The sequence below is a fragment of the Lepidochelys kempii genome, chromosome 9, assembly GCF_965140265.1.
Source record: "Lepidochelys kempii isolate rLepKem1 chromosome 9, rLepKem1.hap2, whole genome shotgun sequence".
Lineage (NCBI taxonomy): Eukaryota > Metazoa > Chordata > Testudines > Cheloniidae > Lepidochelys > Lepidochelys kempii.
In genome coordinates, this window is record NC_133264.1 from 84,671,338 (window position 1) to 84,815,516 (window position 144,179).

A 144,179-nucleotide genomic window follows, 5' to 3' on the forward strand; every position below is an offset into this window, starting at 1 on the left:
CACCGCTACAGACTAGGGACCGAATGGCTAGGCAGCAGTTCTGCAGAGAAGGACCTAGGGGTGACAGTGGACGAGAAGCTGGATATGCGTCAACAGTGTGCCCTCGTTGCCAAGAAGGCCAATGGCATTTTGGGATATATAAGTAGGGGGGTGGTGCCTGGAGGCAAGGGCAACACACGGAACTGTCAGCAAAGAATCTGTCTCCTACTGTTTGATTCTTACTGTGTTCAGGGAAACAGGACTTTGTACATTCTTTGTAAATAAAGAGGATTGCATCAAAGTATACCTGAAAGTATATCATCAATTTCTGCTCCTAAGGGAATCAACCTGCAAGATCCCAAATACTAACCTCTTGGGTCAAAAAGGGGTAACATTAATTAATTCCTTCGTTGAGGGCAGGAACAGAGAAGCAATTTCTGGTATTTGGAGTGTGCCCAGCAGTGGTTAATTTCCGGCACCTCTAGGCTTGGCAGTTCATAGCCCTGGCACCTCTCGACTTGCCACATCAATTATGAAAGTATAGAAATTGCTTGAGCCATGACACCTAATTGCTTGAGCCCTGTCACCTCTTTCATTACAAATTAAGCACTGCTGCCCAGATTTAGGCATAAATTACAGTATAGATTAGGCTGCTCCACCCATGCTTCAACATTCCTCCCTCCCCTGGCATTCCCTTCATGCTATTGCCCAGGAGAGGAGCTGGCACAGAATGTTTATACTGGCTGGAAGGTTCCATACACTGATGGTATTCCCCAAGAACTGTTTCTGCTCCCTTTTACTGGAAAGGCCTAAAGCAGCTGCAGTGTAGGGGAGAATCAGGGCCCTTGTTTTCAGACTTGCCTTCAAAGTACATAGTGCACTGTTGTCATTCTACAGAAAAGAAACAGTAATCACCTACAAACTTATCTGAAGAAATACAGAAAAAAATAACCATAGGGTTGCCAAACTTTAATCAACCAAAGCCAGAATAGGTATGATTGGATCTTGGAGCATATAGTGCCAAGTTATTGCAAGGATTTTCCTATATTAGCATGTAGTGTTGCCTACATAACCTTACAGAACAGGATAAGGTTGAATCTTAACTTTGATTTTCCTGGCTTATATACATTTAAGTCAAGAATCCATAGCATTAATATAAACTGAAGGGGACAGTTTAGAATTTTGTTTGACCAGAGAATCACTGTCAGGATTCCCTGAAATCACAATTTTGAATCCTGGCAGCGTCGACTTAGCCCTTCATTCTTCAAAGGCAGAAAAAAAATTCAAAACAGTTTAATAAGTGTAGTGTCTTGGGTGAGCTCTTAAAAGGGACATCATCCACTTAAAAATCACAGTTCATGTTTTTAACTACAAGTGACACACAAGGTGTCTATAACCGAAAGAGATTGGAGAGGCGAAAAATCTGTTTTTCTAGTTTGTTAACTTTGTGCATATGACAGAATTTTGCATATCATCTGTTTCCTTATTATAAAAGTAGGAAAATATGGTTGTAAGCTAGAAAAAGTAGCAAGGGTAACTCAGGGCCAGGTCTAGTATCTGAAACTACTTTTAACTAATTTTTAAAAATTTACTCAATTTCAGGTTGATGGTGGTGTCTCTTTCAGAAGTGTTTTGCTCTTTGTGAACATAAAACTTTCAGCTTTAATATGTCCCAACCATTCAAGTTTTGTAAAGATAATATTTTAATATAGTTATATGAAAGAGTCTTGACTATGTCATCAAACATAACATGACATGTGCTTTCTTGCCTACTAATATGTCATCTGTAAATTCAAGATCAGCTAATTTGAAGCCTTAGTTTAAAGGAAGTATAAAACAAGTCAGAACAGATTGCAAATTAGTACATCTTCTTATGCCTTTCAATGTTTTTTAAAAAGAAATGGCATATTACTCTACCTATGTTTTATTTATTTAAAATACCATAGCAAGTTTATCTTCATGCCTAGCCATTCCTAAACACGTATTAGGCAGATTAGGTAATGATACATTCTGCACAAAATGTACCCTGTGGTGCCTTGTGCAAGCCAGCCATTATCTTTAATGATGATCCTGGTCACTAGACAATAAACAAGGCAAAGAGTGTTGCAATAAAGTCTAGCAAAGTGAAAGTAGTAAAGCCCATGTGTAAGATTTCACATAAGAAAAGTGAAAAACAAATTAAACTAATGACTTGGCCATGCCTCCATTCGAGAAGGGAATACATGCTCAAGCCTCAAAGAAGAGGAACAAAATTTTTTCTCTTCCCCTGCACATGGATTGGAGGTTAGAAGGAAGAGGAAGGCTGACTGACCACATGTCCTTCTTCAGAGGTCAGTATCACACTGATCTTATGCTACCTCTTCTCCACATAAGCTGCAGACTCCACAATTCCACATTTAATCTGGGAATGTCTGCAAATTTGGGGGTGAATCACGGGGCGGATAGCAGGCTCTAGTTCTCAGATTGTTGCATGAATAATCTGAGTGGCTCTCACCAGTGTTGATTATGAGGCACATTATTTATATTTCAGATAAAAAACACAGGGGCCTTTGTTACATCTTGCAGGCCTCCAGGTTGTAAGAAGGGAGAGATCAGGTGATAAGTTGCCTTCTACTCTGAGGCAGAGAGATCTGGGTTGGTGATGGGTTTCTTCCCCATTTGGTCTTGCTATTGGAAGAAGAGACTGGGTCAGCATGTGCCTTACAAGGTTGTAGACTGGGGCTCCAAGTGTTTTGATTCATTGCTTAGGCCTGTGGTTAGCTCTGCCTCTGCTCCATGTACACTGAATGTTTTAACTTTCTACCAGCAAACATGACATTACAGTACTAAAGACTCAGTTTTTCCATGAGGCTCACTGAGATAAGCAAATGAAATAAATAATATTTAAATAAATCTGAATCCGTATGTCTAAGTAAGTTCTGCCATCTGGATCTCCTAATGCCTCTTCCTTTTCCATTCTTAGATTGAAAGCTCTCTGGGATAGGAAACCTTTAGATTTGTGTCCTGGGAACATTTCAGCATGTTGTTGGTGTAACAGATATGGCAATTTCCTGCAATATCCTTGAAAAAAATCTTAATGAATTAAGTTTAAGTATCTTTGGAGTCCATCATATGAAATGCAAAGTTTATGTATTTTTGTGTGGTGGGATTATATGTAACCTCTCTAGGTGGAAGATGGGATATTAATCTTGTGAAGTATTATGAACTTCAGAGGACTATACTGAACAATGTACCAGGCAAGAATGGACTTTGGGGATAAACAGTGTCAAGTGGTTTGCCTGGGGAATCTCTAGGGGGAAGTGAGGGCAATTGCAAATTCCACTTTTCTGCTTATGCAAAAACCCAGTGTTTTGAAGCTTTGTCCAGAGCAGAGGACCATTATCTGCTGATTACCTGCTTAGAGTTTCAAGATCAAAGGTGCAAGCTGTACAAAGGAAAGACTAACTTATTAGTGGGGTTTCTGGTTCCAACAGAACATGTCATGAACTCGTAACCCCAGGGAAAACCCAGTTGTGGATTTTGAAGGACTGACACCTACCAGAGCCCCACACGATGTCTACACTAGCACTTTTGTTGGTAGAACTTTTGAAAAAAACCACTCCCCTAACCGACAAAAGTTTCACCAACAAAAGCGCCAGTGTGGACAGCACGACATAGCTACTGCTGCCCGTTGGCTGTGCTGCTGTAAAGTCCATAGTGTAGACATAGCCCACGTCTGGAGTAGGAGTGATCTTTGGTAAGCTTATTAGCATGCATGTAGGTTCAGTTATTGTTTTAATACATTTTTTCTATAATGTTTTCACCTTAAGAACAAATGTGCTTGCTTAGAAATAGCTGTTGTGGTAACTTGTAACTGTTGTCAATTACAGCTGTTCATAGCCTTTTGACAGAAAGTAAAGCACAGATGCTGGCCTGTTTAGGCAGTCTGGTTTGTTGGGGATATCACAGTGTAGGCAGGGAGCTGTGCTGCCTGGAAAAAACCTGGTCAGGAAGGGGGAGATGTAGGTCTCTGGCCCAAGAGAGGTGATGGCTGGGAGCTGGAAGCCTAAAAGTGGGTGCCCCTGGTGGACCACGGAGGGGGAGACAGGTGCAGTTGCTCTGAACTGTAACAGATGGCATTTAACAAATAATTATATATGATGCCCCGAAAGCCTGAAGTTTAATTATAAAAGAAATCATGTATGATTTCAAACAGCCTGTTCAGCTACTCGTGTCATGTGTCCCCCCAATTGGGAGTGGGGTCACAGTCACATTTTGGGGAACTCCTCAGGCAGGCTAGGAAACAATGACAATGAGACCTGCCTTAGTCATTCTCCGATGGGGTCTCTTAAATTCACTGTCTCTTGTTACTCCCCACATATCTCTGATCTGATCACCCCCCCCCATGCATTCCTTTGCTCCTTCTTGCTCTCTGTTCACTTCTCATCCCCCCCATTAATACTTCGTCTTCCTCATTCCCTGCTTCTCTTCCTCCCCCTGCTCCCACCACCTCATCCCCTGCTTTCCGGACCTCACCCCTCTTCCTTCTTCACCACACCTCATCCCTGCTCCTTCCTCCCCCCTGCTCCTCCCACTTCACCCCTCCTCCCCACCTCATCCCTGCTCCTTCCTCCCCCTTTCCCTCAACACCTCATCTTCTTCCTCCCCCACCTCATCCCCCGCTCCCCCCCCACTTCACCCCTCCTCCCCCACCTCATCCCCCGCTCCCCCCTCCTCCCCCACCTCCTCCCCCGCTCCCCCCCACTTCACCCCTCCTCCCCCACCTCCTCCCCCGCTCCCCCCCACTTCACCCCTCCTCCCCCACCTCATCCCCCGCTCCCCCCCACTTCACCCCTCCTCCCCCACCTCATCCCCCGCTCCCCCCCCACTTCACCCCTCCTCCCCCACCTCATCCCCCGCTCCCCCCCCACTTCACCCCTGCGCCCCCCCATATCCCCTGCTTTCCCAATCTCACCCCGCTTCATCCCCTGCTCCCTCCCCCCAGCTCTCCCCACAACTCACCCCCGCTCCGCCGTCATCCCCCGCCGGCCCCCGCACACCCGCCCTGTCCCCGCTCTCGATGGCGTCAGCGAGGGGGATTGGCCAGCGGGTCCCCCCCCGGCCCCCCCTCCCGCGCTCTCAGCCATTTTAAGCAGCGGGAGGAGCCAGCAGCCGGGGTCGCTCGCTGCAGCCTGAGCCTGGGCTCCGCGCCGCAAGCGGGTGAGTGCGCCGCTCCTCCCCGCGCCCACGGCCCTTCCCGCGGGGGGAGTTTGCTGCCCGCTTCGCCTGGGGCGGCGGGAGTCGCTGCGCCCCGGCGGGCCTCGGGCGAGACGCGCGGCGGGCGGGGGATTCCCCCTCCGGCCCTGGGGGCGGGGACCCTGGCGGGCGGCGGACAGCTCCTTCCTGAGGGCGGGCTGGCCGGCCGGCCGGCCGGAGCGGGCGGCGGGGAGATGCTGCTGCGTGGGCCGCAGGCGGGGGGCCCGGGCCGATGTGTCCTTTAAAGCCTCGTGGCGCGCCGGGTAACTCGCTTTTCCAGCTTCTCCTTCCCCCTCACGCTGCCGGCCCGGAGCCGCAGTCCTCGGCCTGCTCCCCAGCCCTTCTCCCCCGGCCGCTTCGCTGTGCCCTCGGGCTGCATCACCCGCGGTCCGGACACGGTGAAATCTCTGGGGCCTGCGTCTGGGTTTGGCGTGTGTGGCGTGGCCGGCACCGTTATCGCCCCCTTGACGCGTGCTCTCCAGGGGTGCTGAACGCCGAGCAGGTGTCTGGAGTGTGGCACTTGCCCAGCAGCATCGCCTCCTTCGCCTCCTGTGTCCTGCCTCGCCGCTCGCTGCAGAGCCAGTTGCTCGCTGAAGTTGCCCTGCATCAGCAGCATCCCCCCCCCCCCCCCCCCAGCCCCCGGCTCATTCCCCCCCCCAGCCCCCGGCTCATTCCCATCGGCCTTCCCAGGGGCTGGATGCAAAGCAGATGGCTCTTTATGACCTCAGCGGTGATATCTTCTCCCGCACACGCCCCTTTCCTGGTTGCAGAGAAGGCTGGGCTCAGGAAGTGGCCTGATGCTGATGTAGTGTTCGCACACGCAGACACACAAAAAAGCAGGAAAATGTGATTCATTGCTTAGCACCATCCAAGGTTGCATATTTTCTGTTTCACGTCATGGCAAGAGCATATGCTAAATGCAGAGCAAGAAAGTGGCGTTTTCCTCTTTGAAATACAAACTGAATTTTATAGAATTGTAAAATCTTTGCTGTGTGGTTTTTGGGGGTTGTTTTTCAAGCTGATAAGCATACACGTGTATTTACTGCATAGGAGGTAATGACACTTAAATAAGCCAGTTTGGGGGGCACTGGGGATTAATTTTTCTGGATAATGTAGGAAGTCCAAGTTCTGTTGTAATTCTTTTTACCAGTTGTTGCTTTGAGGAAAATATTGTAGATCATTTTCTGAACCATGATGCATTAGTTATCTTTTTTCGGTTGTCATCTTACTCTTTAAGTCTTCAGACAAGGACCTTTAAGTAAAGCTTAATAGCATGAAAAGATTTAGCCCAAGCTGAGAAACACTATAAATCAAGTTTCAGAGTAGCAGCCATGTTAATCTGTATTTGCAAAAAGAAAAGGAGTACTTGTGGCACCTTAGAGACTAACTCAAATAAATTGGTTAGTCTCTAAGGTGCCACAAGTACTCCTTTTCTTTTTACTACAAATCAAGTGAATTGGCTGCCACAATCACTTAAGATTTTTAAAGACCGTTGTCAGGTTACAGTCCTCCCCTACATTGTTGCTACCATCTTAGGTTATTAAAACCTAGATATTAATCCAGTTTACTTTTGACCGATAATATTGTTTCTTACATTTCCATCATTGCCAATCCCAAGTACTCAGAAATCATGAGTCAGGCCACAATGATCATGAGACTGTCATAAAAATAATGAAATTATTAAAAATAATACACTCTAGGTTCTTTTAAATTTGCCTTCTGATTTGGGGACTTTTTAAGGTTCATGTTGTCAAGCTTTTCTCCACAACCATAATGCCTAGAATCTTACTTTTTAAAAAAATCAAAAGCTCAGATTCTCTTGGGATCAAAAACAAACAAACCCTACCAACTATCATGAGACTTATAATGAAAATCAGTAGTAGCCAACTCTGCCACCCATCTCAAACAACCGATTTAGACTAATGAGTTTGACTTTCTGTCTTTCATGAAGTAAAATAAAGCTGCAATTGGGTTGAAAATAATTTAGGAGAAGGCTTACATTTAGAAAAAGCTTGTTTCATTTGAATTTTGAAGTTGTTTTAGTATTACAGTAGTTCTAAAAAAACATTTTTGCATATTTAAATTAACAGCTTCTCTACACTGATGGATAGTTTGGGCCTAAATTACCCATCAGAAAATAATACAAAAAATGAATGAGACCTGATCTTGCTAAGGGTTTCTTAATGCATCCATTGTTCAAGTACCTTTCAGGCAAGTATCCATGTATAACTAACTACCTACATACATAATGTGTTGACAGATGGTAGAATACTTCATTATTGGACTGTATTTATTGGGAGCTATAATGATTTACACCGGCTAAGGATCTGGATCTGTTCTTGGGATAACCCTCATTCTTCTTGTAAGAGTACTTCACCTCGCCTAAAACTAGAAGTTTCACCTCTAGAAGGCATTATTAAATTCAAATATTCACAAGCTTCTGAATGTATTTCTGGTAGGTTAAACATACCCTATCATGCTATTTTAAAATTGAGTTAACATTTGAATAAAATATTAAACAGGGATATGAGCTCGAGCCAAATAATTGAATATTATGCAAAATGAGTATATTTTGCTGGTTAATTTTAATGGTATTTGGCAGTTTAGAGAAAGTAACTTATCTTTGTCTCGGATGACTATGCAAGATATAAATGTTTTTTTAAAAAAAGTTAATTACTGAGGGTATAGTAGAGCTGGAATAAATACATGAACAAGTTTCCATTGCATGTTTGGTTGTTCATACAGTCATTTATCTTGAGGACTTTTTTTTTTTTTTAGGATAGCTTGGAGGAAAGGAAGTTTGAGTGGGGGAGTTTTTTTCCAGAAGGATGCAGGATGTACAGTCACACTATAGTGTTTTTTTATTTTGGTTAATTCACGTAGTTGGCTGCCATTACACCATCTAACCTCTGGTAATAGGTGGCACACACATTTTCGTCAGCCATACTTATCAGTCACCCTGTTTCGTAGAATGGCCAGAAGTAGCTGCTTTAGGGTTTGTCTTCACTGCAAAGTTAACTTGAATTATAACTGAACTGTTGCATCTAACTGGAGTCCCATCCACACACAAACCCCCTTAATTCAAGTGTGGTGGTGCTTCTAACTCAAGTTGGCTGACCTAAGGGGAGGAGGGGAGGGAAATGTAAATTTGAGCGAGTACAGCTCAGCAGCTGCTAATACGACTACTTCGTAGCAAGGTTGCAGGCTAGCAGGGCTTGAGTGCTACTAGTCCTCCAGTGCCTTCCCACAGTTCCCCCGTGTACCCAAAAAGGACGGACAAATTCTCCCACCATTTATTGGAAAAGAATCATAGAATGGCTCAGCTTACTGCAACACTAAGAACTTTGGGATGTACCCTGAGGAGTGCAACACTACTGTGGATGCAGTGAACGTTGGTGGACACACTGAAAACTCCCTTGAGCTACGCTAACCTGAGAGGAATAATTTGAGCATAGATACTTGTGTAAACTCTGCAATGAAGACCTGCCCTTAAAATGGGGTAACCCAATTAGCCTTTCTTCTGCTCATATAACTCAGCATGCTGTTCTTGTTATATTAAGCTTACAAGCCCCTCTCCACTCAGACTGATCTTTGTTTTGTTTGTATTCTGTCACTTCATAGTTTTGAACTGTATGGTCATCTGGGCAGGGAATCTTATTCATTTGCTTAATTTGCTTTCTGTATGTCATTGTGTACCTCTACAGAGCTAAGTAAACTGTAGATAACATAGAACCTCTTAGGGTATTCCTACACTGCAGCTTGGAGTATGCCTCCCACCCTGGGTACACACTTACACTATCTCAGCGTGAGCTAGTGTGCTAAAAATAGCAGTATGGCTATTGCGGCGCTCAAACCCACCTGACCTTGTGGGTCTGAGCTCTGGTGGCTAACCCTAGCCTTTATCAGTGCCCCACCATCCACACTGCTATTTTTAGCGCACTAGCTCAGCTAGAACTAGTGTGAGTTGGTCCCCCTAGGCTGTAGGTGACACTCCCTGCTATAGTGTAGACATACCCTTATATGTACTTGTGCTGGGAGTTAGTCTCCTCTCAGAATTGGTTATCCTCAGTGCCTGTGAGAGAACTTTTGCATATGGCTTTTATACACCTAAACTGAAAAGAGCTGATGGAATAAGATTATGCATAGATCTCTAAAAAGGGAGGATGGTTCAGGCATCAGTGGGACTTGGGAGACCTGGGATCAATTCACTGCTTTGTCAGAGCCTTATTGTGTGACTGAAGTGACTTAGTCTCTTTGTGCCTTAGTTCCCCATCTGTAAAATGGCAATAATAATACTTCCCAACTTCACGTGGGTGTTGAGGATGAATACATTAAAGATTGTACGGTGCTCACATAATATTGTAATGGGGACCATATAAGTACCTAGAATAAATGGATCTGCTGTGTCTATGTAGTCTGAAGCCATCCCGATGAGTAAAATTTTAAATATTATACAAGCTTATCAGGACAGGAATTATCTCCATATGTATTTGTACAGTCTCTTGTCCAATGGATCGCCATCGTGATTGAGGCCTCTGGGTCCTACCATTATATAAACAGTTTGATTATAATAAGACCTGTATGTAAAATGTGTAAGGGGAGTTTTACAGTTGCTATTTTCAGTATTACACGTAGTTTTGAGTCCTTCCCTAAAAAAATATGATGGCCTAACTAATGTTCCAAAGAAATTTGAAGCACAACAAAGTGTTGTCTTTTATAACTAGGCATGTGGACTATAAAGTATGCATTTATGTCACTATTAATTAAAAATATTAGATACTGTAACAATGTATTCAGCAGACTTTTCTTCCCAAGACTTTGGACTGAGTACAAGTCTTATGAATAGAAGGTCATTTAACTCTGAATTTGTCACCGCCACATTGGCGGTATTACCGTTTTCATTTATGTTAAGTGATAGTGGTTATTTTGCTGTTCATTTTTGAAGGGATAACAACCTATTCATTTCAAGTATTCTTGCTATAAAATTCTTTTCAGAAAGGATAATAAGAGTCACAGAGAACCCACTATAATATCAAGTAGATCCCACAGGAAGATGGCATTTTATTTCACACTTCTTCCAGGATACATTAATCCAGTACAGTGTGAGGACCTGTCTGCGCTGTGCATTAGTCTGCACTAGAGAGGTGTAAGTTCTAGGACACACTAGGGTGTTGCATAGTGACTAGCCTGTGTGGACCCTTTTGGCGCGCACACACAGAGCTCCCTTGTGCGTATTAATGTAGTACCATTTGAAATTTTCTTTACTGTGGAATCTAATCCATAGAGCTGAGCTCCTTAACTCCCATTGAAGTCAAGGAGAGTTGAAAGTGCATTGCACTTTTTATACAGTCATGTCTTTAATGGGATGGTGCACCTTAAAGTCAAGGAAATATTTGTATTTAAGCTTTATGTACTACTGCATTGTGTCTAATATCAACATACCATGTATTGTGCAAATGAGGCATTGCCTTTAAGACAGGGTGATCCGTAGATAAACTTACAGTTCTTTCTGAAGCAGCGTTGAGGGCTAAGGTATAGTCAACTAATAGTGAGTTCTCTCTTGATTAAACTGATGCAACAGCCAAAACTTATTAGGAATTGCTCTTCTTGATGTATTTTTTTAAAAGCACTTGCATTTTGTTAATTTGGTTATTCTATATGGTAATCCATATAGAAAATATGCATATGAATAAGGGCCATGTTGTATTAACTTGCACAGTGTGACGGGGCAAGGCCAGATGGCTATAGAAAAGTAGTGGGAGATAGATATATTAGCTTCAGGCTAAACAAATCCCTGGTACCAGGATAAGTGAAATGGCAGCTGCTCCAGGTCAATTAAGACACCTGGGGCCAATTAAGAACTTTCCAGAAGGCAGGGAGAAGGCTAGGTTGATTGGGACACCTGAAGCCAATCAGGGGCTGGCTGAAACTAGTTAAAAGCCTCCCAGCCAGTCAGGTGGGTGTGCATGTCAGGAGCTGTGGGAGGAAGTTGTGCTGTTGGAGAGGCTGAGTAGTACACACCATATCAGGCACAAGGAAGGAGGCCCTGAGGTAAGGGTGAAGTGGAGTCTGAGGAAGTGAGGGCTGCTGTGGGGGAAGTAGCCCAGGGAATTGTACATGTCATGTTTCTAAAAGGTCAGCTACCATAGCTGATACTATTAGGGTCCCTAAGCTGGAACCCGGAGTAGAGGGTGGGCCCTTACCTTTGCCCCCTAATTAATCACTGAGACTGGGAGACAACAGAGACTGTGCAAGGAAGGATAACTTCTCCTCACCTCCCTTGCTGGTTTATAATGAAAATGGCTCAGTAGACAGTGACCCTTCTCTCTAGAGAGAGAAGGGTTATGTGCAGGGTCACGGTGAGCCTCTGAGGCTAGCGAAATCCACCAGGAAACGTGGGACCCACAGAGGCAAGGACAGAGCTTTGTCACAACAGCTACAGAGAAGGAAAATACCTTTTTTTATTCAATCTCTCCAAAGTTAGATTACATGTAACACAAAGTAAAATAGTACTAACAATGTCTTTTTGTCCTGTTACTATTAACCTGAATGTATTTATCAGATGGTAAATTGTATATGCTTCTAATTCCAGCACCTGGAATCTGTATATATGTATGTTTTTGTTTTAATCCAGAAAGAGCTCTTTAATTTCCATTGTAAATGGGTTAGATGTGTTTATTTCACAAGCATGTAAATAGCTTTTGCATTTTTAAGAGCGGGGTGGGGGGGAAGTTTAGCTTTTAAATAGCTCTGCCAGTAATGCATGTATTGTACAAACCTGTTTACATGGGGAAGAGGAACAGCTGGAAGACAGAACTAAGCTTGTTCAAGTTTGTGTTTGTAGCAGACCTACTCAAAAAAGAGTGGAGGAACAGCCTGCCAGCACAACTGCACCTGGTACCGCAATTTGGTGTATAAGGACAACATCCACACACTCTTAGTACGTTAGGCTTATGTCCAAGTCACAGAAGATAAACTGTATAACTGTTTAAATATCAGACTCTAATACTTCAGAGCTTCTTCATCTGGGCCATAACAGTAGTTCTGCATAGACTCTCTCCTGTTGCTTGACATGCTTTTAGTAATTTTACTGCAGTGTGGCTGACCAGCTTAGTTTCCTTTTATGAAGTGGGACTTACTGGAACATTGTGAAGAAGCTGAAAGTTTTAGTCCAAATAGTTAAGAATTGGAATTTTTTTGGTGGTGAATGCACCTAGCAGCACAAACGAACCCTGAGCCTACCCAAAAGATAAGTACACCTACAAAGGGGTCACAAACAAATATGGGACTATTTTAAAAACAAAACAAAACCCACCTGTGATTTGTGTTCACTTCTTAATCTGGATACAAACATTGCACTAATGAAATAATTTTTCAGCACCTAGTCCTTCCTGTGCAAACAATCAAAAGCCTTCCCAGATTCCAAGTTTGCAAATAAAATTATAACAAGATCACAAGTCCTCACCGAGGGTTTTGCAGTCTCCCCCCAGATAGAGCCAGCTCTCTAACCTTCATCTCTAACTAGGCTTTAAAGGAGTACCTCTTATGAGTAGAGCTTTTTAAAGGAAATCTGAGGATAATTAACACTTTTTATATAATAAATCCTCTTCTTCCCGAGAGAAAGAACTCTCAGAACAAACATGCCCAACAGTGTCTGCTACCTATCACTCTCCTCAATGCTATATAATTCTAAAGCTGCTTTATCACATAGTGCCATGTTACATAAAAGGTTTATTAAAAAGGGTTAATCTAACTCCTTTTGTATCCTATTAAAGAGGGTCTGGTGCCTTAAGTAGCTACTCAGCCACTGAATTATCTAGTCCTCTAGCAAAAGCATTTGGTTATACCAGTACAAGATCTGCAATAAAAGCCTCCTAGGATTTTTTTTTCTTTTGTCCTGAACAAGCAGGCTCTTTATGCTTTTGGCCTAAATAAACATAAATACTACAGTAAGGCTTCAAACCCTTCCAGACCTTGCTCTCTCAATACTTCAGGTTTTTCCTCAAAATTCTTCCCTTTTTCCAGTAACTATTCTAGTTTCCCACTTAATCTCATGAATGGGGGAAGAGGGGGCAGAAAGGGGTGGAGTGGCTGTGTAGTTACCTCAGAACTTCATGTGCTATTGAAGGAAGTTCTCTTATATTGTTAGGGTATTGTCATGCTGTTTAAGGGGTTTAGCAACCTATATTTTTCCATTAAACAGCTAGTTAATAACAACTTCCCACACATCCCAATATTAGAGGATATATACTACACTTTAGTTAGTAACCTCACTTCCTCTTTTAAAGTGCAATTAAATTTAAAGAACTGTTGCAACATTATTATTGACATTGTCCCCTCTGGTCCATACAAAACACTACCACCAAAATTCTCTCCCTCACCCATTGATCCAACTCATTAAATTCCTTCTCTGGCTGCCCTTATCATACTGCATTTAGTTTAAACTTCTTTGTACAACCCCATTCCCCGGCCTATATCTACAACCTCATCTCCTACAGAATGACTCTGAACAATGTGAAAACTTAAGGTGGGCTTTAAAAAAAAAAAAAAAAGAAAGAAAGAAAGAAACAAACCCCTTAGAACAATCTAATGATCTCAAGGAAAGCAACATAACATATGGTTACACCTAAATCTTTTCACGGAGTTGTGCAAAAGTCAGAAAATTCTATTAGTCTCTTAAAAGAAACTTTCTGAGCCATATTTTAAGTTGGTTTTGGACATGGAAGATCTGTATTAGTTTGACATAGTTTAGCTTTAAAACAAAGGACTGGGAGGATAAATCCTGATGCATTTTTATGAATAATTACCATTTAGTTAGTATAATTCAGTAAAAAGGTGGTGTTTTGGGCATCTAATTGCCAGATGCCTTTCATTTAAGAAAACTAAATTGAATCCATATACAAATATATAGGATTCTGTAAACTCATCTCACAATTGACTCCACAAAAGTTTAATTTAAATATTGCATTGCTAAAACTCAGTCTAGTTGTTATAAAAGCATTTCATCTAAGGCCTGGTCTACACTTAAAACTTAGATCAACATAGCTACCATGCTCAGGGATATGAAAACCCCATATCCCTGAGCACTGTAGTTGCACTGACTTAAATCCCTGACAAAGACACAGCTAGGTTGACGAAAACATTCTTCTGTTGACCTATTTACCATCACTTGGGGAGGGGAGATACTACAGCAATAGAATAACCCATTTTGTTGCTGTATAACTTCCCCATAGTATCTATACTATAGCCATAACTGTGCTGCTGTAACCCCTTAGTGTAGACAAGCCACAGGAGTATATTTATCAGTTAAGATTCATTTTGCAAGTTTAATACTGGTATTACATGCTATGTGACTTGGATATCTGAGGGTACGCACAGTATATGGTTCAGTTAAAAATCTCCCATCTAAGAACGTCAGTGTAATGTGTTGCAAACTGTTTTGTTTGACTTCCAGTGAAATGGTCAATCTGTTCTATTTTAAAATAGAGCAGAGCATGTTATACAATTGCAGGTACTTTGATTGCCAGTAAGTTGCTGATGGAGCTCACATTATTGCAGTAATCTAAGACAATATTTTGATTGAAAGGTTTGTTTGTGTGCTTGTATTTTAAACAGTGTTTGTCAACCTTTTTTTGTTTTAAAAACAGCCATTTGACTCGGCTACTGAAAGGTCAATTGCAGTATGGTTATATGCACTTCATTAAATATCTTCTGGAATAATTGGCTCATTATACTTCAAGGTAAAATAAATACTTTTTTTTCTGACCTCTGCTGCTAATAAGTAACAATACTGGCAATAGCAAGTGGTGCTTCATTATTTATAAACTTTGTTGAAATCCTACGTACACGTTTAACTTTCTCACCTCAGGAGTAGTTATGGCTTGACTGGAGCTGTAAGGGGAAATATGAGCATTCTTGAAGTTGCTAGAAACATTTTCTAGTTCCACTATAGCTTCTTGAGTACCTCTGCATCCTAGTCTTCCTCCTGTCAGGCATTACCTAATTAGCTAGTCAGAGTGGTGACAATGCCCTCCTACATGACGGGGCTGTCACCCAGACATATGATTCACTAGTGACTGACTTGTACTTCAAGACCATAAGGCATAGTTTTTAAAGTAGTTACATTGTTCCTTAAATATTACCATACACACCCCACGATTATCATTAGTGATAAGTTACAAGTTTTCAGTAGAGACATTATGTGCTACCCTTGATGGATAAATACCATGGAAGTGGTGTATTCAGTGTGATGGTGTATCAGGTCTGAGGCAGGAGTTGCTTTTAAAGAAGGGTGAACCCTTGCCCATTGGCACCAGTGGGCCTCTGTGTCGCAGTGCTGATCTCACTGAAGGGAAGAAAAAAATACTTTTAACACCCACGGTCCTCTTCTTGACTAACAAAAGAGAGATAAAGAGTTATGGACCCTAGAGAAATATCTCCTCCTTCAGGCAGATGGAAGGCCACTATGATACGAAAGCTCTGAGTGTTGGGAGAAGCGGGTGTTTTGTATTTATCACCAGTTAAGTAGCTTGGATAGTCAAATATCCAATCTGTAGGCCTCAAACAACATTTCAGGCTTCTTTAACCATTGCTTATGAAGGTTTCTGTTTTGGAGAATAAAGACCTAACACATTTAATTTCTACATAACTCCTCTTGATAGAGTTGTGGCCTCTGGCTACTGTTACTGGAGAACCTTGTGTTTAATTTTAAAAAGTGGCTTGTGTAGGAAATATGAAAATTTAAAGACAAGCCTCTAACTCTTCCTTTAAAAAACAAAGGCAAAAAATCAAACAGTCATTTCACTATCATACTGATGATGGCTGATATCTAAGAGGGCAGGAAGTAAAAAATGCAAATGCAAAATTGATGGTTTCCTTGATAGTGTGTGTGTGTTCATATGTAAAAGGATACATTTATAAAAAATGATGACAAAGCATTTTTTCCCCAGTAATAAATTGAATCCTAGATAGATAAATGGATATTTCAGACAACCAGATGTCTCATTTAATACAATAAACTGAGTCTAACACATTCAACTGTTTCCTCTCTGACTTTAAACTAGTTATTAATAAACTATGCATTAGTCAGTGTGTAGTAGTTGCAAAAAAAAAAGGGGGGGGGGACTGGATATCTAAGCAAAAAAAGTTTGCATCATAATTTGTCAGGATACTTGAAGTAAAAAGGAGATGCTGCTGTAGTGCATAGTTTCAAATGAATGCAAATGAATAGCATAGGATGGATTAATTTTATCCAGAATCCTTTAATACAGCATACGAGGGGATTCTCTGTAATGTTTGCCAGTGTACATTACATATTTAGCTGATCAGACTGGCATATTTTCTCAATTACTTGTATGATCCACCCCCTCAGCCAGAGAGGTGGTTATTGGGCAAAACTGATACATTTAGTTTTCTTCCCTACAGGAAGTCTGTTGTGGCTGACTGTTTGGTGTTAGCTATTTTTCTAAGTCTCCATTATGAGACCATCACTGTGCAGTTGAATTCTGTTGAAAAAGACTAAAATCTTTACCTTCTTCTTTGAGGAGTGTCCCTGTGGGTGTTCCACTTTGGGTGTCTTGGCACCCTGCGCATGTAATTGGAGATTTGTAGTAGCAGTGCCCCGGTTGGCCGTGCATGTGTGGCAGCCATCTTATACCACTTCGAGCAGCTACCTAGCATGCGCAGCCAACCGTCCCTCAGTTCCTTCTCTGTTGCCTTTGGTTTGAGTTGGAGCAACAGCAGCGCCCCGTCTATTTAGTGAATTGTTTACATTCCCACTTTTCTTTATTCCTTTTGTTGGTTTTCCTCCATTCCCCATCCTTATTTACCCACTTAAAAAAAATACTTTGTTTGCTTCCTCCTGCCACCGGCAGGTCTCGGCCAACGGTGACTGACCTATGGCTGTTTTTCTATAGCCCTGAATATCCTCAGGCATGCCTGGCTTCCCCAGCTTTAAACACTGCCTGACCTGTAGGCTATCAGTTCCTGTATCTGATGGTCCCACTCAGTGCATCTGCTGTCTCGGGGAAAACCCACGTACCACAGAAGTGTCCACACAGCAAGAAATTATCTGCCAGGATACTGAAAGCCAGGGAACTCCAACTAAAATTATTAATGATGGAGAAATCTCTCAGGCCAGCCTCTGACCCAGAGTCCAGGACTCCTCCTGGCCAACGGTCTCCAGCAACAGCCTCAGACAATGGCTCCACCCAAACTGTAGCTAAGGACCCTGCACTAGGAAAGCGACCAAATGTCGGTTGCAGTCATTGCCACAGAGAGATCGCCCTAAAAAGGAGCAGTCTCCTGGGAAAAAATCTGCTCTGTAACCGATGGCACTGAGAACCTTGGACCAAGAGGCACTGGGAATGTCCAGTACCGAGACGTGCCAAGGCACCAATGCAGCCAGGCTCTCACTCAGCTGCATGAGCTAAAGCTAAGCTCCTTAGCTCGGCACCAACAGTGCCGAATAACTGCTCTGCACCGGCTAGTGTAATGGTGCCACCTGCTGCATATACACAGCTTAATAAGACCTTGGCACCGTCAGTGCATACTACGGTGCCATCCATGGCACCGAGCTTCCCAGGATGCAACCCTTCACCACACAGGCGGCCCTGGCAATCTTTTCCGTGCCGGGAACCCCTCTGTTTGGCACCGAGGGCACTCCCAGGACCGAGCCAGGTAGGCACTCCTGTTAGATCTGCACCCCCACTATCCAGTGATGAGGATGACTCAAGCCTTTACACCCCTCATCATTCCTCCCTGAAACCGGGACCCTCTCACCAACAACAGCCTCTGTAGCAAAGCTGGCAGGCACAACCATGGATGCCACCACCCATTGTCATGCCTCCCAATTGACCATACAGGGACCCACAGGCAATATACAGAGCCCAGAACCTTAACACCCCCCACCCACCCACCGGCGACAAGGGCCACCCCGTCCCCTTCACCCACGAACCCACCACCATCAGAGGCCCAGGAGGAAGAGGGAGAGGAGCCAGAAGAGGCTCCTGAAGGTGATACACTGCCACCCACCCATATTTCGTCTTCATCCCCAGATGAAACAATTATGCCACCACCTCCCACCACAGGAGTGGACTTCAAGTCCTTCCAGGACTTATTCAAAAGAGTTGCAGAATTCCTGGACATCTCTTTAGCAGAGCTGCCAGAGACCCAGCTCAAACTTACTGACCTCTTGCAGGCATTCCTGTCAAAGATAGCTCTGCCCATTAACTCAGCCATAACAGACCCTTCAAAGATAATATGGCAGACACCTGCCACAGGATGGTGGGACAGTAAACGCTTGGACAAAAAATTCTATACCAGCAACAGGAGCTGAGTTCCTATTCACTCATCCGGCTTCTAATTCACTGGTCGTAGAACTGGTGCATCAAAGGGGAAAACAACCCCAGTCAAAAACTACACCTTATAACAAGGACTGGAAAAGGCTTGACCTCTTTGGAAGCAAATTTTACTCCGCCTCGTTGCAATTTCATATAGCAGATTATTCAGCTCTCTTAGCAAAGTACACCTACAACTTGTTCAACAAATTGAAATCCTTGATTGATCAATTGTTAGAGGAAGCAAAGGAACAATACAAAGACAACATTGCAGAGGGCTCCCTAATCGCCAAAACAGCCCTGCAGGCTGCCCTCGACTCTGCTGACACGGCAGCCCAATCCATGGCCAAGTCGTTGAGCCTCATGACTTCATTCATGACTGAATTCCCTAGGGAAGTACAAGCCACAGTTGAGGACCTGCCCTTTGAGGGCCAAAAACTATTTGCCGAGAGCACAGATGTAGCTCTTCATACCTTAAAGCAGTGGTCTCCAAAGTGGGGTGCGCACAAGACCGTCCCTGGGGGTGCGCGGCAGGAGGAGCACCGCCAGCACGGCGGCAGCAGCGCTCCTGGACCTGATTCTTCAGTGGCACGCCGGTGGCAGCTCTTTTTTGGCTTCCGTTTAGAGCTGGCCCTGGGGGTGCGTGATCAAAAAAGTTTGGAGACCACTGCCTTAAAGGACTCGCAAACAACCTTGAAGACCTTGGGTATTTATGTTCCCCTGCACGCATCCTCATGGGGAAAACCATTTGAACCTCTTGCAACTTGCTCTTTGCTACATCTGTCTAAGGTTTCCTTATCGAGATCACTTCAGCAAGAAGAGTAGGGGAGCTAGGGGTACTAATGACACACCTGCCCTTACCACATTCCATAAAGACAAAATTATCCTAAGAGCCCACCCTAAAGTAGCCTCATTTAATTTAAACCAACCCATTTACTTACCCGTTGTATTTTTTCCAAAACCCCATGCCAACTTTAGGGAAGCATCCCTTCCCACTCTCGACATCCATAGAGCTCTGGCCTTCTATCTAGAAAGAACAAAGACATTTAGAAAATTATCATGTCCCTTTCTATCAGTCACTGAGCAATTGAAGGGTGAGGCCATCTCTAAAACAAAGACTCTCTATTTGAATTTCTGGTTGTATCTATCCGTGCTATCATCAGAGCCACATCCTGGCTCCAGCTGGGGTTCATATGCACTCCACCAGAGCGCTATGCTTACCAGTAGCATTTTTCAATAATGTATGTATCGTAGACATTTGCAGGGCAGCTACCTGGGCCTCAGCTCACATGTTTACCAAACACTATGCCCTCGAACAACATTCCTCTGCTAACGCTCAGTTCGGACTCTCTGCTATCCACTGTCAAAGATACTCCGAAGCCCCTCCTTCCATCGAGGGGTACTGCTCCATAGTCCCCTAAAGTAGAGCACCCACAGGGACACTCCTCGAAGAAGAAAAGGTTACTCACCTTGTGCAGTAACTGAGGTTCTTCGAGATGGTTGTCCCTGTGGGTGCTCCACTACCCTCCCTCCTCCCCTCTACTTCGGAGCTTCACGCTGATTCTCTGGGGTAGAAAAGGAACGGAGGGATGGTTGGCTGCATGTGCTAAGTAGCCATTTGGAGTGGTCAGCGAGGGCACTGCTATTACAAATCTCCAATTTCAAGGGCAGGATGCCAAAACACCTAAAGTGGAGCACCCACAGGGACAACCATCTTGAAGAACCCCAGTTACTGCACAAGATGAGTAACCTTCTTTAAACCCTGAGTGTCTGTGTATAGCTGCATCCTGTTCCAGGAACTCTTGACCCCAGCAGCATGTCAGCAACACACTAGCCGTGCTCTGGCTTCCAGCAGCCTTGGTTACCACTTGCAGGGTGACTCCAACATGTTCCCAATCCTGAATTTTATCTTAAATAGGAGTTCTGCATTGTCCAGTCCTCTCCTGGAGAGTTTAGATATTATAGGTCCATTGCCCCTGTAAGGGTCAGTAGCCAACAGCCTGCTACTTTAAATGGAGTTAACAGCTCAGTTTAAACAGAACACTAGAATCGTTTGTATTAAAAAAATAAAACAAGTTTAACTACAAAGAGCTAGATTAACTGAATACAAGTATAAGGCATTAAAGTCAGAAATGATTACAAAAGAAATAAAGATAAAACATTTTCTTATAGCTAAAACTTAAACTAGACTTGGTTCAAGGTAAAATCCTTATCACATGCTCCCAGCAACACTGCTGACCAAAATCTCAAGGTGGGATTCCCCAACCCTCAACGTCTAATGTCTAGTTCCTTTGTCGTCTTAGGTGAACGAGAGAGTACAACATGGAGAGAGAGAGAGAATCCATGGGTTCTTTTTGTCCTTCACTTTTATAGTCAGTCACCCTTTGAAATGCATTTTCATGAGGGTTATTCCTAAAGTTCCTTCCCAACGTGAGGAGGAAGACATGGAATCTCATGGTGAAAGAGGTTCCATGTTGCTGTTTGCTAAAATGCAGATCAATCTGTTCCTGCCCCCCCTTCGTTGCCAAAGAATGGCCACTTTGACTGGTGATTGCCAATCAACTTTTAAGCACACCTGACTAGAGGCGTCAGCTTGTTTGTCTTTGAGAAGCAAGTTTTTTCCTCCCCTCCTCTGACTTGTCTAGTAAGCACATTTTGTGGTAATTTTAGCTTATGTTCGTAACTTTACACACAATGTTGCTAAAGGCATTTCACCATGATATTGACCAGTGAGCTGTTAGTTTTCAAATGATACCTCACAAGACATATTTTGTATGAAGATGTTACAGTAGTATGTAGGGTGTAAATACAAGGGGGCATTTGGTCATAATCAGTAATTGAAAAAATATGCCAGACTAGTTGCTGGTTTAGCAGATAAATATGTGCAGTCTACAGTGGGGCTTAGGTTGGCTTAAGTATGTTTCCCAGGAGTATGAAGTTTTTATACCTCTTAAGTCATGTAGCTAGGTTAACCTAATTTTAGATGTAGACCACACCTCACTTAGTAATATATATTCAAATCTCGTTTTAAGAATGTTCTGCCTACTTCAGGCACTTCTGATGCACCTCTCACTATAATATTTAAAACACCTGTAAGGTCATGATGTACAAATGTTTAGTATCAAATCATATTTGAATACAGGCTACAAGAGCTGCAAGACTAGGGTAGGCAATATTTAAACAGTTCATTAATGATCTGCTTAGCTTTTTGAATAAGCCCCTTATCACTATTTTCATACAGATGTCCTATAGTCACCCTGATAGCACAAACTACCAAAAGTAAATACTTTATTTCATTAGTCTTGGCCCTGTAGAATATTTAATGAATACTCTAGAATGTAATGAAAACTATCAGACCATGGAAACGTAAATATATATATGTCGCTCTTATACACTCATAAATGTTTTCAAAGTTTTCTATATGGAGAGATACAGTTGCTCATTTTCTGTATTTCTTATCCCCTCTTTACTACTAGGGATGTTTGCAAAATAAAAAAAAAATACAGAATTTGTGAATTAGCTGTCCCTGATTGCCCTAACTAATGTCATAATGCACTGACATCCCAACTGATTGCTGCTGAGGTTACTGTCACAAACACAGGATTATGACTTTTGAGTTGTGTATGAGCAGATCATAGAAATGTAGGGCTAAAAGGGATCTTGAGAGGTGATCAAGTACAGCCCCCTGAACTGAGGTAGAACCAAGTAAACCTAGACCATTCCTGGCCTGTGTTTTGTCTAATCTGTTCTTAAAAACCTCTAGTGATGGGGATTCTACAACCTCCCTTGGAAACCTATTCCAAAGTTAATTACCCTTATAGTTAGAAAGTTTTTCCTAATATAGATTCATAGATATTCAGGTCAGAAAGGGACCATTATGATCATCTAGTCCGACCTCCTGCACAACACAGGCCAAAGAATCTCACCCACCCATTCCTGCGAAAAACCTCTCACCTATGTCTGAGCTATTGAAGTCCTCAAATCGTGGTTTAAAGACTTCAAGGAGCAGAGAATCCTCCAGCAAGTATCTAACCTAAATATTCCTTGCTTGCAAATTAAGCCCATTACACCAACCTCTAGTGGACAAGGAGAACAACTGATCACCATCTTAATCTAGGTAGCTTCATTTCTCCTGCTCAGCAGAAGAATGCAGAACCAGGAGACTGACCAGACCCTGAGCTTTCACACTTTGTAATTTTTATTTTAAATTACTTTTAAACTGAAGTAAATCTATGCTCGGGATAGGGGGTTGGATCTGGGTGGCTCTCCGCAAGTGGCGACCTGTCCCTGCTGCTCCTAGGCAAAGGCACGGCTAGGTTGCTCTGTGCACTGCCCCCGCCCCGAGCACTGGCTCCGCAGCTCCCACTGGCTGGAAACCGCATTCCCTGCTGCACCCCAACCATTTGTCCCGAGCACCCTCCCACACCCAACCCTCTCCCAGAGCCTGCACCCCATAGCCCTCCCGCACTCCAAACCCCTCATAGCCGTTCCTCTGCTACTTCCAGGGAGCCACATGGAGCCAGGTAGGGAGTCTGCTGCCCCAGTGCCAACCAGACTATATAAACTGGACTTTCAGTGAAGATCAGAAATGCCAGTTTATAAAGGTTTCCGGTTAGTAAAGTGCTGATAACTGCTTTTACTGTACTATGTACTTATTTCCAGGAATGAACATTCTGAAGAAAAGGCACGCATTTCATAGTGGACTCCACTTATCTGGAGAATTATGCTTTTTTTGTTTTTGTTTTAAATAAGTTTACAACTTATTAGAATGCTGCTTGAAGAGCTGGTATATCACGATCCCAGTGTGATACCCCTGCCCTTAGTATCAGCAAAATTATCTGTTTTCCCTTTGAAATGTTAGGTCAAGAGCTACCTTCCTACTGTAGAGAAGTAATGATTTGTATTCATTTACCTTTCCAAGATGTAGTTACATGCCTATATTTGTCATAGAAATATTACACATCTTATTTTTGCATCAACTTGCAGTGTTTTTTCAAAAGAGAAGTTACCTACAATTTGGAACCATGCTAAAATTCTGCACTGGTTTCTTTCTCCATATGCCAGTTGAAATAACCTTCTCTGTATGCCATAAGTATTTTAAATCCAGTTTTTTGGAACTGGTATGAATTTAGAATTCCCTTTTTAAAATTGCCATTTTAAAAATCACGTTAAAAACTTCTGCTTTGAGCTTGTAGTTGCATATTAATCTGAGGCATACTAAAAACAAGTGGTGTGAACTTGCACAGAGTACCTTACACATAATATAGCTTTCATTCTTTTTGCTTTCCTAGAACATGTTAAAAATGGAACAGGACTACAGTACATGTGGAAAGTGAGGTCAAATTTGAGGTCAAAGTAATACTGTATGGTTGGAAGTAAAGACCTACTAGCAAAAGGATACCAAGAAAAACACACAGATACACTCAGAAGCCTCAAATGAAGAGATGTACATGAGGAAATTGGAATAAGAGGATAAACTAACTTGAGAAATTTCAACTCCTTAAAATTTTAATGCATAATTTTGGTGGTTGAGCATAAAAAGAGGCCTATTATTTTCTCTTCTAAGGAGAAACAATTATTAAACTGTGTTAAGGTATAAATTTCCCTTAGCATATTTTATATACCCCCTTTCTATGTGCAACATTGTTCTTTTTTTTTGCTTTCCTGTATCTACCTCAAAGTGTTTGCATCTCCTCCTTGCTCAAACGGTCCCCTACTACAGAGTGAATTAGTTTAAGTAAGTGTATGGTTTTCTATAGAAATAACCAGTCCTAGTGGATAATCTGAAGCTTTCATCTGTGATCATCAGAGAACAGTCCAAAAATTATCTGATTCGGGTGCTATACTCTCCAAGTCATATTTATGGTTAACCAGTTAGATTTCAAAAGCAAGAATGGCAAGCACTGTAGCATTTATCAGCACGCGGCATTTCTCTCTGAAGTGAAAAATGTGCTAAGGATGGCAATATGATACAGCTGTTGTTTGCCTCTTGAGATCACCATGAGGGATAACACCAGTGACTGAAACCTCTGATCTCATTTTGTAATTCTCTGGTGTCCTCTCTGGTGCATGGTGTCCTGAAATGCGTGTGGATTTGTTTGTTTTGTAAAACTGGTAAACTTGCTTTGATTACTGAGGGCTGGTTTTCACAACAGAGCTAAATTGGCACTGCTGCAATTGATGCAGCGGCATCGATTTAGCAGGTCTAGCAAAGGCACGCTCAATCGATTTCTGTACTCCACCTCAACGAGAGGTGGAAGCAATGACAGCGGGAGAGCATCTCCTGTCAACATAGCGTAGTGTGGACCCTGCAGTAAGTAGATGTAACCTATGTCGACTTGAGTTACGCTTCTCATGTAACTCAAATTGCGTAGCTTAAATCAACCAGCTGCTGTAGTGTGGACTCTTCCTTAGTGAAGAATGTACCTCTATTAGAACGATCACAGATAAAGGTAGAAGACTACATATGTTTATGGAGAAGTGTAATTCATTCATGTGTTTTGTTTCTTGTATGGCCAGGGAAGTTAATAAATCCTATGACCAATCTCTCTACGTCTGAGTGTTCAGGTTTTATCTGAATTAATGGAAGATGTACACATCTCATGTAGTTCTTATGCTTGACTTCCCAGACCACGTGGGCTGCCTATGTCCTCCTCTGCACCCTAACTGCAGAGAAGAAATGACCTAGAACTTCCCGCGGCTGAGAAAGGATAACAGTGGAAGAGGCCTTGGGAGACTTTTGGGGGACCTCGCTTCTCCTGCCCCCCACACCTCAACCCTGTTTTTTTTTCTGTAAGTGTCTGAAAATGAGGCTGAGGTGTGGTTGTTTTGTTTTGTTTTTTGTTTTTTTTTTCTGTAGGGATAGGGAGGGAATGTGGATGCTCAAGCTGTGTGAAGAATTCTGACTGGCAGCCTAATCCAAGGAAAGCATGGAAAGGCTTGAAAGGGAAACAGATGAAAGGGAAACAGAAGTAACTGTACTTTGGCAAATAGACAAAAATAAAAAAGCTATCAGTTTTTCCTTTTACATTGTAAGCTCTTAAGGGAAGGTACTGTCTTCTATAGGTGTACAATTCCTAGCCCAAATGGGGTCCCAACCCTGGTTTGCAGTCTTTAGGTGCTACTGGAATGCAAAAAATAAATAGTACCGTCATCTGTTGGGAGGAGGGTGTTTATGTTCATTTTGTCCTATTTTATATGAAAGGATGCAAATTTTTCTTGATATCCCAGTTTGAGACTTGTATGAGTAAGTAGAGCTCGAGGAGGTTAAAGAACAGATGAGCAGGACGTGCGTGGAAGTCTTGAACCATTATTTTAAGAACCCTGGGATCACGTGGTAGTACAATGTATATGGGTGCTGTGTGCCACTCCCTAAAACTGTTTACTTCCTTGGTATTGTTTACAGGTTTTTCTATAACAGTCATCACTGCAGTATCTGGATGCCTCACGAACATTAATGAATTTATCCTTATCACCCATTGTGTGTGTGGATGTATAATATTGATCTTCAACTCAGATACATAATAGTTGAGCTTTACCATAGGAGGCCAAATCCTGTACTAAGCCTATGGAAATGGGCTGGGCAAAAGGAGTTGAGAGGGAGATTTTTCTTTTCCAACTTCAATAGGAGTAAAGGTCCTAGTAGGTAGATCTGTCAGCAAACTGAGACCTTATTAATTGTCTTGAGTTTCTTTCCTTCCTTACCAGAAAAAATATAAATTGTGTAGTGAAGATAGAACAATATTGTCAAGGTCAGAAATAGGAGCTGCAGAAGTCACGGAGGTCCTGGAAAGTCTGGTCCTATTTGCATTTCCTGTGCCTTGTGACATAATGACCTAAAAATATGCAGAAAGCTGTCTGAGAAAGGAACAAACTTGAAAACTGGTCTCTGGATGCTTATTTTCCAGCAAGTTTTAAGTTGCATAAATATTGGCACAGTCTGTTCTTACAGAACATTGACATCACTTGTGAACATTGACATCACTTGTAAACATTGAATCATTTCATTTCCCTTGATTTTTCTCTCAATGCTTTCTGGGATATAGAGGTTGAAATAAGACATAAAACTTTCCTAATGTTTTTTACGTAGGCTTGTCTCTTTGCCTTATAAGTGCTCTCTTATTCATGTGCCTAGGGACATCTGTAATAATCTTGGAAAGAAATTTGGTGAGTAGTTGGTGTACTGAACGTATTTTCCTGTCTGCTTAACCCAGTCCTTTCTTTCCAGCAATATCTTTGTTTCAATATCTTTAATTTCTTCCTCTGAATCTTTGTTTCAAAACCAAAAAGTAAAATAAGACTTTCAGTTCTAGTATTTGAATAAATCCAGGGGGTCAAGATTAATATTTACTATTGATCATGGTAATAACCTGTACATTCATTTGATGTGCTCTGTTATATCTTTGTAATGTGTAAAACTGGATTTTCACTAACCTTTTGTGAATATTTACCATGATCTCTAAAATGCATAGATTTGTCTAGATGATAGACAAATTCCAGAAACTTTCTTGGTTATTCATATTTGGCTTTTTTGTGGGTGGAAGGTTTCAGTATCTTCTTCTGAAAGAATTTAAACTTTGAATGCTCATTCTAAGAGTGAAATCCTGGCCCAATTTGAAATCAAAGGGAGTTTTGCCACTGACTTCATTTGGGCCAGGATTTTACCCTAAGTGTTCATTTAAAACTCTCTTATTTAAACTCATTTAAGTTCATTTAAACTCTTTCACACATTCCAAATTTGAGTCTTTCTTTACAAAAGTAAATACTTCCTGCTCTTTCAGCCCACACTCCACTTCCTCACTAAAAAGATTTACTATCATATATTTATTATTCCCATTTATTTCACTATAACTGGACATTTTTGTAAATGCAGCTTCTTTATCTGAAATGTTCATTTTTCTATTTATGCTGTTTTACAACCAACGCAAACATAGGCAAGTCTTTTGAAATAACCAAGATACTAATCCAATTCATATGCTTTTGAATGTTTCATTGTCCCTCTGTATGAGTTTTTGTACTAACAATATCTCTTGCTAGTGGCAATAACTGTTAAATTCATGCTTCCTTGCAATTAAATTGCACAGGTTAAAATTTCTGGGCAAATACACGTAAAATAAGTTTTAAAATTATACTTTGGAATTCTAATTGCTTATGCAAACAATGAGAGTAAATATTGATGAGTAAATATTACTTCCTCTGGTCTAACTATTGAAATCTAGAGCAGTACATTTCATCCTTGGTGAATAGTTTTTGTCCCAGCTTCTAGAGCTATAACCTATGCCACCTCTTTTTCCATTCTTTAATTGTCAATTTAAGCTTTGATAATAAAACTAAGAGCAATTATTGGAAAAATTAAATCTCTTGCCTGCCATTTATTCCGTGTGTGTCATTTAAAAATTAGTCATAAATTGATGGCCTCTCTGATGTCCCAGAATTGGTGCCCTATTTTAGGCTTTCTTCGAAGGATTTAGTTGCTAGAGAATAAAGAGATGCATATCAAAAACTGTCTCTGAAGCTTTTAATTGAACATCAAAGCTCGACTATGTTGTAACTATTAGTTACTACCTACCATAGATGGTAATGCTTATGTAAGTAAGCAGTGACATCACTTGTACAATATATTTTTCCAAGCATTTGGACAAATGAACTATAAAAGTTCTGTAACTAACTTGTAGCTAGTAATATAAAGTGTGCTGTTGGCTTATAAGGGAGGACTTTGATGTTTGTACTGTAACAGTTCCTCCCAAACTGAATGAGCTCTCGTCTAGACAGCTAGCATATTGATGAATAAGCTTTGTTTCAAAAATTGAAAAAATGAACTGACTAACATAGAGGAAAATCCAATGGGAACACTGAAAATGTAGCTATCAGAAGGCAACAGACAATAGCTATGATTATTGTTTGTTGTTTAGATTGTGTTAGTACTGAAAATATGCTAGTTTCTTTTTAAACAGAGGGTAGTACAGTTCCACTGAAAATATAGTTCCTGCCTCAAGAAACGGAAGCTCCACTATACGGTCTCCAAAATAAATAGTGTGTAGGCAAAAGGGTTTTGAAATTAACACTTAATTAGGCTTTGCAGTACAACATTTTTTTCCTAAACTGATGTAATGTAGTATATTACTAGGTTTTTTTCCCTAAGTGTTCTAGGGTTACGAAATGTCGTCCTTTCATAAGACAAGGATTTTTACCCAGAGATACAATGTGAACTTTGTCATACTTTGGAGTAATCCCTACTTGGCTTGCCTTGAGAATGTCCTTGATGGTTTCACAGATACAAGACATTTGCAGTCCCCCCGCCCCCCCCAAAAAAAGACACATGGAAAAATAGACAAGGAAAGCATAAGCTTAGATGTCAGCACCAGGGCTCATTTTGTAACCAAATGAAATCAATATCTAGACATTCTGCTGGTCTGAAATGACTGTTTATGATGTGTATTATGTGTAATATATGCTGTGGTATAAAGGTTTAAATGGCATGCGTTTGGGATGGTCACATTACCAATGAGTAGAAAAGTCTTAGTTATACACATCATCCCATAAGTGCCAATAAGACCTTTAAATCACAAAATATTGTGGTTTTTGTACTCGTCTCATGTTTCAAGAAAAGCTATTATAGCAACTCTCAGAACATGGTGTGTGTGGCTTTTTAAAGTATTGGGACTTTTCCCATTGTCTACACTTACCAAGGGGATTGACGTGCAGCGATCGATGCTTCGGTGGTCGATTTAGCGGGTCTAGTGAAAACCCGCTAAATTGACCGCAGATCACTCTCCCATCAACTCCTTTACTCTACCAGATTGAGAAGAGATGGGGGGGTCGATAGGAGAGCTTCTCCTGTCGACATCGCGTAGTGTGGACCCTGCGGTAAGTAGGTCTAAGCTACATCAACTTGAGTTATGCTATTCACGTAACTCAAATTGCATAGCTTAGATAGGCCTTGTCTACACTACAGGAAAAGTCTTAGTTACTATAGGGAGGTCTACAGAGAAGTGCTACAACTGTGCTGCTTTAGCGCATCTGGTGACTATGCTCATGGGAGAGTGCTCTCCTATCAGCATAATTACTCTCCCTCTGTGAGAGATTGTCTCCCGCCAACATAGTGCCAGTGTGGACAGCGCATAGGTTGCTGTAACTTGCGTTGCTCAGCAGGTGTCTTTTTTTTTTTCACACCCCTGCATGATGTAAGTTAGACCAACTTATAGTGTAGACCTGCCCTATGAATCCAACTATCTAAGGGTCAGACGGAGAAGAATTTTATAACTAATAATCTGTTAGAAAATTTAGGGCATTTTAAATCTAAAAGTAACTATCCTTGAAGACAGGTTTCAGAGTAACAGCCGTGTTAGTCTGTATTCGCAAAAAGAAAAGGAGTACTTGTGGCACCTTAGAGACTAATGTTAAGGAAAAGTTAGCACATGTGACTCCATTTTGGTTTGGGGCCCACCATTGTCTAAAAGCAAGCACATCATGCGCCAGGAGGAGTGTCCCTTAGATACTGCATTCCTGTGAAAATCCTCCCCCTTGTCTCCAGCCTGCCTTGACTCCCGGTATCTGTTCTTTGTCTGTCCCTACCTCCCCTAACAAATTTATTTGAGCTGTAGCTCACAAAAGCTTATGCTCAAATAAATTTGTTAGTCTCTAAGGTGCCACAAGTACTCCTTATCCTTGAAGAGAGATAACAAACTTTAAAGTCATAACAGTTATAGGTATAGACAAGATACCACTGATGCAGAACTAAATCTTGACCACACTTGAGGTTGTAAAAACATAATATGATTTTGGGGAGTGGAATGAGTGAGAGACACATACTACATTTGGGGCAGAAGAAGGAAATCTCTTTTACTAAACTGTTATGTTAGAGGCAGGAATCCATGGGGTGGTTAGAGACAATCCAGCCTGGCCTAGCTTCGCTCTCTCTCCTTTAAGATAAGCATATCCTGCCTATGGTTACCATCAGGGCTTAATTTGTGCCAGGGCTGAGCACTGGCACCTCTAGGCTGGCAGTTCATAGCCCTGGTAAAACTTCTTGGCTTGCTGTGTCAGTTATGAAAGTAAAAAAAAATCACTTCAGCGCTGGCACAAAATTGGTTGAGCCCTGGCACCTCTTCTGTTACAAATTAAGCACTGGTTACAATACATCCCGGGGGCTGGGGGGGACGGAACCTGCAGGAATAGAAAAGTTGTTTGTATCCCTGAACACTGGCTGATGCATGTTCTAATGGCTCACAACTTTAACCTCAGTCATACCTGATTGATCATGTGCCAGAGGTGCACAGTCATATGGGTAATTTCAGTAGATTTCCATAGAGTTTAAGGCCAGAAGGTATCATTTGATCATTTAGTCTGACCTCCTGCATTATCACAGGGCACTAACTTTCATCCACATACCCCCTGTATTGACTAAACCATGACTGCATATGTTCAAAGTACAAGACTAAAATGTGAGTAACTTGTATATATTGTGACTTCGATGAAAACTTACTCTGATTCATTTAAATAGAAGAGTAGTGACACCATCTTCCTTTTCAAAAGGATAGGGGAGAACATTAATTTATCCTCACTGTTTAAATACATAAATAGCAGGTTACAGTTTTGGTTTCTACAATTAATATTTTTACTTAACTTGGTACACAATCTTATCAGTCTCTCTCTTCTCTCCCCTGCACTCTTCTCTCCCATTTTACTGTAGAGTGAATCATCAGTGAAGAAAACCCAGTCATTACTTTTAGATATCCTGTAAGTATCTTAACATTTATTTGTTAAGGCAAAAAGTTACAAGTGTTTTTCTTTATTTTGAGTTTGGACTAGTTTTTCATCAAATTCTATGGCATTTTTTGGATTTCCAGCTGATCTCGATAGAGCAACAGTGGGTATAATAAGCAATGGGAAAGTGTGTTGGAAGGAGAATGAGAGGCAAATGGCAGTAATGTTAATATAGACCATCTGTGTGCATAACTTAGTTTCCGTGTATTTTACAATACAAATCCAACTACAGAAGCCCACTGTACAAGAGTAACTAGTACTTTGATATTACATCAGTGAGTGCCAGACAAAACCCTAATGCAGGTAGAATATGTGTTCATTTTAAATTAGTTAATACAGAAATCATCTTAAAATGTTTTGGTTTTGGGCCATATGCTTCAGATAAGTATGAGTTATAGTAAATGTAAGGATTCTTAATAAAGTGCCTAATAGATTTAGCATTTGTTGCTATCCCCTGTAATTCTTCAGTATACTTACACAATGAAAATACCTATACAGTGTAACTTTAATCACTCCTTTCATTGTGTTGGGAGCATTGTACAAGCTGTTTAAATACCCACGTTAAAATTAAAACTATAGCAGCCTATGCTTCTTCTACAATCTTTATTCCAGTTTAGAATTGTACTTCTCTTGGTACTAATACTTAGGTATACCTATCTTCTACGTTTGCTAGTTTGTCTCCAGATCTTCTGTCATACTAAGGGACAGGTGTTGCTCAAAAAAGCAGTGTTTGCATTTGAAAATGGGGAAAGAATGTGTGTTAGATGTCAATCCATTCAATCTCAAATATTTGTCAAGGGACTTGAGTAGATGTGTAAATTCTCAGGTCCCAGTTCGGCCGCCTTTACTCAGGCTGAGTAGTACTTACTCAACAAATAGTCATGCTGGTTTCAGTGGGACTGCTTGTGGAGTAAGGCAATGAAATTGTGCCTTTAAGTTTTGCATTAGCCTGCTGTAATCTATTCTCTGGTTCACTCGCTATATTATGTTGCATGCTTTTGTCTCTTGAAAATACTGAGAATTCCCTTCTCAGTGCTTACATTGTGTGGTGGTTAACTGCCGAGCACTGGAACTTTAGCTTTAGTCCTAACATTTCTGCTTATTTTTATGTACAACCTAAGCTAATTCAGAACACTCCAGCTGAAGTAACTGGAATGAAATTATCAGCACATCATTTAAGACAAATAGTATAATGTCTGCCATTCATTTGAAGAGACTGAAGTTTGGAGTGCAAAACAGATGGTTTAGGGCTTTCTTCAAAAGACTTATTTATGTAAGACCTATTTTAACCTAATGGAGCTAATGTACAGTAACTTAGGTGTAATATACACAAATGGCTGTTTAAATAGTTGTTGGTAATACAGTGAGACTTATTCTGTTATGCTATGTTTGCTGAGCAGCTACTTTGGTGCACTTTTTACAGTACCAGTATAGTGAAACGTGTCTTAAGGAACCACTCAGTAACTAGCTCATTATACTTCACTAAGGGGCCATCTAATAAAAGTGAAGCATAACTCTTCTCAAATTCATTGATATTTTGAGGTGAGTTTTAGGATAGGAGGTTTAGTTAAACAACTGATTTAAGTGGATAAGACAGACAGATGTCACTGTACTTAAATCTTGGTGAGAAAACATGTAATTCACTCCGGGGGGGAAAAAATCTGTATTTTGTCAGAATTCAGCTTAGTACTTATGACTCACTCAATTTATTTGCTAAATATGCAATTCTTAAAATTATTCTGTAGAATGAAACCGCTACTTATCTCCTACCAGATAACATGGCATGTACCTACAAATCTCTCATGCATTTCATTCAATCAGACTATGCTTATACCTAATGGATACTATATGTGTTGCTGTGTGCTAAAGAAAATGTAATTTTCCATATTAATAATGGGTGTTGCTGGTGCTTGTTGTGCTGTTATTGGCAGTTGTCACTTTAAAAAATTGAAATTTTAGTCACTCTCCCTCACCTGAGGTGATGAATATATATAAACGAAATTCCTTGGTGTGTCTATACATTCTCCATTCTTGATGGTGCCCTGAGAGAATTCCCACATCCTCAAGTCTCCTGTTAATCAGATCTCCATCTTCCAGGTGGGGAGAAGATAGGCCTTGCCCTAAACCAGTCAGCACTGCTCCCTAATGTGTTGGAGCTGTTTTGGTAGGTGCTCCCTTTCCTTTGCTTCCCTGGGGCTGTGTGCATTGCCTCCACAGCACTTGCAACCTTCATCTGACCAGGAAACAAGGGTTAAATACTGTAGTTGAACCCATATCTCCCACATGTCAATGCAGAATACTGGTGTAGGGCCACTGAGTTGGCCCAAACTAAAGTGGGATTTTAATTTTTGTGTGTGTGTGCGTGTGTATTTTTGTTTTTTTTTAATATTTACCCATTAGTCCTCTCACAGACCTAATTTTTACAGTCCATACTCAGGAGAGATTCCTGTAAAATCAATCAAATACTTCAGGATTTGATTCTAGTTTTATGATGGAAGGTGAGTTGGACTTTTTCTTCCAGAAGTCCTTACATTTGTGTATTAGAGTAATTGCCTTACAAATCAAGTCTGTGTAAGCTGTGCACATTCAAATAGAGCTTCTCAGGCCTGCTTTAAAGTAAAAGCAGTTACCCAGGTGATGTTAGAAGGAGAGTTATATGAATCTTGTGTATTAATTAGGTCTACAGTGTGTGGGTTTTTTATTTTATTTCGAGGAGTCTCAGTAAATATGCTGTATTTTGAACACTGAGTCAATTGATATAACTTTATTTCTGAAAGTCATAAAAAACCAGTACTACCATATCTTCCTACCCCTAGCACAAATATTTAAGAAAAAAGCTACTGGCCTTTGACCATAGTTATGCAACTTCAGGATTGCTCAACTAGCTTAGAAACACAATATTTTGATGTATATAAAGGACACAGTGCACTTTAAAAGACCAGAATTATTTAAACAGAGACAAAGGGGCGTAGGGGGGACCTTACAAGAGTAAATATTTGTGAAGGTAAAAAACAAATAAGGAAAAGATTCCTCTCAGTCTTCAAAACCAATTGCTCATGTGCCTCTCAAACCAGTTACTTCAGCCTCCTTTGTCTTGCTGCATGTTGGGGTGAAATCATAAAGGATTGAAGCTAATGGACTGATTCCTGGTGTCACTAATTTGTTAAACTTTCTTTGTTTTCTTTCCTGCTGTCTGCTTGGCTGTGATCTTCACCCACAGGTGTCTGTTGACTTCCAAAGGTTACTAATGTTTTAGATGTTACTCTAAAACTGAGCTATCTAAGCTTCACTTACTGTTGTTTCCGTGACTGTACTGCCACTTGTTGCTGCTTCTGCTCTTACCTTCTTCAGAGAACCACGATTCTCTGAACCCAAAGGACAAAGGAAAACTTTTTTGAACTATCCACTATGAAACTTAGACTAGATGTATGTGCCATTTTCTTGCTCCCTGTGTACTTCTTAATATCTGTGTACAGTGCCCTTGTATTTATTCCATGGTATTTTCTTACCAATGCTAAGAAGAAAAAGGCTATGGCAAAACGCTTAAAAGCAAAACCCATCTTGGACAAGCCTGGAAGTCCGTTCCGTTCTGTTACTCATCTTGAGTCACTAGCAACCATAGACATTCCTGAAGCAGACACTTTGGATAAGTTGTTTGACCATGCTGTAGCAAAGTTTGGGAAGAAGGACTGCCTTGGGACCAGAGAAATACTGAGTGAAGAGAATGAAATGCAGCCTAATGGGAAAGTATTTAAAAAGGTAATCTTTAAAGTTTTTTGAATTCTTGAAGTCTGTAATGTCAAAGCTTTGTGTCTTAACAATAAAGTATCTGTTGCAGGCCCCCTTTACACTCTTTACCATTTACATTTTATGGTGTAAAACTGGATATTTAACTGTAGCTCAAGAAAGGAAGCTATAATACATGCTGTTAATATTTTTCTTCAGCAAAAAAATTGAGATGAGTAACTTTTTAAAAGATTGTATTTGCTAGTATGTTTTCCACACCAGCTTACGGAATAGGTGCAAACATGTACACGAACAGTTTAGTGTCATTATCACAAAACTATTCTACTCTTTTTACCAGTTAATCCTAGGAAACTATAGATGGTTAAACTATGAAGACATTAACCAGAAAGTGAATAATTTTGGGAGAGGACTAGCTGCACAAGGACTAAAGCCAAAAAGTTCCATTGCCATATTCTGTGAGACCCGAGTGGAGTGGATGATTGCAGCACAGACCTGCTTCAAATACAACTTTCCTCGTGAGTGTTAAAGTTGCATTTGCATTAACTATATTTCTAGAAAAATTTCTTCAGTCAATTCAGTTCTTTATGTCTAGTACATCTGCATGTTTCTGGGATAGCATTTGTTGAAAAAAATTCTGGAAGAAAGTGAAAAGTCCTAATTTGTGTTCAGCTTTCTAATAAACTATATGTTATACATTGCTGATTTGTGGGATTGTTGCTAGCAGCTGTAGTCAGACTAATTTGTTCTGCTTATTATACAGTAGAATTTTTTTTTTTTAGAATTCAGAACTGACTTTCACTTTTTGGAGGGCAGGAAAGAGCAATTAATATGGACCCTTTGATTTGTTTATCAAATCTGTGTGGCTAACTAATTTTGCTCATAACTGAAACATGCAGCAATGCTATTTCTTTGATTGCTTCTGCCACTTGACATGTTGGGGGAGACTGGATTTTGGGTGGAATGGAGAAATGTTATGGTAGCCGAAATATGCAAAGCAGCATCTGAGGAGTCTTGTGAACTGTTTAAACCCTCCACCTTACTTTAATCAATGTACAAGACACAGTACTTTTGAAAGAAAAATAGCAGTCCTGAGTATATTAATACACCAAAAGCTTCATTGTGAAGCAGTTAGGGCTGTTACCCCCCCCACACACACACACACACACGCGCGCTCTCTCTTTCGCTCGTTATTGCTTCTATCCAACACAGACCATGCACCACAATTTGAATTCTGCCCCCCTTTCATTTTTCTGCATTCACTGAAACACCTCCCCTCCCCAACTCTATTTGTTGTGCATGTTTGGTGCAACGATTGGTTGTGTAGGGAAAGGGAGATTTGGCAAAGAAGGTTTGCTGGAGGACTATTAAAGGGGATGATGGAATGCTGGCACCCATAGGGAAATATAACTAAGATTGTAGTGCAGGGGTCCCCAACGCAGTGCTCGCAGGCACAATGGCGCCCGCCGGGGCAGATGTGTGCACCTGCAGGACACTGCACCACTGAAATGCCACAGCCGAGCATGGCTGCCGGAGAACCACCCGCTGAAATGCCGCTGAGAAGCGTTGCCGTTTTTTGGTGGCAACGCTTCTTTCCACGGCCGCATTTCGGCGGCAGACTGTCTGGCGCCCGCCACAGTCTTCTGGGAATAGGAATGTGCTAATCCCACAGAAAAGTTGCGGACCACTGTTGTATTGTGTAGTCTGTGGATTACAGTAGCTGTAGTAATAGTAAGGTGTGCGCGTGTGGTGGCGGATACTGTTAAGTGGCTTAACTTTTTTCCATTTTCTTGCTTTTTGTGGTTTTGTCAGGTAGATGTATGTGTAGTAATCCTAACTACTTCATAACAAGATTTTTGAGTATTAATTCCCTATTTTAATGCTTTATTGGAGGTGATGCCTTACACTGAACACCTCTTCTCTTGGAGAATTAATTAGTAAATGTGAAACCCAGTCTACCTCTTCTCTGGTATGAAGCTTTAAGAATGGTTTATAGAAGCAGAAAAATAGAGGAGATCCTCAGGACTCAGCTCTCCCAAAGTTTTTTTCCTCCCTCTGTGTGAAACTGGAAAGAACACAGATTTGTTTTCAGTCGTTTATCATGCGATATTATGACTGAAATTACATTTTCCTCTTTCCATACAACTATTATCGTTACCATAAACTCCTTGCTTCATAAAATTCCATCATGGAAAAACTAAAAGCTGCTTTTATTCCTCAGTGGAAAAGGATTGCAGTTGAAAAGTATTCCTCCCCTGTCTCCCCCTCCTCCACGCTGACTAAATTCTATACATAGAAAAGCTTTTGGCTTGTATCATTCTGCTGTTAAACTTATTTTTATTTATAAAACAGTTGTTACTTTATATGCCACTCTTGGTGAAGAGGCAGTAACCTATGGCCTGAATGAATCTGGAGCATCATATCTAATCACTAGTGTAGAACTTCTAGAGAGTAAACTTAAGGTAAGTTGGGAACAACTATTTTGTCAACAGTATTTCACCCGTAATCTTACAATATACGGTGCTGTAAGTACTAAATTTCCTCTTTGTTCAACAGACTGCATTGTCAGAGATCCCCGGTCTCAAACATATCATTTATGTGGATAAGAAGACTATCAATAAATCTGAATACCCTGAAGGACTAGAAATTCATAGTATGCAGACAGTAGAAGAACTAGGAGCCAAACCAGAAAATTGTAAGTGAACCAAATCAGGATTACCCAAGCAGTCCAGTAAGTGATTGAACCTGATTTGGAGGGATATGTATGGGAGGAAAAATGTCCATTTAACCTAAAAAGGAACTGGCGTTTACTGTAGAAAAATTACCAGTCCAACTCAATTTTTTAAATAAGTAGGAAACTAGAAGCAAAATATTTTTGAGTCTTTTATCTTAATGTTCCGTTGTCCCAAGTGGATTTTGTTTCAGCTTAAACTAAGTTTAATTTTAGAATGTGACTGGCATGGTTTGGCTGAGCTCACTTTCTAAAATAAGGGAAGGTCATACAGAATTAAGGTCGGGCTTGGTTATTTGTTTTTGGTTTGTTTTAATGAACGTTTTAAAAACTCCATCACTTTTTTTTTTTCTTCTTTCCTGATGTCAGGGATGAGCATTTGTTTTTAGAAAAGTCTTTCTGACCAATTTTGTAGCTAGAAGACCCCACAAAGCCAGGGGGATAAGCACTGGACTCCCTCCTCCAGTCACTGTGAACTACAGTTGGCTGGCTAGAGAAAGAAACCAGCTTCATTAAGGAGGAAGCGAGCAATCATGAGGATTTGCTTCCTGACACCCAGGTCTACAGTCCCTGCCAGGCAGCTCCTTTGTGTTACTGGAAAGGAGAAGATGTGAGCAGTTAAAGGAGTTGGTTGGCAGGAACCGGAGGCTTATGCAAGAAAGTACGCATTCAGTAGAGCTGCTTACTTTGTGGTAGGTTGCTGATTTCTTGAATTTGTTGCCAGCACCAAAGGGCTAGAGGTAGGTTTGGGTCTTTTTGTGAACTCCCCTAAATGTCCTCCCACTCCTACCTTTGCTCCCCTTTTCTGCTGCAAAGTCATCAGCCTGAGGGTTACGGGTTTTCACAATAACCAGGACAAAAGAGAATAAATGTCAAGGCAACAAACTGGGTTAAAACAAGTTTAGTTTATTTTCATAAGTTTATTAGCTCAATATATACTGGCTTCTGGGTCTGTAAAACTCACTTTCCACCAAGTATGAGATTTTTCAAGGCATCCTGACTTCGATTTAAAAACAAACTATATGTTTTAGCATCTACAGCCCTGGCTTTAGAGCTGTTACTAATAGAAAACTTGATATGAGTTTGTCCCTCATCACTCCAAAGTATGAGCCTCTTCTGCACTTCTCCCAGGCATTATTTTAAAGGGTTTGACTAGAGAACTTCATTAGGTTTGTCCAGTGAAACTTTGCAATGACATTACACTTCCAGCCAAATCTATCTCCAACTTACCCTATTGCCTTGATTGAATCTGCTGGTGCTTGTTGTCCCTAATGGGATCTGCCACTTTTTTTTTTTTTTCTGGACTGTTTACCGTACAGCATCACTAACTTTGTTTGTTTTGTCAGTGTCTTATGAAGACCAGTTAACTTAGTTTAGTCTTTCTGGAGCTTCGATTTCATCTCTTAGTTTGTCCAAGAAGTAATCATGTCCTGCTAAAGTCCATGTGAATGACTTTTTTTTCTCTCTCTCTCTCTTCCCCCACCCCTTTTGTACCTTTTGTAGTAGACATCCCTCCAAGCAAACCTGTTCCCACAGACCTGGCTTTAATAATGTATACTAGTGGGTCTACTGGGAGACCTAAAGGAGTGATAATGATTCATAAGAACTTGATAGCTGGAATGACAGGCCAGTGTGAGAGAATACCTGAATTAGGGTAAGAAATGCTCAGTTGCCCCATGTATGTATAAAATACCATTTTGTTTTATTCAACTGGAATAAATTTTCCTGGATTCCAGAAAGCCTCTCACTTGTATAATTCTGAGATTCCTGGTGACTGTTTCGTTTAAAAATACGAACTTCAGCAAATCCTGTTTTTTATCCACCAATCTTACATACATCATATATGAACTGATATTTCTGTAATCGCTTTGAATTTATCATGCTCTTGGACACAACCGTAAGTGTCTCTCTCCAGCTCTTTAGTCCTGTTATGATTTTTCTACAACTAAATGAGATTTAAAAAGATAGACAGTATGGCTTCTTTAGTTACGTCTCCTCCTGAGATGTACTTTCAAGATATCCATCATAACTGATCATTATGGGGAGAGTCTGACCATATATTTTCGCACAGGGTATCTGTCTGTAGATTATTATTGGTTCCCTGTCCTTATCAGTCTGAGTCCTGAGAAAGTGGAAGGCAGAGGCTGGTGGTTTCCAAGCAGAAATTTTTAAGCAGCTAAGATAACTTCAAGGAAAGGCCTGCCTATTCCAGGGGTCTGATGAGACCAGGCCCATATAGATCCTTCTACATGTGCTGTACGTAATCTGCTTAAATACCTTGCTTACTTCAAGCTGGTTTAAAAGACCACTTTCATTTGGCAGCTAATTTGGTCTTTCATTTTTTAATTATTTTTATTAAGCTTATATAATATTGAGATAAAATAGGCAATAAAATGAACCGAGAAATATATTAAGTTTTGGCTATTCAGTAACAAAGTAATGGCAAACTTTCATGAGGGTTCTTCAGTGTGTTGAAGGATAACTTGGTATCCCTGCACCCCTTTCTCAGCAAGTTCATGAGGGGCATGACACCTTTGAAATGACCGATATACAAGAAACCCCTTCATTGTGGGATATTTATGTGGTTCTGCGCTGAAAGATCTCTTTTGGACCATTTGATAACTCTCAACTCAAGGTCACAGAACGAATGAGCTTCAGGCTCTAGTGGATCCTGATCCACCTTCTACTAAAATAATTTAAAATGAGGAGCTGCTATGAATTTTGGGGGGGGGAGGGGTAGGAGAGGAGGGATTTGAAGGTGAAGGGCTTTGATTATCCAGCTTCAAATAGAAGCTAGTTTCAGCCTTAACTCCGTAACTGGGATTAGAGACCTCCTACTTGGAAAAGAAAAGGCAGTTGGAGCACTAAGGACCTCCTGTGTTCCACTGCAAGAAGATTCCCTCTGCTAGAATCAGTGGGTGAAATCCTGACCTTCTTGAAGTTAGTGACAAAATTCCCATCAACTGCAATGGGACTTTCAAATGTTGAGCTTAGAGAATTCCCAGTGTGGTTGCATACAGGCAGTGGCGAGCTGGAGCCACTTCGCACCGGTTCATGTGAACCGGTTGTTAAATTTTGAAGCTGGTTTAGAACCGGTTGTTAAAGAATACAAGGAACCACAGTGTGCTGTGAGGCAACTAGAAAGCTTTTGAATGTTATAACAAGAAAACACTTAAGCACATGGTTAACTTTAGGCAATTTTTACTCACCCAGTGGGTCTTCGGTGGCACTTCGGTGGTGGGTCCTTCAGTGCCGCTGAAGACCCGGAGCGAGTGAAGGAACCGGTTCTTCAGCTTTTGGCAGCTCATCACTGCATACAGGAGAATAGACTCCAGTACTGATCTGTTTATGATGTAGATTTTTGGAAAACTAGTAATTCTGTCTTTCTGTTCTTGATAATACAATACTCTATTGCACTAGATGAAGTATTTTCAGCCCACTCTTGGATCCCTACGTTAAACATCTGATGAAGTGAGCTGTAGCTCACGAAAGCTCATGCTCAAATAAATTGGTTAGTCTCTAAGGTGCCACAAGTCCTCCTTTTCTTTTTGCGAATACAGACTAACACGGCTGTTCCTCTGAAACCTACGTTAATTATATAATCCTTGCTTTGCTAGACCCAAGGACACTTACGTTGGCTACTTACCTCTGGCTCATGTATTAGAACTGACAGCAGAAATATCCTGCTTTACCTATGGCTGCAGGATTGGATACTCCTCTCCACTCACTCTATCGGACCAGGTGAGGGGAAACTTTCAGCACAGTGTTTAAGCAAAATCTTGGTGGTTGTACTTTTTTTTATTTTTCTTGATCAGTTACTTATCTTATTGCAAAAATATGATATACAATGCAGTTAATGTCAAAAGCGGTAGTACCTTCTGAAAACGTAACCACAAACAAAAAGCTAAGCTCCTGGTGAAACTGTACAATACATCTCAAAACATGCATTTCTATCTACATTTTGAGTTTTCATCATCTTTAGGTAAAGTCAGAATTACCCATAAATTAAAAGAAAAACCAAATGACTGCACATAAGTGGTGGTTGTTTTTTTTGTTTTTTGTTTTTTTAGTTTCTGCCTCAGTAGATACAGTATTATCCATTGTCACAACAGGATATCAACAGGTATCAAAAGACTACTGCACTTGATTTTTGCTATAGCTGACTATGAGTGTTAAATGTTCTCCTTTTAGTTCTATGATTTAAAAAAAAGATTTAACCATTGGGTAATACACACAAAAGAAAATTAGTTTTTGTAAAAGCTCTGCTGAGCCTGCCCTACCTGGCCAATAATTGCTTTGTAAATCACTAGTTTGCCACTTTAGTCAGCTTTTGGTTCTCTTGCTTGCCTAATAGTTGTCAGTGAGGTGAAACCCATAACAGAAAATCCTCCATTAGCTGACTGAAGGGACAGAGGCACTTGTTGGAAATGCGTAAATGATCAATAAAAGGCTGCAATGTGTATCTGCAGCCTCCAAATGTAAATAACTGAAAACATCATAAACATACTGAAGAATGTAATAAAGTAGAAGAGAAAATGAACACAAGTTTGTTATGCAAACTAGCCAGCAGATGCACAGCTTGGAAGCACTGAGGCACAAGAAAACAAATCACATGTCGGATGGATTTGTGGGGATCATCATAACTTGGTTCCTATTGAAAATCACCCCTTGAAGTCAGACCATACAACAGAAAATGCTAGAAGGATAACTAAAGAAAGCAAAAACGATGCACACAATGTAGTTTGGTCTAGCAAGCTTTGATTTCAGCCGATATTTGGCATGAGATGAGGCTGACAATACACCTTTCTGCTCCACCCCACTGAGAAAATAGTCATCTGGGGAGGGAGGGGGAGAACTTCAGAAACTGCACACTAGGTTATCTCCTGTTTCTTTCTTATTCTCCCCTAACCAGTCACCAGTTTCTCAGTTTAACGTTTTCACATTTGTCTTTATTTCAGTCAAGTAAAATTAAGAAGGGAAGCAAAGGAGACTGTACTGTACTGAAGCCCACACTGATGGCGGCTGTGCCTGTAAGTATGAGAAGGTAGAGGACATGATTAAGGCTACATTTTAGTCACGGGTATTTGTAGTAAAAGTCATGGACAGGTCGCTGGCAGTAAACAAAAATTCACAGCCCATAACCTGTCCATGACTTGTACTATATACCCTTAACTAAAACTTGGGCCGGGGGGGCTGCGGGTGCTCCGAGGCGGGAGGGTGGGCGGCAGTGCATGGCCTGGGACCCCGCTGGTGCTGGACGGGAGTTGGAGAGGCTGGAGGGGAACCGCAGCCAATGGGGGCTGCGGGGGTGGTGACTGCGAGCACAGGCAGTGTGTAGACCCCTTGGCCCCTCCACCTAAAATGAAGAGCTGCAGGGACATGCCAGCCCCTTCTGGGGGAATCCCTCTTTTTCCCCCCTGAGGTAAATGCCACCCCGCAACACAACCCCCTGACCCAGCCCTGAGCCCCCCTCCCACACCTAAACTGCTGCCGCTGTTCAGGCAGCCCCTGAGCCAGCTGCACCAGCTCCTGCAAAAGTCACGGAGGTTATGGAAAGTCACAGAATCCATGACCTCCATGACAGACACGCAACCTTAGGCATGATTAGCAAGGACATTCTTATTTTTCCATATATTCACTCCAGCAACATCCCTAGATGGCTAACAACATTGATGTGAAGTGTTTAAAAAAGTCTAAGGTTTAAGATGCAGCTTGTAGAAGTGCGTCAGTGTGTTAACTAGTGGAATAGTTCTAAATGGTCTCCGAGGTAATTTGGTTACTTACCTAGGACTGACTATAGAAATTCAAGGCCAGATTGCCAAACTATAAAATGTTTTACTGCGTGAGGCTTTTTCTTTCTCCTAGGCAATCAACTTCATAACTTGAAAGGGGTTTATGAAGCAGGATGGATGAGGAAAGGAAAAAATGTGACTTTGTCCTCCAGTTCTGTTACCCATTTCCACACATTATTCTACCACCTTGAATAGTCCCTAGCTGGAATAGAATATAAATTCATTAAATAGATGACATATTAAGGGAGAATGTTAAGTATTACACAACAATTTGGCAGAGACTGCATAGCTAAAGTGAAATCATCCATTTAAACTGAATAGTACTTTTCTTGTTTTGTTTTTTAGTTGGATTTGATGCATGTTTTCAATCAGAAGTAGTAATTCTTTGTCCTCTTTTCAATCTTTGCTGTAGGAAATAATGGACCGAATTTATAAGAATGTCATGAGTAAAGTCCAAGAAATGAACTATATTCAGAGAACTCTGTTCAAGATAGGCTATGACTATAAACTGGAACAGATCAAAAGGGGGTATGATGCACCTCTGTGTAATATGTAAGTACAGTTAAAGGTTCAAATATCTTTCAATGTATATAATTTATCAGAAATTAAGAGGTGATTTGAGCACAGTCTATAAGCAATTCTCCTTGTGTAAGTAATCCAGTACTAGAGGACTCCAGGCTAACAGAAAGGCATAACAAGATCCACTGACTAAGTCTAATTCAGAGAAGTTCAAACTGAAAATAAGATGAAAGTCTAACAGTAAGGCCATTAATCATTGAAACACATTACCAAGGGATGTAAATTTTCCATTTCTTGGATTTTTTTAAAAACCAGACCGGATGTCTTTCTAAAAAATGCTTTATTTCAGCCACAAGATAATGGGCTAGACGCAGGAGTTACTATGTAAAATTCTATGGCTTGGGTAACACTTGACAGACTACATCATCATGATGGTCCCTTTGGGCCTTTAAAATCTGTGAATCTTATTACTTGTTAGATGTGTCAGCTGAACAGATAAAGAGGGGTATGAGAGTCTCTAGCCTTTCCTGCAAAGGAGTAGAACAAGTAATATTTATACATGGTTTCTTTTACCTCAAGACTGCTGTTTAAAAAGGTAAAAGCATTGCTAGGAGGAAATGTGCGTATGATGCTTTCTGGAGGAGCACCTCTTTCACCTCAGACACAAAGGTTCATGAACATCTGTTTCTGCTGTCCTGTTGGCCAGGGTTATGGATTAACAGAAACCTGTGGAGCTGGAACAATTACTGAAGGTATGTTAACATACTCGTGGAAATCTGCATGTTTAATGTAGATGTGTGAATTTTTTAATTTTCAAGTACAGTTGAAAACATTTGTAGCTCTTAACTTCTAGAGAATAACTTGAGTTAATAGTTACCTTCCTATTCCAGCTCTGTGTTTACATTTCAGTATTGTCAGATTAAAAAAAACTTTTGGCCACCATCTTACTGTTTCTTTCTAACTTCCCATAGTTTCTGACTATAGCACTGGCAGAGTTGGGGCTCCTCTTATTTGCTGTGAGATTAAATTGAGAGACTGGCAAGAAGGTGAGAACTTTTTTTTTTTCAGGACATTCTACTTAATTCTGTCAGTGAATCTGGCTGCAAATTTCAAGCTACAGGTAAAACATGAATATGAACAGTTCTTGTCAAAATGATCAGTTGGCGTTCAAACCTGAAGATACACAGCAAACATAGATAGCGATGACAAACTGCAGAGCTACCAAGTCTTTAAGATTCATGCAAATGCATGATCACAATTGCATAATATGTGTAACAGTATAATATTTTGATCTCCGAGTAACTAGTTTTACTGTTTCTAGCCTGTTTTCCTGCTGTCCACAAAATCAACTGTAGAAGTTGATGTAATGATGTCATTGAGTATTAGTATTTTGTGATCTCTTGATAAATGGATAATCACTTTATTTTGTGTGTGAATTCTTCAGTATTTTCCAGGGAAAGGAATGTATATTGTATCAATCTGACTTGAAAACAATTTTACTTATCTGGCTTTCAGGGGGCTATACTTGTAGAGACAAGCCTAATCCTAGAGGAGAGATTATAATAGGTGGACCTAATGTCTCTATGGGATACTTTAAAAATGAAGAAAAGACAGAGGATTTCTCCGTGGATGAAAATGGCCAGAGATGGTTTTGTACTGGAGATATTGGAGAATTTCATCCTGACGGATGTCTACAAATCATAGGTTGGGGCCTTACACTTTTTGCCAATTTAAATGCCAGTTAAGCAAGAGCATAACCTCACACACGTGAGTAGTCTCATTGAAGCCAGTAGGACTATTCATGCTTAAAGCTACACACTTCAGTAATTTGCTCAACCATGGTGTTAAAACATATTCTCAAAATTTAGTGATTGTGAAGCCCTGAAATTGATGCGGTTGTCTGTAATCTCATTAACTGTCTCTACTCAGCCTTCACTTTGAAAATTCACACTTCGTTTTTTAGTATTAGTTTAATGGCTAAAATTTAGATTCCCTGTGACATTTAATTTTAGTTGCAAGCCTGAAAAATTACTCCTAAAGGGCATTTTTTAAAATGGACATTTCCTTAAAAGTTAAATGCTAACCGCTTCTAGGTCAGAGGTGGGCAAACTATGGCCTGCAGGCTGGTCCTGCCCAGCACCTGGCCCGGGAGGCTCGTCCCTGGCCTCTCCCCCAGTCATAGCGCCGTGTGGGCAGCGGAGCTGCGAGCTCCTGCCACTAAGGGGGCGGCGGTGAAAGGAGTTTGGTAGAGGGTCCTGGGGGACAGTCAGGGGACAGGGAGCAGGGGGCAGTTAGGAATGGGGGGTCCCGGGCGGCAGACAGGGAGCAGGGGGCAGTTGAATGGGGCAGAGGTTCCTGTCACGGGGTGGGGGTGTGGATAGGGGTTGGGGCAGTCAGGGGACAGGGAGCAGGGGGGATTGAATAGGGGGCGGGATCTGGGGGGGGTGGTTTGGGGCAGGGGGTCCCAGGTGGGGATGAGGAGCAGGGGGGGGTTGGATGGGTCGGAGGTTCTGAGGGGGACAGTCAGGGGGCAGGAAGTGGGAGGGGGCGAATAGGGGGCAGGGGTGGGGGCCAGGCTCTTTCGGGGGACACAGCCTTCCCTACCTGCTCTCCATACAGTTTTGCACCCTGATGTGGCCCTTGGGCCAAAAAGTTTGCCGACCCCTGTTCTAGGTGATTTGTTTGGCGTTCCTTTGCTTGTACTTTTTTTTTCTTTTTTAAGTCTTTTGCATGGTATTCCATTAAAATTAAATAAGCATTTTAAATGTGGTACTAAAATTATTTTAACTGAGTATATATAAGTGGAAGAATCTAAACTCCTTTAAAGCAGCATGCCTTTTTAACTGTTCCTAGATCGTAAAAAAGATTTGGTGAAGTTGCAGGCAGGAGAATATGTATCTCTGGGTAAAGTAGAGACAGCACTGAAGAACTGTCCATTTATTGACAATATCTGTGCTTATGCCAAAAGGTAAGTTACGTTACTATTGTCTCTTCCCCTCAAACTCATTTAGGGGCATTCTTTTATTTAATGCTTGATTTATATATGGTATTCAAAAATCCTTTGTCTGAAATGCAGATTGTAGGCCTAATTCTCCAGTATACTAAGGCCCTCTTATAGCACTAGAGGAGTAAAGAGGGTGGAAATACCCCTGAGGCTGCCCCCCCCGCCCTCTGTGCAGAGGGTCCCCAGATCAGTGCAGATCTGACATAAGAGCTCTACCCTGGCCCTGTTCCCAGCAAGCCTTGTAGGGAGTAGGAGTGAGGGGTGTGGTCACTGTGCACTATGCTACAGCTGGCCTCTGCATACACAGGCCCTTAGAACAATGGGAAGCAATGTGTAAATTAGAACAGTGCTGAGGCCAAGCAGGCTCCCAGCTGCACCAGAATAAGGGGGAATGCAGGGTCAGTTTAAAGCTTCCTTGATGTGTGTATGTGTTTCCCACCACAACTCCCCTCATTACTGCCCACGGGGGGGGGGGGGGGGCGTGTGAACCACCGTCTGGGGGAGGCTAGCCTCCCAGTCCCACCCATGGCCACAGGCCCAGTCCTGGAGCTAGCTGCCCTAGCCCCAAAGGAGCGCTGGGAGGGTGGGCAGCACGCAGCCCTAGCCCCGGAGCGCTGGGAAGGTGGGTGGTGTATGGCCCCAGCCCGGGAGGGTGAGCAGCTGCAGTCTCCCCAGCTCCAGAACATGGAAAGGTGGACAGCATGCAGCGTAAGCCTCCCCAGCCGGAACACTAGGGGGGCTGGAGCTGGAGGACTGGAGCCACATGCAGGGAGCAGTCACGGCAGGGGGCGGGACCACGGCTGGCTGTTTAGGGAGGCACAGCCTTCTCCCAGCCTATGCGACCCACTGCCCATGTTCCTGCCCCAATGCAGAGGCAGGGTAACTGAAAATAGCAGCCTTCTTACTAAACATAAGTACAATCTTTTGTTTATAGATGGCTTTGGCCTTCAGTCAAAATGCTGCTGTGTTTATCTTGACACTTACGAGCCTGATCCAAGCATTTTCTGTGGGCTTTGGAAAAGTCCCTACCTTCCCTTAGTAGTAGATGGTGAGACTTTACTTGCACTCACTTGCTGGATACTGGATTTAGTAGAGACTCTGGACTATTCTATAACTTGTCTCTAGACCAAAGTATGAGACTGGTTGAACCCAGTCACTTACTAAAGCTTCATGATAAAGGTTGAATAGTGTGGTGGGGGGGAGGAGAGGAAGAAATTAGCTGTATATCTGAAAGAACTGGGGAATATTTACTTAGACTCAAGTAAACTTTGACAGTCTGAAATTCTTCTTACTTCCCTGTTCTTTTTTCTTGTCCTCTCATCCTGTTTTAGTGATCAGTCTTATGTGATCAGTTTTGTGGTTCCTAATCAGAAGAAGCTGACTGTATTAGCTGAACAGAAGGGTGTCAAGGGAACATGGGTAGAAATCTGTAACAATCCTATCATGGAAGCTGAGATATTGAAAGAGATTAAAGAGGTGGCAGATAAGAGTGAGTATAATTAAATTGTTTTGTATACTGTACTAAGCCAATTTCACATCTGTAGATATAGTCCTCTCACTCATGTTTTCTAACTTGCTGGAAAATCTGTGGAACATGTTACCTCTGGATGTAGTTGATAATTTTGAATAGAGTCAAATCTTATCTGAATGAGTAGAGGAGCACACTTTCAGGCAATTTTCTTGTTCCTAAAGTAGGACACTGTGGGAATCCAGTCCAGTAAGTGTTACATGAATGATACAGCTGGTTTTAAAACATTCTGCTAATCCTTGTTGTAGTGCTGGATGAATGGCCAAAAGCTGGTCTGGCTGCTCTCTAACATAGCCTACGAGGCCAAAGAAACGTAGGGTGACTTTTCAAGGAACAAGGAAAATTAATTGAGAGTTTATGGCCGAACAGAAACACTAAAGATGGTATTGGGTTTTATCTCAATTTCACTTATTTTGGCAATAACTGTACTGATAGAGTACACGTTACATACTCTTCCATCACTTATTCCTACAAGATTAAAATAGACTGATTCTCATCAGGACAATAGGTTAAATAACATTTACAGTACAATTCTGAGAGGATGGTAGGCAGCTTTTGCATGAGTTGTTTTGTTAAATTTCCATGTGTCCCATTGAACTGGTGGAAAAACTTAACTCTATTATTGTGTTGCATGTAAATCATAAAATGTTTTCCACATAACTTTTTTTATTCTTGTTCCTCTAAGAGCTTGGCTTATAGAGAAAAATCCTTGACAGCACTAATGTTTTAGATAGAACTAAGGCCAAGATCTTTCCTTTTGGCCTTCATTCCAAGGGAACATTAAACAAATCTGCTAAAAAGTGATTCCAAGATGAACATTCTGTAGTTCAATCACAAAAAGGCATATATCTAAACGAAAACAAAACTATATTGCAACAACAGTCTAAAGTTAAAGCTAGGTCATACAGCAGGAGCTATTCTTTGTTGCCACTGATTCTAGTAATTGTACATTTGCTGCCATCTACTGGTTGTACTTGTGATAGCCTGTTTTGGAAATTCAGTTTCTAATTGGGGGTGGTGGCTTTATTTCATTTTCATTTTACTCTGTTTTGCTGAAGTATTAATATTATGAAGCCAATATCCTTGTTTAGTGTTTTGTTATTATGGTTAATTATGTTATGATAGTGCCTAAAGGCTACCTGTGATTGGAGCCCTATTATGCTAGGCCCTGTATAAACACAGAATAAGACCGTTCCCTTCCCCCCCCCCAAGAGTACATAATCTAAAAATGTTAAATACTTTCAGCATTTCCATTGATTCACTTTCAAGGGTTCATAATTGGTCACTGTTGGCTGCAAGCAAGGATTTCTTATTTGAAGGAACTGACTTTTTTTAAGGGCCATGAGGACTTTTAAATGACACTAACAAAAATAAGGAAATGCTTGCTCACTTTGTATGTTTGCTTATTTGGAACTCTTCTGATTAACAACTTACTTACCCCATTTAGTCTATGCTGGTAATTTGTGTCTCCTCCCCCCCTGAATATTTTTAAAAGACACACAACCAACAGATGAATTAGCATCTTTGTGCATGGACTGTACATTGGAAACAAGTATGTCCCCTAAACATGTTTAGTCATAACATGCAGAGGGGTCAGATTTTCAAAAGTGTGAACGCAGTGTTGTCTATAATGTGGGAGTGCACATGTGTATATGCACACATCCGTAGCTTATACTCTATTTTGAATTTGTGTGCGCACACACTTTTAAAAGTTGTCAACTGTGTTCTACTAAAATATTCTACAAAAATGCACAGTAAATAAAAATAATTATATAACTTGGGTGGATCATCATATCCTATCACATGGTATGAGTACAATCCGTTTCATCCTTCTTTAATTGCTACTGTGAATAACAGTAATCATGCGCCTGATCATGTAATCCTTGCTCACAGCTACCTTCCTGATGCATGCTACAGCCACATTTTTTTTTATACCCTATTGTGCCTAGATTGCAGTCTCTTTTGAGGTAGGGACTCATTTGTTTTGCACTTTTCATTTAGTGTGCAACTTCGTTACTGCTTTGAGATTTTATTCTGTGATCCTCATTTGTTTGGCACTTTTTTATTTACAGTGCCAATCCACTGGAGCTGTACTAAAGATAAATGCTATGGCATGTGTTACTAGAATAATAGCAAATACTAAGTATTACAGCCATAAGTTTGCATTTTCTTTCTTCAGTGTGTCGCTTCTGTGACTGTATTGATATGAAGTTATTCCACTATAGTACAGCAGACTATTGAATATAAATCCTATTCCTGTTGTATGTATGAAGTTGTATGAATCAGTGTTTTATCTGTGAATGTAATCATAAATGTGTTTTTCTTTTTATTATCCCTGCAGTGAAATTAGAGAGATTTGAAACACCAATCAAAGTACGGTTAAGCCCTGAACCATGGACCCCAGAGACTGGTCTAGTAACTGATGCTTTCAAATTGAAAAGGAAGGAATTAAAGAACCATTACCTCAATGATATCGAGCGAATGTATGGAGGCAAATAAACTTCTGAGCTACATTGACTAGAAAGTTGTGCAGAAAGTTCCTTCTCAGACCCTACAGGACAGAACTCAAGCCTCAGAATATTGGACATGCTTGTGTACTGAAGATACAACAGGTAGTTCAGACAGTACACTAAATCAATGAAGACCTCCCTAACCTGTAAAGTCGGGTCCTATGGGGAAAAAACACTTTGCTTATGGAACCAAACTTTCTAGCTGCTCGCAGAAAACACTTATCCACTTCAAACTGTTTCATTTGATCACTTCCACCTTGGAGCTGGATGTGATCATGTGAAGGAATGTGACTTGATAACCTGATTTCCACTGTTGCTTCTATATTCCAACTGCTTTCCCACCTGTTTTTCTCCAGTTCCCCTTACAAATATGAAAATGAGTTAAAAGGGAAATCTGACCATTCCTGCATCAGAGAAAGGTACTTGGTGAGGGGAAAAAATAAACGTATTTAAGGTTTGCACTTTGTAATGCAAAAAGTGAAGATGAAGTAGGAAAACGTTAAATACAAAGCATTGCAGCTTTTGCAAAAGTATTGGTTTAATGTCTTATCTCAGGTCCTGTCCTAGATTAAATGAAAATGAATAGTTTAACTTGACACTGATCTGTTTATCAATGTTACCTAAAAGGCCAGTACAGATGCATAAAGCGCCTTTTATAATTTGAGTTCATGGAAGAGGGAAAGAAATCTGAGGTTGTTGCACTGCATTTAAGCCCAGTTCTAGATTCTACTATGGCCCCTTTGTATTCAGAAGCTGTGAGCCAGAAGGTTAGCTTCAAATACCACCTCTTCACATCCTACCCCAGTTATGTCCTGCATCAAGCGCAGGTCGACAAGATCCAAGAATTGGGCCCATTGATTAACAGTCCATACTACAGAATTTGTTCAAGGCCACAGAATTACATGGCACTGACAGTAGACTGAATCTTCTGCACATCAGTTATACTGTGAATATTTTCAGTGCCTAAAAAGGAATATAAAATACTTACTGAAATAATAAGGGTGAACTGAAAGGCTTTTTAAAGATCAAACTAATCAGAATTTTATTCTTCATGAGTGTTCTATGAACAACTTATCTCCAGTAGACTTTAAATGTTCTGAGATTTTTTTTATACTTGCCAAGATGGCTTGTTTTTTTTTTAATTCAAAACAGCATTTTCAACTTTGACACAAAGATTTTAAAAAAAAAGACTCCCACTGCAAGAACTGTTGCTTGTTAATGAGGTCACCAGCTAGCATATAGAACTGAGGTCTTAGACAAGTAAAGGCAGAACTGACATTCAGATCATTTTTGTCTTTAAACAGCCATGAGCCTTTAAAGTCAACATTCTGTTATTGCTTTGAAATATTAGGCCCTGATCCTCCAAATGCTTAGTTACATGTGTAGCACTACTCTTATGAGTAAAGCTAAACACATGTAAGAATTTACAGGATCAGGGCCTAAACCATTTTGTATTAAGTTATTAAAAAGTATTACTGTTCACCTTTTTAAATATGTCAGTCAAAACAAGCCACAGGTGGAAGCCAAGCATTTCCCATATTCTTCTTTTACCTACGCTTGATGAGCTTGGTCTCTGGTTAGGGATTTTTGTTCATTAAACTTGTTAAAAGAGGAGAAAATACTTGAGATAGAATTTTGTCTTTCTGTTTGTGAAAATGTTTGTTTTAAAAACTGGAAACCGTAGAGGTGCTGAAGTGGGAAGGAGGCAAAATAATAGAATAATTTGTTTTGCCATTGAGTGTGTAACATCCCATACTGTTTCTTCAAAATCGTTAGTTATCACTCTGGGCTCATGTATCTCTCCTAGCTGTTCCCACTTGAACCATAAATACTGTAAAAAGTGGAAGCTCTTGCAACTGTTCTACTTTGCACTTCTTTCTTAATCATTTTATATATGTTGCTTACATTTTGTACAGATGTGGCTCTCAACTGTGATATTATAACTTACTTTGATCTAAAGTATTTATAAAATAGATTTTGTCTATTCATAATATTTAAATGTTGTGTATATGATGGTAAAAAGGAAAATTATCTGATATTGTCATTGTAAAGAGTGAAAGGTTTTATATGAAACATCTTCATTATATAGTGATTTTAAAAAAAAATCAGGGCAAGATTTTCCTTCTGTGAGGTGTATGTGTGAATCCTTTTTTCCCAGCTCAACCAACTTTCAAAATGAAAATAAATCATGGTTATGGATTCGTTAACTATAAGCTCTCGGACTGTCCTTTCTTCTGGGGACCAATTTCTTTTTAAACTTTCAAGGAACTTTTTTAATTTTTATTTTTTTACATGCATAACTCTAGTCAAACCATAACACTGCCAAGTGATTTTTGCTAAAACCCCTTGGGGATGGGGAGCAAATCAATTTAAAGTCAGCTGCTGCTAATTGTGCATGAGCTTTCAACAATCATTAAAGGGGATCAGAAAAAGGCCTCTCTTCCTTATCCAAACACATATACTTGTTTATGAATACAGGAAATACAGCCCATGTCAATAGTGGCTTTTCAGATTATTAGTCTTGGAGATATGTTAGTTTTCTTTATGTATTAAAATTATTCATTGTTAAAGAACTAAAATAGCTTTTAGACCACTTAAACATCACAAAAACAAATGCAAAAAAACAGTTATGTGCACTTAGATCTGATGGCAGATCTCATGAACTGCTTTTTTAAGCATATATAATGTATTTATTGGGCCTCAGTAGTTTTCCCTCTATTGTACCCAGATGTTTTCATTGATGGGGATCATTATTTTCAGTTTGTATGAAAGTTAAAATAATCTTTCACAGATGGAATACAGTTGAATTGGCTCTTGTTGTCTGAGAGACTGCATTTTTGCACAACACTATCTTAGATCACAGTTTTTAGATCAATATGTAAAAGAGCTTATCTAAACTGAATAGAGAGAGGTGTCCCATGATCTCATGATGGGCAGAACAGGTATCTTAAATTTCAGAGAATTGCATCTTTACCTACATCCTTTTGATATCAAAGGAAGGGCTTGATCCTGCAAACACCTTTCGTGCTTTCAAGGGGACTACGCACAGTAGTACAAACTCCACAGGTATTAAGTATTTGCAGTGCATATTGTAAGAATTCTAAGAGGTGACTCACTCAGGGGGTTGGGGGATACCCTACAGCATAAAAAACAGATCTGCACTGATCCTTATGTTGCTTTAAGAAAGTAACTCCTATCTGTACGTAGGAAATATGGAAACATTGAGGGGAAAATCTTAGTACTGTACAGTATATATTTCTTACATTTAAGGAAAAAAGACTTCAAACACAGCAAATATTTACAATAAATCTTGACAGTTATAGAAACAAAGACAGTGTTGCATACAATACTGGCCCTTACCAAGAACTTCATTTCTGTGACTTACTTACTGTTCATTGTACATAACCATGGAACTTAAGTTGCTTCTGGAAAAAATGTTTTAATATGCTGACTGACAGTAGTACTGCAGATACAGAGAGGAGACAAATTCTTCTGTTGTTGGATGATAGAGTTTTTGAAAAACATTTAGCAGCTAACATTCAATACACCACTAACCAAAAAAAAAAAAACTATGCAGCTTTCATCAGCACAGATGGTTGTATTAAGGTAGGGGGCTGGCTTCTCGTCCGACAAATATACTGAGCTGCAATGGAAGCTGGTCCATGCCAGCCACTTGCTAGATGTATAAAAAGGTTGGGAATGTTCAAGGTCTGGGAAAGCTGGTTCAAGCCAATCTCTAATAAAAAGCCATCTCTGAATGACTGAGTGATTTGACAAAGACTGGATTAGAGTGGTTAAAATAGTGTTGGTTAACCAAGCTACTCTATGAATTGATTACTTTAAAGCTCCTTTCTGTTAAGCACTATTTATATACTTTAAAAAAAAAAAAGTTCCTTCCTGAGAGGCTTGAAGTGAAAGGTTGTAGAGCTGACTCTTTTTTTTTTTTTTTAAAGAAAAATTTCTGTAGAAAACTGCCCATTTTTCATCACTTTCAAATTCCTAGACATTTTTCCAAACACCTCCATACGTGAATGATCAGGCAAAGGGCAGACCTATTAAGATGTTATAGCTGCTTTAGATAGCAGAACCACACTAACTTTGGCTTTATTTTAGCCATATTTTTCTGTAGGATATTTAAAAATGCATTTAAAATATGACCTGGCTCATCTAGAATCATGTGAAAATGTATCTGGACTAAAAAAAACCTTCCAATTAAATCAGTGCTGCACCAAAACTTTAAAGTGGATTTATATTTAAATTTCTTGAATACCATACAGATTAAACCAACCACATAGTAAAGAGGACTGGCTACATTTAATAAATATAGAGTTAAAACATCATTTTTGGTTACTCTGATTTAAAGAAATAAGCTGTGATAGAAATAGGGCCTTTTAGTTTTTTGAACTGTTCCATAAGTCTACCACTGGGAGTGAGATTTGATGCAAGAGTCAGGCCTCTGTTCAAAGACCACTTGGACATGATTAGTTACTGTTTGTTCCTGGTTTGGTGTCTTAAGCACAGAGCTGGTTTTGCAAGTAATTCTTCCTAAAACACCTTCAGTTAAAAGTTTCCAGTCTGGTCACTATATTAAACTAAACTAGCATATTAGACATATCCAGATTAGCTTACTCTTAGAACATAGAGCTCTCTAAACATGAAAAAATTCCTCCCATGGCTAACATGGGCTCTATCTGTGCCTTTAAAGCAAATTTCAGAGTAACAACCGTGTTAGTCTGTATTCGCAAAAAGAAAAGGAGTACTTGTGGCACCTTAGAGACTAACCAATTTATTAGAGCATAAGCTTTCAAATTTATTCATTTCTCTGCCTGTTTCCCAATCTGTAAAACAAGTGTAGCCTTAATTTTTTACTAATGAGTATGGTGAAAATATTGGTGCCTGAATCTGAGGGCAGAGAGCCACAGGCATTCCATATACCTACTTGTGTATTTGCACACACTGTCAGTCTTAATGTGACCACAGCACATACGGTCTTCCTGAAAAGCCAGGCATTGGCCAGTATACAGTACATGAAAGATGCAACAGGTTACAGAAGTACTACATTATTTAAAGAGAAATTTTGTGAGATGTTCCTGTCTGATGGGAGCTGGGTATTCATTTAATCTTGAGCTTCATTTTCTTGGTACCTCTGAATTCTCCCCTAGTAGGACTGTCTTCATGCAAGACTGGTCCTGAGGATCCCCATCCTTCTAAGCAGGGACCGGTATATTGCGCTTTAAATTCCCTAACACAGCCCTTCTAGCCAGCTGCAATGAGAAGGAAAGAGTAAATAATCTTCTCCGGTGCTGCCCATAGGGACCATTCTACATAGCAAAGTAAGTTTCTGGATCCTAAGGAGCATCTTTTCCACAATACTAGTGAGCATTTGGTTAAACTGTTAAGGCATATTTCATTTTTGTTGCCCATTTTACAATGTGTTACTGCAATAAACAAAGGTACTAGTTTGGGTTTGAAGTGTATTATGAACAACACACATTGGCAATGCCCACTTCAGTCAATGGAAGTTGCTTGTAGTTTGTGAGAAGGCAAAATTTGATCTGAAATGCCTGCTAGCTCCCAGTGGGTTAAACATCTGTTCAAGCAGAGAATTAAACACTGGCACAATTGAGCAAAAAAGGCTGGGGGGGGGGTTAGGGGGCTTATTCCTTCACCAACTTACTTTCCTGGTCCTTCTCGCATGAACAAAGAGCAACAGTACCAGAAGTCCAAAGGTGCAAACAATTCAATGTTTATTGGGGTGAACTTCCAGCAAGTATGATTCCAGTTTCCTTCCTTAGTATCCCCCTTCCCAGCTCTGACACCACAGATCCATCCTGTTCCCATTCCCCCCGCTTAGCCAAACATGATTCCAATTTCCCCACCCCCATTCCCCCCTCACTTCCTGATTCACTGCAGACTATAAAAACTGGAGTTCTGCTTAGCTATACCTTAACCGGGGGGGAGGGGGGGGAGTTGTATTGGCCAGTAGTGCCCAGGCTCCAGCAATATTCAGGGCCTGGGGGCCCGGCTCCACCAATGTTTGGGGCCGGGTCTCTCCCCCGGCCCCACCTGCTGCCGCCATGCGCTTCCCCCGAGTGTCCCTGGCCCCACTTGCTGGCCCCGCTCGCCTCCCCCGGAGCTTCCAGCTCAGCTCACATTTACTCTGCTCTGCTGGCTCCCAGCATCAACTGCTCCCACAGGGTCCTAGTGCCCCCCAACTACTAGTGGTAGGGCAGGCTGCCCTAACCCTGCCCTACTGCCCTAGCCCTGAGCCTCTCCAACACCCCAAACCCCTCATCCCCAGCCCCAGCCAGAGCACTGATCCCCCCACACTCCTGCCCTAGCCCTGAGCTCCTCCCTCATCTCCAGCCCCAGCCAAAGCCCTCATCCCCCCCACACTCCTACCCTCTGCCCCAGCCCTGAGCCCCCTCCTGCATCATGAGCCCCTCATCCCCAGCCCCACTCCACAGCCCTCACCCCTGCACTCCCTCCTATCCCCAAACTCCCTGCCCCTTCCCACACACCCCTCCCACCCCCAAACGCCCTCCCACCCACAAACTCCCTCCCAGAGCCTGAATCCCTCACCCCCTCGTACACCTCCACTCCCAGCCCAGAAGCCGCACCCCACACCCCAGCCCGGAGCCTGTACCCAGCACCCAAACTCCATCCCAGAGTCTACACCCCAGACCCTCTCCCCCACCCAAACTCCCTCCCAGAGCCGGCACCCCAATCCCCACCCAAACTCCCTCCCAGGACCTGCACCCCAGACCTCCTCCCCCCACCCGAACTCCCTCCCAGAGCCTTAGGCAGGTGGGGGGCAGAGTTGGGGAGGATTCTGAGCACCACCAAAATTTCTACAAACCTGCTACCTTAACCAATCATTTTACTGAAATTTAATTAACCAATCCTAACATATTGTAACATGATTATTTAACCAATTATATCCCACCACCTTAATTGGTTTACACCCGCAAAATTAATTATACAGCAGACAGAAACAATCACAGAACCAGACAGATTATTCAGACAAACAACAGGGAAATGGGGACTACAGTGATAGAACAACAAAGAAATGCGGATTTCACAACCTAGCTATTGATAAGTGAGTTCTTGCCAGACAGGATGCTATCAAACTAAGTTTTATTTTACAACTTCTAGGCACTTCCCTTTCTCTGGAGGCGATAGGCATTTTCAGGACAGGATTGTCTTCCTAACATCCCAATAGCATCTTATTTCAATGTAAAAAGAAAAGGAGTACTTGTGGCACCTTAGAGACTAACCAATTTATTTGAGCATAAGCTTTCGTGAGCTACAGCTCACTTCATCGGATGATGAAGTGAGCTGTAGCTCACGAAAGCTTATGCTCAAATAAATTGGTTAGTCTCTAAGGTGCCACAAGTACTCCTTTTCTTTTTGCGAATACAGACTAACACGGCTGTTACTCTGAAACCTGTTATTTCAATGTGACCAGTTTGGAATGTGAGGATGTGACCATTCACTTCCCAGCTTATGGCTGCCTCTGCTGCTTAGCCAAAGGCCTTAGCCTAAAACCAGGGTCTGAGACTGTCACAGTAATAGAAGGCCCTTACACCGGCAGACAGTGATTTTGACTCTTTCTTTTATAACCTCTATAACTAGCAAAGTGATAAGAATACACCTAAATTCTTAGAGTATAGGCCTTTACAGACAGGCCTGAATATCTATATCCTAACAGGGAGGTAGACTGGCATAAAAATGTCTTTAAAAGGGGGGAGGGGCTTGTTAGCACGCTAGAAAGTGAAGGCACTAATGCAGTAATGCTGGCAGTTTTGATAAAGGAAGAAGAGACCATCACAAACACTAAGCTGCTGTTTCTTTAAAAGTCGCTGATGACAAAAATGAGCCTTCTGGTTAGTTTCACAAGAACATACAGCTCACTCTATAAACATTTACTCTATTTAGATGCCTCAGGACTTTAGGTATGTGCTGGCAGGGAATTGTGTTTGGAAAGGAAAGAAACCAAAAACATGGTTTGATCCAACACAGTCTCACCCCAGAAAAGCAACTTAGATGTCGGACTGTGCTGAAAAAAATAGGGTTGGAAGGGACCTCAGGAGGTCATCTAGTCCAACCCCCTGCTCAAAGCAGAACCAATCCCCAATTTTTGCCCCAGATCCCTAAATGGCCCCCTCAGGGATTGAACTCACAACCCTGACTTTAGCAGGCCAACGCTCAAAGCACTGAGCTATCCTCCTCCCTTTGCCAGGGTCTCAATGTTACACTATCCTGGTCTTTGGCTTACTTTAATTCCAGGTGACCATTGTAATGTGTAGAAAACAAGCTGCACTGATGTTTCGAGCTGGGGTGAGCACCACTGAGCCCTCTGTATGCACTCAGCAGTGTTATTTATAGTTTGAGTATTGTAGCCTGCTGTGGAAAGCCTCATCTATGATACAGAAACATCTTTTTAATAAACCAACTATTTGAGCTAACAATGTTGTGTGGATGGGCATAACTTTATTTAAAAGGTTTCAGAGTAGCAGCCGTGTTAGTCAATTCATCCGATGAAGTGAGCTGTAGCTCACGAAAGCTTATGCTCAAATAAATTGGTTAGTCTCTAAGGTGCCACAAGTCCTCCTCTTCTTTATTTAAAAGCTTTTTTAAAAAAAAATTGCAATGTTGGATAGACAGAAAACTTTGGTCCAATTCACCAAGCCTTGCACCTTGTGTAGTCACATACACTAGTGCTAAGTGGATGTGAAATCACAGCCATTCTGAGATAGTAACATTTCTCACCTTGTGCTGATGCAAGTTACTATACAAGGTGCAGCACAATAGTGAATTGGGCCTCAAACTTTTAGGATCAGTATCGTTAGTGGTGAGGACACCTCCGTTGCGCCAGGGTCTCAATTTTAAAAGACCAAATGTAAATGAGTCAACCTCTCTCTTTTGACAGAGAGCACAGACATTAAGGAGCCATTGGGTAGGAATAAGGTTGGCAGAACTGCCAGGAAGATCTTGTAATGAAGTCTGTTCTGCAGGAACGGTCCAGAACTTAAAAACTAGAAGATGGCAGGGCCATGTGGTGCTGCTTACACATAGAGCCTGGAAAAGTTCAATGCCAGAGCCCCCTTTAGCTCCGCACAGACTTCTTTGTAGTTCCAGCTGCCTCACAAGCATGGAGCGTATTCTGCCTGCTGCGGGAGGGCAGCTCCAGCATCTCCACCATTGCCTCTGAAGGAAACTGGCAAAATGCTCCAGGAGCAGTCCCAGCTGTGTGCTCCAGAGGTGTCAGGAATTGGCAGAGAGTCAGGCCAGCCAAAGAAGCTGCACAAAGGGAGAAGGGGAGGGAAGTGCAATGAAGAAACTTGGCTCTGTAAAGCAACACGCAACTTCCCACCTCCCCGAGGAGAAGGCGACAACTGTTGTATTTAGAAACAGCGGCAGTATTAGTGTCTGATACTTTACTGCACTGTAGTCTCCATTTAGATAAGTAAGGGCTTACACACCTGCTTGGAGAAAGAAAAGGAGGACTTGTGGCACCTTAGAGACTAACCAATTTATTTGAGCATAAGCTTTCGTGAGCTACAGCTCACTTCATCGGATGCATACTGTGGAAACTGCAGAAGACATTATATACACAGAGACCATGAAACAATACCTCCCCCCACCCCACTCTCCTGCTGGTAATAGCAAATTGGATACTATTAATTTAGGCTTAAATAGAGACTGGGAGTGGCTAAGTCATTATGCAAGGTAGCCTATTTCCCCTTGTTTTTTCCTACTTCCGCCCCCCCCCCCCAGACGTTCTGGTTAAACTTGGATTTATGCTGGAAATGGCCCACCTTGATTATCATGCACATTGTAGGGAGAGTGGTCACTTTGGATGAGCTATTACCAGCAGGAGAGTGAATTTGTGTGTGTATGGGGGTGGGGGTGGGGGTGAGAAAACCTGGATTTGTGCTGGAAACGGCCCACCTTGTTTATCATGCACATTGTAAAGAGAGTGGTCACTTTGGATGGGCTATTACCAGCAGGAGAGTGAGTTGGGGGGGGGGGAGCGGAGGGTGAGAAAACCTGGATTTGTGCTGCAAATGGCCCAGCTTGATTATCATACACATTGTAAGGAGAGTGATCACTTTAGATAAGCTATTAGCAGCAGGAGAGTGGGGTGGGAGGAGGTATTGTTTCATGCTTTGTGTGTATATAAAAAGATCATCTACACTTTCCACAGTATGCATCCGATGAAGTGAGCTGTAGCTCATGAAAGCTTATGCTCAAATAAATTGGTTAGTCTCTAAGGTGCCACAAGTCCTCCTTTTCTTTTTGTGAATACAGACTAACACGGCTGTTACTCTGAAACCACACACACAAACTCACTCTCCTGCTGGTAATAGCTTATCCAAAGTGACCACTCTCCTCACAATGTGTATGAAAATCAAGGTGGGCCATTTCCAGCACAAATACAGGTTTTCTCACCCCCCCCCTTTTTTTTTTCAAAAAAACACACACACACAAACTCACTCTCCTGCTGGTGATTAAAAAAAAAGGGGGGGGAGGGGGGGTGAGAAAACCTGTATTTGTGCTGGAAATGGCCCACCTTGATGATCACTTTAGATAAGCTATTACCAGCAGGAGAGTGCGGTGGGAGGAGGTATTGTTTCATGGTCTCTGTGTATATAATGTCTTCTGCAGTTTCCACAGTATGCATCCGATGAAGTGAGCTGTAGCCCACAAAAGCTCATGCTCAAATAAATTGGTTAGTCTCTAAGGTGCCACAAGTACTCCTTTTCTTTTTGCGAATACAGACTAACACGGCTGTTACTCTGAAACCTGTCATCTGCTACAGAGGCTGATTTAAGCGATAGGTTACATACCACAGTTGTTAGTTCTTCAATTTCACATTGGAGTTCCTTCAGAACTCTTGAGTGAATGCCAACTGGTCCTAGTGACTTATTACTGTTTAATTATCAATTTGTTTCAAAACCTCTTCTACTGACACCTCAATCTGGGACAGTTCCTGAGATTTATCACCTAAAAAGAATGGCTCAGGTGTGGGAATCTCCTCCACGTCCTCTGCAGTGAAAAGCAATGCAAAGAATTCATTTAGCTTCTCCACAATGGCCTTCTCTTCCTTGAGTGCTCCTTTAGCACCTTAATCACCTAGTGGCCCCACTGATTGTTTGGTAGTCTTCCTGCTTCTGATGTATTTTTTTAAAAAATTGTTTTTGTATCTTTTGCTCTTCAAATTCTTTTTTGGCCTGCATTATACTTTTACAATTGACTTGACAGAGTTTATGCTCCTTTCTATTTTCCTCAGTAAGATTTGACTTCCAATTTTTAAACAATGTCCTTTTGCCTCTGCCTCTTTTACTCAGCTGTTTAGCCACTGCTCAGGTTCCCTGTGCCTGCCCAGCTCTTTGCAACTGCTTGCTTGCCCACTTTTCCCTCTTCCTCCGCTGCCCTGCAACCACTGTGCTCTAGGGGCTTGTTTACACAGGGAAATTTACAGGCATAGCTTGTCCAGAATAACTACTCTGCTATAGCCATGGAGATAAGGTCTCATATGCCTACTGCTTAACCAAGATTTGGACTTTGCACAAAAAGAGTTGACTGAGCACACTGATGAGAACTCATGTTTAACAAACATATTGAGAACTACCTAATCAACAGGTTTTAGTGGGCTGGGTTCTGCATTTTTATAGCAACCTGCTTTGCAGTAAAATGATCCTGTCTTGCCTCTTAAGGAAGCCTCCAGCTTGGATCTACATTTACACTAGACACTAAACAATCTTTGCTAATTAAAATGGAGCTTCCCATAAAAGCAAGTAGAGAAACCAGATGGTGTCAAGTTCATATTTGCCCAAGCAAGGAGTGTAAGAGGAATGGTTATACAATATGGCTTAGCTGTCACACCCTATTGAGGAGTGTGCCCCAGAGTGGCACTAACCTAAATGGTTGATCTGCCCGCTGGATGGATTTTTCTTTCCTATGGAGCAAGGCTGTGTGTTTAAGTGAAGCTTGGATGGGTAGACATTAGAGTTGCGTGACTAAGGAGGAGGGATTTCCCCATTTAAAATACTGGTAGGATGACCATATGTCCCATTTTGGCCAGGACAGTCCCTCTTTTAAGCCCTGTCCCAGCCATCCCAACTTCTTTGGAAAAAGTGGGCATTTGTCCCATTTTCTCTTGCCAACTTCATCAGTTGGCACGAGCAAACAGGACAAATGCCCACTTCTGTCAAAAAAGTGGGGTGCGGTGCAAAGAAATATGAGCGGGGGGAACGAGCAGCTATGCCAGCCCCCCTCAGGAGGGAGGCAGGCCTCGGGCAGGGGGGGAGACAGGGCTCAATTGAGCAGCGATCCCAGCCGTGCGGGGGGTGGGGGTCGGGAGCAGGCAGGGCTTGGGCAAGCAGCTCTGCCAGCCAGCCCCACACTATGTCCCATTTTTCCTTTTTGGAAATATGGTCACTCTAAATACTGGCCTTTTTTTCCTTTTTCCAAAGAAGAAAACCACAGAACCATTATTACTGAAAGTCTTAACAGCAGTGCCTAGTTTGCCCAATAGGTATCAGAGGCCCACCCATGGTAGAAAAGGAAGTGTGTTAGCATCTGAGCTGCCTAAATTGTTTGGCACCAGGCTTGAGAATGGATGGTTCAGTAAGTCAGTAAAATCGCGGCAATCTGAAATGGAAAAAAAGCCCCAAGGCCATCTAGTCCACTCCCTGCCAGGACAGGATTGCTTCCCCTCCATCCACCACTGTGTTTGGAGGGCTTTTTCAAAAAGACTTGATACAACATTACTGCCCATAGGTTAATCCAAAAGTTCAGGCCTCACCACTATCAAGTCTGGTCTAATAATATTCAGCTTCTGTTCTTCCTTTCTTATATCAATAAAGTTAGTTCTAGATCTAGCCCCTTGAAAAGACACAGCCTGAAAAAGCTCCTTTGTAGTCTCATGAAGAAAAGTAACTTGTTTTTTTAAAAGGCAAAGCTAATGAGACTGGTCAGAGAAAACGCTGAACTTTGCCTTGTGTCTCCTCAAATGAATCTCAGATCTTGTTTTTCAAGTCACGACACAGAATGCATCTACTAGCAGACACCATTAGCCTTTTGCTCTCCAAATTGTTACTCTTCTAAACTGAGCAGTCCCCCACTTTAACAAAATCTTGCTACAGGAGTCTGGCAGAACCATGCGATTGAACATTTTATTCATCCAATATACCTTACAGACATGAATTAATTAATCCTCAGAATTCACTCTGAGGGAGGCAAAGTATTGTTATCCCCATTTTACAATGGGCACACCGAAACACAAAAGAACTTCTACAACAGGGGTGGGCAAACTTTTTGGGTCAAGGACCACATCTGAGTGGGGAAATTGTATGCCGGGCCGGGGCAGGGGGTTGGGGTGCTGGAGTGAGTGCGGGATGTGGAAGTGGGTGCGGTGTGCAGGAATGGGCTCAGGGCAAGGGATTGGGGCAGAGGAGGGGTGCAGGGTGCAGCAGGGGGCTCAGGGTAGGGGATTGGGACGCAAGAGGGGTGTGAGGTACAGGCAGGGAGTTGGGGGGCAGGGTACAGGAGGGGTTCGGGATCCAGCCCGGCGCCGCTTACCTAAAGCAGCTCTGGGGTGGTAGCAGTGCACACCAGGGCCAGGGCAGGCTCCCTGCCTGCCTGTGCTGGCCCCACGTCACGTCACGCCACTTCGGGAAGCGGTTGCGCAGCCCCTGGGGCAGCACCACAGGGCTCTGCATGCTGCCCTTGCCACACCTCCAGGTACCTTCCCCGAAGCTCCCATTGGCCATGGTTCCCTATTCCCGGCCAATGGGAGCTGCGGGGGGTGGTGATGCCTGGAGGCAATGGCAATGCATGGAGCCCTCTGCCCCTCCTGGGCCCCAGGGATGTGGTGCCAGCCGCTTCTGAGAGCTGCGCAGGGTCTGCAACACCACGGGGGGCAATCCTGTGGGCTGGATCCAAAGCCCTGACAAGCCAGATCCAGCCCACGGGCCATAGTTTGCCCACCCCTGTTCTACATTAAGGAAACTTACTCCAGCACAACTACATAAATGTAGTTGCAACAGAGCAGATCCCAAATGTAGGTGGGCTACCCAGGTGCCTCTTAATCCATTTCACTTTAATTTTCACATGGGGACGGTTCTTCTACCTCCCTGATTCCCTGACTGACACATGCCACTGCCTCCCTCACCAACACATGCACTAGATATAAAAAACACGACTAAATTTAAGTAGGATGGGGAAATGCTTCCACTACTGATGACTGACCCTCTTCCCATAAGGTGCAGAGCATCAACTTCTATCAGTGGTTAACAGTGTCCTAGATGGAAGATGCTAGTTCCCTGGCAGGGGCAGCCTATTATTAATACTCTCATAAAAAGCAGCCAACTGTGCTTTTGCTGGAAGTTCAATGGTAGGAATAATCCCAGAGTAAAGCTGCAAATCAGAGTTCAGTTTTTACAGCCAACCGCAGGTAGGAAGGGGTTTCTGACTAAGTCCCTAACTACAGCTTCTTAAACTGGACACCCTGAGAACTCTCAGTCTCTCTAAAACGTGAGAGTCTCTCTCTTTAGGCAGCCAGATGCTCTCATCATTTTAGCTGCGATTTCCGCATTTCACCTTGAAATACGCAACATTTTATCCCTTTGCCTGCCAGATTAAAGGTAAAGGGCCCCTTAATCTAGCCAACAGAAACTAGTGATTGAAAGATGAAGTCAGCGAAATTCAAACTGGCAATAAAATTCAGCTACTTAACGCTGAGTGAGGGTAATTAACCATGGGAACAGATCAGGGAGGGACGTAGCAAATTCTCCACCTCGGAGAGGCTTTTAAAGTCTCTCGCTGAGATACGCTTCAACCCCGCACGAATCCTTGCTCCAATCCCGTGTCTATGTTGCACAGGTCAGACTGGGGAAACAACGCGGTCCCTTTGCGGTCCCCCTCTGCTAGGGCGGCTGAAGAGCACAGTTCTGTTTCCGGGACACAGACAAGGCTCAGGGCAGCGGTTCTGCCCGCCCGGCTGCCGGGAACATCTCCACTTATGGAGCAGAAGAGCCCCGCGGTGGGCGGGGGAAGCTGGGTTAAAGCCTCCCCGCAGCCCAAAGCGGCCGGGAGGCGAAGCGCCGCGTCCAGCCGGCTGCAGACTCCCTCCAGGGCCGCATTCGTTGCGGGGAAGCCGGGCCAGCGGCTGCCCCTCGCCATGAACTGCAGCGAGGCGCTGCGCCTGCGGACCCTGCTCAGCCACCTGCTGCGGCAGCTGCCCGGCGGGGCCAACGCCAGCCGCGGGGCCGCCGCGCCGGCGGGGGACGACGCCTACCTCTACATCCTGCTCATCATGATCTTCTACGGCTGCCTGGCGGGCGGGCTGATCCTGGCCTACACCCGCTCCCGCAAGCGCGAGTCCAAGCACGACCCCTACCACGTCTACATCGAGCGCGACTGGAGCGGGCGGCCCGAGGGCGCCGACCAGCCGCTGTGAGCCCCGGGCCGGGCCGCGGAGCGAGCTCAGGGGCTCGCGCCCAGACCCCAGCGGCGAGCGGCTGGGCAGGGTGATGGCCCGCAGCCGGGCTGCTCGCCAGAGAGCGGCCACGGACCCCCCTCCCCGCGTCCCCGGGGAGAAGGCGGGGGCCGCGGGAACAAGAAAAATCTACTTGCGCCTGAGGTAACCTGAGACCCTCCCCGCTTCGGCGCCCCAGCGAGCCGGAGGGAGCGCGCCCGCCCGCCCGGAGCGCCTGGGCCGGGCGTGGGGTGAAAACAGCGCCCCCTGCCGGCAGCGCTCGCCGCTAAAGCCGGCCCGCCGGACCCAGCCTGACTCCAAACAAAGGCAACCCCGGAGACTCCTTTGGCGTGAGAGGCAAAAGAGCAAATAACGCGAACAGACATCGATGAAGAGGGGTTTAGGTTTTAAACATTGTTTTCAGAACTGGTATTTTCTGTAAGGAAGGACGTCTCTAAAGACCTAGACGGCATCTCTGGGAGAGCAAAGCTGAGGGTACACACAGGGATCGCCCTGAGCAGCCATTCATAGAATATCAGGGGTGGAAGGGACCTCAGGAGGTCATCTAGTCCAACCCCCTGCTCAAAGCAGGACCAATCGCCAACTAAATCATCCCAGCCAGGGCTTTGCAAAGCCTGACCTTAAAACCCTCTAAGGAAGGAGATTCCACCACCTCCCTAGGTGTAACCCATTCCAGTGCTTCATCACCCTCCTAGTGAAAAAGTTTTTCCTAACATCCAACCTAAACCTCCCACAATTCCACATAAATTAGATCAAAAGGCAAGATACAAATAAAAGGACAATTTTCCAAAGCACTAATGGGAGTTAGGTGTCCAATGCCAGTTGACTTTCTGATTTCCCTGGGATCCATTTGTGTAACCTCATTCCAAGAAACTGATTAGCTTTTTTACTGTCACCAATGACAGGTCAGAGATGAGACCCAAACCTGCCATGAGCTCTGTGCAGGCCAGTCCCTGTGTCCACCCAGGGTTCATTACAGGATGGGGGGCTAAGGCAGGAAGCAGAATTTTCTTTTGAACTTCTCCTTTTATTTGAACTTAATCAGTCTAAATCTCAACTATACTTAACTATATTTGAGTTTCAGATGTATTTAGCATTCTTCAATAGAGACATTACTACAAGCTATGTAGCTAGGTGAACAGGAAGAAATCAAAATTGGCAAGTGTTTTGGCTAAACATCAAATCAAATTTGGCCCAAAACAAAGTATCTGAAATTCAGCTCAACTCCAGTAAGAACCTTATACGTAATGAACTACTCTGTGGGAATTAAGCCTTTGTCAACATTGTATACATCACCAAGTAGCTACTGAGATAAAAAAACAGATTGTGTAATGCAAAAGGTTTATCTTGTAACATGGTTGTCCTTTAACAATTGGGACTGATTTGCATTCATTTTCTACTGTATCTCTAGATATTTTTCTTTTGCTCAAATGTTTTCAAGCATTATATAGGATAAGGTATTTCTCTTTAGATGGGCTAGTCCTATTCAATTTTATCTGAACTAAAAATGCTGTTACTGAAAAATTGCTTTGATCAATTTTTAAATGCAACTGTTTCTAAAGACACTCACAATAACTTAAATTACATGAAAATTATCTGTTTCTTTGTAACATCTAGCCCTATAACACTATGATTAAAAGACTTAAGTGCATTAAGACTGCATACAGTACTTTTTAAAAAAATATAGCAAATGAGGCCTGTCCCTCTGTGACATTCCTCAGGGTACAATCTGGATTGTTGGACAGCTGCATTCCTTTGAAAATCCAACTTGGGGTGCCTTTTATACCACTCTGCTGTAAAAACATCCACTCCTGGACTGTTCACACACAGCCGCTAGCATGCAAAATCACTCCCAGCTACGTTACATAAATGCTCTGCCAGCCGCTCATGAATTATGTCAGGGAAACACCAGCAAATTCCAAATTCCAGCCTTGTCCCCCAGAAATGTGCCTCTTGTATTGCCCAGCATCTGCTGCACAAAGCAAGCTCATAGAAAGTCTGTCATTTTATCAAAGGAAAATGATATGCACAGGTGCTGTTATCTCAAGTGGTGGTTCCTAAACACTTCAGTCCAAACTCACATTGGCTTAGATAAAACAAGTTTATTAACTACAGAAAGATAGATTTTAAGTGACTACAAGTAACAAGGCATAAAAGTCAGAACTGGTTACAAAAGAAATACAAGATAAAATGCAACTGACATCTAATTTAAACTAAAATGAATTCAGAGCAAATGTGTCTCTCTCACTGACATGCTATAAAGAGGCTGGATTTCCTTCCAGCCAGGACTACCCCAAGCAATTCAGTATGTCCTTCTATTGTTGTTCAGATGTTGATAATGTAGCCATCAGAGATAAACAGAGGAGCAGAATAAAGTGTTTTCACCCCTTTTATAATTGAGTCCTTTGTTCTAGAAAGATCTTCAATTTCCAGCTGAGTCATCTGGTGACAGCCTGTCTCTTGTGGACTTGAACTTTAGGCCATCCCTGTGATGGAATGTAAATTTCTTGTTCACTTTCTCCCACTGCTGAAGAATGTTCACTTAACTAGATGATAGCCTTGTTGTCTCTGAGGAACTGGTTTTTGGGTGTTCCCCAGAATAACATCATATTTCAGTAACAATCATCCAATGAAGTGAGCTGTAGCACACAAAAGCTTATGCTGAAATAAATTTGTTAGTCTCTAAGGTGCCACAAGTCCTCCTTTTCTTTTTGCGGATACAGACTAACACGGCTGCTACTCTGAAACCAATCATATAGTAGACCCTTATGACTTTACATATAGTGTTGCTACACTTTACCAGGATAATAATAATCAGCAGATTATGACTTTTCAGATGATGCCACACAAGGTATACTTTGTACAATATATATTGTAACCTTGTAACAGTGATCATAGTGGCCTACCCTGTTACACCCTCCCTATGCTATGACTTCAACAGCTCAAATAAAGTCTACAACACCAAGTCTGCAGCTCCTAGCAAAGCCTGGTGCTTCTGTGATCCAAATCTTTTCCTATAAATATTACAACAATGCATGGATTGGGAGTGAGAGAGAGTACACACAAGAGAACCTAACCTGAGGAGAGGAATTTGGAGCGGACAGAGGAAAATTAGGACCCTGGAACAAAAGTTGTATGTGCTGAAGTCCAAATGGTTGCAGGAGTCTATACCTATGTTAGAATTCAGACAGCAGCCTGACTTATGCTGATAATATACTACTTGTGTTTTTGTAACAAAACCAAGGAAATTCCCCAGTCACTTTGATAACTTACAATAAAGTTAGTTACAAAAATGTAATTCCAAGAATATGTTAATTAATAAAACCTAAGTCTTAAAGTGTGGAAATAAAGGTAGATACAGATTCTAATACAAAACAAGTTCTCTAACTAACCTACATATGCAAAAATTTACACTGGGCATTCCAACCACATCAACTCCATCCTTTGTTTATTGTTTTTTCTGTAAGACAGTTAAATTGTTTAACTGATAGGCTATTAAGTGCCCTTATTAATTTTATGTTTAGTGTATTATGGGAACTTTGCCATTGACTTCAGTAGAGCCAGGATTTAATCTTCTGTACTTAACATAGCAGATGCACTGTAGGAAATTGTGCCTTATGTAAGACAGCAGTTTTGATACATAAAACAGTGTTGTGTGTATGATGTCTGCATATTTCAATAATTAAAATGTTAGTATTCTGCAGCAAAATGTGTGTGCAACATATCTTGAAATTACTATTTATATAGGTTTAAAACAAATAAAAGGAAGTTTTTCTTCACACAGTGCACAGTCAACCTGTGGAACTCCATGCCTGAGGAGGTTGTGAAGGCTAGGACTATAACAGGGTTTAAAAGAGAACTGGATAAATTCATGGAGGTTAAGTCCATTAATGGCTATTAGCCAGGATGGGTAAGGAATGGTGTCCCTAGCCTCTATTTGTCAGAGGGTGGAGATGGATGGCAGGAGAGAGATCACTAGATCATTACCTGTTAGGTTCACTCCCTCTGGGGCACCTGGCATTGGCCACTGTCAGTTGACAGCATATTGGGCTGGACAGACCTTTGGTCTGACCCAGTATGGCCATTCTTATGTTCTAAGACAATTACTGTAGTTATTAGTACTTTGTTATATACTTGTTGAAGTTGAAATTATATATTTGTTGAAATAAGAGTTAAGTCTTTAGCTTTCTTTCTGTAACAAACTAAACAATTCTTGGTAATATGTCTTTGTAGTCTGAGACAGTTATGCAACTGTTTGTGTTGCCAGCGCTGGAGGGGGATATTTACAGCCAACCCAACCAACCCTCAACAACAAAGTTTTCACTGAATTATTTTCAATCAGATGAAAATGTATTTAATAAATATTAGGCTTGTAAAACAGTGATTTGGAGAGAAAAGAAGGTCCCAAACTACCTGATAATGGCACTTTAATATTTGTGAAGAGCTATCAGTGCTATTATTATTCATAGGTTTTAAGGCCAGAAGCAACCATTATTTATCATCTACTCTGTCCTCCTGTGTAAGTCAGCCCACAACTTCAGGGTGAACTAGACTGGTTGTCTTTCTAAAAAGATACGCTGTATCTCAACTGACTTCTACCAAGATTGACACATCATTTCCTTGGCTGCAGTAGGGTCTTGTTGGAGGGATGCTTTGAAAACTTGATTACCGAAGAAAAGAAGCTACACAACTGAAAATAAGTTATATTATTTCCCTGGCAGGACTCATAGTGATAATCTCTAAGCAAGACCAGTTTGTATGCCTATGCCTACAAACTACCTAGCACCTGGTTAATTGGCATGGCCCTGCTGCCACCCCACATCACAGAACAAGTAGCATTAATTCTCAAAGATTGTAACTCACTTTGTGTTATGAATGCTGAGCAGTTTAATATTTAAGGAGATATAGAACCCAACTATGACTAAAGATGGAAATAGGTATTTGGGTTGTCTTTTGCTGTTTTCCTGCTCCATGCATGCACTGTGCTGTATTTCTGGGTGTTGTAGCCCTTATTCGGTTCTTATCCACAAATCATCAACAATCAAAGCGGAAGACAGATATGTATGCACATTGGGGAAGAAATTCATGGAATGAGTTAGGTTCCATGACTAACAAAAAATACTATCGAAATGCCCCATGGTGCAGTTGGTCAGTGTCAGCTCCTGCATGGTGCTGGGTATCCTCAGTTCCTGAGTTTCAGTAGGGTTGATCTACATCTGATTCAGTGGGAGATGGGAAAGCTTAGCACTCAGGAGGATCAGACTGGAATGCTTGGCCCAACCATGCTTCCTTGAACTGGGGTGCACACAATACTTCACAAAACTTTTTTGAGAAGCCAACATTGACCCCTGTCGCACTGGGCCTCCTAAATCAATTCAATTTTCTTGTGGGTGACGGAGGAAAAAAAGAAGAGCTCATAGTGTAACCACATAGTTAAACATTTCATTTAGATGAATAGAAATGTTCAGAATAGCCTCTCGTAGAGTCACCAAGACTTTAAACTGTTTGTATGACACAGGATCATCCATCCATCCATTCACTTTGGAGTAATAGCAGGTTTTTTTTAAAGATTTAATTATGTGGTTTGCACATTAGAATTTAAACTTGTTTTTTTCTAGCATAGTCTGTTTCAATGAATATACACAGCAAAATATGAAGTATTTAACTATGGAATCTCTATTTAAGAAAGGATCTGGTGCCTGGTGGTGATTCAGTAAGCTAGAAGGAGTGATTTGGTGGGTCTCAATCCCATACCAAGCAGCCAAACTTTCACATCACAAAAACCCCTGAGACATTTGACACTGACTGGCAGCCTCAGCAGGATCACATGAATCATAGAGACAAATGCTCTGTAGACCTTGAAATGGTGTTTGCTTGATAGCCCCAGATATTGAAGTTATATACTGCAATCCTACAAGCTTCTCCCTCAGTACTGTGTCAAGGTGTCTAAATTACATCCCAGCAAGACCATCGTTGTGGGGCGAGACAACAGTTCATTCTCTGTTGTTAGGGCTCCATGATTTCTGCAACAGCCAGCGTGGCTAACCCCAGAGCCGCCCAAGCAGCTGCCCCCACAGCCAACTGCCCCGGCCATTTCTGAGCTGCCCCAGGTGCCAGATGTACCAGCCACTGCTTGGGCAGCTGGCCCCGGACTGCCTGAACAGCGACGGGTGCAGCCGGTCCCAGGAGTAGAAGGAGCAGCTGCAGCTCGGTGACCCCTGGCATCGGTCCCAGCGGCAGCTAGGTTGCAACCCCCGGCAGCTGGTGCTGCTCCCTCTCCTCCAGAGCAACAGCACCTAGCTGTGCCCCATCCCAGAGCATTGGCTCCCTCCAGGCCCCCCCCAGTAGCACCTAGCTAAATATTTTGGGACTCATTCAACTATTAAAGGGTCTGAATTACTGTTTTGGGAGGCATGAGTCCTAGTGGACACCATGTAATCAAGCAAATGTTGTCATACTCTGTAGAGTCCAAGGATGACCTTCTGGGGTCCCTTCCAACCCTGATATTCTATGATTCTATGACTGAGTGGATGATGGGTAAGGCTATGATTTAGTCAGGGGTATTTATAGTACAAATCATGGATAGGTCATGGGCAATAAACAAAAATTCCCAGCCCCATGACCTGTCCATGACTTGTACTGTCAATTAATCGCAGTTAACTCAGAAAAATTAATCGTGACTAACTGGTTTTAATCCCCCTGTTAAACAAGAGAATACCAATTTAAATACATTAAATATTTTTGATTTTTTCTACATTTTCAAACATTTGATTTCAATTTACACAGAATACAGTGTACAGTGCTCACTTTATATTATTTTTATTACAAAGATTTGCACTATATAATAGTATTTTTCAGTTCACCTTACAAGTATTGTAGTGCAATCTCTACTGTGAAAGTGCAACTTACAAATGTAGATTTTTTTTGTTACGTAACTGCACTCAAAAACAAAACAATGTAAAACTTTAGATCCTACAAGTCCACTCAGTCCTACTTCTTGTTCAGCCAATCAAGCTTGTTTAAATTTGCAAGAGAATGCTGCCTGCTTCTTGTTTACAATGTCACCTGAAAGTGAGAACAGGCATTCACATGGCACTGTTGTAGCCAGTGTTGCAAGTTATTTACATGTCAGATGCAGTAAAGATTCATAAATCCCTTTGTGCTTCAACCACCATTCCAGAATACATGCTTCCATGCCGTTGGTGGGTTCTGCTCAACAACAGTCCAAAGCAATGTGGGCTGACCCATGTTCATTTTCATCATCTGAGTCAGATGCCACCAACAAAAGGTTGATTTTCTTTTTTGGTGGTTCAGGTCCTGTAACTTCTGCATCAGAGTGTAGCTCAGCTCTTTAAAGACTTCTGAAAACATGCTCCACATCTCATTCCTCTCAAATTTTGGAAGGCACTTCAGATTCTTAAATCTTGGGTTGAGTGCTGTAGCTAGCTTTAGAAATCTCACACTGGTACCTTCTTTGCATTTTGTCAAATCTGCTGTGAAAGTGTTCTTAAATCAAACAACATGTGCTGGGTCATCAGCTGAGACTGCTATAACATAAAATATATGACAGAATACAGGTAAAACAGAGCAGGAGACACGTAATTCTCCCCCAAGGAGTTCAGTCACAAATTTAATTAATGCATTATTTTTTAACAAGCATCATCGGCATGGAAGCATGTCCTCGGGAATGATGGCCAAAGCATGAAGGGGTATACGAATGTTTAACATATCTGGCACGTAAATACCTTGCAATGCTGGCTACAACAGTGCCATGCTGTCAAGGTTCCTTCCCCACTCTGAGCTCTAGGGTACAGATATGGGGACCTGCATAAAAACCTCCTAAGCTTACTTTTACCAGCTTAAGTTAAAACTTTCCCAAGGTACAAAATTATTTTACCCTTGGATTTCCACTGCCACCACCAAACTTTATCTGGGTTTACTGGGAAACGGGGTTTGGACACATCTTTCCCCCCAAAATCCTCCCAACCCTTGCACCCCACTTCCTGGGGAAGGTTTGGTAAAAATCCTCACCAATTTGCATAGGTGACCACAGACCCAAACCCTTGGATCTTAGAACAATAAAAAAAGCATTCAGTTTTCTTACAAGACTTTTAATACAAGTAAAGGAATCACCTCTGTAAAATCAGGATGGTAGATACCTTACAGGGTAATTAGATTCAAAACAGAGAATCCCTCTAGGCAAAACCTTAAGTTACAAAAAAGACACACAGACAGGAATATTCATTCTATTCAGCACAGCTATTTTCTCAGCCATTTAAAGAAATCATAATCTAACACATACCTAGCTAGATTACTTACTAAGTTCTAAGACTCCATTCCTGTTCTGTCCCCGGCCAAAGCATCATACAGACAGACACAGACCCTTTGTTTTTCTCCTTCCTCCCAGCTTTTGAAAGTATCTTGTCTCCTCATTGGTCATTTTGGTCAGGTGCCACCGAGGTTACCTTTAGCTTCTTAACTCTTTACAGGTGAGAGGATTTTTCCTCTGGCCAGGAGGGATTTTAAAGAGGTTTACCCTTCCCTTTATATTTATGACACATTTGAACACCTGTTCTCATTTTCAGGTGACACTGTAAATAAGAAGCAGACAACATTATGTCCTGTAAATGTAAATAAACTTGTTTGTCTTAGTGATTGGCTGAACAGGAAGTCGGACTGAGTAGACTTGTAAGCTCCAAAGTTTTAAATTGTTTTGTTTTTGAGTGCAGTTATAGAACAAAAAAAAAAAAAATCTACATTTGTAAGTTGCACTTTCACAGTAGAGACTGCACTACAGTATTTGTAAGAGGTGAATTGAAACATACTATTTATTTTTTACAGTGCAAATATTTGTAATAAAAATGACTATAAAGTGAGCACTGTACACTTTGTATTCTGTGTTGTAACTGAAATAAAAATATTTGAAAATGTAGAAAACATCCAAATATATTTAAATAAATGGTATTCTAATTGTTTAACAGAGTGATTAATCGCTTGAAAGCCCTACTTCTTTTTAAGCTCCTCACCCCCATTCCAGAACTTTTATGCTAGGTAAAATGGCCAGAGGAGCATGAAAGACCGTGGGGAATTGGCAATGCAGAAAACAACTGTAAGGCTGTCCTCCAAGGACCCTGCACAAGTTTTGTACAAAAATGTTGTGCCACCATGAGAGGGGCATGGTGGGGGTGGAGCCACAACACTAAAGAGATTCTAGGCAGCATTCCAGCCTAAAGGACAGCCTCAGGGAGCCCCGCAAGGTAGGTACAGCACAGAGTTTTTAGGCTCATATTTAAACAAAATGTAAAGCACTTTTCACTGAGTGACCAACCCTCCAAATGAGTTCAGCACCCTTAACTGCTATTGATGTTGATGAAAATTGAAGGTGGTCAGCACCTGAGTGTAAACTTGTAACATTAGTAGCCAATTGGTCTACTGAACTCAGCCATTCTTGATGCTAAAAAGGAAAAACATTGTGAATTTAGTTCTTTGGGTGAATGTTCTATTTATCCATAGAAGATATAGAGCACAGGCATAGTCTATGCTTGGGGGGAAGGGCAAGGAGGACATTTATCTTGCATCTTGCATACACTATGTGTTTGGCTGACGACTTCTTAGAATTTGTTAGATAGTGATGTAAACTTCAGTGAATGTTATCCAAGGGAACTGCCACATTCCCCAGAGTTTTTACTTCTGCGCTCTGAAGTATCATTTACCTCAATTATGCTGCATTACTGCTGATGCACATGACTGTGGAATCAGTTGCCATCATCAGTTCATTTTTCTCATCACAGGAGAGACACCACCAGCATCAAGGAGCGTGTACACTGGTGGCTCTGTTCTGAGCTATTTGAGTACCATACGGTGGCAATAGTTAGAACATATGTAACCCAATGCCAAAACCCAAACAGCAAAGTTGAAGAGCCAAATGTTATTTCCTGAACTTTAATATAGTAAGAAAACACTATGAAAGCTTGTAATAAAAATAAAGTACCAGATCAAACGATTTTTTTAAAGTGACACCCTTACAAGAGGTCTTAAATAGTTGCAAAAGATTATAAAACATTCAAGTTTGTGGAAAGCTATTTTGATGTTAAAAAAGCATCACTTCTTTATATTTCAGAATTCTCTCATCAGATAACAAGCATTACCCAGCCTTTGAAGACAAAATACTCCCCTCCAAGAAATGGCAGCACTGAGCACTTTAAATTATTTGTGGCATGCTAAAAAGAGCAAAGCAACATAACTAGAATGTCAAACAAAGTTGATCAATGGAGGCAATACAAGATAAGCAAAAGGCATTAGGATTTGCATTTGCTTAGATTTTCAGCTTGATTTTGTATGACTGCTTTGCTACATGCCCAGAATTTACTATTTGAATAGCAAGGGAAAGCATCAGAGTGTTTGGACTTCTATGCAGTTTAGTTCTTATGATTTTGCACAAGTATTAAGAATTTTGGTTAGCAGGCAATTCTGGCAGCCTGAGTACGCTCCTTTTCTTTAAGACAGATCACCTCCAGCTACGAGGACATAACCATCAACAACTTCCAAAGCCAAAACCTTATTATAGCTCTACTGAAGGGAAGCAGGAAGAATAGTGCGGAAGATCATCACTTCCACCAATTCCACAAAAATCCATGCTAGCAACAGCCAAGATCCACTTCCAACTGTGAAATTAACACGAAGCACAATGGAAGGCAGAGCCTGTACAACTAGGTTAGTTTGTGCACACACTAAATTATGCTTCACATAGTAAGAACTCAGAGCACCAGCCATACTTAAAGCCCAAACCTGCTTCCATCTGAACAGAATGTATAGAACAGCTACTTCTACATCTAAAATTTCCACTGTTGTGACAGAAAGTTTTAGACAATTGTACATGCTAATTTAAGATTTAAGGCGTCATCCCAATAATTTTAAATAAATATTTACTTGAGCATAAATGTGTTTGTTTGGTATAAGAATATTGTGTTTTAAAGACTGAATGTCTTCATAATTCAGAAGCCCAGTGCTGGAATTTCACCCATAAATGTTTTAGAGATAAAAGTTATACTGATACCATATGTAGACAAGATACATTAGGAATATGAATTTCATCTGTAAGAAACAGTGAGTTGTAACCATAATACAACACCACCACAGTTCAACAATGCTATATAATTAGCAGGTAACTTCAACGTTAATTCTTCTTTTGATCTGGTAGAAAAGATACGAAAACCTCCCAACATTATTGCAAGATGACATTACACAGTTAAAAAGGTCAATCTTTCCTCCACATGCACACAATCGCAATACATTTACGATAGCTACAACGTTAAACAGTTTTGTAGTCCTTATGCCATTTTTAGATTCCTGTTTTCTCAAAAGTAGGAAAACAGAGGAAAAAGTTTCTTGAGCAAGGACTTTAGAGAGACCATTTCCGACTTTAACTATAGAAAAATTTCCATTTAAGAGAGTTGGACAATATATTACAAATTCTCCAACCTAATGATATAAACATTTCTAGAAACCCTTTAAGTTCAATACTGGTGCAGCCAACCATTTCATCTTTATATCAACTTATACCATTATTTGTTAAAAACATATGTTAAGTATACATACATTTTTAAAATATGGTTTATTTTCTGTTTTCTGATTTATAAGGAATAAAATGAGTGGTTTCCCAGTCACATATTCCAGCCTTACAAGTATAAAGGTAACAGCCTTGTGAATTGTCAAAACATCCGTCAGGATGAAATTAAGATCAGATTTACAAGTTACAGTCAAATAGATCTTTACTTACAAGCAGAGTGTGTGTTTTCAAGTACTTACTATGTGACTAGATTTCCATCCTTTTAATTTGCTCAACTTAGATTAGCAGTCTGAACACGAAGTGCTGCCATCCTGAGATCTAAAGTGTTAATTCAGGTTAAGAAAGCAAGCTACCCTCTAAACTTTAAAACAATAAAAAAATTTAAAAAATAGAACCAAGAGTATAGCAATTTAAGGTAACCATATTCTGAGAAACCCATAATAAAAACCAAACAGGAGAAAGACAAATGAAAGTTGCGCATTAACTTTGGATTGAAGGAAGATAAAGTTTTCTCATGCTGAGAAGTTAATATCCTTCTGGGACCACAGTAGTCAAAGCATCTACTCTGAACAACTGCACTAAAGAGATGACTAGCATATCATATACACAATTTCAATGCCACTTTCCTATTATAATGTTTCAGACTGATGGGGTAAAAACTTGCAAATTCAAAATAGGAGAAAAAGTTGCAATAAAATAAGTATGTTGTGCTTCATAGTAATAATGAAATTACTAGCTATAGAAAACAAAGGATGAAACAGCTGACAGATATGTAGCTTATACTCCACGACTTCCAAAGAAAGGGAAGCAGCTTCTCAAATCAGCTTAATATGCTTGTCCTTTCCCTTTGCATTCAACAGAGCTGTTAGTGTGGATCTAGATCTACATAAGTGATCCTAACCAAATATTAACAGGATTAAGTCAAAGGAGAAACCTGATAAGCGTTGTGTTCCTTGTACATCGAGGACACTAAACACTGGCTTTACAACAGATGATTTTTTGAGAGTTTACACATGTTCAAGTGTTATATTTTCAATTTTCAGAGAGGAAGCAGAAAGTATGACTATTTACCAATCGCTTTATTCCCCCATCCCCCAAACCATGTAATTCATTGGTAACACTACAACTCCAAGTGGGATCTCTCCCATCTAATAAACGAGAAGTTACTTTGATGTGGCCACTCTTACTGGAAAAAAAGAACTCTAATTGTTGCCAGATCAAGCTCAAGGCTCAAAATAAGCAGTTCTGAAGTTTCATACACGTCACATAGGAGCAACTAATTCCATTTCTCACTGTCATAGGTGTCTGCTTCAAAGATGGTGTTTCTAAGCTGAAATGATTGCACATCTGTATGAATGGATTCACTGTTCAAGCAGTGGAGATTTTAGCATTCAATATTACCGAAAAAGTTCCTGAAGCAGCAGGATAGTTGTAAGTAAGGCATTTACAGGAATGATTTCAACATTACATGAGTGAATCACTAACACAAAACTTCAGGAACGGGTATGCCCTTTGGCTCACTGCCTTAAATATTTCACAGGGGCCCAATTAACTTGAGCAAACTTCTTCCATTTCAAAAATACATTTGCCTTTATGTCCTGGGCCACTAGGACTAGCAAAAACACAGATCTGCAGTACTTCCAGAACAAACGGCACACTAGAAGGGATAAAGGTCTTCCACGTTCAGAGAATGACTGTCCAGAGAGCTGAAGTCACACAATGAAGAGGGAAAGCAATCACCTCCCAGTCCCCATTAACTGGCCCAATCCTGGAAGCGGAAGCAGTCACTTGCAATCTTCCACACTGTGCTGGTAGGTGTAGCTTGTGCCGTCAGTAAGAAATTCTGGGTGAAGTAACGTTGCTTGTTGCCATCAAATTTTACTCTCCCACACGTCACTACAAGGACTGTTGTCTGGCTTTGAGTAGCTTGCTCTTCACAAAAAGAATGACAGATGTAAAAGAATAAAAAAAAGTTATGCACAATTTCCCATCACCTCAGCTGCTTATGTGAAATGCTAGAGTGTCTACTTAACTAATAATCATTTCCATACAAGTCACAGCTGCAGGTCTGTTAGCAAACAGTTGGAAGAGTATGTGTGTTAAATTGATTTTTATGTTGTATTGTTACTAACAGAAACACCTGTGGTAACTTGTTCATTAGCAAATGTTGCTTTTTAATGCTATTTTTAACTTGCACTGTTTATGTTACAATGCCATGTAGTTAGTTTAATATATTAAGAGTAACTGCTTCAGTGCATGAAAATATCAAGGTTATAGCTGAGTAAGGGTTCTAAAAGAGGAAGTTTAATAAATTCTATTGTACAGTTTTAAGTAGTCACCCTCCCACTACACCCCTTTATTTAAAAATAGCCCTACATTTCAGCCATCAGGTCTTTTCTTTACCTTGTTCTAATAGCCACATCAATCAATATTTATTACATTTGTTGTTCACATTCTACAACTATTAAAAAAAACCCCAGAATTATAAAATAACCTTACCATGAACAGGTTGGCAGTCTAACATATTAACCTGGAATTCACTAGATGGCAACATTTCAAAAAATTCTTTCAGTGCTTCTTGTCCAGACACTGCATTACCATTCCAAATTAATGTTGCTTTGTCCAGATAAAGTCTAGCCAACACCTAAAGGGATTATGAGAACATATTTGGAAAAAATCCATTATTAAAAATCAAGCTACTTGTTGCCAATATGGGAAACACATTCATACGATCAGAAGAATTAAAACAGTATTGCAGATATTAGATCCTCCATACAGAACTGACTGAAGTGTCCAACTCAAACATTGGCTTCCATTAGCAACTACCATCCCTGATCAAGAATTGAAACAACTACACAAAATGAATGTATGTTTCTTCGTAACTTATTTTGTTAAGTAACAATGTGCCTAATACTCAATATAGAGACTGATCGGGTTCTTCAGCTGTTTCTTGTAGGGGGAAGGGATGGAACTGAACCACTTCCCAGCATAGCCAAAGCCAAGTATTCCCCATTAAGAAAAAGAACACAGGGAAGTGTAACCTGAATAAAATTAACATGCATATAAACAAGGGCCACTGGAAAGTTACAAAAGAACACAGCGTAGCATGTTTGAGGAAGCAGGCCAGTGCTTGAGCTCTATAATACAAACCTTAAAGAAAGGTCTATGTTGACCTCTTGCTATCTCTATCATGCACACTCATCTAGAGATCCATAAATATCACCACATTAAACAAAAAGAAAAGGAGTACTTGTGGCACCTTAGAGACTAACCAATTTATTTGAGCATAAGCTTTCGTGAGCTACAGCTCACTTCATCGGATGCATACTGTGGAAACTCCAGAAGACATTATATACACAGAGACCATGAAACAATACCTCCTCCCACCCCACTCTCCTGCTGGTAATAGCTTATCTAAAGTGATCACTCTCCTTACAACGTGTATGATAATCAAGGTGGGCCATTTCTAGCATAAATCCAAGTTTAATCAGAACGTCGGGGGGGAGGGGCGGTAGGAAAAAACAAGGGGAAATAGGCTACCTTGCATAATGACTTAGCCACTCCCAGTCTCTATTTAAGCCTAAATTAATAGTATCCAATTTACTTATGTCAACGCTTATGTCCTTACCCATAACTATTTTACATTTGGGGACAATGTATACCTTCAGATCAGCGGCACTGCTATGGGTACCCGCATGGCCCCACAGTATGCCAACATTTTTAAGGCTGATTTAGAACAACGCTTCCTCAGCTCTCGTCCCCTAACGCCCCTACTCTACTTGCGCTATACTGATGACATCTTCATCATCTGGACCCATGGAAAAGAAGCCCTTGAGGAATTCCACCATGATTTCAACAATTTCCATCCCACCATCAACCTCAGCCTGGTCCAGTCCACACAAGAGATCCACTTCCTGGACACTACAGTGCTAATAAGTGATGGTCACATAAACACTACCCTATACCGGAAACCTACTGACCGCTATTCCTACCTACATGCCTCCAGCTTTCACCCTGACAACACCACACGATCCATTGTCTACAGCCAAGCTCTGCGATACAACCGCATTTGCTCCAACCCCTCAGACAGAGACAAACACCTACAAGAGCTCTATCAAGCATTCTTACAACTACAATACCCACCTGCGGAAGTGAAGAAACAGATTGATAGAGCCAGAAGAGTTCCCAGAAGTCATCTACTACAGGACAGGCCTAACAAAGAAAATAACAGAACGCCACTAGCCGTCACCTTCAGCCCCCAACTAAAACCCCTCCAACGCATTATTAAGGATCTACAACCTATCCTGAAGGATGATCCAACACTCTCACAGATCTTGGGAGACAGGCCAGTCCTTGCCTACAGACAGCCCCCCAACCTGAAGCAAATACTCACCAACAACTACATACCACACAACAGAACCACTAACCCAGGAACCTATTCTTGCAACAAAGCCCGTTGCCAACTGTGCCCACATATCTATTCAGGGGGCACCATCACAGGGCCTAATAACATCAGCCACACTATCAGAGGCTCGTTCACCTGCACATCCACCAATGTGATATATGCCATCATGTGCCAGCAATGCCCCTCTGCCATGTACATTGGTCAAACTGGACAGTCTCTACGTAAAAGAATAAATGGACACAAATCAGATGTCAAGAATTATAACATTCATAAACCAGTCGGAGAACACTTCAATCTCTCTGGTCACGCAATTACAGACATGAAGGTCACTATCTTAAAACAAAAAAACTTCAAATCCAGACTCCAGCAAGAAACTGCTGAATTGGAATTCATTTGTAAATTGGATACTATTAATTTAGGCTTACATAGAGACTGGGAGTGGCTAAGTCATTATGCAAGGTAGCCTATTTCCCCTTTTTTTTTTTCCTAACCCCCGCCCACCCAGACGTTCTGGTTAAACTTGGATTTATGCTGGAAATGGCCCACCTTGATTATCATACACGTTGTAAAGAGAGTGATCACTTTAGATAAGGTATTACCAGCAGGAGAGTGGGGTGGGAGGAGGTATTGTTTCATGGTCTCTGTGTATATAATGTCTTCTGCAGTTTCCACAGTATGCATCTGATGAAGTTAGCTGTAGCTCACGAAAGCTTATGCTCAAATAAATTGGTTGATCTCTAAGGTGCCACAAGTACTCCTTTTCTTTTTGCGAATACAGACTAACACGGCTGTTACTCTGAAACCTCACATTAAACAAGTGCGTGAAAAAGCATTCAGATCAGCAATTCTTCCACTGTAGTCCATGGAGCACTCCCTGATCATAAGATGCTGGAACCACTTTCTCTTCCTCAGTCATTTCTAGAGATACCCAAACTCAATTATAATGAAGGGACACTGCTAGCTTAGAAGGTTAGCAGAAAGGAAACTTACTAATTCATGAGATCAGAGACGAGATATTCTGAAAAAGGAAACTAATACAACCGATTTTAAATGTACATATTCAAATTTACTATGCACTGTAGCTGCCGAAGAAATAGAGAGAAATAGTATCATGGTTGTGAAGGGATCTATGAGACATGCTTTAGAAGCGCCTCACACAATGAAAAAAAATTAAGAATCCCTAATTTAAAAAGTGTTTTGAAGGATACTTCATAGAGCAGATCAGAATACACACAGAGATCTGGACTCTGCCAGTAATGATAAGATGGGTGGTAGCTAACTCCTAGAAGCCTTGAAGTATATAAGAGGATCAGTCTGACAATGGAAGTACACACAAGAGCAACAAGGGGACAAAAACTGAGTCTTGTTAGGGATCTACCTACCCTTCTTCTTTTATCCATCGTATCATAGTAAATGTTGACAAACTCTTCAGCAGCTCTACAAGTCTGATCCACATAAGTTTTAAAGTTCTAGAAATAACAACAAAACCCTCACAATTATGTAAGGCAATGTAAAACAGTTGGTTTGATTAAATTCTATGAGCAGTTTCTCCAGCAAGTAAATTAACATGTACAGTAACAAAATGAGATACAAAATGCTGAACTGTTTCCTATGGCATACACGACAGGGCTTTCAACCCCTACCCCTGTGAATTCCAGGGACCCCCTTGCAGACTGATCCACAGTTAAACCGATCTCGAACGAGAATTAGCATGTTAGTTTTCTTAACATTCCAGTTAAGTTTCCCTGGACATTTCGCCCAGTGACTCCCAGTTACCCCTCCCTTGCCCCCTCCCCAACAATCTGTCATTTTCCTCCCCCAGGCGCATTTATACCCTGCAGATACGTGTAGACAAATCTCACCCCCGCCGCCCTGCCTCCTCTGAGTGCCGATTCCGGCTGCTCGGGGCAGGGCCCGCGCAGCCAGCGCTCGGCAAGCCTCGCTCAGAGGGCCACGAAATGTGCCTAGCTCCGGAAGTCCCCGGCGGGCAGGGCCGCGCGGCGGCTGGCCCAGGGGGTCACCCCACCCGCAGTCCCCAGGCCCTGGTCCCCTCATGGAGGACGAGCTGCCCCCCCCCCCCCCCCCGCGCCCGGTTCCGGCCTCCCGCTCCCGGTCGCCCGCGGACTCACCACGGAGGCGGCCATACAGGCAGCGAAAGGGAAGCCCCGACCCAGACCCGCCGCAGAGGACAAGGCAGCGGCAGCTCTCTCTGGGACGCTGAGCCCGCGGCGACCAAAAGAAAGCGGATGTGTCCCACACAACCAGCGTCCCCCTTCCGGTCGCGCTACGGTCCATTGCACAACTCCTTCCGGCGAGCAACACGGATCTGGGCCGCGGGCTTCCACAGCTGGGGGGGGGGCCGACCGCCGCGCATGCGTCGCGAGTCCGGTGATGGGGGCACTGGTCCGGGCGGCTTCAGGCGCAGGTGGCGGGCCCGGGGCGCGGGGAAGGAGAGGGGCGGAGTCGGCCGCCCTGACACGCTCCCACGAGCCGTCCTCCCCCTTCCCAGCCCGCGGCGCTTGGTGTCGGGCGAGGCGCTGCCACCCGCGCCCCCAGAGGACGGTCAGGGCCAGATGGAGCTCGCGCCCCTGGCTTCAGCAGCGCCAGGTCCATCTACCCCGCCCGCGGATCCGGTCCCCCCCGTCTCTGCGCGGCGTGCAGCTCTGTCCACACACACACGGCACAGCGCAGAACTGGGCGCAGAGTCCGGGACTTGCGCAGAGTTAATGCAGAGGCTGCTGCAAACACCCTGGCGAGAGGAAGATGCTGAAGCATTTAAGCAAACGGGGAAAGGTCTGGGCTCCACTGAGATGAGAAATGAGGCGGGGAATCAACGTGCACAGATACATATATCAATAAATAGGAGGGCTGGTTTATCTTCTCTGTAGTGTTCATTAATCGGCACTGCAGAGGAGAGGGCTCTTGTGCGACAGTGCCTGGCAGCCTGGTCACCACAAAGATTCACAATTATTGTACCCTAATGTAACAGGATGTTTATTACAAAGAAATCTGATGAGGTTCAATAAGGATAAGTGCAGGGTCCTGCACTTAGGACGGAAGAACCCAATGCACAGCTACAGACTAGGGACCGAATGGCTCGGCAGCAGTTCTGCGGAAAAGGACCTAGGGGTGACAGTGGACGAGAAGCTGGATATGAGTCAGCAGTGTGCCCTTGTTGCCAAGAAGGCCAATGGCATTTTGGGATGTATAAGTAGGGGCATAGCGAGCAGATCGAGGGAGGTGATCGTTCCCCTCTATTCGACATTGGTGAGGCCTCATCTGGAGTACTGTGTCCAGTTTTGGGCCCCACACTATAGGAAGGATGTGGATAGATTGGAGAAAGTCCAGCGAAGGGCAACAAAAATGATTAGGGGTCTAGAACACATGACTTATGAGGAGAGGCTGAGGGAGCTGGGATTGTTTAGCCTGCAGAAGAGAAGAATGAGGGGGATTTGATAGCTGCTTTCAACTACCTGAAAGGGGGTTCCAAAGAGGATGGCTCTAGACTGTTCTCAATGGTAGCAGATGACAGAACGAGGAGTAATGGTCTCAAGTTGCAGTGGGGGGAGGTTTAGATTGGATATTAGGGAAAACTTTTTCACTAAGAGGGTGGTGAAACACTGGAATGCGTTACCTAGGGAGGTGGTAGAATCTCCTTCCTTAGAGGTTTTTAAGGTCAGGCTTGACAAAGCCCTGGCTGGGATGATTTAACTGGGAATTGGTCCTGCTTCAAGCAGGGGGTTGGACTAGATGACCTTCTGGGGTCCCTTCCAACCCTGATATTCTATGATTATCCATATAAATGCCTAGGCCTTTTGTGAACCCTGCGAGGCCCTTTGTCTGAATGATATCATTTTACAATCTAATCTTTAGAAATTGCAATAATGTGCATTTATTGTCAAAGTTGGTATTGTTCCTCTTATCTTATTAATATAATACCATTTATATTGTGATTTCTGTCTTGTCAGAGTGTAGAAAATACTATAGATATAGGTACAAAAATATAGGCAATACAATATATAGATATCCTGAGTATTTCTGCTTTATTCACAATTTATCTATGTATACAATGTACCTTCCAGAGGTCATATAATAAAAAAAATCAGGTTACAAGATAAATCTAAATGACACATTGTCAGCTAAAATACTCCCTTACCAAAAAAGAAAGAAACAAACAAAAATTAAGCCCCATCTCCTTTGCCAATACTCCATGTGCACGCTCCAATAAAATCATGGGTAAATGGATAAACCTTACAGTGAGACTTACAGGTGAACAAATTTGGGTTCTGGCACACCAGGCTAACAGTGAATCTGAATTCTAGAGTCCAGGGTCTTCCACAAGAAGATGCCCTGCTTTTGTTCAACTCTTAAATCAGATTCAGATTTTTACCCAGGGCAAAAAATGCAAAGGAGGAAGATAACTGGTGAAATCTATTTCTGTTGTGCAAGGGATAGTTTGAGGAAATAATTGATTTGGTCATTTAGCATTAAAAACATTGTTTAAAATGTGGGACCCATGATCAGGTAACTCTATTAGAGCAACTGTACGTAATTTAATCATCAAAAGTAGATATTAAATTCTCTCTGCACTTTGTCATTAGAAGGTCCAGCCAAATTCTTGGCATTCCTTTTCTTTTGTTATTGTATTATTATTGCACACTCAGCAGTGTCACTGTTTTCACATGGATCAAAATTCTTTCACTGTGAAGGACAGACTTTTCAGCTCACAAATATTCTAAAATGTTAAGGTTTCACAAAAGGCAATTTATGGGCTAAAATACTAATGACTCCAACTAAACTAGCTAAAGTGGCTCACTACTTAAGAATTATTATTGTATTTCTCACCTATAGCTCACCAAGACTGTAAGGCATGAGTGAATTATAAAGATCTTTTATTTTTATGAAAGAAACATAATACTTACCCTTCACAGGTGAGATAAGCTATTTGCTCTAGATAGATCCATTTTCAAATTAAATTAAATTATTGAAGTTTTCCATTCTTGAGCAATTCTGTTAGAAGAGCAATATCAGGCAAGAGCCTTGAATGATATGATTTGTTATTTTCAATGTGGTGAGCACTTTTGCTCTGGAACAGACATAAAATCAACAAGACATAGTGTGGGAAAATTGAATTAGAGATCCAATTCAGCAAAACACTTAAGTCGAGTGAAATGGGCAGGTCTCAGCACGGAGGCTGCAGACCAAACCTGAATGTTTACATTGCAATTGTACAGCCCCACAATCGGAGCCCATGAGCCCGAGTCAGCTGACCTGGGATCTGACACAGTGTCACAGGTTTTTTATCGCAGTGTATGCATACCCTTGTCATAAATATAAAGGGAAGGGTAAACCCCTTTGAAATCCCTCCTGGCCAGGGGAAAGCTTCTCTCACCTGTAAAGGGTTAAGAAGCTAAAGGTAACCTCGCTGGCACCTGACCAAAATGACCAATGAGGAGACAAGATACTTTCAAAAGCTGGGAGGAGGGAGAGAAACAAAGGGTCTGTGTGTCTGTCTATATGCTGGTCTTTACCGGGGATAGACCAGGAATGGAGTCTTAGAACTTTTAGTAAGTAATCTAGCTAGGTATGTGTTAGATTATGATTTCTTTAAATGGCTGAGAAAAGAATTGTGCTGAATAGAATAACTATTTCTGTCTGTGTATCTTTTTTGTAACTTAAGGTTTTGCCTAGAGGGGTTCTCTATGTTTTTGAATCTAATTACCCTGCAAGATATCTACCATCCTGATTTTACAGGGGGGATTTCTTTATTTCTATTTACTTCTATTTTTATTAAAAGTCTTCTTGTAAGAAAACTGAATGCTTTTTCATTGTTCTCAGATCCAAGGATTTGGGTCTGTGGTCACCTATGCAAATTGGTGAGGCTTTTTATCCAACATTTCCCAGGAAAGGGGGGGTGCAAGTGTTGGGAGGATTGTTCATTGTTCTTAAGATCCAAGGGTCTGGGTCTGTAGTCACCTAGGCAAATTGGTGAGGCTTTTTACCAAACCTTGTCCAGGAAGTGGGGTGCAAGGTTTTGGGAAGTATTTTGGGGGGAAGGACGTGTCCAAACAGCTCTTCCCCAGTAACCAGTATTAGTTTGGTGGTGGTAGCGGCCAGTCCAAGGACAATGGGTGGAATATTTTGTAATAAGAATCACCATAGCTGGCAGAAGATAAGGCAATTCCAGAGTCTGGCCATTTTTAGGAACCACTGCAAAGCATTCTTCACCAAAAAGGCCTTTCTACCCTGAGAAAGACACTCTCATCATTGACACCCCTTTTTACTCCAATGCCCCTGTATTAGCCGATGGCCAAGGATGTTTGGTGAGGTGCCAGCTATGCCCGTTTTATACCATCCGTGACTTTAACCGCTAGGACGCACTGTCCCTTTGCGGCGGGCAGCCCGGGCTAGGCTGACGGATGCCCCAAGGTCCTAAACACCCGTGTCTTTAACTGCTAGAGCTCAGAGCTCCTTTGCAGTGGGCAGTCAGGATTGACTGACAGGCGCCCCAAGAGTTTGCCCCCTGGAGGCAGCACAACTCAACGCTAGGCTCTTAGTACTCTCACCTAATGGCCAGGCTTTATAGCCAAAACGGCTCAGGTTCTTTAATTGTGTTGGCTGCTTTACAGTAAACCAGAGAAACAAGTCAGGCTTATGCACAAATGGTTACCAAAATTTATTAAACTAGATTCTAATCATGTGGTTACAAAATTGCTAGTGCCTACTTATTTAAATGTAGAGATGTTACACACACAAACAAGTTACAAAACGGAAGCCACAATCCCAAAGAAAGAAAACAAAGTATAGAGCTCTATTTCAAAATATGTGTACACTAAAGATAGGAGATCAGGTGTGGGTGCTTCTTACCCTCCTTGCATCTCTCAATTCCAGCGGTGCCAAGCCAGGATCGGTCACTCAATTCCGCAGAAAGACGAATAAGGGACAAGGCTTAGGGACCCTCTTAGCTGCAGAAGCCTTGGGAGGCTGTCACTTATGTGACAGATAGATAGTGAAAAGCACTCAAAAATCATGGTGCTGTAGGTCCCATACTTATACCTCTGTACTCCTTTATTCTCTTTCTCCTTTCTTATGCCAAATTGGGGCTGGTCTGTCTGAGCGACGCCAGCTCTCGCAAGAGTAGTTTACACTTGCAAGGGGGAGAAACAATAAGTTTCGACTACTGGACATTCCTTTTATTAGGGTAAATATTTTCCCACCTAGGATGTTGGGGTGTGTGCATCACGCTATTTAGTAGGGGCTAAGAGCTATGTCTGTCACAGCTTCTCTGTCTGCTGTGAGCCTAATCGTTTATATGTTCCCAGAGGCACATTGTAGCAGCACACCTGTGCTTCTCAGAGCTTCAAAGGCTGTGCTGGAATTTATGTTAATTTATGTTTGTTTTGGCTCCCTTGTGTTCCCAGCAATGCTGGTCTGAGAGGGGAGGGGGCTGGCTGTCTGGCTATACCCTGCCAAACCCCTCCCCTCCAAACAAACAAACAAAACCTACCCCAAACAGAGTTTTTACTCCAGAAAGAGGGAAATGGCAGAGACTCCATTAAGTCCACTAAGGATTTGCTATATAAGAGATATTGATATTGCTTTTATATGGAAGACACTCGTATATTAAAGTGATGGGAGAGCAGTATGAAAGCTGAAGAAAGATAAGTAACTGCTGCTGCAACAGAAGGAAAAGCCTTATGGTCAAGAGTTTCAAAGCCACCTTGGAGAGCTGGATGTCTAATTCCCACTAGGAATTGGGAGCTACCGGGGACTCCCCCACACCAAGGGAATTCCCAGTTAGGGGAATTACAGCTACTTTTTGCTCCTTTTGTGTTGCCACAGTGATGCAAAGGAAAAAAGTCAGGGGGCTGGGATTGATCCACACCTTTGTTTCTTAATTTGACTGAATGTGGCTTTTTAATATTTTTATCTCTTCCTGATGACAGATTGGTTCCAGAATCTTCAGTTTGTTGAGACACAGGGAAGTGTATTTACAATGTATTACTTTTGGCAATGGAGGCATCCTTGAAGCTCTCCACTATTGTTCAGAAAAGTTCAAATGAAGACGATACAATAATTGTTATCTTATTTGACACAGCCACCTTTTAAATTGTTTTCTCTTGCCTACAGCTTGGGAAGGAATTGTTTTTGGTTTTTATTGATACAGCTTATCTCATTCCTGCAGCAGCCCTTGCACATGTTAGCATAGAAAACATTCCATTTCATTTTAAACCTCTTGGTTTAGAGGTAAAGCAGAATAGGCATATGTATATATCGGCTATGCAAAGTTCAATAAACAAAAAATAGGAAAAATTCAAGCTACCATGGTGTTCTCCACTGATACTTGGAAGCTGCAGGGATTTCGCTTATCTTTAGAGTTAAGGTGACCTGGCATCATTGAAAAAATAGTTCTACTTTTGATCTTAAGATCTGAGTCATAAAACAGCTCTTCCAATTGCTGCACAATGCACTCAGAAATTGCTGTCATTTAGTCGGGGTAAGTTTATGATTTTGTATTTCCATCACAAAGTGAATTTGAATTTCCACTCAAATGCACCTTGCATGTATGAGAACTACAGATACAGGGCCAAATTCTGCAACTTTTATTTATGCTATTCACATGAGGATGGCAGGATTTGATCCATGTTTAATGCCTGATTTTGCAATCCTTACTCTCAAGCCATGTCTACAATGGGAAAATTTATGAAATAATTCCCACCAGTTAAACTGGACCAGTGTGGGGAGCACTAATATAGATCGAGCTCCAGTATCCAGATCCATTTTTTACCAAGGTTTTATAAGAACCTGCTAAAAATCAAGTCTACTCCAATAGTGGCAAAAATGGATCTGACCATATATACACAATTGCTGCCCACCTGCTTCTAACACTGATTTGCTGAACTGGTTCTTAAAACGGTGGGGATTTTTATAAGGCCTCATTGAGTGGTACTTACTAACATCTGTATTCCTACTGAGAATTGCAGACTCAGGCTCTTAGGTAGGCTATCTTATAACTAGCCTTTTACAAAACTCTGTGAATAATGTGTACGGAGAGAATATAAACGCCTCTGTAGTGCTACTTCATTTCACTCAAGGCAGAAGTGATTTTGATTGCTAAATAAATACAAATACTTATTTTGTGCCTATATACTACTTCATGCTTTGTTACCATTCATAGTTGGTTCCTTCTTCTTGGAAGGGTGAGCAAGTCTGAATGAAAGCTTTTCCTGTGGGGATTTTAGAAATAAGCACTGTGAATGTTTGAAATTGTATATACTGCATTGTAGGAAACTCCCATCTACATACAGTTAAATGGAGGCATTTAGGCTCTGATTCAGGAAAGCACTTAAGTATGTGCTTAAGTCCATCCCTATTTAGGACAGTGCTTGAACATATGCTTAACCTGGTGGATAGATACCATCAGCATTGCAATTCTTGGCAATCTCAACAATGAGGCAAAAGAGCTGTGGAGACTAGCCCTCCAGAGCAGCAGTTCTCAACCAGGGGTCCAGGGCTTCCTGAGGGGCTGTGAGCAGATTTCGGGGGGGGGGGGGGGGCGCCAAGCAGGGCCAGCATTAGACTCTCTGGGCCCAGGGCAGAAAGCCGAAGCCCCACCGTATGGGGCTGAAGCCCAGGTCCCTGAGCCCCGCCACCCAGGGCTGAAGCTGAAGTCTGAGCAATGTAGCTTTGTGGGGGGCCCTGTGGCATGGGGTCCCAGGCAATTGCCCTGCTTGCTACCCCCTAACCTCGACTCTGGCTTTTATATGCAGAAAACCAGTTATTGCGGCACAGGTGGGCCATGGAGTTTTTATAGCGGGGCGGGGGGCTCAGAAAGAAAAAGGTTGAGAACCTCTGCTCTAGAGGTGGTCCATCCAGGTCAGGGCTAAGGGATGCTGGCAGGGCAGCATGAAGGAGCTGTCATTGTACTTATCCTCTGGATAAATATAGAATGTTGCTCTGCAGGGCTATAAATGCAACACCTTCCAGGAGCATTATAATGTTCATAAAGGGCAAGAGGTGCTATAACCCTGAGCTAATCTGAATTTAATACGCACTCTTTGAAGATGGCTATCACAATGTAAATACTGAGTTTTGTAAGTGTGTATATAAAGGCGTCTTTGCTGAGGCCAAATTATCACTGATTTCTAAAGCAGTTTGGCCAAAGTAAAGACTGAGTCAGAATTGGATGGTTTGGACCATTATTTTTCTTCCAGCCCTTTATAGGCATGAATGAAACTATTAATCCCAACATCTAATCCACAAGTGATTTTGTGAGTGTGGGTGTGTCCTCTCCCATAGTGACAGGCATTGTTCTTGGTATAGCATCCTTAATTAAAAGGCTATTAAGAGAGAAGACACAAAAGCCAAAATGCTACACGTAATTGCTATTCTTGCAGAGTCATCAGTTATTATTAACATATGTCAACAGAAAAGCCTGTTCAGCCTAGACCTGCTTTATCTTTGAAGCTGCTTTTGGAATTAATACATGGCCCCTGAAACAGGGAAGAGATTTGCACTAATGTAACGAAGAGAATTTTCACCCTGATATTCAGTAAAGGAATAGAACTATAATAGCCTATAATTCATTATTATGTGGAACATCTTTAGTTTCTTCTCATTTAGATATATTAATATGTAACCCCTGGCCCTCTTTTTATTGTTTCCCTGGACCCGTTGTCTGTAAAGCACTTTGGGATGCAGTGAGTATGAAAGACATTATAGAAAACGAGACTCGTATTTCTTAGCATGTTAATGCTGCATAATTCCATGCAAATACTTATGCCATGGACATCTGCCACAAGTGCAGAATTCCAGCCACTTGGGGTTCTGTAATGATTTTGCTTCCACTGCTACTCAGCTGTAAGTATTCAGGGCTCAGTGGAATAGCCCTACCTCTGCTGTATCTGTGAATATGCAGCATGGTTCAAAGGCAGAACAATTTAGATTTGTATACCTTGCAGGGCAAAGACAGAGGTGATGTACAGTGGTGTAAATTAAATTTCAGAGTTTAAACTGGTATAATTTACACCTCTTGGCCCCCCACTGCAAACTTAACCTCAAACTTCATAGCTATCTAAATAAATGCAATTAGTGGGAAGGAAATGTATCCACATTTAGGGAATGTCTACATGCAAGCTAGGGGTGTAATTCCCAGCTCAATTAGTCATACTCAGACTTACTTGGGGCAGCTAACCCCTCCTCCTGCTCATGCTGCTGTGGCTACACTCCTTTTTCAGCGAGTGAAGTGACACCTCCACCTCAAAGTGTAGACATACCCTTACATAGAATCAAGCTCGTCTGCTGTTATCTTTTCAGACCTTTACTCAAGGTTTCATCTGGTAAAGGTAATTTCTGAGGATTTATTGCAGTGGGCATAGAATAGTTTGTACAAACCATCTGTTGGAGGAATTTGCCTCTCACCCCGACCACCTGTTGTATGTGGCAATATGATGCTGCTTGTAATGTAATGTAAACATTATCCTGTTGAGACACTAGCCAGAGTGAAGGCTTCTCTGGGCTGGCTGCAGGGAAGTAGCCAGCCATTTGTTGCACTCACACCCAGACAAACAGCCCTGTTTACTAAGTATAGGCTCCAGAGACAAACTCTTCTGAGCCAGTCTAAAGGCAACACTCTCTTCCTTTTACTACTTCCAGTTCCAACTCGTGCTTTGGGGATGGTCCTCAAAAGCATGGGCTTGCCCACAGGTTGGCTCCCTTCCCACATTGCATGAATGGGCTCCCAGAGCACCATAAACCACAGTATGCAGCATTTGTGCCACAACTCGTTGCTCACACTATGGTGGTGTAACGTCTGAATGTGAACCGAACACGCTGTCACAGTGAGTTCAGAAGTTTCCCAAATTGTTTATTCAGAGCGTGGCCTCTCGGCCAAGACTGTGCTTAGCTATGTCTCACTCAAGTACATCCGCACGGCAGCCGGTGGTGTGATTTGCAGCCCCTGTAGACACCCATACTAGCTGTACTCTAGTTAGTGCTAAAAATAGGGGTATGTCTACACTGGCAGAGTTACCATTACAGCACCGCTCAGAAAGCGCTGAAGGGAAACCGCTGTTGTGCGTTCACACTGTCGGCTGCCTGCGAAAGAGTTTTGAAACAGCGGCTGCAAGGGAGGGCGGGCACGGAGCTGCTCGCTTTGCAGTGCTACTAGCGCCTGGAGCGTGTCCGCTTGGCGCTCCGAAATGTTTAAGAGCCGCTCTGGGGCTTCGTTCTGGTGCACCATGTTCGTCTTTCATTCCCTCTTTTTGGTGTCACGGCACTCCTTCAATTCGTATTTTTCAGCAGCGGAGTGCATCATGACATCACGCAGAAAGTCCTCTTTAGTTCTTCGTGGCCACTTTCTAATTCTGCACAGCTGTTCAGCCAACGATAACAAAGAGGGAGGCTGGGCTCCCAAGGTCATATTTGTGAAGCCAAAATGCAACATTTTACAGAAGCAGTATTGTTTGCAACATACAGACCACTGATTCAATGATTTAAAGCCCAGCCGCTGTTCACATACCTGTCACTAACTGGCTGACCCCAGGCTAGCACACATGAGCCACAAGACCCCCCAAAGGGTGAGTAACTGCAGGGGCAGGGGAAATCAGTGTTCCAGGACCGTACTGTACACTTGGCACATGGCTTTTGGGGTGAGCCAGCACTGTAGGGAGAGCCTTATAATCATTACTGTCCCCACATTTTCCACAGACTGTCTTCATTATGGAAGATATCTCACAGCTGAGGGTGAGCAGGGAATCAAGGGAGGGTCTCCTCCAAGACTGCAGCTTCCACCCTGGCCCTTATGCAGCTCACCTGTGTGCAGCAATGGTCCAGGCCCCTCCCTGCCCCAAGTGACAGTAGAGTGGTGCGGGAAAATTACCCTTAATGGGGCAAGAAACAAAGCAGCTCTGCCAAAGAACCTGCAGCAGCAGATTGCCCAGTATCTCCATGAGAGTTTCGTGGAGATCTCCAAGGCAGATTCCTGTGAAGTGAGGGAGTCAGTCGACACCCTGTTCCACCACTCAGACTAGGCAGGTGGTGGTTCGTGTATCATACAGACACATGCCTGCTTTCTGCAATCTGCCTGCCCCCAACAACTCACTTCAGTGATTCCCAAAGCCACTTACCAGGGGCCTCCTCTCCTGTTTGCGCTTCACCAAGCTCCGACAGCTGTGACTGGCTAGCCTCCTCCAGGGTAGAGAAGAGCTCCTGGCAGCATGCATCTCTGACCTCCGAGTCGTCCTCTGCCTCTGGGTCCCTTGCCCCCTCCACATCCTTTTCCAAGATTTCCTCCTCCTGGCTTGGTCCACTCTCGACTGGCACATGAGCCAGTGAAGTATCCACAATGGCCTTCACAGTGAAGGTGGGGTTGCCACCGAGTATCACATCCAGCTCTTTGTAGAACCGACAGCTTGTGGGCACAGCACCGAAGCAGTGGTTTGCCTCCCATGCCTTGTGGTAGGCGTTCCATAGCTCCTTCACTTTGACCCTGCACTGCAGTGTGTCCTGGTCATGGCCCCCTTCTGTCATGCATCGTGAAATCTGTCCATAGATATCATAATTCCTACGGCTGGAGCGCAGCTGGGACTGGACAGCCTCCTCTCCCCAAATGCTAATGAGGTCCAGCAACTCAGCATTGCTCCAAGCAGGGGATCACCTGGTCCATGGAGCAGGCCTGGCCACCTACAAAGATGTGCTGAGACCACTGCACGTGTCACCAAGCAAACAGGAAGGGGACTTTCAAGCGTCCCAAGGAATTTAAGGAACCTGAGGGCAGGGCAGTAGAGGTCAAACCAATGACCAGAGAGGCGAGAACAGGCATTGTGGGACTCCTCCCGGAGGCCAATCACCACGCTGGAATCAACCAGGGTGTCTACACTGGCACCGTAGCTGTAGCCCTGGTGCAGAAAGCCGTACGCCTCTCATCAGGGGGGTGTTTTCACAGCGCTGCAACAGCGCAGTTTCTGCGCACGAAGTGGCTTGGCAGCGTGTGCACCTCCGGAGTTACAGTGCAAAAAGCTGCTTTACTGCACAGAAACTTGCCCGTGTAGACAAGGACTAGCAGTGAGGATACCATGGCAACATGGGCTTCAGTGCAGGGTGCACTAGTAAGTAAATATGCAGGGGGGTCAGGCGGGCTTATGCCGCCTGCACTAAAGCTCCCATCACTGTAGCCTCACTGCTATTTTAAGTGCATTTGCTAGATTAAAGATAGCACATGTACATCTACACCAGCTGCAAATCATACCCCAGCTGCAGAGTAGACATATGTTTAGCTACAGTGCTGTAGTGTCATGAAATGCTGACCTGCTGTCTGCTCAGAAGTCATTATTTGTGCAGGATTTAAAACTTCATTGTCCAGAGCACTGAGAAATGTCTGTTCTTGTTTTAAAGCTGATTTCTATTTTAATGGGTTGTATGATAGCCTAGATGTGCATTGCTGCACCAGGACAGCCTTCTGAAACAAGATGATCTATTACTTCATGGGCCCCCCCTCTCCCAGGGCAAAATATTATGAAAACAAGAAGTGCCTTTATTAAAAGCACAAAGGCAGTGAAGGCATTCGGAGATTTGTTGGGAACACTGGGGCATGGCCACTAGGTAACTCGAGGGGATGGAAGACCACAAGTGTCGATGAAGCCCCCTCGCACTAGGCCCTGGTGTCCTTGCCCCCCCCCCCCCCTGCCTGGAGGCACTCGCAGCAGCTCTGTGTGCTAGGCCCAAGTGTCCTTGGCCCCCCCACCTGGAGGCACACACAGCAGTTATGCTGAGAATCTGCAACAGTATGTTGCAGAGTCAGACTGCCTGAAACTAAGCAAGGCCAAACAGGGGAGATATGGAAGAACAATGCTGAATAAAGCAGCTTTATGTATAGTTTAACAAATGATACAGAGAATCAGGGAACTAGCTGGGAACTGGATTGGCTGGCTATATGGATACTTGAAGCAGCTTGCTATTGGATAAGTATGCTGGGAAAAAGGATGTATAAAAGCCTGTGTAACTTCCTGCTCTGTTGTGCAGGATTTGAGATTTTATTCTCCCTGTACCTTTTTGCAGCTGCAAATAAACTTTTCTGCTTCTCCACCCCGTTGTGATTATTGGGTGTAGCACACCGGGTAACGAACCACTCAAGCTGTTGTTCAGCCTCTCGGCACTGGGTGCCGGCAACAGATTGATGTGCATTGGAACGGTGGGTCTGATTTCACAGCCCTGGATCACATATATATATAGTCTATGAAGAAGGGGCACTGAAAAAGTTTCCTCTTTGGGCTTCATAAAAGGCTTTACAGCTTTCTTACAAAGAGGGGAATGTTTACACTGCAAGTAAAGGTGCAGCTGTAGTCTGGGTAAGCATACCCATGTTAGTTTTAACCTAGCTAGCCTGGTAACAATAGTTGCGAAGATATAGTTGCGCAGATATGGTGGCACAGGTTTCAGCATGGGCCGGCTGCCCAAGTAATAAGCCCACCAGGACCCTGGGTACATACTTTGGTTGCTAGCCCATGCCACCACATCTGCACTGCTGTTGTTACCCGTGCTGTCCAGATTAAATCCAGCATGGGTCTATCTACCTGCACTACAATCACACCTTCTATGGCGGTGTCATCAAGCACAGCCCAAATTCTGAGGCCTCTACTCAGGCAAAATTTCCACATCAACAAGAGTTGACCTGAATAAATATTGAGAGGCTGATTTTGACTGACCTTTATAATAATGTCCAGTTCTTATATAGTCCGTTTCCTCCACAGATCTTAAAGCGCTTTATAAGGGAGTATGTGAGGTAGGTATTGGAATGTATAAAGAGCTCCCCTCTGCCAGCAGCAGCACCCCCCATGCCAGAGCGACTCACAGCTGCAATCCCAGTGCTTGGGACAACATGGACTGCTTCCCCGGGGCCTGATCCAGCACATATTGTAATCAATGAAAAGTCTCACATTGATTTTAATGGGCTTTAGATCTGGCCCTTGATGTGCTCTCAGGGCACACATTGCCCCAAGTAGATGGGGAAGAAGCAGGTCATAGTGCACATGCACACAAAAACCATAAGCACCTGCTTACCCCAGAAGGGATTGTATCTCCCCGAGGCATAGTCCTTCCTTAACCATGCCCAATGGCAGGGTAGCTCTGTATCACACCCAGACACAGCTCCGTGCCTCATGTGCACATGCTGGCCTAGAGTAAGGACTTCAGGATTTGTCCCATTTACTTTGTTGGGAGTTGAGGATGCAGCAAGTTCTCAGCTCCTCTCAGATCTGGTCCACAGAATTCAGCTTGAGTCATTCAAGGAGAGTCACTTGAGTCTCTTCAAGGAGAGTTTTGCTCAAGTAACCAAGCAGGGTCTTAGAAATTAGGCCTATTTTGGAATAGTATTTCCTCATGGCTTTTGACCTCTACTGCAAAGAGCTACAATCAGCACTTGCAGTTTAGCATGCTGTTCAGTTCAGCCAAACAGAAATACAAGCTAAAGACAACTTTGTGCAGACAAAGTTTTGGGTAAATTTCTCCAGCCAGCAAGTGAAATAGTGGGTGTGCCAGGGGAGAACTGGCAGCTGTCTCAGAGAACCACACATCTCTTATTGAAAATCAACACTGAGACTCAAGTTCCTGCACACTCTCCCTGAAAGTCCCTTCTCCACAGGCCAGACTGCCAGTGAAATCTTTATGTCAAAGCTGAATTCAGTCAAAAGCCAAGAATAAACTGATCTTTTCAAAGCATGGTTTTGTTATTCTGACGTCACTTGATCTCAGTGGATATCAATATCTGTTCCTACTAGAGAAGCAAAGTAGCTGTTTGCTATTGAAAGTCTGTCTGATAGTAGCTCAAGTATAGCAGAAGCTATAGCACAAAGGATTTCAATGGATTTATTGTGACACCGATAAAAGTAGTTTGGTAATCTTGTTTTCTAGCTTTTGCAACATTAGTTGACTGAACAACACAAGAAGTGATTCACAAATATTTTGCATACATAATATTGGAGTTTGGTTTACCGTTATTTGGGAGTATTTGGATGGCCGTTGGGTATTCATGAAAATGTTCAAGAAGTTTCTTCTGTTAGGCCACAATTGATGATTGGTGGAAAATTCATGTTAAAGTGTGCTATTTGTTATTCATTATATTACTCTTCAGAGAATTTCAGTTATCCAAGCAGGAAGCAGCAACACTGTCATATAACTAAAGTGCCCAATTACACCACAAATAGTTGAAGGTGAACTGTTTTCCAACCAATAGGTTAAAACTGGTTCCTGTGATCTATTCAATAAATTCTTACGAACAGAGACTAATAGAAATTAGTAGAATTAATAGAAATCAGGACCAGTTTGCATACAACTGGTAAACAGAAAACAGAGCAACACTAACAAAATTATTCACACAACAAATAATTCACACTTATTATTATTCACTTTTTAAAATGAGCAATATAGAACTAAGCAGCACTCCCTCCACAAATGCAGTCACCAAAACTAATGGCTAAAGTCTATGAGGAAAACCAGACATTTTATTTTTAAAGACAGTAAGATCCAATTCACCAGCGATGTGGGAAGCTTGAAGGCCTCTAAACATACAGCAGCCAGTGATCTAATGGACAAGAAGTATTTAAACTATTGAGAGTTTGCTATGGGAAACCCAAGTCTCAGAACTGTATTCTGGAAGGGAGATCTGTATTGAAAGTGTCAGATTATAGGTACAATGAAATCTTAGAATTAGAGAGGGCTTGATTCACCCACTGCGTTGCACTTTGCCAAGTCATTCATGCCTGTACCAATGGAGTACAATGTGGATATAAAATGCTACAGTTCTGATTAAGTAGCATATAATACACACTTGCACAGATGTAAGTAATTGCACCTGGTGCTAGGTAGTGGAGAATCAGCCCAATCCTTCACATTTAATGTATGCAGTGTAATTCACCAGGTTTAATGTATGCAGTGTAATTCACCAGGTTAGGTGTAATTCAAAGGAGGCACTTTATGAAAGCCAGAAGAGTTACTATCTCTCTGGCTTAGTTTCACATCCATCACGACTCTAAGCAGAGCGAGTTAGAGTAACATTGTCTAAGACAGAGGTGGGCAAACTACAGTCCACGGGCCATATCTGGCCCACGGGACTGTCCTGCCTGGCCCCTGAGCTCCCGGCCAGGGAGGCTAGCCCCCAACCTCTCCCCTGCTGTCCCCCCTCCCCTGCAGCCACACCGCCGCATGGGCAGCGCTCTGGGCAGCAGGGCTGCATGCTCATGCAGGGCAGCGCGGCAGCGTGTCTGACTCTGGCCGGGCTGCGCGGCTGCCAGACATGCTGCTCTGAGTGGCATGGTAAGGGGGCCAGGGCCGGGCGGTTGTATAAGGGGCCGGGGTTCCAGGGGGCAGTCAGGGGACAGGGAGCAGGGGTAGTTGGATGGGGCAGAGGTTTGGGGGGGGCAGAGGACGGGGAACAGGGGGGTTGGATAGGGCTTGGGAGTTCTGGGGGGGGCTATCAGGGGGCCTGTCAGGGGTCAGGGCAGTCAGGAGATGGGAGCAGGGGGGTTGGAATGGAGGTGGGGTCCCGGCGGGCTGTTAGGGGCAGGTGTGTGGATAGGGGTCGGGGCAGTCAGGGGACAGGGAGCAGGGGGGTTGGATGGGTCAGGGGTTCAGGGGGGCAGTCAGGGGATAGGGAGCGGGGGGGTTGGATAGGGGGTGGGGTCCCGGGAGGGGGCGGTCAGGGGACAAGGAGCAGGGGGGGGGGTTGGATGGGTGGGGGGCTCTGAAGGGGGCAGTCAGGGGGCGGGAAGTGGGAGGGGTGGATAGGGGGGCGGGGCGGACAGGGGGCGGGGGCCAGGCTGTTGGGGAGGCACAGCCTTCCCTACCCGGCCCTCCATACTGTTTTGGAACCCCAGTGTGGCCCTCAGGCCAAAAAGTTTGCCCACCCCTAAGACCTGAAGGGAAGAAACAAGTGACAGATTCTGTACCTGCCATGCTGCTATTATCAAGTGTCAATAGAGTGCAACTGAAACTGCTATTGCTATTGGGCTGCAAGCTCAATACAAGTGGGGAGATTTTATATACACAGAGATTGTTTCATGTTCTCTGTGTATATAAAATCTCCCCACTGTATTTTCCACGGCATGCATCCAATGAAGTGAGCTGTAGCTCACGAAAGCTTATGCTCAAATAAATTTGTTAGTCTCTAAGGTGCCACAAGTACTCCTTTTCTTTGAACAAGAGGGTATCCCTTGGAGTTTAAATGGCATGTATCCGTCGCTAAAGGTTGAAGGCTCAAACTGGCATTGCCAGTATCTGAACATGAGACTGGGGTTACTTTACTCCTAATGTTCAGGTCAGCAAGCCATACACCTTCTAAAGTGTTCACCATGATTGATGAAGGTGCAAGGTACACAGTGCTTGACATATTCCCCCAGAGCCCACTAGAGGAGCCAGACATCTGTAGACTGAAAGATTTTGTTCTTCTACAGGGAGCTGTGATATTTTGCAATCATGCATTTTTGCAGGGTCTATAGTAGCTGGGATTTTGGGCCTCACTGTGTCCCAATACTGCCCATTTGGGGATCTGTTTAATATAGCTCTCCAGCGGGAATGTACTAGGTTTTGTGTTTACATTTTGAAGTGCCAGAGTCTAACACAAATTAACTATCTCTGCAAATATTATATATGTTCGCATTTCCATTCAACTTGGTGACATCTTTTTCACATATTACCAACCTGGTAGGAAATGAAAGTGTTTCTACTACAGTGCTAGGTAGTGGAGGAAAGATTTAGGGCCAGATTTTCAGCACAATTCTAACTGAGCCTCTGTTTAAGTATGCAGTTATTTTGGCACATTTAGTGTTACTACAACATCTAAGTCCCTGTTTGCATTCACAAATACGGTAATTACACATCTAAGTGACCCAAAGTGCCTTGGCAAATTCTTGAAGATGGAGAAGTGCACTCATTTTCACAGATACCATGGTGATCAGTGCCTTAGAAGTACCTAACGTAAAGACAATTATTAAAAAACTTTTCTCCGCTGTACCTTTTTCCTGTTGTCACCCTCATTCCTTTCAGTGATTAATGTTTCTCTTAAGAATTATTATCAGTGCTGTTCCCTTAGTGAGCCAGTAGGGGGTGAGACTGCATCAAGCCTCCAGCTCCCTCTCTATAGAAATTGAGTCATTCAGATGTGAACAACTTCCTCGATTCTGTTTTCTTCTATCCCAATTCTTCCCTGGATTAGATTGAGCCACCAGGCTCGCTCGTTTAATTTAAATGTTCATAAAGCCACGGACAAGGCTTCAACTGGAAAATACTTGAATACCAAAGGAATCTATATCGATCTGCACTGATTATAATTTCAGGCCACAATCCTGCAGACGCCTACTCTGGCAAACTGTCAGTGAATTTCCATGTTAGTTTCTCTGAATAAGAACTGCAGGATCAAGCCCAATAAAATGCACCTTAGTAGAAGCTTACTTAATGTATAATAAATGCATTTATTTTGAGGAGACCAAACTTCCCATAGGCCCAAATCCTCCTTACCCAGCTCCTTCTATTGGTGCATAGGGCCCGAATGGCAGCAGAAACACTGTGGTTATATTATATGGGCTGATGTAGGACTAGCTGTGAAGAAACTCCATATTGGGGTGGGGAATGTGCTCTGGGAGGCTGCATGTGTGATAGCATTGTGGACAGGTGTGTGTGATTTAGACGATTCTTCATAGTGATGAAGCATTGTTAAGCTACCCTGACAATAAGCAATGCAGAATCGCCCTTCCCCCACAGCCCCAGAGGTGGAGGAGGAGAAGCCATGTACCCCCAAGGCCGGGAGGATTGCAGCCACCACTCCCAGGAGGAAATGTAGGGTAGTGGTGGTTGGTGACTCTCTTCTGAGAGGGACGGAAGCCTGACATGGCATCCCGGGAGGTATGCTGCCTGCCACAGCCCATATGCGAGACCTTACAGAGGGATTGTCGAGGATCATCTGACCCTCTCACTACTACCCCATGCTACTCATCTATGTGGGCACTAATGATACTGTGAGGAATGACCCTGAGCAAATCAGAAGTGACTACAGGCCTCTGGGAGCTGGGGGCACAAGTGGTGTTCTCTTCGATCCTTCTGGTCAAGGGTAGGGGCCCAGGCAGAGACAGAAGCATCCTGGAGGTGAATGCCTGGCTGCGAGAATGGTGTCGCTAGGAGGGCTTTGGCTATTTTGATGACAGGAGGTTGTTTTGGGAAGGACTGCTAAGCAGAGATGGGGTCCATCTATCGAGGAAGGAGAAAAGCATATTTGGATACAGACTGGCTAATCCAGTGAGGAGGGCTTTAGGTTCAGTGGGGCAGGAGACAAAAGCCCACAGGTAAGTCAAAAACATGGAGTCCTGGGAGACAGGCTGGAATCTGGGGAGACACAAGAGAGAACATAGGGGGGAAATCAAATCAGTATCTTAGATATCTGCATACTAATGCGAGAAGTATGGGGCATAAGCAGGAAGAAATAGAAATGCTAGTTAATAAACACAGTTATGACATAGTTGGCTTGGTGAGATAATACACGACTGGAAGATTGATATAAAAGGGTACAGCTTGCTCAGGAAGGACAGGCAGGTAAAAGAGAGAAAGTGTTGACTTATATATCAAAATGTATACACTTGGACTGAGGTTGAGCTGGAAATAGGAAATAGGATAGGCCCATCAATGGCTGTTAGCCAGGATGGACAGGGATGGTGTCCCTAGCTTCTGTTTGCCAGAAGCTGGGAATGGGTGACAGGGGACGGATCATTTAGTGATTACCTGTTCTGTTCATTCCTTCTGGGGTACCTGGCATTGAACACTGTCAGAAGACAGGATACTGGGCTAGATGGACCTTTGGTCTGACCCACTATGGCCATTCTTATGTTCTTATGGAGAGAGACTTGTTGAAAATATCTGGGTAAGGATAAAAGGGGTAAAAACCAAAGGTGATGTTGTAGTAGGGGTCTATTACAGATCACCTAACCAGGAAGAAGAGGTGGATGAGCTTTTTATAATCAACTAACAAAATCATCCAAAGCACAGGACTTGGTGGTGATGGGGAACTTCAACCACCCAGCCATCTGTTGGGAAAATAACACAGCAGGGCACAGACTATTCAACAAGTTCTTGGAATGTACTGGAAACCATTTTTTTACTTCAGAAGGTGAAGAAAACTTCGAGGGGAGAGGCTGTTCTAGATTTCATTTTGACAAATAGGGAGGAACTGGTTGAGAATTTGAAAGTGGAAGGCAGCTTGGGTGAAAGTGATCATGAAATGATAAGAGTTCATGATTCTGAGGAATGGTAGTAAGGAAAACAGCACAATAAAGATAATGGATTTCAAGAAGGAAGACTTAAGCAAACTCAGGGAATTAGTAGGTAAGATCCCAGGGGAAGCAAGTCCAAGAGGAAAACAGTTCAAGAGAGTTGGCAGTTTTTCAGAGATATTATTAATGACACAAGAGCAAACTATACCACTGCATAGAAAAGATAGGAATATGGCAACAGACCACCCTGGCTTAACCAGGAGATCTTCAATGATCTGAAACGCAAAAAAAGAGTCCTACAAAAAGTGGAAACTAGGTCAAATTACAAAGGATGAATATAAACAAGTAACACAAGTCTGTAGGAACAAAATTAGAAAGGCCAAGACACAAAAAGAGAGATAAAGAATAACAAGAAAACATTCTACAAATACATTAGAAGCAAGAGGAAGACCAAGGACAGGGTAGGACCATTACTCAATGGGGGGGGGGGGAACTATAACAGAAAATGTGGAAATGGCAGAAGTGCTAAATGCATTTTTTGTTTCAGTTTTCACCAAAAAATTTAGTAGCAATTAGACATTAACTTAATGAAAGCCAATGAAAATGAGGTAGGATCAGAGGCTAAAATAGTGAAAGAATAAATTCAAAACTACTTAGATAAGTTAGATGCCTTCAAGTCACCAGGGCCTGATTAAATACATCCTATAATACTCAAGGAGCTGACTGAGGAGATATCTGAGCCATTAGCGATTATCTTTGAAAAATCATGGAAGACAGGTGAGATTCCAGAGGACTGGAAAAGCTATAATGCCAAGCTATAAAAAGGGGAATAAGGACAACCTGGGGAATTACAGACCAATCAGCTTAACTTCTGTACCCAGAAAGATAATGGAGCAAATAATAAAGCAATCATTTGCAAACATTTAGAAGATAATAAGGTGATAAGTAATAGTCAGCATGGATTTGTCAAGAACAAATCATGTCAAACCAACCTAATAGTTTCTTTGACAAGGTAACAAGCCTTGTGGATAAGGGGGAAGGGGTAGATGTGGTATCTCTTGACTTGAGCAAGGATTTTGATACTGTCTCACATGACCTTGTTATAAACAAACTAGTGAAATATAGCCTAGATGGAGCTAATATAAGGTGAGTGCATAACTAGTTGGAAAACCATTCCCAGAGAGTAGTTATCAGTGGTTCACAGTCAAGCTGGAAGTGCATATAAAGTGGGATCCCACAGAGATCAGTTCTGGATCTGACTCTGTTCAATATCTTCATCAAGGATTTAGATAATAGCCTAGAGAGTACACTTATAAAGTTTGCGGGCAATACCAAGCTGGGAGGAGTTGAAAGTGCTTTGAAGGACAGGATGAAAATTCAAAATGATCTGGACAAACTGGAAAAATGGTCTGAAGTAAACAGGACGAAATTCAATAAGGACAAATGCAAAGTACGCCATTTAGGATGGAACAATCAATTGCACACATACAAAATGGGAAATGACTGCCAAGGAAGAAGTACTGTGGAAAGGAATCTGGGGATCATAGTGGATCACAAACTAACTATGAGTCAACAGTGTAACACTGTTGCAAGAAAAGCAAACATCATTCTGGGATGTATTAGGAGGAGTCTTGTAAGCAAGACACAAGAGGTAATTCTTCCACTCTACTCCACTCTGCTTAGGCCTCAACTGGAGTATTGGTTCCAGTTCCGGTCACTACATTTCAGGAAAGATGTGGATAAATTGGAGATGATCCAGAGAAGAACAACAAAAATGATTAAAGATCTAGAATACATGATCTATGAGGGAAGATTGAAAAAATTGGATTTGTTTAGTCTGGAGAAGAGAAGACTGAGGGGCACATGACAACAGTTTTCAAGTAGATAAAAAGTTGTTACAAGGAGGAGGGAGAAAATTGTTCTCTTTAAACTCTGAGGATAGGACAAGAAGCAACGGGCTTAAATTGCAGCAAGGGAGGTTTAGGTTGGTCATTAGGGAAAACTTCCCGTCAGGGTAGTTAAGCACTGGCATAAACTGCCTAGGCAGGTTGTGGAATTTCAGTCTTTAGAGATGGTCTAGAAAATACTTTGTCCTGCCCTGAGTACAGGGGACTGGACTAGAAGACCTCTTGAGGTCCCTTGAAGTCTTACAACTCTATGATTTGGGGTTTAGGCTACATGAGGAGCAGGGGCATGGGTGGTGGATCCTAATCCATGGGTCCACTAGTCCTACTGCCCTTTATTGAATTGAATCATAGCCACAGATTCAAACATTGCCCTTCTTGGTAGTTCATCACTGTTGCTATGTCACTAGGAAAAATGTCATCCTTCTGGATTTAAAGATACAAAGCGGGTGAGGTAATCTCTTTTATTGGACCAACTTCTGTTGGTGAGAGAGACATGTTTTTGAGCTATACAGAACTCTTTGTCAGGTCTGAGAATGGCACTAAGAGCGTCACAGTAAATAAAAGATCGAACAGATAGTTTAGCATAAGCAGTTAGCGTATATTCTAGGGGATCATTCAAGATGAAATGGCCTATTAACACCCTGTAGTCATAGGACAAAAAGGGGGGTTTGTGAGTTACAATTTGTTGTAATAAGCCATAAATCCAGTGTCTTTATTGAGACCATAGAATCATAGAATATCAGGGTTGGAAGGGACCTCAGGAGGTCATCTAGCCCAACCCCCTGCTCAAAGCAGGACCAATCCCCAATTTTTGCCCCAGATCCCTAAATGGCCCCCTCAAGGATTGAACTCACAACCCTGGGTTTAGCAGGCCAATGCTCAAACCACTGAGCTATCCCTCCCCCCCATGATTTTTAGTGTCTGGCAAAGTTATGAATTTAAGCTCCCAGGCTCGTCTCTTGAAAGTGTTGTGCAGGTTTCCTTTGAGGATGAGGATTGATAGGTCAGATATAGAGTGATTGCTTTGTGGTGTTTTTGTTTTTTATCATTTTCCTGTGTAAGTTCACAGGAAAGACTGAATTTACTTTTTTTCCTATTAATAATCACATTTAATCTTCACTGTTATAAAAACAATTATATAGCATCATACCTTTACATGGTTCTTTACAAACTTAGGGCCCAATTCTGCATACACTTGGCTAAGTAACACCTGTATACTGTACTCAATTCAATAGGACTACTCACTGTGGGCTAATGGACAGAGCACTGGGTTGGGACTAAGGAGACCTAGGCTCTATTAATTGCTCTGTTACTGGTTTGCTAGATAAACTAGGGCAAGTCATTTCACTTCTCTGTGCTTCAATTGCCTTATCTGTAAAGTGGGGATAACAATGCTTACCTGTTTTGTAAAAGTGCTTTCAGATCTCTGGATGAAAAGCTGTATGTAAGAGCTAGTTGTTATTTCTCATGGTAGTAAGCATTATGCCTGGTAGTAAGCAATTGGAAGATAAGGTCAACAGACCCAACAACTGAAGTTTAAACTTTTAAATGATGTAACAATCCTTTCTGTAAAGATATAAGTGACTAAACTACTGAATGGAAAACTCTGCTAATGAAGCTCTTTTTTTTTTTCTCCTCTCTGATAATTTCCTTTAATGGTAGTCCTGTTCTTCCAGTTTTCAGAGTTCACGCTCCTGGAGTTATCATTATTGGAAGCTCTTTCTCTGAAATTGTTTTACAGAAATACAGACTTCCCCAGCAGTAACCCAAGCTCTGTGGTTGGACTGTTGAGACTCCCAGACATGCCTTTCCTCACCCCCTGACCTGACTCAACTACTGATGGGGCTTCCTAGTATTTTTGTTGAAGTATTTGCAGTCTGAGCAGAACAAGGCTGTCAGAACATTCATCCATATCAGGCTCTCTGAACACTTACTGTCTTTACTGAGACTAGTAGATGAAACAGAAGATTCTATTTGAAACATCTTTACATTATATTGAAGACTCTCTGCAGGACTCTTCCATTTGCCATCCCTTAAGTTTTGGAGCATACTTACAACTTCATTAGCAGGAGATGGAGTTCCCATTTTGGGTTGAGCAGTAGATACTTTCTGTCTATAGTCCAAATATATCCCTGTATTGAGGCTTGACTTTTGTGGTAACTCAAATATCAACCAGCTATAAACCTGTGCTTTCTCTCCCCCGTACAGTTAATGTCACTGTGAATTTTTTACACAGCCTTTAGTGGGGCAGGACTGGACCCTTACTCCCAAGAGTAATCCTGAGTCTTACAAATGATCCTACTGAACTAATGTAACTACTCACACTAGTATGGATTTGCAGGATCAGATCCTGTTATATATAATACTCAGTTATTTAAAGCCACACAATCAAAACTGACAATCTAAAATTTAACCTCTTCTGACAAAAGAAATAGCAATTTCTCTTTTAAAAAGAGCTGCCTGAGCCTAAAAAATATCTGTCACCTCTCCCCCTGAGGGCTACAGTATAGTTCAAATACCAGCTGCATGGATGCCAAAACACGGCACAGCAAACTCGGGACGCAGCAAAGGGCAGGACACTGGTATATTTTGGTAGCTGGACTCCTCACAGAAAACAATCAGGTGAGGAGTGTGGAAGGCTAGTTCATGCCCTGTTCCTGTGAATTTAAAACAAAATCCCTTATTTTTAGGCTTGCCAGCCTTAACAGTGCCCACAGTTCTTCAAGATTCCAAAGTTGGGAGTCTTCCTCCCCTAAATTAAGCTAACAAGCATCACCTTTTAATTTGCATGGCACGCTTGCTAATACAAAGTCTAAGTACAGTACACAGATTAAACAGGTGTGTTAATGCTGACAGGAAGGATTCTGCCAAGGTCAATGACTCACAGACTTTTAGCAGGGAAATAATACATTGTGAGACATCAGACTCCAAATTTATAGCTTGTAATGCAACATGTTTACAGCCACGTACGCAGTGTGGAGGTTGTAGTCATTCTCCTGTAAGATGCTGAATGTTTTTGTGAGACACAGTGCTCTCAACTCCCATTAAAGTTAATGGGAGTGCTTGCATGAGTAAGTTATTCATACTTGTAGATGTTTGTAGGATCAGGTCATAAACCAGGTTTAGCAACTTCACAGAGCCAAATTCAGAGAGGTGCTGGTCACTCACAATTCCTACTGGGCCAGATCCTTATTCAGCTTTTACTTGAGAGTTTTGCATGAGCAAGGATTGAGTGAAGACCCCAGAATCCAACCGCTGATTTCAGTGGGAGCTCCAGGTAGTCAGCACATGCTCAGCATCTCTCAGGCTATGGCCTATGTCATTGCCCACTAGACAAGATGACATCATTATTCATTTGTATTGCGGTAGTGCCTAGGAGCGTCAGTCGTGGACCGGATGCCATTGGGCTAAGCATTGCACAAACAGAGAACAGTAAAGATGCTCCCCACCTGAAATAGCTTATAATCTAAGTATAAAACCGGAGACCATAGACAGCCTGGAGAGTATAAGGAAACAATGAGACATTACTGGTCAGCATGATAGCCAGTGGTCTCAGCACACCAACAGCCTAATCACTGGCAAGCTTATTGGAGGCATCCCAGGGAGTGCCTCCCAGCTGTGAAGGGCAGCACAGGAGAAAGCAGGAAGGTGCTTGTTTGAAAATTTAATAATTGGGTGATGAAAGCTGGCGTCATAGGCCAATTTGAGGCGAGTGTCAACAGCTCAATAGTGAATGTGAGCTGACAGGTAGTTTGGGGATAGGCTGTTTGTAAAAAGCCTTGAGAGTGAATACAAGACAGTTGCTAAAGGTGTTTCAGACAAGAGTTTGGATTAATCATGCCCCAAGGATTTTAAAGAACTGCTGTTGGGAGTTCCTTCTCAACAAAAAAGGCATATTACCCCAGATAGACCCAGGCAGGATCTTTCAAATGCAGACCCCGAGATGGTTACAATCCCACAGGGACTTTGAACTCTGCACTGCTCCACCTCGAATTCCTCTCATGCCAGACCTACAGGAATGTAATGACTTTTATCCTGATAAACATCCCTCTTGTTTTTTAAAGAGAAGCAGTACTTGCTTTGTATTGAATGGACAGAAAAAACCTACTCAGTAAGCCACATAGGGTACATCTACACAGCAACTGAACACCCATGGCTGGTCTGGGTCAGCTAACTTGGGTTCACAGGGCTGTAAAATTGCTGCGTAGACACTGGGGCTTGGGCTGGCGCCCAGGGTCTGGGACCCTGCAAGGGGGAAGGTCCCAGAGCCCAGGTTCCAGCCCTAGCATCTACACAGCAATTTTTATCTCCGCAGACAGAGCCTGAGTCAGCTAACCTGGGCCAGCCATGGCCATGCCACTGGGCTTTTATTCCAGTGTAGACATACCCATAGATTCATGCAGACATAGTGAGAGTTATTCTTTAGATGTCATCCATTGCTCAGCACCCACATTTTCAAAACAGCTCAGGTCAAAGTGTTACAATAGTAGTTGGGTTCAGGGCACTTCTGAAAATATGGCCCTGTACAAATAAATCCCAGGCAAAGCAAATACATTTGCACTGCAATTCACTCCATGCTGTTTAACTGCAACAAGTTACTGACCTAAATGTAAATACGAGGGGGGTATATAGAGGAGCCTGCCATCTGTCTCTTAGGCCCACCATACAAAGTCATATCATCAAGTAGTCCTGCTTAGCACTTGTCAGTTTTGCCTCAGGTTTTTAGGTTAAAGCCTCAACTCAGCTTATGCTCAGAAGATCTGCAAAATTATCTATGCAGGGAGACCATGGCTTCAACCGGATGCCATGCAGATAGTTTTGCAGGACTGGGGCTTCAGTCTCAACTCTGGTAGGAGCAGAAGCAGCCAAAACAAGGACCTTTGGACATTCAGAGAACTTTCTACAGTTCTGATGAGATTTACTCTGCCCTGTACTGAATGGCTGTTTGCACCAATCCCCAGTGTCTTCTCCCCAGATTCACTTCACCACACCAGCACCTCTTACCCTTTTCTTCCTTGCCCCACTCAGACCCTTTCCTTTTCTTTCCATTTAGCTGATCCCCTCCTAACTAAGCCTCTCCCCACTCTTCTTCCAAAAAAGTCCTACAACTAACATGCTGTTGGCTGCCATCACATTGTTCACTCTGCTTGTGTGTCCCACCCCTTTCCCCACCCTGTATCTCTTGCCTATTTAGATTGTAAGCATCTACTTCTCTGTGTTTGTACAGTGCCTAGCCCAATGGGGACCCAATTTTTGCTTGGCACATAATGTACATGATTATAAATAATATGTCCTGTCCACACTAAACAGCAAATGATTCCAGTGCCTGCAACATCTTGAGCACACAATACCTATATATGCCTTGCGTCTCACACAGCCACTGTCTGGAGTGTTTTACGAGCACTGCTTGCAACACTTGGGTCAGGTTTTCTTTAGGTCATGTCCAGCTAAACCAGCACTGTCCATAATGGTTTTTTAGTCAGGAAGCCATGAGCATTCTAGCTGCACTGGTTCAGCCAGTCCTCTTGCCCACTCCTGACTCAGTTGTGAAATGCTCAGTTCTTACTGAGGCTGGGAAGAACAAGTCCCCTCTGCTCTCTACTTCCCTCTTTGCACAGGTTGTCTTTAGACAGCTGGATCAAATGTAAAGTTTTGGGGATCAATTCTCCATTGCCTCCTCCTGGCTATGTTACATTGCTCTGTTAGTACAGTGAGGCCATAAAAGCAGAAACAGCCCCAAAGGAAATACCGCTAGTTCAGGGAGTCTCTGGCCTGCAGAGGGCTGGTAAAACTAGCTCCACTCCTGATCCTCAGCACAGTCAGGGCTTAAATTCAGCCAGAGCCACTCTGGTAAATATTTTCAAACACGCAGGAGCCCCAGTGACTCCTGCAGGGCTGAAAAGCCTGAGACACCCCAGCGTCCCACAGGGCTAAAGCCCTGAGATCCCCTGCCATACAGCTGAAGCCCAGAGCCTCAAATGGAGGCGGGAAGGGGCTCCCGGAAATTATCTCTGACAATTTAAATCCTGAGCACAGGGGTGCGTGCTAGGGCCAGGCAGGAGTTGGGAGGTTCGGAAATGAAAGGGGGGAGGAACGGCTGGAGCACCCTGCTTTTCACACTTCATGGAAGACAAGGGAATGTAGAATGTAAGATACAGCAGCAGTCCTAAGGCTGCTATAACTTATACAGTACAAGTCTGGAAGGCTCTGGAGATGAGGGAGTATAAAAGGCACCTCTGCCCCCTCCCTCCATCCAGTGCAGAAATAGAGTAACAGATAGGGATTTGAAAGATAACTCTAAAACTAAGAGCCTGAATGCTACAGACATCATCATGTTTCTAACACCCTATGAAACAGCTTACTCTCAGGTTATGTCTACACTACAGTTTACGTTGGCAGAATTTACGTTGCTCAGGGACATGAATAAACCACCCCCTGCACAATGTAAGTTACACCAACAGAAGCACTGATGTGGAAAGCACTATGCCGATGGGAGAGCTCTCTCCTGTCAGCTTAGAGCTTCTTCGCCTGATGTGCTACAGCAACATCGCTGCACATGTAGACACGTCCTTAGACCAAATGCGATTGCAGTGTGGCCAACTTGCGATTTTATTGTGGATTTCACGTGGTGTGGTCTTTGCTTAGAGCCCCCATCTTCTGATGGGAATATATGAGAACCTCAGGTTTTGTTTAAAAAAAGAAAAAAAAGGTCTTAGTACTCAGAGTCATGGAAAAAACATGAATGCTAGAAGCCCAGAAACCACAAGGCAAATGAGAACCCAAACTGTAAATTATTTAAAATAGAATGATTTGGGGGGAGGAGCACTTTATTGTTTTTGAACACTTGGGGTTGGCAGTACCAATAAGCAGACTTTTGAAAGGTGGGCATGGCGCAGTGGTAGAGTTATATGAATGTTAGATTTGATTTATCTCAGTAGTTGCTCAGACATTTTATCAGGCTTTTTCCACACCACTCTGATGTTTTTGTGCTTGTAGCTGGGTATCTCTCTGCTTTTAATACACTTTCATTGTGAGGTATTTAGGATTTCCATGGGAGATAAGGACTGTATAAAATAAAATTCATTAGCATAATCTAATTTATTGCTGAGATGTATCTACCATGTGTTGATACTTCCCATTTGGAGAAGGGTATGAAAGGTTACATGTTACAACAGCATATAAACCCACAGTTGATATGCACAAGATACATCAGCTACTAGCAATAAAATAGGGCAGGAATATTAGAAATGGGCCCAAAATACAAAGTTTGGATTTTGATGAAAACCCTGGGGAGAGTTTGAATCAAGTCATCTTTTTGCAAAGGCTGTTCAACACCCCCTCCCTCAATTTTCTAGCTTTCTGCTGAGAATGTTTTTCCTAACGCTGAAAAATTAACTAGCACCTTGTCAAAGAAAACTAAGAAGTCTGCTAAATTTAATACAGTTTTGTGGATCTTTAGCTGCGGGCCTGTTCCTGAACACCCGTGTTCACCATTCGGCCAAATCTTACAGAGGTTTTTTTCCCCCTCTGCTGGAAATTCTGATTAAAAAAAACAAAACAAAAACACTTGTTTCTGTTAAAAAGAAAAGCAAGTTGTAAGAAGGGCATCCCCACCCAGGAGACTATCATACTGTGCCGTAGCCTGCTGCAAGTACCCCAGCTCAGTTTCCCTCTGTGAGTCCCCAGAAATAGTCCAAACCATCTTCCCAACTATAAATATAACCCTTCTGGGGTTCATTTATTATAGAAGTTCAGTGTACATAAACCATAAATCCTAACACCATAATCTGGATTACCTCCAACCCCACTTTACAGTACATGCAAAACTTTAGCAGAGCCATCTCCTGTCTTGGTACCAGGATAGGCAACCCAGCCTTTCCAATTGGAGTACAACCCCTCACTTTCCAGCAGGAACCCCCACAGCCTCTCTGCTGAGAGCACCCCTCACCATTTTATAGTTCCTCTAGATCTACCTGACCAGGCCTGGAAAAATCAACAGGTAAGCTTTTCCACTACTCCCTTATCTTCAGCCCTTCGCAGCTCTCTGGCTTAGAGAGCCAGCAGAAAACTCCCTCTACCTCTCCTCATGACTTCAACCCTCTCCAGCCCTGGCTCTCTAGCTTTGGGATACCAGTTTGCAACTTCTTTTTCCACTTTCCTGCCTTCAGCCATGTCCAAAACATGCAACCTCCAAGCCAACTCCTCCCTCTCCCCAGGGCAGGCCTATAGAGAAAGAGTACATGCATGCCCCAGCTGTCCCAAGACCCAACCACCTCCTAACTATCTTTTACCAGAACTGACTGACTCATTCATTGTGTCACTGCCTGACCTTTTATAGCCCCTCCCCCTCCCCAGGTGCTGCCCTGACTTCTTAATTGGCCAAATGGGAGCACCATGTCTGGCACAGGGGCATTGGACCTGCTTCATTTACAGGGGCTAGCCACCCTGTAACAAATATTTCTTGACAAACAGTTTTCAGCTGTTTTAGCCAAAACCCCCAAATTTTCAAATTTGGGAAACTTGTTTTTTAAACAAAAACAAAACAAAAAAAATTATCAAAAATTGCTGTGGAAAGCTTACAGAGTTTGTGAACATTTAAATTTGGTTGAAAACCCAATTTTCCTTTGAAAACCAGTTTTGAAGGAAATTTTTTGATCAGCCCTATCCAGCATAAAATGTGTCTTGGCAGTGTCTTTTAATGCCTTGAAGCCAAATTCTCCCTGCAGTTACACCTGTGCAACCCTGCAGTTTTAATGGGGTAGCACAGATGTAATGAGGGCAGAATCTGATGCTTCATGGGCATGTTCTGCTCATGCAGGCCTCTTGACTTAAACAATATCCTGATCACAGAGCACATTGAGGACCTGGGTATCTTTTCTTAATGCCAAAAACATTGGCCTGATTTTGATCTTACTCACACAACTATAAATAAGGAGTAATTCTAATGAAGGCAATGGGATTGTACTATTGTAAATCTGGTTTGAGGGCGGGGAGAATCAAGCTGTGTTTTTAATTAAAAATATATATATATTGGGAGCATGGGTAGCAAAGATTCTTAAAGAAATGTATCTCAACAATATAACCTGCTTTATACAATCCACTCTGCAGTTCAGTTTAATGTACGTTCACAATCTCCATCATGGGAGATGGTAGAATTTTAATGCAGGTTCTCTCTATGAGGATAAACAACCTAAATTGTTTCAGGAGTATAAAATGCAATCTGCTTTATGCTCACTCATTACATAGATCATGATATATTGATAGAAAAACAGTCAAATTTTATTGGCAAAGCCAGTACATCTATTTTTATCTACTGAGCTACTTGTTAAATTATATGTAAAGAGAAGCGCATCATATTGCACTTTGTAGCCTGCTTTACTTATCCCAGTAGTTTACTGATTTACATTAAGTAAACTTGACTTCTGCGTTTCATTTATAGCTTACTGAAATAAATGAAGTAAATTACTACTGGTGGATGTTTATGTAAATAATAAGACTTTGCACTTCTTTAGCCCTGTTCAGCTTTGCTAGAGAAGGGTCCAAAGCAAAATTCTGGTCCAGGGCAGATTCATCCCTGCACAGAGGTCTGGTTTTTCGCATGAGCCTCTCTTAGACCTTAGCTACACTTGCAAGTTAGAGCCCATTAAATCAGCCCTGGGTGCCATAACTCCTGAGGTGTCCACACTGGCAACGCACTTAGAGCACCTGGACTGTGCAGCTGGAGTGCTCCTGGTAATTCACCTCCATGAGAAGCATAGAGCTTGCTGCATCCTGGCTGGAGCACCGGGGTGTCAGGGTAGACAACATGTCACATTACTGCGCTGTGATTGGCCTCTGGAAACATCCCATAATCCCCTGAAGTGGCCACTCATCATTGTTTTGACCATGGCTGCAGGCATGCGGATATCCCCTTTCAAAGCTCCGTTTCTGACAGCCTGCATGCTTATCTGCTCCAGGACGCAAAGCAAACCATTACTGTGGAATGCTCCTGCTGCAGAGGTGGGCATGTGCGTGTGTGAGAGAGGTGGGCGGTGGGTGCTGATGTCAGGTTTCCCCCTTTCCTCTGCCGCTGTCTGAACTTACAAGATAGCATGCTGACACACTCTGCCCCCATGCTTTGCAAACCCTTTCAAAGCATGCTGCAGCCACTTGCACACTGGGGTAGCTACCACAATGCACTGCTCTCTGTGGCGTTGCAAGAGCTGCTAATGTGGAGATGCTCCATAGTCAAAAGGAGCACAGTGTGAACACACAGCAGTGCTTTCCCTGCTGCTGTCTCCAAGGGCTGGTTTAAGTCCCGGTGCTCTACATCTGCAAGTGTAGCCATGCCCTTATTTAGGAGCTATGGAGGCTGGTGTATTAGACTGCCTTAATTTCATGGGTGAATACTCACTTCATCGGATGCATGCATTCACCCACGGAAGCTTATGCTCCAATACGTCTGTTAGTCTATAAGGTGCCACAGGACTCTTTGCCGCTTTTACAGATCCAGACTAACATAGCTATCCCTCTGATACTATGCTTAGAGTGACTCCACTGCAAATACACTGGAAAAAAAGTATATCATATAACTTTTCCATACTGGCAACTCCCTTAGGAGTCCTTTAGCCTGGGGTTCACCCTCTGTGAGTGTTAGATAGTTATTGTTTTCAGCAATACTGTATTGCTCTGCATTGGCTATCATGTAACACTTCTTGAAATGAGCAATAGGGTTTATACAGTTCTGGCTTTGGCTTCACTCTACACGATACTTTCTGGCTTGCTGAAGTAAAATGGTCTGCCTGGAAACTCTTAGCCAGATGGAACAGATTAATCACATCCAAAATAGAGAATCCACCAAGTTATACACAACACAAGGACAACATTACCACCACAAACCATTGGCTCAGACACCTCTTACTTTACCAAAAAGTATTGTATTCTAGGGAAGACCGTGGGAAGGCAATCTGACATCAGTGGTGCCTTTGATCTAGGGATATTTATTTTCATATGTGTCTTGTAATTTTCCATGCAGTTTTAAAATATCACGAACAAACAACTAGACACTTAGCCTTTTTATTGTTTTTCAGTGACTAACTATTACAGTTATAGATGCTTGACAGACAGACATTTAGATCAGTAGACAGATGGAGGTAATGCTTCCCCCCCACTAACGGCCTAACATACAACAATTTACAAAGAAGCTGGCAGTGTTGTTTTGGAGGAATTTTTTTAAAAAAAGGAGCTTGATCATATTTATATCATCAGGGCCAGCTCTAGGTTTTTTGCTGCCCCAAGCAAAAAATTTGCCACCCCAAGCTCCAGGAGTGCAACTGCCCAAGAAAAAGAAAAAAAAAAAAAAAAGGGGGTGAGGGGGTGGCCGGAACGCTGCCCCTGGAATTGTGCCGCCCCAAGCACGTGCTTGCTTTGCTGGTGCCTAGAGCCGGTCCTGTATGTCATCTATCCTCCTGGAAGATCCCTAAGTGTTTCACAAAGTAGACACAAAACTACAGTGATTTTCAGTGGGAGATACTGGGTAAAATCTTCCCTCCATTTTCCTTGGATATTTAAGGAGAGGAGCCACAGGGATTTCTTTGTCTCATTAAATATAGACAGTGTTTGTGCTATCTAGCAAATTAACATTCTTTCTGCCCAACTCTAATGGAGAACTCGAGCTGGGGGTTGAGTTTGGACTGAAACCCACAATCAGAAGAAAAGATTTGTTCTGAATATTTTGTACAGCTGCAGTACAGTGAGATACTATTGTAAGTAAAACCAAGTCTCTTGTGTGATAGGGCAGTATTGTGTACTACCCATCAGGACCACACTAGTGAAATACATTTCTCAAAAACAACAGGCCGTGAACCATAAAGTCAATGGCGAAACTATTAACTTTAGTGGGAGCAGAATCTTTTTTTTTTCTTTAGTCAAGGTAACAAACTGGAGGATAAAGCATGCTGAAAATATAACTGGTAACTAATACTACCTCAGTTACGCAACTTCATCTCTAGGGCTGTATTTTTAGCAAATAACTTGGCTAAATGTCAAACAATTCCATTAGCTATCTGAACATAAATATTAGCCAGAGATGGTGTCTGAAATAATTTCCCCAAGCACCATTCAATTAACCTACTTGGCTGAAAGGTGATACAAAAGTCAATATTTTGTAACAGATGCTTGTGCTTCAGATGAAACTAATCAATAGACATCACAGCAATTTCAAATTAAAGACTGGTATGGACAAAGTTAACGACAAACCATCAAGTAGTTTAGGCACCAAATGTGTTCTAATTTAAAATAGTTCTGTCATTTGGTGTAGAATATTCCCTGGATTCACATTGCAATATATCATTTGTTTTATTAAATTCACCAACCCTTTGCTGAAATAAAAACAAAAGCCCAATCATAGCCACCATTTTGGAAGACCGAAAAACCCAGGTGTGAACGTCCCCTTCTGGTTCTGCAGGAGCTGTTAATTAGGTGCATTTGGGTTTCTCCAGAGAGTATCAGTTTGGGAAGACCTGGATATCTGGAGTTCTTGTGTTTGTTTTTCATGAGATTTTCCCCTGCACCTTTTATGAGACGGAAATGATATGAGACTTGGTCTTCTCTCTTTATTTGCCCTACACTACCAGGAACAAAAATACTGTGAGGAGATCAAAGGTAACATTTTCAAAAGTGCCTAAGTGACTGAGGAGCCTAAGTTCCATTTTCCAAAGTGATTTAGGTGCTTAGGAGACTGAGTTATTTACAATAGCACTTAGAATCTTCAGTCACTTAGGTAAATTTTCCCCCAGATCTCATGTTATTTTGGACCTGTAAATGTGTAAACAAGTCAGTGAAAAAATAAACACCAATGCCTGAAATACAAGGAGGAGCTTCTTGTTAACTAACAAATGCGATTTACAGAATGGAATGTCAGTAGCAAAGAGGAGATATACAGATATCTGGGTAGATCTAACTTGAATCTACCATTTCACTGTCCGGTGTATCCTCCAATTACACTCTACCGAAGCAGTAGGTAGACTTATCGGGGAGCTCCCAATGAACTATCTCGTACCCAGCAAAGCCATTTTCATGTCCACTACTCTGTTTCTCCTTGGTAACCATAGCAATGTGCTCTCTAGAAGAAGAAAGAGAAGGAAGGTTACTCTCCTTGTGCAGTAACTGAGGTTCTTTGAGATGTGTGTCCCTGTGGGTGCTCCACTTCAGGTGTTGGTGCGTCCTGGTGCCGCCGATCTGAGATTTTTGGCAGCAGTGCCTTGTCGGGACATGTGTGCACAGTAGCTGTCTCGCGGTGCCGATGGCACTTCATCTAGCACTTGTGCAGCCTGACCCCACTGGTTCCTTCTCTACCATAGAGTCCTTACTGCGAACTCTGAAGTAGAGGGGAAGAGGGTGAGTAGTGGAGCACCCACGGGGACATCTCAAAGAACCTCACTTACTGCACAAGATGAATAACCTTCTCTTCTTCTTCGAGTGCAGTCCCTGTGGGTGCTCCACTTCAGGTGAATGTAGAGCAGCGCCCTCATGAGGATGGAAGGGACTACAGAGTTGAGTTTGTTGCTGAGGCTAGTACAGTGAGGCCTAGTCTTGTGTCTGAGCTTGAACCGAGAATAATTGCATAGTGGTTCAGGAATATGTGTTCAGAGGCCCAGGTGTCCGCCCTGCAGAGCTCTAGGATGGGCACATTGTGTAGGAATGCTATGGAGGTAGATAAAGCTTTGGTTGAGTGGGTTCTGATGCCCGGAGGGGCTTCAGTGTTGTGTAGTGAATAACACATATGGATACAGCTGGATATCCATTTAGATAATCTTTGTGTAGTAGATATGGCAGAGCCCTTTGATCGTTCTGTTGTTGACACAAAAAGTTGAGGTGATTTTTGGAAGGGTTTTGTTCTGTCCAGATAAAATGCTAAGGCACAGCACACATCCAGTGTGTGCAGGGTCACTTCTTGAGCGTTAGTGTGTGGTTTTGGATTAAATGTAGGTAAGTTAATAGGTTGTTTGAGGTGGAATGAAGACAATATTTTGGGCATAAACTTAGAATGTGTTCTAAGTGTTACTTTATCTTTGAAGAATATTGTGTATGGGGGATGAGCCGTGAGAGCCCCTATCTCACTGACTCATCACACGATGTAATGGCAACCAGGAATGCCACTTTCATAGATAAGTAAAGTAATGAGCATGTAGCTAAGGGTTCGAATGGGACTCTGGTTAGACTTCTGAGCATGAGATTTAAGTCCCATGCTGGTGTGGGTTCTCGGATGTCTGGGTACTGGGTGAGTGAATATTGAGATCCTGTCTACCTGTTGATGGAAGGCCGTGACGGCAGCGAGATGAACTCTAAGCAAGCTCGTAGCAAGTCCTGAGTTCTTTAGGGATAATAAATATTCCAGGATTAGTAGAAGCGGTGCCTGGCTTGTAGATATTGATTGTTCTGGCACCACAGGAAGAATCTTTTCCATTTTTGGAGGTAAGTGGTATGTGTGTTGTGTTTCCTACTGTTTATTAACACTTGTTTTACTTGTTCTGAGCAGGTTAGTCCATCACAGTGGAGCCATGAAGGACCCATGCCTTCAGATAAAGTTTCTCCAGGTCTGGATGGAGGACTTGACCATTGTCCTGAGAAAGAAGATTCCCTGGGCGAGGGAGACTGAATGGTGTGCAGATCGCCATGCGTGTCAGGTAAGGGAACCAAGTCTGTCTGGGCCATGTCGATACTTTGAATCATGTCAGTTTGTATTTTGTATATTACTCTGGAAATTAGAGGTATCGGTGGGAATGCGTATAGAAGAAGAGCGTTCCTCCAGGACTTGTGCTCCTAGTCCCTCTCCTGAGCAAAACTTTGGGCATTTCTTGTTTACTAATGTCGTGAACAGGTCTATGTGTGGGGATCCCCACATGTGAAATTATTTCATTGTTCATTTCCCATTCATGCTCTTGGGAAAACCGTCTGCTTAATGTGTCTACCACCATGTTCAATCGACCTGGGAAGTATGCTGCTGTAATAGTGATGTTGTGTTTTATGCACTAGTTCCATAGTTTTAAGGCCTCTGTGCATAAGGAATGGGAACATGCTCCACCCTGTCAGTTTATATTGAACATACTGTGACAGGGTTGGGCCAGATGGCTACAGGAGAGTGATAGAAGGCAGATATATTAGCCCCAGGTTAAGCAGGTCCTTTTCCCCTGGGTAAGGTAACAGGGGCAGTTCCAGAACAATCAGGAACTTGCTGGAACCAATTAAGGCAGACAGGCTAATTGGGACCCTGAAGCCAATTAAGAAGCTTCTAGAATCAATTAAGACAGGCAGGCTAATAAGGGCACCTGGTTTAAAAAGGACCTCACTTCAGTCAGTGAGGGACAAGCAAGGAACTGAGAGTGAGAGGGCACGCTGCTGGAGGAATGAAGAGTACAAACACTATCTGGCATCAGGAGGAAGGTCCTGTGGTGAGGATACAGAAGGTGCTGGGAGGAGGCCATGGGGAAGTAGCCCAGGGAGATGTAGCTGTCACACAGGTGTTACACAAAACACTACAGACAGCTGTGATCCACAGGGCCCTGGGCTGGAACACGGAGCAGAGGGTGGGCCTGGGTTCCCCCCATGCCCCCAACTCCCTATTGAGTTGACCTGGACTGTGGGTCCCACCAAAGGGGAAGGTCCCTGGCCTGTCCCCCGATCCACTAGGTGGACCAGCAGAGACTGTGGGGATTGTTCTCCTTCCTTTCCCCCATGCTGGCCAGTGATGAGGTTAGCTGAGTGAATGGCAGGTTTGAGCCACTAGCAAAAGTGGCCAAACTGAGGACTGCCGTGAATCTCTGAGGCAAGCAAATCCACCAATAAGTGCAGGACCCACCAAGGCAGAGGAGGAACTTTGTCACAATACACACAATGTTGTCCATCAGGACCTTTATTGTTTTGCCTCGTATAATAGGGAGGAAATGTAGGCATGCATTGCGGACTGTGCGTAATTTGAGCAGGTTGCTGTGTAAATGTGTTTCCCTGGGGGACCACTTGCCTTGGGTTGTATGTATGTTGGTTTAGGTGAGCTCCCTCTCCGATCAGTGAGATATCTGTTGTGATTTGTATGAATGGTGGATCCTGTTGAGATTGGATACCTGAGCAAAGGTTTATTGGGTTTGTCCAGCATTGTATTCCATGTAGAACCTCTGGGGTCGGTGTGAGTCTTTTGTTTAGGCTGTGCTTTCATGGAATATATACTGAGCTCAGCCAACCTTGAAGGCAGCGCATGTGTAGTCTGGCATGTTTTACAACGAAAGTGGTGGCCGCCATATGTGCCAAGAGTTGTAGGCAGGTGCGTGCAGACACCCATGGGCTGTCTGAGACCATCAATATGAGGGAAGTCATTGCTGTGAATCGGGGCATCAACAGTGATGCATTGGCCTCCACCGAGTCCATGTGTGCTCCTATGAAGTCCAGTTGTTGTCCTGGGGTTAGGGTAGATTTTTTTTCATTGATTTGTAGCCCTAGGGAGTGAAAAAGAGAAATAGTTTGTCAAGTAATGTGTAATTTTTCTGTCAGGGTAGGACCTTTTAGCGATCATCTAAGTATGGGAATATCAATATTTCCTGTCTGCGCAAATGAGCAGCTACCATCACTAGGGTTTTGATAAAGACTTGTGGAGCCGTTGACAGTCTGAATGGCAGTACTCTGTATTGGAAGTGATCTTGTCCCACTATGAATTGTAGGAATTGTCAGTGAGCAGGATCGATGGTAACATGAAAATACACATCTTCTAGGTCGAGGGCTGAGAACCAGTCCCACTCTTCCAGTGCAGGGATGATAGAGTTCAGTGTGACCATTTTGAATCTGTGGGTATGGACAAATTTGTTGAGTTTTCTGAAATTCAGAATGGGTTTCCATCCTGTTTTTCTTTTGAGTCAGGAAATAATGGGAATAAAATTCCTTCCGTCTGTGTTGTGTTGGAACTTGTTCCACGGCCCCTAATTGTAGAAGGTGATGTACTTTTTAGCTTAATAGGTGCTTGTGAGAAGGGTCCCTGAAGAGGGACAGGGAAGAGTGGTGGGTAGGCAGGATGGAGGTAAAGGGGACGGTATAACCCGTTTGAATGATCTCTAAAACCCAGTGGTCCGTGGTGATAGAAGCCCACATTTGGTAAAATGGTCAAAGCCACTTTGGGTTGTTCATTCTATTGGCGCTGATGGTTGGGGGAGGTCAGTCAGACTCTCAACCAACGTTTCAAAATTGCATCTTGGTGGTGCCTCAGACGTTGCCAACTGAGACTAAGGTGGTCAATGTCTCTGTGGTCAGTGTCTTTGTCTTTAATTGTCAAATGGTCTCTGTTGTCGCTGTACCATTGTGTCCCTGTTTTCATGGTAAGGTTGGTATCTCCTACATCCGTTAGGGGGTGTATAGATGCCCAGAGTTTGGAGTGTTGTTCGGGAGTCCTTTGCTGAGTGTAGGACTTTGTCTGTCTTTGTGGAGAACAATTTTTCTCTGTCAAAGGGGAGGTCCTCAACTGTAGTCTGGAGGTCCCTTGGAATTCCAGAGGATTGTAATGAGGAGGCCCTCCTCATGATGACCACCATAGCAGTCATGCGAACAGCCATGTCCATGACATCAAGGAACGTTTGTAACACTGTCCTTGCAATGAGTTGTCCTTTGGTTAGGATATATTGGAATTGCTCCCTTCTGTCCTCTGGGATGTCTGCAAGGAACTCATTGAGTTTCAGGTAGTTTGTCTTGGTTGTATTTAGCCAGTACAGTGGTGTAGTTGGCCATGCGAAACTGAAGGGTCACAGACTAATAGACTTTGCGACCAAACAAATCCAGTCATAGTCTTGGTCACGTGGGGTAGATTTATACTTGGGTTGTTTCCCCTGTTGGTTCACCACATCCACCACCAAGGAGTTTGGTTGAGGGTGTGAGAAGAGGAAGTCCATACCTTTATTGGGCACATAATATTTCTTCTCTGCCCTTTTGCATCTTGGAGGTATGATAGCTGGTGTTTGCCATACTGATTCTGCCGGCTCCATCAGGGCGTTATTTATTGGCAGCATTATCTTTGTTGAGGATGCTGCGTGTAGGATTTTTAGGAGCTGATGTTGGTTTTCAGTCAACTCTTTCAGAGGGATGTTCTGGCTTTGTGCCATCCATTTGAATAAGTTCTGGAATTGTTTTGAGTCATCTGTGACAGCGGGTGGAGAGTGCGTAACCACCTCATGCAAAGATGAAGTTGAGTTGTGAGCTGGTGAGCAGTCCTGTGTATTGGAATTGTCTAATTCCTCTACAGAATCTTCAGGTGCCTTCAAGGCTCTATTGTTGTCACCGCACGAGGATCTGTCTGTGGATCTGAGACCTGTAGGCTGCCCATGTGTTCCATTGTGCTCAGTGCATTGGGAATGGCATGGGGGGCACACCCATCGGTTAGCTAGCCTTGGGGGCATGTCTTTATGAAGACAGTCTGGCACTTGTGTGTGACAGCCGTGGCTCAGTGCCTGATGAAGAGGAGTAGAAGACTGCCTCCTCCAGGTCATCTTCCTTATCACTGGAAAACTGTGGAGCAGACAGTGAGTCCAGCCGTTCTGGTGTCATTGGCACCAGGGAACCGTTGGAGACCCTGGCATGGATGATACTTCCATGTCTGTTGGTTGAGTGAGGGAGCACGGTGCCCTGTTCTTATGTGTAGACGCCTAGAGGGGTCAATCCGGTTGGTGCCGCCTGCTTGTGTGTGGCCTTGGTCAGTGCCGGTGGTGCTGTCTTAGTGCGTTCTGGTAACTGCTCTGTAGTAGCCGGTACCAGTGGAGGTGGTCTCGCAATCGGCGATGCTTTCAGCACCGTGTCCTTCCTGGGAGTATTCAGTGCCATGGAGGTGGAGGCTTATTTATGCCTGCCACTAGACTTCTTGTCCCTGCCAGCTGCAGTCCCAGTACAGACGAAGGTGCCGAAGGTGCCTAGAGCATCGAATGTGTTCACCCTGATGGCTGTTGGCACCGAGAGTAGTGATCTTGCTGGAGACCATTTTCTCTTTAATGGTTTTCCATGTACGGGAGATGTTTCCCTCTTCCTTGACTTTTTGGAGGAAAGGGTTATGATGTTACGCTCCATATTCTTCATAGAAATATTGTTATGATATGAATATGGCATAATTAAGATATGTTTTATGCAAGATGGGTCATATGAGATATCATTGGAAAAGTTATGATTTACTGAATGTGATTATCCAATCGGTATGCATGTATCATTTCTGTATCTAAAATTAGGAATATTGACTACGTAACAATTACAACTGTGTGTGTACTTGGGAAACAACCACCAGACAGCAAGCCATCAGCTGTGATGGGCCATTAGGAAGAAACAATAAGACTTTGAAGATACTAATCTCTCTCCTTCCTGAGAAGCTGGGACGTTTCTTTGACACTACAAGGTCAGGTGTTCATGTCAGCTGGTATTAAACACTGTCTTGGACTTCTAATGATTTTCGACTAAAAGGTGGGGGAGGTCAAGACTGGGAAACAAAAGGTTCCCGCCTTAAGTAAATTCTATTTAAAGCTGGGGAGAAAATTGATCTAGGTTCACTCTTCACTGAATCCCCACCCAGGATGACACCTGGAAAGATCTGAGAAATAATGACACAGGGCGGGGGGGGGGTGCAGAGAGTTGAGCCCAGCCTGGAAAATGGATCTGGTCTGTGAACATGGTGTCTGAAGTTTTAAGCTTCAAGCAGGATAGCTAACCTTCAAGAATTTCTGCATCATGCCCAAAAGCAAAATTTAGGGTGAGAAATTATTTCTTGAAACCAATCTCCTTAAGATCTTAAGCTTACTATGCATGTTTTGTTTTATTTGCTTAGTAATCTGCTTTGTTCTGTTTGCTATCTCTTATAATCACTTAAAATCTGCCTTTTGTAGTTAATAAACTTGTTTTTGTTTATTATAAAACCCATATTTTGCAATTTATAAATGGGGGGACGGCAAGAAGTTGTGCATATTTTCCTCCACATTGAGGAAGGGGGCGAATTTATGATCTTACACTGTATAGGTTTCTCTACAGCGCAAGACTATATTATTTTGCGTTTATATCCCAAAGCAGGTGTGCACGTGTGTGCTGGGTGAATCTCTGAGTTGATTCCTCCCACACAGAGCTGATCTCAGTATCTCTGTGTCCATCTGTAGCTGGGTGTGTCCCTACCTTTGTGCATTCCGGAGAAGGCTTGAGGGCTTGGCACAGCTAAGACATGGTGAGGAAACCCAGGCTGGTGGAATGGGCAGAACTAGTGGGACCCCAGCACATAAAGTGGCATCCCGGACGGGGGCGGGAAGCATCCCATCACAAGGGTACTTACTCTGTCAGGGAGGAGGCACCCTGAGAGTCCCCCATTGGGGTTTTTCCAGAGTCAGATGGTGGCGTTAGGGATTTTTCCATAAGGATCATTTTAAGTCAGAGATCCCTATCCCTCTTCACTCTGGTTTTGAGATTGCTGCACTGGGCTTATTTTTGAGGAATGTGCGCCTCTCCTAAGCAACGGACGCACTGCGAGCGTCCATCAGAGACAGGCATAGCGTCCTTGCACAAAGTGCATCTTTTAAACCCAGGTGAGCCTGGCATTTTCGTTGTCTACCTTTGTTTCTTTTGAATTGGTACAACTAAAGAGAAAATGGAGGGGAATCTCCGACTTTTTTTTAAACAGGGAAAAGTCTAATTGGTTAAAAAACAGAAACCTAAGATTAGCGATGAACTAACTACTAGAAACCTAAACTTAACAACTACCTATTTCTAAATCTTTTCTAGGTTATTTTCTGACACTGCCATTGGAGCTCCGTCTGCAGCTGAGGACAGCTGAGAAGGAACTGAGGGGGCCAGGCCACGGGAGCGCTAGATGAAATGCCAATGGCGTGGTGAGACAGCTCCTGTGCATGTGCATCTGGTCAGGCACTGCTACCAAAAACCTCCAATCACCGGCGCCAGGACACACTGACACCTGAAGTGGAGCACCCACAGGGACAGCACTTGAAGAAGAATCAGAAGTTTATAGAAGGACCACTACCGAAGGGCCTAAGAGGAGACCCAGCATGGTGAAGTGGTGGTTTCTCTGCACACAAATTCCCCATGACAACAAGGCATTGTCCAGGTATAGGCAGACTGTCTATAGCTCCTTACACCTTTCTTCTCCCTTCTGAGATGCCAAGGTCAGTGTGGAACAGCATCAGAATTCTGGCTCAGACTACTAATGCTACTCCAGGGTTCAGCTCAGCTGTGTTCCTTGGAATGGGATGAAAATGGTGAACATGCCTCTTCTGGATTTTGAGTGGCTGCTTTGATGGCGGCAATCACTGGACAAGCTGCCTGTACCTTTCCCCTAATTCTGTCAGCTCTAAACCAGCCCAAATACTAGGACTGGGAGGTGAGCCAAATTTATCATTTCCAGAAGTAACTCCCAGCACAGCTTAGTCCCAATGAGAGCCAATTGGCCCAACAGATAATAGGAGAAGCTGAAACAGCAGGTGCAAGAATGAGCCCACTTCCCCTTTACTTTACAGGAAACCCTGTCAAACCTAACAGTAAGCACCCAGGATTTCCTGGATTCCTTGAAAAGGATCTTCACTGCCATCTCACTATTCGCAAGAATCCTTGAGATCCCTATTGAAATCTGTGAGACCCTACAAGCCTCCTTCACTGACCGCCACAGAAACCCGCAGCCCTAACTGATAGTCACAGGCACCCTTATGTGACACTGTATAGAAAGCAGGTGACCCTCTAGTTGCTACCACTGCTATACAATTGCAATAGATCTTGTACAACATATGCGTGGTAAGGTATCAATGGAAAAGTTTTATAGTCTGCTAAATATGAATATCCTGTTTAAACCCATGTACAGTATTATCATTGTATCTGAAGTTATGAATATTTGCTATGTGTTTGCAAATGTGTTGTGTTCCTGGGTAACACTAAGACAGATTTGCATTGAGGCAGCCAGCCTGTGTTGATGACCCATTAAGGAGAATCAGCTCTTCAGTGAGCCCCTCCTGAGGACGTCTGAGAAGGCACAGAGACTATGGATGCCCATGACCCAGTGATGGCATGCAAGGAAGTGTGATCTAAGACGCCATGTTTGTGCCAGTAACTTTCCATGCACATGGGCTGAGGATATAAAAGTGGAGACTCTGGCATCACTTCTTTGCCTCTTTCCTGTTCCACATCTCTGGATTATGAGTTCTAACAAAGAAGAGCTTTGAACAATGGACAGTGCACTTCCAATATTTGGGATGAACCAGAAAGACTTATTACAAACTGGCAGATTTAACATCACTGCTATTATCCTGCTCTACAAACTCTTAAATCAACTGTAGTATATATGATTCATTTTAACCCCTTAATAATTCTCTTCCTTCTTTTTTATATTAATAAACCTTTCATTTTTAGTTACTAAAGGATTGGCTATCAGCGTGGTTTTTGGGTACGATCTGAAGTATATTTTGACCTGGAGTGTGTGTCTGGTTCTTTGGAACTGGAAGAACCTAATATATGTGATTTTTGGTTTTAATAGTTATTTATAACAGAAGTCTGTTTTGTCTGGGTGGTGCATGAGGGGCTAGAATGCCTGAAGGGGACTGTATGTGGCTTCATAATAAATAGTATACTATTTTGGAAGCACACATTTGTTCCTGGCTTAGTGAAATCTTATGATAGAATATACCACCACTTAGGGGTACATGCCCTGTTTTCTGGCAGTTTGACCTGAGATTGGCACTCTTAGCTGTCTCCCATACCAGGCAGCGTGATACCTTGCAGACACACATTAAACCTGCACTGAACTTTGCTGACATCCATGAGAACTTCTATTGGCCTCCAAAGGCCCTGACACACGACCATTGCTGTCATCTGTGAGGCCCCTAACTGACATCCACAAGGTCCAGAGCATTGTTCCAATTTGCTTTAGTTCCTTCCTTTGGTTTTTTTAATGCCCTCACCTTTTTTCAGTAAATAACTCTTGTGCTGTGTAGGAAATGCCTTTTACCTTCCCTTAATTTTACAGAGCCAATTGCCAATGAGTGAAGACCCAGAGGAGCTCTGGAACTGGGTCAGTCCATATTTCTTAGGTCAGTTTAGCAACCTAATCCATTTTCTTATTGAAAAGCCATAATGCCTGAAGTGGGGCTTCATACTATGCATGGTATATGGATCTTCCTGTCACATATTTCCTGCTCTTATCAAGAACTGAATAGAACGATTTCTCATCCCCACTGAAGACTATTAATAACAAATTTCCCATTGCTGGCATCAAAAAATTGGTTCACCAATGAGCACTCTGATTTACAATTCCCACGACTGTATCAGTCACCAAATGAGGAATATATTCAGAAAACACAGTAGTAAGTACTAGGGCACACATGTTGTGAGTGATTTACAAGAGTCCTCTTGATTTTATCATCAGCCAGCCAAGAAGGCTGAAAACAAATCAGAAAACAAATCCTGAAGCACTTCACAAATTGCATTTAGGCATTTTTTCAGAGTTTATATTGACTAAAGGGGAGTGAGTGTCATCTTCAAATTAACTATCACTCCACAAGACCTTTCTCCTGAGAAGAGATTTAAAGGTGTGGAGATTCTTTTCAGAAAGTTTTAGAAAACCCTTACTAAGTCAGGAGCATGAACAGTCTTCTAGATGCAGAATACCCTTGGACTTACATTTCATGGACACCAGGGTATACCCTGTTTTAGAACAGACTGAGATGCATCACCTGTCTCCTAACTAGACCCTAAAAACAATTAGGTAACTAGGTGACTTAAGGAGCTATGGAGCCACTCCCAACTAGACCCTCAGTCCTATCCAACCAGCTCAGAAGAGCATTCAGTGGCATATGTGAAATTTGTTAGTGGTCAGAGATCAAATCCTAGGAAACAAGTGTCTCCTAGAATGATGGTTCTGCCACTAGTGTACCTGGCACACTGTCCCTTTCAGAAAAGTGAGGATATAAAAATTAAAGATAGATAAGTAAAATACTATCCCTCTCTCTTTTTAAATGACTTCAGGAATCTGAAGCACTAAGTAACAATTTAAAGGGCCATCACTTGTGTCCATGTTTTACACAAATTTTGGGACTCTGCTCATGGAATTATAACAGGCTATGGCCCTAAAGTCCCCTTTACTTGTGTTATGTTGCATAGTCTCTCTCATTTAAATTTCAACAGATTAATACATAACTGTTCCAGAAGTAGCTCCTTAAAGGTTAAGAGTATCCAAGAAACTGGTACTAGTGCCATCCAATCAGCTAAGAATAAACCCACATGCCAATGCTCTATTGATTTATTCCAGAACTGTGCACCTGGACCTTAAAGCTGTCAAACATATTCCATCTGGAGTAACAGCTGTTTCCTCAATAGTTGTCATGTTGTCTGACATGAACAATTGCCTGCTAAATTTGTAGTCAGACATTCTGTAATTGGTTTGAAATATTGGAAAATGTCATATTTTGCTTCTGTCCTGAGGAGTACCACACATATTTTGCGAAAAACATAAGCCCTGAGTTTGATTTCCTTGGAGCAAGCCATTGTTCCATTTCTCACCAACAGGTGGCACATAAGCAACATCTCGGAGTTGGCTTTTCTACTCTGAATACTGTAGAGATGACAGCACTGTATATTTCTACACTTCAGTAATGATTTCTGACTAAGGTCAGATGAGGGCTAAACATTCCTAAACCACCAAACAATATATGGTTTGTGACTGAGGTCAAACATCAATGCAACGCTTAGTCATCACATTTCAGAGTAAAGTCTAAAGGGCAAAATTTGGTGCAATATATTTACTTTCTATCCAGGGAGGAACTCTTGTTTCAAGTGTCAGGAATTAAAAAATAAGAGGCACATTTGCAAACACTTATTTAACAAGGCCTTGTGTCAGAGGCAGAGCAGGAACCCCAAAAAATTCAGCTGTTGTAGATGAAAATATGGCTTTCAGCACATTTTTGGGGGCGACGGACAAAAATGATTGCATTGAAGTCCAAATGGAACAACAGATCTGGCGATATGGCCCCAAAGATCATAAGAGATGCACCAGCTCCTATCCAAGAATTACTGATTGTTGAACATCAAAATGTTTGGAGCATGGGTCCAGTTGGATGAACACCTCTATGCTTTCATGTTTTTTTCAAAGCTTGTGCAAACTTCTGGGTCTGTGAAACTAGTCTGGAAGCATTGTTGGGTGCTTACACAAGCCCACTGATAAAATACTAAGACCAGACCATGAAAATGTTTTCTACTAGAACCAGACTGACACTCACAACATTAACTGCCTAATTCACAGACTCAATCCCCCACCTCTCCAAAAAGAGAGTTCTGTAACCTGAGAAAGGAGAAAAGCCAGAGAGACTCCACGTAGTCCAGGAGGAACTCTGCTACTGCCGCTCTGTTTTATATGGAAAGTGCTCAGATACTACGGTGATGGACAGGTTGTACAACATCCCAATAGAGGCAGAAACCAAAGGAAAATAAGGAATGATTTTCCTGCCTTGGGAAGAGGTCACCGCCTCTTTGGATATTGCTAAATCATCCCTCTGGAAGGTAGAAAAAGCAAAGGGAGGGAGAAAGGGGGATTTTATCTTCAGGGCTCATAAAACTATGTCTGAGGAAAACATTTTTTGTCTTTTGGAATGCAAGAGATTGCACCAGGCATTGGGTATTTTCAAAAACAATTCCCCATGGAGGACTCTCTCTCTCTCTCTGGTCAGAAATACATCCTTGCTCTTTAGCCTCACGCACCCTGTGCTCCTGTTTCCTGGTCTTAGTTATAATTTAGAGCTGCAGGACACATTGCAAGTATATTAGCAAACAATGGAATATCCCCAAGTAGCTCATTTTAACATTTAAAATGTTGTGAAACTTTTTTCTTTTAAACCAGTCTCTCTTGGGCCTGATCCAACTCCCTCTGAAATTTATGGGAGTCTTTCCACAGACTTCAGTGGGAGTTAGCGAATGCCTTTAATCCTCTTCAAATAGGTACCATGATGGACATTGGACCAAATTCTACATTTAAGGGAAAATTCTCCCCCCCTACCAAAAAGCCTGCACAAGGCCCTAAATCTTCATTTAAGCCACTCATTAAAGGCTTTGCAGAATGTGGGGCTTGTGCTGGCCTTCTGCACTGGAGTGAATTTCACGCATCATTCCATTGAAATCAGTGGGATTGCAGCAGCATAGGTGAGAACAGAATTTGGCCATGTATATGGAATTTAATTAGATTTTAGCTAAGTAACAAAACCTGGAAAAAGCCCAAACAAACAAGCAAACAAACAAACAAGCAGACTGTTTTGACAATAAAAAACAAAGTAAAGTTTAAGCATCTATTTAATGATCAGCTGCCAAAGGCAGATAGCCACTGTGGCCCTCTCTGGAGTTTTTCATCTGTCTATATTATCTCTCTTTGGCTAGCCCCTTAGCCAGAAAAAATAATAATGCTACAATGCTTCAGAGGGTTATGTTGTAACAAAGTATCTGTGAACATGGACATCACCTTTGACTATCTCACAAAATACATGACACAGGAATAGGATTGTAATAGTTTTTAAAAGTGGGGTGTTATTATCATAGAATCATAGACATGTACGGTTGGAAGGGACCTTGAGAGGTAATCAAGTCCAGCCCCCTGCAGAACTGAATAAACCTAAACCATCTCTTCCAGGTGCTTGTCCAACCTGTTCTTAAAAACCTTCAATGATGGGTGTGACATTCTATATCTTGGGGGAGCACCCTGTAATCCTCATATTCCTCACTTATATATAATTGTGATATTACATATAAAACAGGCTGTGTGAGGTATCAGGGGAAAGGTTATGATCTGCTGAAAGTCACTGTTCTATCTAAATATATGTATCATTAATGCATATGAAGTTATGAGAATTATGTTGTATGGTTGTCACTAAAATATGCTGTGGGTTTGGGAGGCACGCAGATACTAGCTCTCAAGAGACAAAGACAAGGGAGGTAACCAAAGCCTGGGTGGATGCTGAACAGCAGACATCACCAACCATTGCCCAGCAGAGGAGTAACAATTCAATAACTCACCTGCATAAGGCGACACCAGGGGAATTTCAGAGTAACAGCTGTGTTAGTCTGTATTTGCAAAAAGAAAAGGAGTACTTGTGGCACCTTAGAGACTAACCAATTTATTTGAGCATAAGCTTTCATGAGCTACAGCTCACTTCATCGGATGCATACTGTGGAAAGTACAGAAGATGTTTTTATACATACAAACCATGAAAAAATGGGTGATTATCACTACAAAAGGTTTTCTCTCCTCCCATCCCACTCTCCTGCTGGTAATAGCTTATGTAAAGTGATCACTCTCCTTACAATGGGTATGATAATCAAGGTGGGCCATTTCCAGCACAAATCCAGGTTTCCTCCCCCCCATACCCCCCCCCCCCAAAAAAAACCACTCTCCTGTTGCTAATAGGGGAATTGCTCAACCTTGCCTGGGGACTCAGCAATGCCCACCAGACATGCCTGGACTTGTGTTCTCCAAGCCAATGGACTAAGGGTATAAAACAGAACACCGTGCTCATACGCTGGGCCCCAACCTATGCTGCAAGCAACAAAGACACTCAGAAGACTGAAGACTCCAACAGCGGAGACTGGCCCAGGTTCAAGGGACAAACCTGTATATTTAGGACTGCAATATCCAGTGGGGTGAGAAAAACTACTTAATCTAGATGTTGCCCAGTCTAAGGGCTTGTCTACACTACCGGGCGGGGTCAATCTAAGATATGCAACTTCAGCTATGTGAATAGCGTAGCTGAAGTCGATGTACTTAGATCTACTTACCACAGTGTCTTCACTGCGGTAAGTCGACAGCTAACAGTCTCCTGTCGACTCCGCTTGTGCTCCTTGTTCTGGTGGAGCACCGGAGTTGATGGGAGAGGGCTCAGCGGTCAATCGCTGCCCGCCGATCCGGCAGGTAGTGTAGACAAGCTCTAATAGGGTTGAGAGTTTAGACTCTGTGCTTATATTTTCTTTTCTTTTGGCAACTAACTGACTTTTTGCCTATCACTTATAATCACTTAAAATCTACCTTTTGTAGTCAATAAATTTGTTTAACTGTTTATCTTTACCAGTGAGTTTGCCTGAAGTGTGTGGTAAATCTGCTCAGGTTTGCAAAGGCTAGGGTATATCCACTGATGAAGCAGTGAACCAATTAATAAATTTGCACTGCTTGTCCTGAGTAGTGCAAGATGGTATATTCCTGAGGTAGAGTGCTGGGAGCTGGGGGGATTTGGCTGGTGCCTTTCTCTGTGTGATTCATGAGTTACTCTGGGAGCATTCATGTAATCTAGTTGCGTGCGGGGCTCCACATGTTGTTGTGCTCAGTGATAACAGGTCCTGGAGGGGTTTGCTGCTTGTCACTAGCAAAGCAAGAGACAGGCCAGGCTGGAGAGTTAACGGGGGGCATAGTGGTCCCACAGTCCCAGGCTGTGCCCAGGTCACAATGGGGATTCCACAACCTCCCTCAGAAGCCTATCTACACTATAGTTAGAAAGTTTTTCCTACTATCTAACCTAAATCTCCCTTGCTGCAGATTAAGCCCATTACTACTTGTCTTATCTTCATGGAGAACAATTTATCACTGCCCTCTTTATAACAGCCTTTAACATATTTGAAGATTGTGATCAGGTCCCCCCTCAATCTTCTTTTCTCAAGACTATACATGCCCAGCTTTTTTCACGTTTCCAGATAGGTCAGGTTTTCTAACCCTTTAATCATTTTTCACATTTTCTCCTCTGTACTCCCTCCAGTTTGTCCACATCTTTCCTAAAGTGTGGCACCCAGAATTGGACAGAGAACTCTAGCTCAGTGTTTTTCAAAGTTCAGACAGTGCTGGGTCGCAGCATGTAAGGCACTGGGTTGCCTTGCTCAGCACCCAGGGACCCTAGCGGCTCTGGTCAGCATTGCTGCCCGGGACTGTTAAAAGTCCCGTCGTCGGTGCTGCCCAGCTATGGCAGGCTTGTGCCTACCTGTTCCGACACTGCACTGCACCCTGGAGGCGGCCAGCTGCAGGTCCGGCTTCTAGGCCGGGGGGCCATGGGGCTCCGCACGCTGCCCCCACCTTGAGCACTGGCTCTGCACTCCCATTGGCTAGGACCTGGTCAGTGGAAGCTTGGGTGGGTGGTGCCTGTGAGTGAGAGCCATGCGGAGATGCATGCGCACCTCCGTCTAGGACTCAGACCTGCTGCTGGCTGCTTCTGGGGCGCAGTGCAGTCCGTGGTGCAAGCACAGGCGGGAAGCCTGCCTCTGCGCCCCAGCTATGCCACTGCCTGGGAGCCACCAGAGGGTAATTCCATGCCCCAAGCCTGCACCCCAATCCCCTGCCACAACCCTGAGCCCCCCCAAACCCAGAACCCCTTCCTGCACCCCAAACCCCTCATCCCTGGCCCTACCCCAGAGCCTGCACCCTCAGACCAAAGACCTGACCCCCTCCCACACCCCAACCCCCTGCCCCAGCCCTGAGCCCCCCCCAAACCTGGAGCCTCCCCCCCAAACCCCTCATCCCCGGCCCCACCCCAGAGCCTGCACCCTGAGCCCAGAGCCCTGACCCCCTCCCATATCCCAACCCCAACCCGCTGCCCAGAGCCCTCCCCCTAAACCCCTCATTCCTGGCCCCACCCCATAGCCCTCATCCACACACCCCAACCTTCAGCCCCAGATCTGAGCCCCTCCCACACCCCAAACCCCTCATCCCCAGCTCCATTGGGTTGCAGGCACCAACAATTTTCTTCAGCTGGGTTGCCAGAAAAAAAGTTTGAAAACCACTTCTCTAGCTGAGGCCTCACCAATGCTGACTAGACTAAGACAATTACCTCCTGTATCTTACATATGACACTCCTGTTAATACATCCCAGAATGATATTAGCCTTTTTCACAACTGCATCACATTGTTGACTCATTCAATCTGGATCCACTATAACTCTCAGATCCTCTTCTGCACTCTCAGATCCTTTTAATACCACACAGCCAGTTACTCCCAATTTTGTAGTTGTACTTTTGATTTTTCCTTCCTAAGTGAAGTACTTTGCACTTATTTTAATTGAATTTCATTTTGTTGGTTTCAGTTCTCCAGTTTGTCTAGGTTATTTTGAATTCTAATCCTGTCTTCCAGGTTTGCTTACAATCTCCTCCCAGCTTGGTGTCATCCACAAATTTTATAAGCACACTCCCCACTCCATTATCCATGTCATTAATTAAAATGTTGAACAGTGCCAGACCCATGACTGACCTCTGCAAGAACCCAGTAGATACGCCTTCTAAGTAGACAGCGAACTATCGATAACTACTCTTTGAGCATGATCTTTCAACCAGTTGTGAACCCACCTTATAGTAATTTCATCTAGACCACATTTCTCTAGTTTGCTTATGAGAACCTCATGTGGGACTGTGTCAAAAGCCCTACTAAAATCAAGATATATCACAGCTACTGCTTCCCCCTATTCACTAGGCCAGTAATCCCATCAAAGAAAGAAATTAGTTTGGTTTGGCATGATTTATTCTTGGCAAATCCATGTTGGCTATACCTTGTTATCCTATTACCTTCTAGGTGATTACAAAATGATTGTTTAACAATTTGTTTCAGTGTCTTCCCATGTATCAAAGTTAGGTTGACTAATCTATAATTCTCTGGGTCCTCTTTGTTCCCCCTTTTAAAGATAAGTACTGTGTTTGCCCTTCTCTACTCCTCTGGGACCTCATCTGTCCTCCAAGAGTGCTCAGAGATAATGGTTTCTGGTTCTGCGTTTGCTTCAGATAGTTCCTTAAGTACCTTAGGATGAATTTTACCAGAACCTGCCAACTTGAATACATCTAATTTATCTAAATATTCTTTAACCTGTTTCACTATATTGGCTTGTGGGCGTACCATGGGTTTATATAGAGGCAACATGATATTTTCTGTCCTATTATCTATCCCATTCTTAATTATTCCCAGCATTCTGTTCACTTTTTGACTGCCGCTGCACATTGAGTGGATGATTTCAGGGAACTATCCACAAGACTCCAAGATCTTCTTTCTTGAGTGGTAACAGCTAATTTAGACCCCATCATTTTATATGTATAGTTGGGGATTATGCTTTCCAATGTGCATATTATCTTTCCTTCCCTGCAAAGTAGAGGATCTACACTTTCCTTCATCTTTCTCTTTCCCTACTGTATTTAAATAATCTCTTATTGCCTTTTATGTCCCTTGATAGGGACATTTTGTGCCTTAATCTTTCTGGTTTTGTCCCTACATGCGTGTATTATTCTTTTGTACTCCTCCTTAGGAATTCGTCCATGTTTCCCCTTTTTTGTAGGATTCCCTTTTTGATTTTAGGTCATTAATGAGCTCCTGATGGAGTCATAGTGTCCTCTTACTATTCTGCCTATCTTTCTTTTGCATCGGAATAGTTGGCAGTTATGCATTTAGTATTGTCACCTTGAAAAATTGTCAGCTCTCCTGTATTCCTTTCTCCCTTAGATTTTCTTCCCATGGAACCATACCTACCAGTTCTCTGTGTTTGTTAAGGTTTGCTTTTTTTAAGTCCATTGTCCTTCCTTCCTTCCTTTCATTAGAATCATAAAATTTGTTATTTCATGATCACTTTCACCCAAATTGCTTTCCACCTTTAGATCTGCAACCAATTCCTCCCTGTTACTCAGAATGTTAATATATAATAGGAATCAGAGTGTCTAGTGATTGGAGTACGGGACTGGGAATGAGGGCTTTCACATCTTTGTCTTAGCACTGCAAATAACTTGTGCTGTCTTGGAGGCAAGTCAGTAAGGCCTACATTTTGAAAAGTGGCCATTGAATTGGTGTGCCTCCATTTTCGGCTGCCCAACTGGAAACATCTAGGCATCTCAAGTTGAGCACACAATTACGTGCTGCTTTTGAAAACAGGCTTCACCCTTTCTGTCTTATTTTACACATTTTAAAAATATATATCAACCACATAGACTTAATTAATTGATACTTGTGGGGTGCTTTGAGATTCTCAGATGAAAGGTATTGGAGACATACAAAGAATTGGCCTAATTACGTAACCACCTATTCATGAATAAGATGCTAAGGTCCATATGATTAAAACATGGGCCTTATTACTGTACACTGTATTTATGTTCTAAACTAAGATTTACACTTCACCAAACTGGTTATGCCTGTGCAACTGACAGCAAACTTTGAGCCAGTATCTTTACATACCATAGACCAAAGGAAGAAAGACTCCTGCTTATCATGTCTTGTTTAAAATGTGAATGAAAGATTTGATCATCATGACAAAAGAATTCCCATTTCAAGAAGGAGGACAAGCAAACAGAATGGCTGCTGTGATGGTTTCAGAGTAACAGCCGTGTTAGTCTGTATTCGCAAAAAGAAAAGGAGTACTTGTGGCACCTTAGAGACTAACCAATTTATTTGAGCATGAGCTTTCGTGAGCTACAGCTCACTTAAAGCTCATGCTCAAATAAATTGGTTAGTCTCTAAGGTGCCACAAGTACTCCTTTTCTTCTTGCTGTGATGGTATTTGTCGTAGCATGTTTAATAGGGAATACAAAGAGGTAAAAGTTACTTATCCTGTACAATAACTGAAGTTACTGGAGTTACACATCTTTGAGATGTGTGTCCATGTTAGTGCTCCATTAGAGATGCTCAGGCACCCCATGTGCTTTTGATCAAAGATTTTCAGCAGCAGTGTCCAATTGGTCTAAGCAAGCACCCTGTCCTTGTGCCCCATATAGAGGGTATATAGAGTTGTGATGGACAAACCACTCTCAGTTCCTTTTCTACTGCAAAGTCCCACAAAGAGGAGACTTGGAAGCAGAGGGGAAGGAGATGGGTAGTTGATAGCAACTTAGAGTGACATAGGTCTCAAAGAATTCCAGTTAGAGCACATGGTAAGTAACCTCTCCTTCATCTCTGAGTAGTGTCCCTATGGATGCTTCACATGTGGTGCCTCCAGAGCAGTATGCTGTGAAGGAGATGGGAGCATTGGAACCCGATCTAGAACTTTTTGTAGAACTGCAGAACCAAAGGCAGCATCTTCCTGAGAAACATTCACTAGGGCATAAAGTCTGGAGAAGGCTCTGTATATTTTCACTATAAGGACATCTTGTATCAAAGCAACCGATGTGGACTGAGATCTGGTAGAATGTGCTATGACCCTAGGTGGGCACAGCACATTAGCAGCTTCATAGCAGCAGAGGATACAGGTGGAAACCCATTTAGAAATTCTTTGGGTAGACGCTGGTGTTCCTTTAGCTTTGTCTGCAAGAAATACAAATAATCTTGGAGAAGGTTGGAAGGGCTTTGTCCTGTCCAGATAGTATGCCAGTGACCTCCTAACATATAAGGTATGGAGGGCAGCATCTTCCCTAGTTTGAATAGTCTGATTTATATGAATGTCTGAACTGAATTTAGTCAAGAACTGCAGATGTGGCCATAGGGATACCTTATCTTTGACATAAACAGTGTTGGGGGGGGAAGCCCTCAAAGCCCCTAGCTTACCAACTCTTTGAGCAGAAGTAATGCCCACTACTAAGGCGGTTTTCATGATATGGTGTAGAAGTGTACAGGTAGCCATTGGTTCAAAGAGAGGTTTCATCAGAGGATTGAGAACTAAGATCAAGTCCACTGCTTCCTGACATTTGGGAAAAGGTTTGACAACCCTTCGATAAACCTAGAAGTTGCAAGTTGAGCAGACACTGAGAAAGCTTCTACAAGAGAATGAAACCATATGATGGCTGTCAGATAGACTCTAACAGAGCTCCCGGAAAGACCTCCTTTCTTCTTGGGAAAAAGGTATCCCAAAACTTCTGAAATGGTAGAATCAACAGGAGACAAGAGTCAGCAGTAAATTTTTTTCAGTTTTTGAAAGTAAGTTTTTCCAGTGGACTCCTTTCTAATGTTAAGTTGGACCTCCTGTACCTCCCTAGAACAGGAAAGCTCTATTCCTAAGAGTCATTCAAGTACCAGGCTATCAGTTGTAAAGTTCTGAGGTTGGGGTGAGGAATGCTCCCTGAAGCCTGCATGATCAGGCTGAGTGTCAATGATAGGTTGATGGCCAGCTGAGAGGAGAGGAAAAGAAAGTAAAGGAACTCTACCTTGCTCTGCCCAGTTAGTGCAATCAAAATGACCATGGCTCTGTATTGTCTGATTTTGTTCCCTGAGAATTAGTGGTGGAGGAAAGGCATACAGAAGGCTCTTTGACTCTGAGAAGAGAAAGGTGTCTCCCAGCGAACAATAGCTCAGACCTCCCATCAAGCAGAAGTTTGTGCATCTCTGATAGTGAAGAGATCTATCAGGAATCTCACAGGAAGCAGACGGGAGAGCTACAGGAGGAGGTGGCTAGGCTGAGGAGAATCCATGCCCATGAGAAATTCCTTGAGAGTATTCATATGGAGACATCCAAAGCTGAGGAAGCTATCTAGCTACAGAGGACTGCTCTCACACCACCGGGGGAAGAGGATATGGCTCTGTTACAGGGAGGACACTGGCTGTTACTTCTTGCAGCAGGCAGTGCTCTACCCCTACTCCCAACCCACCCACTATGGTGATGGAAAATCGATATGCTGCCCTGGCAACGAGCAATGAGGAATCACCCCCAAAGGTAGAGGAGGAGAATCTATATATCCCCAAGGCTGGGAGGATCACAGCCACCACTCCTAGGAGGAAATGTAGAGTACTGGTGGTTGGTAACTCTCTTCTGAGAGGGACAGACGCCTGACCCGGCATCTCGGGAGGTATGCTGCCTGCCACGGCCCATATACGAGACCTTACAGAGGGATTGTCGAGGATCATCTGGCCCTCTAACTATTACCCCATGCTACTCATCCATGTGGGCACTAATGATACTGCAAGGTATGACCCTCAGCAGATCAGAAGTGACTACAGGACTCTGGGAGTAAGGGTGAAGGAGCTGGGAGCACAGGTGGCATTCTCTTCAATCCTTCTGGTCAAGGGTAGGGGCCCAGGCAGAGACAGATGCATCCTGGATGTGAATGCCTGGCTGTGAGGATGGTGTCACCAGGAGGGCTTTGGCTTTCTTGACCACGGGATGCTGTTCCAGGAAGAAGGACTGCTAAGCAGAGATGGGGTCCACCTATCGAGGAAGGCGAAGAGCAAAAACGAACACCATTCTGGGATGTATTAGCTGGAATGTTGTAAGTAAGACATGAGAAGTAGTTCTACCGTTCTGCTCTGAGCTGATTAGGCCTCAACTGGAGTATTGTGTCCAGTTCTGGGTGTCACATTTCAAGAAAGACGTGGAGAAATTGGAGAAAGTCCAGAGAAGAACAACAAAAATGATTAAAGGTCTAGAAAACATGACCTATGAGGGAAGATTGAAAAAACTGGGTTTGTTTAGTCTGGAAAAGAGAAGACTGAGAGGGGACATGATAGCAGTTTTCAAGTACATAAAAGGTTGTTACAAGGAGGAGGGAGAAAAAATTTTCTTCTTAACCTCTGAGGATAGGACAAGAAGAAATGGGCTTAAATTGCAGCAAGGGAGGTTTAAGTTGGACATTAGGAAAAACTTCCTAACTGTCAGGGTGGTTAAGCACTGACATAAATTGCCTAGGGAGGTTGTGAAATCTCCATCATTGGAGATTTTTAAGAACAGGTTAGACAAACACCTGTCAGGAATGGTCTAGGTAAAATCTAGTCCTGCCAGGAGTGCAGGGGACTGGACTATAGGATCTTTCGAGGTCCTTTCCAGTCCTCTGATTCTATGATTCTATGATCATGAGAAAATCCCAAGTAAGCAATATCTGTCTGAGTATGGATTTATTGAGTTCACACTCATGAACCTAACTGAAGTGTCTGCTGAAGTCTTCGGCTATAGTGTTTTGAAAACTAGGTAGATAGACTGATGACAGAAGGATATGGTGAGCTATGCACCAATTCTATAACTTCATGGCAGGGAGATCTTCCTCCCCATATCATTTTATGTAGTACATACTGACCTTGTTGTCTGTTATTATTCAAATGGACTGACCTTCTATCATGAGAAGGAAATTCTGGCAGGCATTCCTTATAACCTGAGTTCCAGGATGTTGATCTGAAGGGTGGACTCGCTGGCATCCCACCTGCTCTGTACAGTGTGATCCTGTAGGTGAGCTCCCCATCCGAGGAGGGATGCATTGGAAACTACTGTAATGGTGGGAGGATGTGGTTGAAAGGAACCCCTGAACACACCTTGTCTGGATTCTTCCACCAGTTGAGGGAGACTAACAGATGATGAGGGACAGAGAGCAACTTGTTCAGACTGTCTCTGTTGGGGATGAAGACTGACCTGAGCCAGGATTGGAGGCAGCTCAGGTGCAAGAGGGTGTGTAAGGTGACAAAGGTGCAACTGCACAAGGAGCTGGAAGCAGGACCTGGCTGTGACCTGAGGACTTAATTGAACTTGTGCAATGAGTTCCGTTAGGGTGAGGAATCTGTCCCTTGGTAGATAGACTCTGGATGTTGTAACATCAAGAGTGGCTCCTATGAATTCTATCCATTGTACAGGTAGGAGAGAGTACTTCATGATGCTGAGTTGAAGACTGAGCCTTGAGAATAAACTGTGTAATAGCATTCTTTTAGGAGCCAACTGTCAAGATAGACATAATAATAAAATGATTATTCCTGTTGACGAAGTTGTGCAGCAACTACTGCCATAATTTTGTGAACCCCTTGAGGTGGTGCTGGCCCACTAGAAAGCATATAATTTCTTGTGCGAAGGATATATCATAATGCGAAAGTATGTGTCCTGAAGGTTGAAGGTTGAAGTTCTTGAAATAATACCCCAGATCTAGGCATGGGATGATAACTGCTAAGTGTCACTATCTTAAACGTCTGAATCTTGACAAAGGTATCCAACATCCAGAGGTCTAAAATTGGTCTCCACCCGCCCTTCTTTTTGGGAACAAGAAGATATTTGGAATAAAATCATCTTCCTTTGTACTGCATGGGAACTAGTTCTACAGCTCCTAAGTGGAGAACAGACAGAACTTCCTGACCCAAGAGAGGCTAGTGAGATTGGTCCTGAAAAGGGATGGGGAAGGGCGATGAGAGGGGTGTAGATGGGAAATAAATGGAATAGTCTGATTTTACAATCTCCAATACACATTTGTCAGAGGTAATATGTTTCCATGAATTGCAGAAATGGGAGAGACAGTTTAACATGTGCCGATGCTTCTCCCATCACAGTGACTCCTGCTAAGAGAAAGCCTCCTCCTGGCCCCTCAGCTGACATTAGAATGGCATTCTTTTGCCAAAATGAATCACACAGCTGTGCTGTATTGACAGTAGCATTCAAGCCCTTACCGGTGCCCTTGTGCATTCAGCAATATTCTGTATACGACTGTGAGTGCTAGTACTACTGCCAGCTGCTTTCTGGTGGGTTCATTTGAGCAAGGAGCTGTAGAAATG

General features: G+C 42.8%; 3 protein-coding genes and 1 long non-coding RNA gene across 19 annotated transcripts; 2 read left to right on the forward strand and 2 right to left on the reverse strand.

The window, feature by feature from the left end:
• Positions 1-5,074: 5,074 nt before the first annotated feature.
• ACSL4 (acyl-CoA synthetase long chain family member 4) lies at positions 5,075-53,351 on the forward strand. Of its 14 annotated transcripts, none has more exons than XM_073361220.1 (20): positions 9,109-12,154; positions 14,862-14,954; positions 23,843-24,144; positions 25,181-25,343; positions 26,686-26,717; positions 31,243-31,289; positions 34,836-35,075; positions 35,401-35,578; positions 37,413-37,522; positions 37,617-37,755; positions 39,295-39,445; positions 41,409-41,532; positions 42,750-42,821; positions 43,996-44,135; positions 44,682-44,854; positions 45,074-45,148; positions 45,618-45,806; positions 46,956-47,070; positions 48,438-48,595; positions 50,976-53,351. In XM_073361220.1, the coding sequence occupies exons 7-20, from the start codon at positions 34,848-34,850 to the stop codon at positions 51,131-51,133; spliced, it is 2,010 nt and encodes a 669-aa protein (XP_073217321.1). In that variant the 5' UTR covers positions 9,109-12,154; positions 14,862-14,954; positions 23,843-24,144; positions 25,181-25,343; positions 26,686-26,717; positions 31,243-31,289; positions 34,836-34,847; the 3' UTR covers positions 51,134-53,351. The 14 variants fall into 14 exon arrangements, with proteins under 14 accessions (XP_073217314.1, XP_073217319.1, XP_073217322.1 ...); XM_073361223.1 differs by having other exon boundaries at positions 34,839-35,075; XM_073361211.1 differs by lacking the exons at positions 9,109-12,154; positions 26,686-26,717 and adding an exon at positions 5,083-5,178 and having other exon boundaries at positions 34,537-35,075.
• A 5,215-nt stretch (positions 53,352-58,566) lies between these two features.
• On the reverse strand, positions 58,567-65,239 carry LOC140917752 (uncharacterized). Its single transcript, XR_012160972.1, has 2 exons — positions 64,735-65,239; positions 58,567-60,447 (listed from the first exon to the last, which is right to left on the reverse strand). It is a non-coding gene; the product is annotated as an uncharacterized lncRNA (long non-coding RNA).
• Positions 65,240-65,919: 680 nt separating this feature from the next.
• KCNE5 (potassium voltage-gated channel subfamily E regulatory subunit 5) lies at positions 65,920-70,341 on the forward strand. Its single transcript, XM_073361226.1, has one exon. It carries the CDS (start codon positions 66,026-66,028, stop codon positions 66,611-66,613), a length of 588 nt encoding a protein of 195 aa, XP_073217327.1. The 5' UTR covers positions 65,920-66,025; the 3' UTR covers positions 66,614-70,341.
• Positions 69,377-84,904, reverse strand: NXT2 (nuclear transport factor 2 like export factor 2). Of its 3 annotated transcripts, none has more exons than XR_012160971.1 (5): positions 84,756-84,904; positions 84,009-84,095; positions 80,721-80,865; positions 76,366-80,153; positions 69,377-75,243 (listed from the first exon to the last, which is right to left on the reverse strand). XR_012160971.1 is itself a non-coding variant. In XM_073361227.1 (4 exons), the coding sequence occupies exons 1-4, from the start codon at positions 84,768-84,770 to the stop codon at positions 79,975-79,977; spliced, it is 426 nt and encodes a 141-aa protein (XP_073217328.1). In that variant the 5' UTR covers positions 84,771-84,904; the 3' UTR covers positions 69,377-79,974. The 3 variants fall into 3 exon arrangements, 1 of the variants encoding a protein (XP_073217328.1); XR_012160970.1 differs by having other exon boundaries at positions 69,377-74,199; positions 74,972-80,153; XM_073361227.1 differs by having other exon boundaries at positions 69,377-80,153.
• Between the last annotated feature and the right edge of the window lie 59,275 nt (positions 84,905-144,179).

Coding starts and splice junctions, on each gene's coding strand:
- KCNE5 (XM_073361226.1), top strand. CDS start 66,026: ATGTTGCACAGGTCAGACTGGGGAAACAACGCGGTCCCTTTGCGGTCC.
- NXT2 (XM_073361227.1), bottom strand. Junction 80,866..84,008: donor CGATGGATAAAAGAAGAAGG/GTAGGTAGATCC, acceptor TAATCCCTTTAG/GTGTTGGCTAGACTTTATCT. Junction 80,154..80,720: donor AGACTGCCAACCTGTTCATG/GTAAGGTTATTT, acceptor CTTTTTGTGAAG/AGCAAGCTACTCAAAGCCAG.
- ACSL4 (XM_073361213.1), top strand. CDS start 34,725: ATGAAACTTAGACTAGATGTATGTGCCATTTTCTTGCTCCCTGTGTAC. Junction 35,076..35,400: donor ATGGGAAAGTATTTAAAAAG/GTAATCTTTAAA, acceptor TCTTTTTACCAG/TTAATCCTAGGAAACTATAG. Junction 39,446..41,408: donor GAGAGAATACCTGAATTAGG/GTAAGAAATGCT, acceptor TTGCTTTGCTAG/ACCCAAGGACACTTACGTTG.